We start from the raw sequence: 144,179 nt of genomic DNA on the forward strand, positions 1-144,179 counted from the left end.
TAGAGAGTTCACCTTTGAAAATTAACGTTCAGGTCTGTACATACAAAATGAACTCACTATGAAAGGAAGAGGGAAAGGGGTTGTCTATATGCTAGACCAGGGATTGACAAATTATTTGACTCGTAGGCCACAATGGATTCTTAAATTTGACAGAGGGGGCCAGACCAAGAACAAATGGATGGAGTGTTTGTGTGAACTCATAAATAAAATGTAAACATCAAAACATAAAAGGTTTTGGTCTTTAAAAGGTAGCAAAGCATGAAAACGTAAGGCTTTATTGTACAAATTATTTTCGCAATGCATTTCTTTCATAACACAATGGTCATAAGACGCACCCTAGGTTTGGAGGAGGAAAACAAGAAAACCCCCCCGTTCTGAACCACTTTCATTATCTGCCTTCATTTTCTCTATTTCTATAATAATCCTCTTTTTAACCTGTTCTTCAGCCTGGATACAGGAGCACATCCCTTCAGTCTGCACACCAAAACGTATTCAAATAAACGAGATTTGAAACCTTTAGTTATAGCAACGCCATGCTTTAAAGAACTGAGAAAGTAGGCTAGAGTTCAGTGAGTAAGGGTCAAGCAATCCCCATACCCAAGTTGACCAACACGGCAACAACAGAAGAAAAGTTAACAGTTTTTCTCAAACTAGCACCCAACACACCTTTCCAAAGTTATCAGACAATGTACTCTTACCTTACCGATAATGAAGGACTCCCCATACTCCCTACCCCCCTTGAGGGTGAACTCCCAGGGAACTCCTCCACTCAGCAGCACTTGCACCAGCTTCCCTCCATCTACTCCTCTCCCCGAGAGCTGCGCCGAGTCCGGAAACCTCGGCTGACTCTCTCGGGTCTCCGCAGGCACCAGGGAATGAGAGTGACACCTCGCCAGCCGCTTTCCTTTCTCCTTCGGGGCCAGCGGTGCACAAGCAGGCGCGAGCATTTCACGCTCCAGCCTGGCCCTATGCCGCTTCCTGAATGGCTGCCATCAGTTCTCATGAGTGTCACAAGAACTGATGGCAGCCATTCAGGGAGCGGCGTGGGCTCAGGCTGGAGCGCTAGCGAAAAATATGGCAATAATAAAATTTAGACAAATTTGGCAAGCTGGATTAAAAAACTAAATAGGCTGGATATGGCCCGCGGGCTGTAGTTTGCCCATATCTGTGCTAGTCCTATCATGACACTTGAGACACATTTCTGTACCATACCATAAAATTTCTTATATCCTGCAGTTTTCAACATGGATTCAATACGGTTTACAATAAGATACTTAAAACAATATTCTGAATAGAATTCATAAAAATTAAAAAAAATATATATTTTTAAACATTTTCCTAAAGTGATAATACAAATCAAGTTGACACAATCTTAATTGCAGGCTATTCCAGATTTTGGGACCTTGAAATTCAAAGGTAGAATCATATAGCTTTCTCCAATGAATATGCTGAGAAGGAAAAACCAGTTTAAAATGTTGTGGTGTTCTAGAATTATAGAAAGAATTTGTAATTTTAATATCTAAGACTATTCCATCTGAATTTTCACCATATATTACCTTATGCGTTATACATGCAGTCTTAAATTGAATTATCTTTTTAAACGGCAGCCAATGTAGCTCTTTCAAAAGTGGACCAATCCTATCAATTTAATTTGATAGCCACCATATTCTGAAGTAATTTCAATCTTTCATGCCACAATATAAAGAGTTCCAATAATCCTATGGAAGTAATACAGCTTATACAATAATCTAAAACTTGTCTGACTTAAAATTGATCTTATTGTTCTTAATTGTCGCAATCTAAAGAAAAAAATTCTTAACCAAAGAGTTAATCTGGTCAACGAAAGTGAGATCAGAATCCAAAATAACACCTAACATTTTCGATGTTCTCTCAATATTAATGCTTTCTCCTGAAGTGGACAGTAAGGCCACAGCTTTATTAGATGAGCTGATTAAGGAAATTCTCTCCATTTAAGAACATAAGAATTGCCGCTGCTGGGCCAGACCAGTGGTCCATCGTGCCTAGCAGTGCGCTCACGCGGTGGCCCCCAGGTCAAAGACCAGTGCTCTAAATGAATCCAGTCTCACCTGCGTACATTCCAGTTTAGCATGAACTTGTCCAACTTCTCCTTCCCCCAAGAAGCAGGTGCCCTTGGGACATATGAAAAGTACCACTCTTTGATATCAAAGGCCCACCTCAAATCAGCAAGATGTCTGGCTTACAGGGCTGAACCAGGTATCTCACTACAAAGCTGCTAGATTCATCAAATACTGAAGATGGCTGCCATTTTTTGACCAGTTAAATCTGTGCTCCAGTGCATTCCGTCACAGATCACAGACTGTAGCTATAGCCCATTGTTATGCAAACCGTTCAGGATTCCCCCTCCTAAGTTACTCCTCCCTTTTTGGACTTTAGCACCCTTCCACAACAAAGTACAAGAAGCAAACTGAGAACATCTATAGTACAATTTGTTCTGATCACAAATTATTACATTCACAAGCAACCAACATCTGTGTACACTTCCCCCTCCCCATTTGCGGTATCGACACTCGCGGTTTCACATATTCACAGTTTTTTTTTTTTTTTTGGGGGGGGAGAAAACACCATAGTTTCGGACGTTCCCACCTCCTTCCAGCCTTCCTCCCGGCATCCCGGCCTTACCTGGTGGTCTAGCAGGCTTTTGGGGCAGGAACAATCTTCCTACGCTCCTGCCCTGTATAGATCGTAAATAGGAAATGGCTGCCGTGAGTCTCGAGAGACTATGGGAACTCACGGCAGTCATTTCCTGTTGGCGATCTGCACGGGGCAGGAACATAGGAAGATCGCTTCTGCCCCAAAAGCCTGCTAAACCACCAGGTAAGGCTGGGATGCCGGTGGGAGGCGGGTGGGAGGCGGGAAAGAGGCGGGAGTGGGTCAGAGCCAGACCAGAAGTTATTTGCGTTTTTTCTCCATTCGCGGTCCGGCTCTGCCCCTATCCCCCGCGAATACCGAGAGAGAAGTGTATATACACCTTAATGATAAAAAATGCAAGATATTTTTGTCTGGAGTCCTCTTAAGTTTTACAAAGGCCCTCTTTTACTAAGGTGCACTAACCGATTAGCATGCGCTAAACGCTAACATGTGCATGTTAGTCTATGGACGCGTTAGTGTTTAGCGTGTGCTAATTCAATTAGCGTGCGCTTATCGGTTAGCGTACCTTAGTAAAAGAGGGGGAAAGTCTTGCAGAAATGATTAGCATTTGTAGCCCTTTGGAATTTTGTTTGCGATTTTGTTCCTTTACGTAGAAACATAGAAAAATGACCTATAACACTCATATATGTGGGCGTTTAGGCTACAAACCTGCCTTCATGCCACTTTGAGGCACCCTTGCCTCTGTAGCAGATGCGTAACCAGCATGTTTTAAGCTAATTTGATTAAAAAGAGATAGAAAAATCACACTGTCAGATTGAGGAATTTGTTTTCTCAATTACTTTAATGAACTCAGCTGATTCAAAACATAGCCTGAACTGGTGATTAACATGGACGCCAACTGAACTGAAAATTTGTGGCATGCGTATCCCTGGTGCCTGTCGATGCAAAGGGCACACCTGGTTATGTCTAGCAATGTATGTATTGCTGTTAACTATCGTTTATATTTCTTTCAGGTTTCCTGAGATCAGTCGTCTTTAAAGTTCATAAACATTCAATTAATGGAACTGTTGGCCAGTCCGTCTTGTTGCCTGCCTTCTATAGGTTGATAGGGACAATTGACACTTTCCCTTCAATTGAATGGAGGTTTGGGACAAGGCTACTTATTTTCTACACTCCAGATCGGTGCTTTTTGAATGCTGATGGGATACCTATCAAGTGCTCTGGAACCACATATATAGGACCCTTCTATCAAAATCGAGTAGTGTTTTTCCCTGAAAATGCGTCATTGCTCCTTCAGAACTTGATACTTGATGACAGTGGAGTCTACAGTGTAGAGCTGCGAGATTTCCATGAAATCAGGCAGGTTAATATTGTGGTGTTTGATTCCGGTGAGTATTTAAGAAAAACATATGAAGCATTTTATTAATATTTTGTGGTCACCTAAGTGGCTCAGTGGCACCTATATTTAATAAGCTCCTAAAATGAAGGTTCCTAAAGTGGTTTGAGCCAGGGGTAAGGGAAGGTCAGAGGAATAAAATTTGGTGCTCGGTCCTAGTTTGTACAATGGGTACCTAGCTTACGTGCCTAAGGAGAACCAGTAGCTGCATTAAATTTAGAAGCCTCAGTTTTAGGTTTGTACGGGGCAATTTTATAACAGGGTGACTCCACTGAAGCACTGGACAAAAATTGTAAAATGCAGCGAGGTTTTAGAAAGATTTAAGTGCCTCAACAAAAATACTGATTCTTTGGTGGCTGGGTGTATGAGGTCTTTTTTCCTCATTTTCTATACTATTTGTGACTTATTTTTTTCAAGGACCTTGACTTGCTGGACTTTGGTTTAACAACTTATTTTGAGCATTAGGGTATTTCTCGACATCAGTTTTGGATTGCCTCAAATTAAGCGCCAGAATGATCCGTGATAAACTAGTATTTTATAAAGGGCACTCCGTGCAGAGCGCCCTTTATAGATTGATAGAGAATTCCTGCGTCCAGCTGCATCCTAACAAATAAAGGGGTCATTTTACTAAGGCACGCTAAAATGGCTAGCGCGCCTTAGTAAAAGGACCCCAAAATAATTTTGGATGCCCCTTCCCATGCTACAGGGTAAGCAAGGGGTTACAAGACCTGAAAATATCATCTGCGTGCTTAGTTTTCTACCTCTAACCCAGGGGTAGGGAACTCCGGTCCTCGAGAGCCGTATTCCAGTCAGGTTTTCAGGATTTCCCCAATGAATATGCATGAGATCTATTTGCATGCACTGCTTTCAATGCATATTCATTGGAGAAATCTTGCAAACCCGACTGGAATACTGCTCTCAAGGACCGGAGTTCCCTACCCCTGCTCTAACCTAATATGCCTTGGGAAAGGCTCCATTTAATATGGCTGAAAGCGTGAGCACTGTAGCAAAATGTGAAATAATTTTTAAGTTCAAATATTTTCCATTAACTGTAGTATTGATTTGGAAAGCATGCATGAATGTTAAAATTCTAAGGACTCCTTTTACTAAGCTGCGCTAGGATTTTTAGCATGCGCTAATCCCCCCCTTCCTGTGTCCGTTGTCCTGCGGTCCCACCTCCTCCCTAGCCGGCTGCTTCCCTTTAACATATCTAAAGAACGGTTTGAAATTTCGTGCTTCCCTGGCTAGCCTCTCTTCATACTCTCTTTTGGCTTTTCGAACCACATGGTGACATACATCCTATGCTCTTTCCAGTTCCCCTCAGTTTTGTCCTTTTTCCATTTCCTGAATGAATTTTTCTTATTGCCTATCGCTTCCTTCACTATTTTAGTTATTCATGCCGGGTCTTTTGTTCGACTCTTTTTGCACCCCTTTCTGAATCTGGGGATGTACAGATTTTGCGCCTCGCTCACCGTGTCCTTGAAAAAACACCAGGCATGTTCTACCGTTTGCCATGTCTTGGAAGTGTTCCTAAGTTTCTTCCTTACCATTTCCCTCATTGCTTTGTAGTTTTCTTTCCTGAAGTTTAAAGTTGTCGCTATGGTTCTCTTTCCTTTCGGTATTCCTACTTCAACCTTGAAATTGATCATATTATGATCGCTGTTTCCCACTACTTCCACTTCCTTTGCAGGTCCTCTTAATCCATTTAGGATTAGATCCAGAGTGGCATTTCCTCTCATTGGTTCTCTAATAAGCTGCTACATGAATCAATCTTGTGTAGACTCTGTCTCCCTAGCGCATTTTGAGCTTCCCGGGATAGTTGAAGTCTCTCATAATAACCATGTTACCACTTTTGCATTCTCGCTTCATCTCGGCTTCCATTTCTTCATCGATATCTCTGGTTTGCCCGGGTGGACGGTAGTATAGGCCCATCTTTATTTCAGGCCCTTTCCTTCCCAGTATTTTAACCCATAGCGATTCCAGCTTGTTGGTCATCTCTGCTTTGTCCATTCTTGTCGATTGTATGCTTTCTTTTATGTATAGGGCTATTCCACCTCCTTTCTGTCCTGACCTATCCTGGCGATAGAGCTTGTACCCCAGCAGTGCTGTATCCCATTTGTTTTCTTCATTCCACCATGTTTCAGAGACTCCAATGATGTCTATGTTCTCTGCATTTGGCCATGACTTCTAATTCCCCCATTTTGTTTCTTAGGCTCCTTGCATTAATATATATGCAATTTAGATCCTGGTGTTTTCTTGTCTTCATTTCCTTTCCCTGCGCTTTGGTCTTTAGCTTCTTCTCTTGTGCTACAATCCTTCTAACTTCCTCTTCTGGGTTAGCCAACTCCTGTAATTTGTCCATTGTTTCTTCCCAGCCTTTTTACCCCTTAGTATCTTCACGGGATACCTTCTTCCTAATCGTTGACACTTGGTCGACTGTCGGCTTTCCCCTTCTTCTTAGTTTAAAGCATGTTCTATTCCTCTCCTGACGTTGTTTGCTAGAAGTCTAGATCCCACTGAGCTCAGGTGCAGTCCATCTCTCCTGTAGAGCTTGCCCCAGAATGTTGTCCAGTTCCTCACGAAGTGGAACCCTTCTTCCTCACACCATCTCCTCATCCACGCATTTATTGATTGTAGTTCCTCCTGCCTTTTCACATCTGCCCTCGGTACTGGTAGGATCTCTAAGAACGCTATCTTCTGAGTCCTCATCTTCATCTTCCTTCCCAGAATCTTGAACTGTTCTATCAGCGTGCTTCTTCTGTAGTCTTTCCTGTTGACATCATTCGTCCCGAAGTGGATCATTACTGTGGTCTCTTCTGTCTCCTCTCCTTCCAGGATCTTTCCAATTTTGTCCACGACATTCTTGGTTCTTGCTCCTGGGAGGCAGGTCACTAGTCGATCCTCTCTTCCTACTGCTATGTGGCTGTCCACATGCCTCGGGATTGAGTCTCTCACTAGGATCGCTGACTTTCCCTTCTTTAATTTTCGCTTCGGTCTCAGGTCAATGTCCTTGGAGTGCTTTGCTGCTGCTTCTTCTATGTCCTCTGTATGCTTCACTGTTTCTTCTTCTGGGCATCGATTTGCCATTTTCTCCCCCTTGTGCGGTGTTCCTCTGTGGGCATCTTCTTTGAGGTCATCCACTTCTTGTTCTCCCTTCCATGTTGGTGTACTTTCATCTGAAGTTCGTTCTCTTCCTCCCTCCTCCTGTAGGCTTCCTCAATGAATTTCTCGAGTTCCCTGACCTCCTCCTCACACCCTCTGGAAGCGAATTACAGGTGTCCACCACCCTTTGGATGAAGAAGAACTTCCTAGCATTGGTTTTGAATCTGTCCTCTTTCAACTTTTACGAATGCCTTCTCGTTCTTGTAGTTTTCGAAAGTTTGAAGAATCTGTCCCTCTCCACTTTCTCTATGCCTTTCATGATCTTGTAAGTCTCTATCATGTCCCCTGTAAGTCTCTGCTTTTCCAGGGAAAAGAGCCCCAGTTTCTCTAATCTTTCAGCATACCTTTTATCAATTGTGTCGCTCTCCTTCTAAACCAGCAGTCTCAAACACGCGGCCCGCGGGCCACATGTGGCTCTCCAAGTTTTTTTTGCGGCCCGCGGTCTAGACTGGATCATTCCCTTCCTTTTGGAGCAGCAGCGGGTCTGGCCGGTTCGTTCCATTCAAAGCCGCGGGTTGGCGGCTCCTTGCGCTATTCGCTCCTGCATCGGAAGCCTCTCTGACATCACAACATCAGACGCAGGCGCGGATCTCGCAAGGAGCCACCACCCGCGGCTTTGAATGGAATGAGCCGGCCAGACACGCTGTTACTCCAGTGGCATACCAAGAGGGGGGGCGGTCGCACAGCTGGTCACCCTCCACTGTTCTTCCTAGTGCGGCTCGCGGCTCGTCTAGAGCAGGGGTGCCCAACTGCTTCCCTTCCCTTCTCACCGCCGGCACCATGCTTTTTAAGCTCCCTGCTTCTCTCGCCGCCCGACCTCAATTCTGACGTCGAGAGGCATCCGTGGAAAATCAGGGGCGGGAAACTGCACAGTGACACTAGAAAGTTCTTCTTCACTGAAAGGGTGGTTGATCGCTGGAATAGTCTTCCACTTCAGGTTATTGAGGCCAGCAGTGTGCCAGATTTTAAGGCCAGATGGGATAGACATGTGGGATCTATCCGCAAAGATAGATAGGGAGGGTCACTGGAGTGGGCAGACTTGATGGGCCGTGGCCCTTATCTGCCGTCTATTTCTATGTTTTTATGTTTCTATGAGAGGACATTCTGGCTAGCCAATCGCTGCCTGGCTGCCCGGAACGTCCTTTCCGACGTTAGAATTTACGTTGGTCGGCCCCCGTGGAGATCTCGGCCTGTTCCCGATGGCGCCAGCAGCAGCAGCAGCCTATTCCCCGGCGGCGGTGGCATGGGGGAGGGCAGGAAGGAAGAGATAAAGAAGGGGGGGCAGGGAGCCTGAAGGAAAAAATAAACAAGGGGGAGGGACAAGGAGCCAGAAACAAAGCAAGAAATGGGACAAGGAATCAGAGAAAGACAGAAAAGTTGGGGGAGGGAATGAGGTCTGGAGGAGAAGCATACAGGAGGCTGAAAGAAGAGAAGATACATTGGATGCACAGTCAGAAGAATAAAGTGCAACCAGAGACTGATGAAATTACCAAACAAAGGTAGGAAAATTATTTTATTTTCAATTTAGTAATAGAAATGTGCCAGTTTTGAGAAAGAAAAGATATTAAACTTTAAATATGAGTGCTGCAGAAAAAATAGAGTACTTGGTGGGCCGCAGAAAAAATAGTTAATGTCTTATTAAAGAAATGACAATTTTGCATAAGGTAAAACTGTTAAAGGAAAGTTTTATAAACTACTAGCTGATGTCCCGGCGTTGCACAGGTATTTAATTATAGCAATAACACTGTAAATGGATTAAAATAAAGATACTTTATAGTGGTGAATGAAATTATTTTTTTACAGCTTTATAAAATGTACAATATTCAAATTATAATGTGAAATATTTGACAAAATGAATACAATACAACTAACGCAAAACGTGATTATAAACAACATTTTTAGTTTCACCTCCAGGAGCAAGAACATATAAATTCTTGGGTGAACCCACCCTTGAGCAAGCAACATAGAGTTGTGGGCCGCGAGACCCCCAGAACATATCACCCCAGGTAGTGAGGGATCTGCATACCAAGTTTCGTTCAAATCGGTCAAGCCGTTTTTGAATTACTGTGAGAATGGCAGCTTTTTACATTTTTTCCATTGACATGAATGGGTGAAATCTGATTTTATGTTTGTAGCTCCGCCCACATGTGCAGGTGGGCCGCGAGACCCCCAGAACATATCACCCCAGGTAGTGAGGGATCTGCATACCAAGTTTCGTTCAAATCGGTCAAGCCGTTTTTGCGTGATCGCGGCACATACACACACATACATACACACATACATACCTCCGATTTTATATATATATATATATATATATATATATATATAGATATAGATAAAGAGTTTAACCTCATGCAAAATTGTCATTTCTTTAATAAGACATTAACTATTTTTTTCTGCGGCCCTCCAAGTACCTACAAATCCAAAATGTGGCCCCGCAAAGGGTTTGAGTTTGAGACCACTGTTCTAAACCCTCTTGAGTATCGCCATATCCTTCTTAAGGTACGGCGACCAATATTGGACGCAGTACTCCAGGTGTGGGCGCACTATCACCCAATATAACGGCAGGATAACTTCTTTCCTTCTGGTTGTAATACCTTTTTTGATAATACTTAGCATTCTATTCGCCTTCTTAGTTCTAGCCACGTAGCATGGGTTCAGCGCAATTCTGCATGCGCTAAAAACACTATCACAGCTTAGTCAAAGGAGCCCTTAATCTCAGCTAACCAGCCCGATTCTCTATCCAGCATCCACATCAGAGGCGCCAGTTAGAGAATCACATTGCCATCAGCTGATTGTGGCAAGGAAATCCCCCTTCGTCAGGAGGGGTCCCTGTTAAAAACACAATTTTAATTAAAACCTAATTAAAACTGAAATTTTAAAACGGTACTAAGTCACTATACATTTTGCTTATATTTATATAATTCCCAAATTACTTGTCACTTTGACCTAACTTTGTAAATCACTCTTTTACATACCTGTGAGGCTTACTACTACTGGGTTACCATCGAAGAAAGAGCACGCTGAGAGTCTAACTGCCTACGTGCCTTATATGTACTCCATTTTGCTTTTGGTCACTCCCCCTATTTCTACTAAAATCTAACCGGAAATGACATATCTTCCTTACTGGTGGAGTTATAAGTTTAGCCATTCGATTTCGGAATTAAGACCATATGGGTGCAATGTGTTTTTATTAAAGATGAGACGTTGTTCTTTTTGCAGCAAGCATTTTGTAATGTCCCCTTCATATAGATCTATATGAATCAGAACCGTGTACTTTAATTCCTCCAACGAGTGAGACTCTTGTATCCAATGGGCTACCAGGGGGGCGGAGATTCTTTCCTTTCTTATATTACTTAGATGTTCTGTTATTCTTATTTTTATTTTTCGACTGGTCTGACCTATATATGGGAGACCACAGGGACACACTATGTAGTACACCACTCCCTGGGACTCACAATTAGTGCCCGTTGATAACACAAATTTTTTCTGTCTGGAGGCTGGGAACGTTACTGATGATTGCTGTAAAACATGACTACATAGGCGACCGGGCCGGGCTTAATATCAACTAATTTTAGCAAGCACGATTACAATGGCAAGCACAAGTAGCACAAAGCACTTTAAGGTTTTTGCACTTTAATCTCACCGCAGCTGGAGACCAAGGAGATAGTGGCCAAGCCCATTGAAGTTACCTTCAAGATAAGTGAAATCTATCTCCTTATAAGCATACACAATAAGATCTAGTGTATTGTACAAATGTAAGAGGCTGGCAAAGGGACAAAAGAAGTGATATGATGGTCCCAAATATACCCCAGTTCGGTGAGATCACTGAATTTATGGGTATTGGTCTGAACACTTCACAATAATTATAATTATATTTAAATTATATTGAATTTATTTATAGAGCTGTGATAAATGTAAAAAGTGATTTAACAATCATCACAGAGTAACATTGTATATCTCCCCAGTGGTTAAGGAAATCCCCCTGCCATAATCAGTTGAGCGGCCATCCCCCTCTCCCCCAATAAAGTCCTCTGGCAGGAGGGATGCTTACTCCCTCCTGCCTGGATGCTTGGAGGGGGAAGGGGAGGATAGAATGGGCATCCCTCCTGCCCGGATGCTTCAGGGGGGTTTAGGGACAGGAGGGATGCCCACCCTGTCCTGCCCCCAAACCCCCAAGAAGTAGCAGAGGAAAGGCTTTGCTGGGTCTGACTGGAAGAAACCTGTTTACAGTGCTTCATCTGTTCACTGGCTGCTGCTATTGCCTCAGTAAGTGAGGGAGGGGGGGGAGGTGTTATCAGGATTGGCTCTGCTGCTTCAGGGACTGGAAAGAGGGAGGGGTGTTGTAAGTGCCGGCTCTGATGCTTAGGGTGCCGGAGGGAGGGAGGGGTATTATCAGGAATGGTTGCCTGCTGTTACAGTGTTTTTTGACAGTAACTCTCAAGCAACCAGAATAAGTTATCTTTAAAAAAAAAAAAAATTTATTTTTTTAATTTCATTTTGAAAATAATATCAAGCAGTTTACACTTGTTTAGGAAACATGAAGAAAGTTATACAGTGATAACATCATTACATAAAGAAGTATTAAATAAAGAAATGTCTTCTTCTTAGACCCTAAAATCAAATATACAATGAGTGATGATCTACAGCTATATGACTTCTATAATTAACACATAAATCAAAATTAACAAGAAATGGCTTTGACACGCAGCTACTGATTGGTGAGGCCCGACTTTAGTACAGAAAGAGGCGGTCGGAGTATATAGAGAGTGATTTCCTTCACTCGCCGGTGCTCCGACTGCCCTCTCCTGCCTCCCCTTTGTGGTCAGAAAATACCGCGATTGAGTGGGACCGTGAATTAGCCGGGGAGCACTGTATTGCTAAGTAATACCAGTATATTTCAGTGACCTACCTAGACTAGTAAATGTAACATAGTCCTAATGAAGCTAGTAACTGTTTTATATTACTTGGGGAATGTAACTTACTCAACAGTGGTTTCTCATATTTTTAAAAGTAATATTTAAAAGTATTTTTAAAAGTATATTACTAGTGATATACTACCAGTAATAAATTACTACTACTCTTAACTTTTCTTACACTTTCCTTCAATTTCTGTGTTTTCATTTGACGATTGGCATGCTTTCCTCTCAGATTTATTGTCTATGTTATCTCCTCAAGAAAGACAGTCTATTAAATTATAATAAACAATAAGAAGTATCGTAGTATATTATTTACCTAGCTCTGCTTTCACGACGGTTTCTTGGCAGACTTTTAGTAGAGTGATTTGTCATTACCTTCTTTTTCTCTAATTTTTACCACCTTGCTAAGGCAGAGTGCTCATTTAGTATCTGACAATGGATAGATAAATGAGTTGGCAATAGGCCAATTGCCTGACAGAAGTCCTAGGGCAGGACTTGAACTTAGGTTATTGATACAATAAGTAAGTGGCCTACTGATTGTGCCATGAGTAAGGCTGTCAACTGGATTCAGATTCACAAGCCAAGGTTGATCCAGTCCTGGGTTTACTCCAGTTCACACTGGTATGTGTAGTCTTACTTTTCTTAGGGAATGCAATCAAGAAATCAGAAGTACAAGTCCCAGCATGCAATGGGGTAAATTCAGGAGAGGATCAACCCTGTCTTGTGAATCTGGATCCAGTTGGCAGCCTTAACTATAAGGCCTCTTCAATAAATATGAATGGAATATATTTACATATATTACAATTATATCAAGAATATTCATTGTAGATGTGTCAAAAACTTGACTGGCCCGGTGGACCTCCATAGCTACCAAGATATTCAAAGAAAGGTTGCTTTTGATCTGTCCTGATTTTGAACTTTCATCCTATCAGTGTGGGATTTGTAGCCCATGATTCTGAATATTGAAACAGCCCTAAAGGCAGTAGCATAGTGAAGAAGGGAGGAACCCGGAGCGATGACACCTGGCATTGCTGTGCTGAGCACTCCCCTATTCTTTCCCACTGCTCGAACACCCCCACTGCATACCTCTTGAAATGTTCACTGATGCAAGCAGCATCTTCCACCTCCTGCTTGCGCCAGCCTCGGCTCCCTTCTGATATCACGTCCCGGTCCTGTGACCTGGTCCTGTGACCAGGAAGTGATATCAGAAGGAATGGAGCTGAGGCTTGTGCGAGCAGGAGGTGGAAGATGGTGCTTGCACCGGTGAACATTTCAAGAGGTGGGTGGAGTGGAAAGGAGGAGAGTGCTGGTGACCCATGAAGACGGCACCAGGGGCAGTCTGCCCCTCCCCCTTATTATGACACTTCTTACAGGTCCTCATGATGAGGTTGTCAGAAATCCAGAACTAGCCTAAAATGTCCATCCTGGAACTAAGTAACTTGGCAGATCTGTGGTTCCAAATCTGTTCTCTGGAAGCAAGCATATGGGTTTTTTTTTTTTTTTTTTCAATAATGGAAACTACCTGAAACATATTTATACAGAAGGGAGATAGATATCATAAAAACCCAATCCCTAAGGATAGGTTTTGAGGACTGCGGACATTAGACAATGTACATACAAAGAAACTGAACTGAAAATCTTTTTTAGTTCATTTTACTCAGTGTCAGTACATTTCAAAGAAAATGTACATTCATTTACACCCCCCCCCCCACCACACACTTTTATAAAGCTGCACAGCTGAGTGCTGTGCGGCTAATGCTCCAATGTCCATTCAGTTCCTATGGTCATCGGAGCATTTACCACACTGGCCAGTGCTGCCAGGTTTAATATAAGAGGGGGTTAGTGAATTGCACCTACAGCTCTTTTGAAAATGCTTCCTGGGACTGAAACCTGTGCTCATTATTTCCTTGACAGTTTAACTTTCTTAGAATGGTAGACCTATTAGCATACATGTCCTTCCTATTGTCTATTGCAGTTCCGAAGGACACAGAAGCGATGGAGGAAGATGTGACAAAGAAAGGAAAAGTCGAAAAAAAAGAACAAAGAAACAAAGGCAACAACATACGCAGAACTATCTTTATCCTGCGTATAATTTGTGGCTCCATCACTGTTACAACTCTTTTCCTGGTGCTGTTTCAGCACTGGAGATAGAGGCACTGTTCCTTCATAGCCGAGTGGGAGTCCTCTAACCATATTGCTGCCAGTGGGGCTGGAGCTTCAATATTGTATTTTAAAATACAATATTGAAGCTCCAGTCGATCATTGGAATAAACTTCCAGTGCAGCTGATTAAGGCCAGCAGCGTGCCAGATTTTAAGAGTAAATGGGATGCGCATGTAGGATCTCTAAGAGGGTAAAGTTGGGGGGAGGGTCATCAGAGTGGGCAGACTTGATGGGCTATGGGATATCTAAGAGGGCAAATTTAGGACGGGTGGGTCTTTAGTGTGGACAGACTTGATGGGCTATGGTCCTTTTCTGCCGTCATTTTTTCTATGTTTTCTAGAGAATGACACAGGGACAAAGTTGTCCCCGCAGGGACTCAATTTCCCTTCCCTGTCCCCGTGAGTTTTGTCCCTGCTGCATTCCTGTAAGCTCTGCCTTAACTGCACAAGCCTCAAACACTTATAATTTTAAAGTGTTTGAAGTTTGTGCAGATGAGGACAGAGCTTGCAGGAATGGGGTAGGGACAGGAAAAGAACTCACGGGAACGGGATGGGAAAATGAGTTCCCCCGTGTCATTCTCTAATAGGCAGGCTCCCTGGAGTTGTGCAGAGCTTGCTTATCCCTCACTAATAAAAATATGATAGTGAAACAACACCTCTACTGGCAGGACTATAGGTGGAGGACTCCTGTTCAGCTTAGAGGGAACAATACATAGAGAATGACCTCTTATAAGATGTTGAATAGCAGGAACATATGCATAGTTGGTACTTTTACAGTGAGCATGCTCAGAGTTGGAGTTTGTCCTAAACTTTTTTTTTTTTTTAAGGGGCCTGTATGTTGTTGGATATGTTATTTAAATGTATTTGGTTGAAAGTATTGGGGTTAGTTTGAGCTTACCTTGTTCACCAATGCTGAAGGAGCTTCACAGTCCAAATAGAATCCCTTTTCACTCCGATTCCCTCTAGTGGGGCTCACAGATCCTACCATTATCTTCTCACTGGCCTCAGGTTACAATGCATCTACTTCCTCCGAAGGACACAAGATAGCTTGTTGCTGTAACAGAGCTTCTTTCACTGAGCCAACACCAAGAAAGACCCTTAGGGGGAAAATCTATATACTTGTACGATGCTGAATGTTAGGCACTTCTGCTCTGAATTTCTGTCACAAAAAAAGCATTTTAATGGCCCCAAGATACCAAAATGGGACAGAAATTGCATATCTGCTCAAAAACAGATTTACACGCCATTTATAGAGTAGCATAAAACTGCAAAGGGGCATAGCCATGGGAGGAACATAGACAGCCCGGGGACATGCCCTTAAAATGTACGCATTGTTATAGAATTCAGGGGATCTGTGCATAGCTTGCGTGTCAAGATTTACACTTGGTTTCATTTGATGTAATTTCTCAGTCCCAAACTTAAGCATGAATCCTACACTAATGCTCATTATAGAATACTGTCCAGCATCAATTTTTTCAGCCCCAAATTTTCAGTGCCTTTTATAGAATTTTCCTCTTAATGTAAGAGCTCATTAGCAGCTTCAAAGTTTCCAGGTTTTATTTGTATTTGATTTATCACTTATTGAAGAACTTCTAAGCAGTTTACAATTTATGATAATAGTAATCATAATAGCTGTTGAAGATTTGATGGGTTGAAATGGGAAGTAAGAATAGGTAGGAGAAAGAACTACACTTTCAGATAGGACAGTAGGGTGGGGAAAGAGGAGGAAGGGGAAGCTTGATTGCTTGTCATGGTAGGCTGCTCTCCAGTCATCTCTGAGTGGGGAAAAAATATAAAGCTGATTAGATAAGATAGGCATTGGCTATCCGCGCTCTTCAATCTCTCCCTTAGTACGGGTAACGTCCCGTTGGACTGGAAGACAGCTAACTTCATTCTACTCCACAAGAAAGGCTCCAAGATGGAGACAGCAAACTACAGACCGATGAGTCTCACATCAATAGTGTGCAAACTAATGGAAACTCTAATCAAACGCCAATTGGATACGATCCTGAATGAGGAGAATCTACGGGATCCCCGTCAACATGGATTTACTAAGGGGAGATCCTGACAATCCAACCTGATCAGCTTCTTTGACTGGGTGACGAGGAAGCTGGATGTTGGGGAGTCCCTGGACATCGTATACGTGGACTTCAGTAAAGCATTTGATAGCGTACCACACCGCAGGTTGCTGAGCAAGATGAGTTCTATAGGATTGGGCGACACATTGACGAAATGGGTTGGGAACTGGCTTGGAGGTAGGCTTCAGAGGGTAGTGGTAAACGGCATCCTTTCCGAAATTACGGAGGTAATCAGTGGAGTGCCACAGGGCTCGGTCCTGGGCCTGATCCTATTCAACATCTTTATAAGAGACTTGGTAGAAGGGCTGCGAGGTAAAATAACATTATTCGCCGATGACGCCAAACTAAGCAATGTAGTGAGCAAAAGCACAACAGACATAAATTCAATGTCCGACAACATGATGCACGACCTACTCCTACTGGAGCGCTGGTCTAGGTCCTGGCAACTCAGCTTCAATGCCAAAAAGTGCAAAGTCATGCACCTGGGCAGCCATAATCCATGCAAGACTTACACCCTTAATGGCGAGATCCTAACAAGAACTAAAGCAGAACGAGACTTAGGGGTGATTGTCAGTGAGAACATGAAGACTGCCAATCAAGTGGAGCAAGCTTCATCCAAGGCAAGGCAAATCATAGGTTGCATACGCAGGAGTTTCGTCAGCCGTAAGCCTGAAGTCATTATGCCATTGTATAGATCCATGGTGAGGCCCTACCTGGAATACTGTGTGCAATTCTGGAGGCCGCATTACCGTAAGGATGTGCTGAGACTGGAGTTGGTCCAGAGAATGGCCACCTGGATGGTATCGGGACTCAAGGATCTCCCGTACGAGGAACGGCTGGATAAGTTGCAGCTGTACTCACTCGAGGAACGCAGAGAGAGGGGTGACATGATCGAGACATTCAAGTATCTCACAGGCCGCATCGAGGTGGAAGAAGATATCTTCTACTTCAAGGGTCCAGCGGCAACAAGGGGGCATCTGTGGAAAATCAGGGGCGGGAAACTGCACGGGGACACCAGGAAATTCTTTTTCACTGAAAGGGTGGTTGATCGCTGGAATAGTCTTCCACTTCAGGTTATTAAGGCCAGCAGCGTGCCTGATTTTAAGGCCAAATGGGATAGACACGTGGGATCTATTCACAGAGAAAGGTAGGGGAGGGTCATTGGGGTGGGCAGACTAGATGGGCCGTGGCCCTTATCTGCCGTCTATTTCTATGTTTCTAGACATTGTTAAAAAGGAAACTTTTAGCTGGGATTTGAATTTGAATCCAGATAAAAAGGAAGAGTTCCTTCTTTCCTTTAAGGCTTATATAGGATGGAGGGAGGATTCTTTACACTTTGGGCCTTAATTTTAGCAGGAACATATGCTGTGTATAAGAACATAAGAATAGCCTTACTGGGTCAGACCAATGGTCCATCAAGCCCAGTAGCCCATTCTCACGGTGGCCAATCCAGGTCACTAGTACCTGGCCAAAACCCAAGGAGTAGAAATATTCCATACTACTGTTACAGGGCAAACAGTGGCTTCCCCCATGCCTTTCTCAATAACAGACTACGGACCTTTCCTCTAGGAAATTGTCCAAACCTTTCTTAAAACCAGCTACGGTATCTGCTCTTACCAAGCTTTCAGTTACTCCATTCAGTAAACTGATTCACCCACTCAGAGTTGGCGGAAAAAGATCTTTAACAATGAAAAAATAAAAGACAATTCAGTAGGTTAGGGGTTCTCAACCAAGTCATCAGGACATACCAAGCTAGTCAAATTTTCAGGATACCCACAATGAATGTGTATGAGATAGATCTACACAGAATGGAAATGGTGTATGCAAATTTATCTCATGCATATTTATTGTGGATATCTGGTTTGGTGTGTCTTGAGGACTGGGTTGAGATCCTCTGCAATAGAGAATAAAAATCAAAGCAGTCCATTTTAGTAGGCGTAACAAGAAACAGTTCACAGCTAAGAAGGATTCTGTAGAGTCCTTGTCCTTCAGGTTTTTGGGGTCTTAGTACAAGGGATCGAACTTCATCTCTTAGTCAAGAACATAAGAATAGCCATACTGGGTTAGACCAGTAGTCAATCTAGCCCAGTTTTCTGCTTCCTCAGTGGCCAATCCAAATCACAGGTATCTGGCATAAACCCAAATACTAGCAACATTCCATGCTTTTGATCCCAGGGCAAGCAGTGGTTTTCCCCATGTCTATCTCAATAGCAGACTGTGGACTTGATAAAGAGAGTAATAGTCTCCAAAGATTTCACGTTCAATTTGACCCTTGACTTTCATTTCTGCAGTACCTTATGATGATGTAACTCAAGCAGCTGCACAGATCGGTTGATACTAGGAAGAATCTTCAAGTGCCCACTAGATGACAGCACAGTCTAATAAAGCATAATAGAGAGGCCAGAAATCCTCTTTCCACAGGTTTTGCTATTGAGATTACAAAAGCTACTGCTAGCAGCAGTGATGGTTACTGAATTTTGAAGAGCAAAGCTGACCTTTCATGTGTCCATTTGCCTGCTGAGACCTAACGTGTGTTAGGATCACATCCCCTGTGGCTGAGCTGATAATTGACGTTCTGAAATGTCTGCATATGCAATACTCTTAAAGTACTTTTATTTTGTTGAAAATGGCTGCAAAACAAATGGAAAAAAAAAATCAGATCTGAGTATAAATATTAGAGATAGGCTGTCATTGCAAAGACATGGGGAATGTCAACAACATATCCCATGTACAGTAGTTGCATGTTACTACAGAAACCGCGCAAGCGGTTTTTAGTACAGAGAGCCACTCTGAATGGCCCACGCTGCTCCCAACGCTCATTGAGTTCCTATGAGCGTCGGGAGTAGTGCGGGCCATTCAGCGCGGCTCTCTGCGCTAAAAAAACGCTAGCGCGGTTTTGTAGAACAGGGGGCAAGTATTGCCCATCCCAAAGCTAGAGATTTTCTCCTGCAATTCTAGAGAATGTTGGAGGTTTTTCTCACAGGCCTAAGACATGTCTAAAACCAATTCTGGCAGATGTATATGCCAAAAACTGACACATTTTTAACAAACAAACAAAAAAAAAGAGAAAGTAAAATTATTTTTTCTACCTTTGTTGTACGGTTATTTTATTTTTCTTATTGACTAGTCACAGTCTGATTTCTACTTTCCTCTGTTTTTTTTTTTGTAATTGTTTTGTTCATTTGTAATTTCTTTTCTCTCTATGTCCAAGTCATCTTTTCTCTGTGTCCCTATCCTCCCACCATATTTAACATCTCCCTTCTCTCTGACCCTATTCTTGTCCTGTTCAGCTTAACTGTTCTGTGTCTCTACTCCTCCCTTTACCATGTGAGCATTTCTCTCTCTCTCTACCTTCCCTCCTGTCCTTACCCCACCCCAGGCCAGTAACCCTTTCTCTCTCTTCCCTCCTTGTCCCCCATCCCCAGGGGTCCAGCAAATCTCTCTTTTGTCTCCCCCTTGGGTTCAGTATCTATCCCTCTTCCTCAACTGTTCGCCTTCCCCTCACTAAAACTCTGTCACGATAAAAGATTCATAGACAAAACCTTCGCCTACCAAGCAGCCAAGCTCAACACATGGCTGGCCAAATGATACTCGAGGCCTCCTCCTACTTCGACTTCAGAAAATCTCTCAAAACTTACCTATTCAGCAAACAAGACCCCTAGCGGCCCCACCCGCTCACATTTCACCTCCCCCCTTCCTCCCCCACAGCTCTCAATCCCCCTTTATAGCTTCTCTCTTCCCTATCTTCAACAACCTCCCTCCATCCTCTGTCAATTTCGGTTTTTACTTGTTACTTAATTGTTTATTTGATTGTAAATCTGCTTGAAAACGTAGATCCTATTCTAATTGATGTAAACCGCCTAGAACTCGCCAGGTATGGCGGTATATAAAAATAAAATTATTATTATTATTATTCATAGATCCTTGCATCTCTTCTTCCCCCTTCCCCATTTTGATAACCATTTTTGTCCTCCTCCCTCTCCTCAACACCATCCAGGTTTCTCTTCCTCTAACCCCTCCCCCCCCCCCCCCACACACACACACAATCTCTCTCCCTTTCAATTCTGCACTCCTGCAGCTCCAGGCATATCTCACTTTCTCTGCATGCCTCCCACCCCTGCCCCAATGGTCACCAAACTTGCTTCTGTTGTTACCACTGAAGAGAATCTGCTTTTGGCTGGCCCGGTGCCCTCTGCTTTGCCCTGCTCCCAGAAACCAGAAGTAGTGTCAGATGAAGTGAGACATGGGAGAAGAAAGGCCCCACACTAGCTGGGAGCTGCATCTCTGCAGTGCCACTGACACAAGCATATTTTGAGAAACATAGGTGCAGGGGCGGCCAGAGAACATGAGAGATGCTGGACTGCTAATTGAAGAAGCCAGATAGCCGGCAGGAGCAGGGAGTGTGCAATAGCACGGCACTTATGAGTGTGAGATTGAGAAGGGGTCTGAATATGTGTGTCATTCACCAAATGCAGGTGTCTTTTATTAACAAATGAAAGTCATTGGACGCCTTAAAAGCAGCTGCCGATCACCTGTCAGAATTGCAGCTTTGGGGAGTCCCTGCCACTCAGCTGATGGGGGAGGGGGGAATTCTTCTGCCACGATTGGCTGCTGCAGTCTAGTGGCAAATATAGGTGGCTGAAATGTAGGTCTGGGTTTTCCAGGCCTCCATTTGAGCGGCCTATCTTGGCATGATTCGTGGCTGGGTAGCCGCTTTAACCTGCCTAACGCCAGTTCTGGCATTGGCCGCACCTGTTTTGGCATTCTGTGCCCTAAAGCAGTTACCTAGCTGTGATTCCAGTGGCCATTTCAGCCACCTTTTATTTAGGCATTGGTAGACGCTTCAACCCTGCTGTTTGTGACTGCATTTTTCAATTACTTAGGCATTGGCAGGGCCTCTACCGACACCTATATTTAGGCGCTGATTATAGAATATCCCCCTTAATGTTTTTTTTTTTTTATTTGCTAATAATAGAGTCCACTCTTTGCCAAGAAGGCACACTTTTGTTTTACTGCTCCTTTAATGACAAAATGGCCCCAAAATCCCATTAACATTTTCCAGTTGCCCATCCCTAATAAATATCTGATGGCATACATCTTATTAATGTGCTCCCCCCGAAGAACGCCTCTGCTGTAGAGCAGGAGGTGACAGATTCTTCTAGGAGTCACTGAGAGATGTGTATGTGAGAACTTTTTAAGTGGGTAGTGTTGGAGGACCCAGCCTGTAGGGGGCAGGGTGGAGAAGAAGCAGGGCTTTTGGTTGTTCTGATCTGCCACCAGAGCCTAAATACTGAGGGAGACTCCCGAAAGTATCAATAGCCTATGGGAGTAAAGATCTGCGTAGAAATTGTACCAGGAGAAGAATCAAGGGGACTTATTTTGTAGATCCTGGTCCGAAGAGTTAGCTGGTGTCCAAAGACATTGTGAGTGAGATCAAGGTTACATTGAAACAGAAAGAATCCTCCCAATTTCACTCCACATACTGCTTTTAATATTAGAACAAGCTGAAAAATAGGTGTTATAAAATCACTGAAGTGGAAGGTAAGATGTGCTTGCATATGTGCCTGAAGGGTGAAACAGAGCTGAAGAGGGAAAGGGGAATGAAACTTGATATGCTCTTTTCTGTGCTTACAATATTAGGTCTTCTTTTATCAAGCTGCGTTAGGGTTTTTTTTTTAATCGCAGGCCTGAGGTAAAATCCCTAATGCAGCTTGATCAAAGGGGGCCTTAAAGCAATGTTCTTGCAAATTTTATACATACTGTAGAATTTAGAGGCAGTGTTGTTTGAAGTACTTGGTCAAAGTGCTCAAGTAAAAGTAAAAATACATGTATTTTTTAAATACTTAAGTATTTGCTTTTATAAAAATAAATTTTAAAAATGACTGTCACTCATGCAAGTGTGCTTGTGAGTCATTATTAAACCAGTACAGCTAAAATGGTGGGTTTTGTTTTTTTTTTTTCCAAACTCATCCCAGATTCTTTCCTACACTTGGTACAGATTTTCATCTACACCAATCTATTTCTTTATCATCGTTGTTTCTTCCTTTGCATTCCTCTCCAGCAGACCAAGGTCTCCATGCTGTCCACTGCAGAGGAGCATTATGTTTTTACCTCTAGGCAACTACTCAGTTCGCCAACCAAATCAGATCTTCATTTCCTCTACATCAGCTACTGAGGAACACAAGAAAACAAAAAATAAACCAATAAAATGCAATATGATAGAACAGAGAAAGAACTCTCTCTCCTCTCCGATAGAACATTGTAAACACTTGACTTCTGTATAGCGAAAAATACTTTCTCATCATCGTTGTCATTCTCATCTACATCGTTGTCATTCTCATCTACATTAGAAGCAGTGTGTGGTCTAATTCATCACTTGCATGCTCTTCTTCATCTTCATTATCATCATCATGCTGGCCAATTATAGATAAGGCTTTCACAAAGTTGGCAGTGATTCCCACATGGGAAATGTGATGCATGAATCCTAGCACTAATGCTCATTATAGAATACTGTCCAGCATCAATTTTTTCAGCCCCAAATTTTCAATAAATCATAATATCATTTTCAATAAATGATAAATCAAATACAAATAAAACCTGGAAACTTTGAAGCTGCTAATGAGCTCTTACATTAAGAGGAAAATTCTATAAAAGGCACTGAAAATTTGGGGCTGAAAAAAATTGATGCTGGACAGTATTCTATAATGAGCATTAGTGCTAGGATTCATGCTTGTGTCAGTTCCTATGGGCTGCGCATGTCAGGACTCACTACAGTGACTTTGAGAAAAGGGGGGGCCATATGATAGGTTCCTAAATTTGTCCCCTAATTTCAGTCAAACAGTTCTCTGTTGAACGTTTACCTAAATTTAGGAGCTTAAAGATTACGAGGCTGATATTCAAAGGTTTTGTACTTTTAAATTAGCCTCCTTGAAAATGTTCTATGGCTGAGTTTCTTAAATTTGTAGGGGCTGATATTGAAAGCAATTTAAGTGGCCAGAAACAGCTCTTGGCTGTTTAAATTACTTGTTTGGGGCTAACTGGTTATTTTCAATAGCACTTAACTTTCCACCCAGGTGTCCAGTACAGTACTCCCCTGAAATATGCGGGGTTCCATTCCAGGAGCATCCGCGAATTTAGAAAACCCGCAAATATCGGACGTGGTTTAGGAGCGGATCGGGAGAGGGCTGCAGGGGTGGCGGCGGGTGCCTATGTAAGTCAAGAGAACTTAAAAACAGTTTGTCTCATTGAAAATAAAACCATCAGAAGAGCAGGCAAGGAATTAATAGATCCAATACCGAGAAACACCAGAGTTTAAAAAGAGCTCGCTAGGATAGTGTAAGGGCAGCCCCTTGTAGACTCACCTGGATGTGGGGAACTTTTGTTTGTCACGGATCCTTGGAGCTTGCGAATTAGGGGTGGCGGCGGGTGCCTATGTAAGTCATTCACAGTATTTTCTGACCGCCTCTTTCGGGAGCTAAAGTCATGCTACACCAATCAGAAGCTGCTTTGGCACACTATCAAAGCAGCTCCTGATTGCTGTAGCATGACTTTAGTTCCCAGAAGAGGCGGTCAGAAAATACTGCGAATGACTGAGTCCGTGAATTCGCGGGGAGTACTGTATTTCTCTTTCCATTCTGTACCCCCACCCAAGTACCTAGCCTCTGACCATCCCTTCCCTAAGGTATCCAACATCTCTCCTCTTTCCTTCCCTGGTGGTGTCCAGCTGTCCAGCATCTTCCTCTTTCCCCTCCTTCTGCTACCAGCACCTCTCTACCTTCTTCCTCTGCCTGTGCCCAAGCCTGCATACAAAATGCAGGGCACATGAGGCCATGCATGCTGAAGATTTGCAGCATCCTGCTTCTCCAAAGCTAAGGTCCTGCCAGAGGGTGCAGGAGGTGGCAGACCTCGAATATTTGAAGAGGCGCTCAAATGCGCATTGATCCTCCCCCTCTATTCTACTGCTTTAGATCAGTGTTTCTCAATTTGGTCCTGGAGTACCCCCTTGCCAATCAGGTTTTCAGGATATCCACTATGAATATGCATGAAATAAATTGGCATACGCTGCCAATTATATGCAAATTTCTTTCATGCATATTCATTGTGGATATCCTGAAAACCTGATTGGCAAGGGGGTACCGAGCTGAGAAACACTGCTTTAGAAGGACTTTTATAATCTGCCTAGTGGCAGGGCTGGGCTGGGCTGGGCTGGTCCATCATAAGAACCTGGAAACCCCAGACACACTATAATATTCCTTCTCAGCACTCAAAACTCAGCCTGTGCATCTTAGGGGAGAGTGGAGCTGGGGGGGTCACACAGATCAAATGCTTCTAGCGGCAAGGTCTCTTTCTCTTCTGCTCTCTTGTTTTTATTTTTACCTTTCTCTTTTTTTCTGAAAACCTCATCCAGGGAACAAAAGGATTTGTAGATTCTATGGCGACCAAGGCCACCTGTAGTGCAAATTATGTGCAATCATTTGAAGCCAACAGGCCAAAGAGTAGTCTTTTATGGGGCATTATTGCAGAGTTTGCTTGGGCAGTCAGGCGATAGATATTAAGACTGATAAAACTTTAAAACTGTAAACCGTAGTCACATTCTTTGTTGCAGAGTAGGCCCATGTCTACTCTGATGTCACAGCAACTCTCAAAGACCTCCACGTTATAAAGCAGCAGTGTTATAGTATCTAAAAATATTTCAGGGACAGCTTGTACTTCCTTGTCCAGAATAAATGATTGGAACACATTCATACAGCACCAGGGTAACCTGAATAAAGACAAAAAAGACTGAGACTTTATGACGTAGGAACATAAGCAGAAACCATGAATGTTCCCTTCAGTTCGGTGAAATATTTTTTTGCAAAGAAACTGGAGAGTAAGGAGTGTGAATGTCTGTATGTAGTGGTGGAGGTGGAGGTGGTGGTGGTGTGTAGAGGGTGGCTGGGGGGAGGGGATGCCACTATCTCCATTAAAGCAGAATCTATCTCCAAATTACATGCTGTAATGAATTCAGCACTGTGGATGTTGATTCTGGAAAAAGCAGTCAATTTCAGGTCTCCGCTTTTATCTTGGCAATGTGGGGCATCACGTCTTTTTATGTTCCCATTGATTTCCAGATCTTATTCTTAATGCACTGAATCCATCACAAAGTGGGTTGCGCCTGTTTTATTTGATCTGTTTATTGAACAGATGTTCCCAGGATTTCTCCAGTGAAAGTCTGCATGCGACTAGTATTTAACTGTCAGCTACTGCTAGCAGGGATCAAAAGAGCGTCTTACACTCATTTGTTTCCTTTGTGCTATTTTCAAAGCTATAAGATGATGTACCTGGGTCATTTTTAAGTAAGTATGTGCTACTGAAGTACTGTTTAGTAAAACTAAAAATGTAAAATCCATGCTGTAATGACCCGTTGGAATAGAGACTAACAAGGTAGAACCAGCACCATGATTTCACGATGCTGCAAAGAGCAATGCATAATAAAAACGTTTCTATTGGTGATTTGCAGAATCATTTACTCTTGGGATCTTGCCAGGTACTTATGAGCTGCGTTGGCTAATGTTAGAAACAGGATACTGGGCTTGATGGACCTTTGGTCTGTCCCAGTGAGCCAATATCGGATAATCAAGCCATTGTGACATCACTGATGAGTATGACTCTTAGGCATTGATGGAATGAGGCTTTATGACATCACAATCTCAGCTCTGGAATGTTGCTACTCTTTGGGGTTTTGCCAGGTACTTGGGACCTGGGTTGGCCACTGTTGGAAACAGGATACTGGGCTTGATGGACCTTTGGTCTGTCCCAGTGAGCCAATATAGGATAATCAAGCCATTGTGACATCACTGATGAGTATGACTCTTAGGCATTGGTGGAATGAGGCTTTATGACATCACAATCTCAGTTCTGGAATGTTGTTACTCTTTGGGGTTTTGCCAGGTACTTGGGACCTGGGTCGGCCACTGTTGGAAACAGGATACTGGGCTTGATGGACCTTTGGTCTGTCCCAGTGAGCCAATATCGGATAATCAAGCCATTGTGACATCCCTGATGAATATGACTCTTAGGCATTGGTGAAATGAGGCTTTATGACATCACAATCTCAGCTCTGGAATGTTGCTACTGTTTGGAGTTTTGCCAGGTACTTGGGACCTGGGCTGGCCACTGTTGGAAACAGTATACTGGGCTTGATGGACCTTTGGTCTGTCCCATTATGGCAACTCTTAAATTCTTATTAAGGGGCCCTTTTACTAAGCCGTGTTAGGTGCTAATGCATGCCGAAAACTGGCAAAAATGGCCCGATTTTTATTTCATTCATTCATTTTTTTAAATTTTCTATTCCATTCTCTCCAATGAGCTCAGAACAGGTTAACATTACATAATATACAGACAATGGTTTATAATTTGCTAGACTTACTATATAATCTTTACTGCCAAGAGTTCCGTGTTGATTTTGCCATTTGCACATGCTATGTAGATGGTAATTATTCTTATTTTTTTGATTCTTTATTAATTTTTATTACTAACAAAAAGTGCAACACAATGTAATAATAAATAAGCACTTAAATACAATCATTATTAGTACAACAATATATGCCCTACCCCCCACAATTACCTTAAAGATCCCCCTAAAGATACTGCTCTTTATGTGGGTCTATCTAGCTCACAGGTGTCGAAGTCGGTCCTCGAGGGCCACAATCCAGTCGGGTTTTCAGAATTTCCCCAATGAATATGCATTGAAAGCAGTGCATGTACATAGATCTCATGCATATTCATTGGGGAAATCTTGAAAACCCGACTGGATTGCGGCCCTCGAGGACCGACTTCGACACCCCTGATTCTAGCTGATAGCCTTAGCCTATCAGCCACTGAGTATTGGTGGTGACCAACTATGTTGCACAATATAACTAGTTACCGGTCAATCTGCCAACCTGGATTTCCAGTTGAATATCACTGGATAGCCATCTAAATCAGTGGTTCCCAACCCTGTCCTGGAGGACCACCAGGCCAGTCGGGTTTTTGTGATAGTCCTAATGAATATGCAGGAGAGAGATTTGCATATAATTGAGGTGACAGGCATGCAAATCTACTCCATGCATATTCATTAGGGCTATCCCAAAAACCCGACTGGCCTGGTGGTTCTCCAGGACAGGGTTGGGAACCACTGATCTAGACGATACTTAGCTGGTCAGGAGCTGTTCCCGGCAAGCTAAGTCTCACTGAATATTGGAGGGATTATGCTTTTTGGTATTGTTATCCTTAGGGTTACCAGATTTTTACTTCCAAAAAAGAGGATGTGTGGCCCCTCCCTATTCTGCTCCAGCCCCACCCTGTTCCACCCACATCCTCGCCCTGTTCTGCCTACAACCCTGCCCCGTTTCTCCGCTCAAATCTGTCCCCACAAACTTTGTCTCTTCAGGGCTGCATCTGGAGGGCATCTGCACATTCATGGATGCCCTCCAGACACGGCCCCAAGCTCAACAGTTTTCAAAACCCTTCTAGACTCCTGGACAGTCCTCTGAGGACATGTCCAGTTAAATCCAGACATCTGGTAACCCTAGTTATCCTAATAATTATTCCTCAATCAGCACTGTGCATATAAGTCTAAGATAAATTTTACATCCTGGTTAGAAGTGAGGTGTGAAGTCATAAACATTTAGTGATTTTTGTGTTTCCACACGGCTGTTTGTGGTGCTTGCCTTCATAAGTGTTTTGGCACACCATAGGCAACACTACCACACTGTGCAGATAAGATCTTAGGACCTGTAAATTAAATTATGGTCTACATACCAAAAAAACATCTTTATGTGGCATCCATAGACTTTCCAGCACTGAATCAAAATATTTTTGAAACATAACGTGATAGCAGGAGTTTAAGGTCAAGCTAGTCTGTCCAAATTATTTCCTGGTAAAGGGTCATGGACTTGATATACCGCCTTTCTGTGATACAACCAAAGTGGCTTACATATTACCGTATATTACCGTATATACAGGAACTTTCTCTTTCTCTACTGGACTCACAATCTAAGGGGCTCTTTTACTATACTGTGCTAAAAAGCGGCTTGTGCTGTTACAAGCATGCGGCACAGTATTTTGTGAAGTATTTAATACATAAAAGAAGAGTGAACTTGGAAATTATAATTTCTGATGATCTTTAGGTGGCCAAAAAGAAAGAAATGGTAATGGAAAAAGCAATAAAAATACTTAGGTGTATAGGGAGGGGGATGACCAGCAGGAGAAAGGAGGTGATAGAGCCTCTTTATAAGTCTCTGATATTGTATGGTACTTCAAAAGGATATAAACAGGATGAAGTTGGTACGAGGGTTACTACAAAAATGGTCAATGGTCTTCAACAAAAAGTATATAGGAACAGATATAAAGATCTCAATATGTGCACATTGAGATAAAGCTTTGGGTACACTTATTTTTGAAACTAGGACAGATGTATCTAATGAGAAACAGGTTCTGCTAATACAGTTTGACCTTTCTAGTGATTTTGATTTGGTCGATCATAGTATGTTGATGGAGATCTTATATAATTTTGGAATAGGGGGCAAAGTGGGTAGTTGGTTTATAGGATTTCTGTCATCTAGATCCTATAGGATTAAAATTAAAGATGTTCTCTCTGAGAAGTGGAAAGCTAGCTGTGGTGGTGTTCCTCAAGATTCCCCTATTTCCTTGGGTTTCTTGAGCCTGATTTGAACTTGGATTATTATCTATTCACTAATATAGTTGAACCTACTGTACTTATATTGGAAGTATCAACTTGATTCATACCTTTATTTGACATATAGATGTTACCTGCTCATTTTTGGTTTATACTCTGAACTGTATGTTTCTCCTAGTTTCCATTTACTTTTTTCTTCCTTTCCTTTACCTTTCATTCTTCTTTCTTTTCTTCACATCATGACCCTTCACAGAGGCATTGTACAGTATTTCTATTCTATTAATGGATTTGTATCTCTTCATCACGATGCCTAATGTAATCTCATGTTTTGTATTAAATTTTAATAAAACTTTCCTGAACTTAAAAAAAAGGTTCCCCTATTTCAACTATATTTTTAAATATCATGATGTCTTCTTTGGGTTCAGCTATTTCAGCTTTAGGAATTTATTTATGTAGATCAGCGGTCTCAAACACGTGGCTCCGCAGGCCACAGGCGGCCCCCCCAGGGACTAATTTGCGGCCCACGATCTGTCCTTTCCACTTCACAAGTTTTCCGATTGTGGAGAGGACAATCGCGCAGACCAAAGTCTCTCTGGAGGGAATGTCATACAGAAGTCTCTCTGGAGGGAATGTCGGCAAATGGCTCGCGGCTCGCCTAAAGCAGGGGTCCCCAATCTGCTTCTCTTCCCATCTCACTGCCCTCCCCAAGCCACCGCAAATCGGGGAACAGGCCAGCACCGAGGTCTTAGCTCTCTCTGCTTATCTTCCCCAGCTCGGAGCCGACCAATTCTCGAAACCCGACGTCAATTCTAACATCGTGGAGGAAGTTCCGGGCCAGCCAATCGCTGCCTGGCTGGCCCAGAACTACCTCTCCGACATTAGAATTGACATCGGGTGGCGAAAATTGGTCGGCCCCACGCTGGGGAAGATAAGTAGGGAGAGCTAAGACCTTAGCACTGGCCTGTTCCCCGATTGCGGCGGTGGCGGCCTGTTCCCCAATGGTGATGGCTTGGGGGAGGGCAGGGAGAAATAAAGAAAGAAAGGGGGGGGTACAGGGAGACAGAAAGAAAGAAGGGATATGGGACACAGACAGAAAGGGGCATGGAGAGAGAAAGACAGAAAGAAAGGGCGGGCATGGAGAAAGAAAAAAGAAAGAAAGGGGGCACGGAGAGAGAGAGAAAGACAGACATATAGAAAGAAAGGGGGCATGGAGAGAGAGAGAATGAAAGAAGGGGGCAGGGTGAAAGAAATAAAAAGTTGGGGGAGGGAAGGAGACAGATGCCAGAAGACTGCGCCCGGGCAGCCCATACCCCCATACCCCCTTACTACGCCTTACTAAACACATTTGTGGAATAAATGTAATGGAGGCCTAGCTTTTTAAATGAAAGGAAGCTCTGGAATGAGAGGGTATAGGAGGAAGGTGAAAGGGGACAGACTCAGGAGTAGTCTTGAGGAATATTGTTTTATGAATAGGATGGTAGATGGAGGAAATGGCCTCTCAGCAGAAGTGGTGGAGATGAGGATTGTTTCTAAATTCAAGAAAGCATGAAATACATATAGAGGATCTCTAAGGGAGAGGAAGGATTGTAGAGATTAGTTGTTGATCGAGATGGGCCGACTTGATAGGCCATATAGTCTATATGGATATAGACAGAGTATATGGATGGCAAGAAGTCCTTAAAAGGGCTACCGATCTGTGCCCAGTCTACACCATAATCTCCAACTTTATCCAGTTAGCTATCTATGGTTTGAATTATCACCGCTTTCTGTATAGCTTGAAGCACTCCCTGCTCTGCACAGATATTCAGTGCTGGCAGCAATCTTGATAGCAGTGCTGAATGTCCATGCTTTATTTAGATGCTGTGACTGGCTTTATATTGACCCATTAGATTCTAATGCACATCCAGAAGGATGCTGCAGAAGTTGGAAGTTATAAAACAATCAAGCAATACATCATAAAACAGTGCTTGCAAACATATCCAATTTCCACAAGAGGGTGATGCAAACTAAGCAATTATTAAGCTTTGGTTAAAAATGAGAGAACATTCTACAAAATAGTCCCATTCTCCATATTGTCCAAATTAGAACACAAGAAGTTATGATAGGGGAAATATTTTACCATGAAATAATTCAACAGGAATACAACATAAGCAAAAATCTACATGGTGTACTAACAAAAACTCCTGAAATTTTGAAAAGCTATGTATGAGGTTTGTATGCATAACTGGTGCAATGAATCTATCTATTAATATCTTTATTTATCTATTATAAATATCAAAAGGGACAATGTGAAAGCATCAGGCAGCACACTGGTTTTTTTTTTTTTAATGCATTCTGCTTGTTGCTTCCTTATGCAAAAATTTTTGGGGCCAATTTTCAAACAAGTCATGCAGTGACATCCACTAATATGGCCAAAATACACATGTAGATTATTTTATTTAGCAACTTATATCATGCACATGCTAGGTGGGAAATAACTATAACATATATAAAGTCATCATTCGTTACATTACATATGCATTTATGAATCACTAATATACCCCAATCTGAGCTCAATAGACAATAAAACAACCAAATAACCCCCCTCCCCAGCCAACCAGATAGAAACCCCCAGAACCCACTCACACTTGAACTGTCTGTCTCCAAAACAGGCATATTTAGTTATTTAAAAATCTCTTATATACCACAAATCTAACGTTTTACAACATACATAGTTTTAGATCTCAGCACACATGATAGAGAAACACGATGGCGGATAAAGACTGAATGGCTCATCAAGTCGGCCCATTCACAGCATCTGCTATCTCCTCCTCTCCCTAAGAGATTCCATTCTGTTCCGTGCTATCTTGAATTCAGATTCAGTCTTCATCTCCACCACCACCACTGAGAGACTATTCCACACATCTACCACCCTTCCGGAGTTTTCCTTAATTTGAAAAAGACTCACCTCCTGTACATTAATGCTACAGAGATATTTAAATGTCTCTAGCATATCCCTTCTCTCCTGTCTTTCATTCAGAATAGACATAGTAGCATCTCTAAAATCTGTGGGCAGTGTTATCTGTGAAAACATTCTCCAAGACTATTATAAATCAGGATAACTTACAGTATCACTGCTTGCAGTAGAACCTGCCTTACTGATCTGGTGCTTGCAAAGATGGGGGACAGAGGTAGAGGCTAGCACAGGGGTGAGCAACTCCGGTCCTCGAGAGCTGGAATTTAGTCGGGTGTTCAGGAGTTCCCCAATGAATATACATGACATCTACTTGCATGCACTGCTTTCAATGCATATTCATTACTCAGGTAGAAAAATAAGAAAATGCAAAAATGTTTGTTTAGCTCAAAACCATGGAGGTACTTGCAGGCAGATCACATGTGGTATAATATTTCCTGTAACCTGGCCAGCCATAGCTTTATATACCAGGTAGAAGATCTTTTACGTAATTCTGTATTCTACATGAAGCCAAAGCAACTTCTGCAAAGCTGAAGTTAATGTACATGTTATACTGTAGAATAAAGCTCTGTACTTTTACACATATGTGTACAATATATACACGTAGAGGGACATAATCAAAACAAACATCTAAGTCCGTTTTCGACCCAGGTCCATCCACCCAGTAGGTGCACACCTATGAGGTAGCTGGTGGGGTCTCTAGGCCATGCCAGCTAAAATCTTCTAAAGCCTCTCCTGCATACCCTTAAATAGCAGATCTTTGCTGGCAGTGAGCAGCGGGACTGATTCACATTGCTTACTCTGGCTCCACAGCCTTCCTTTTGATGTACTCTGCCTATATGGAAACAGGAAGTTGCATCAGAAGGAAAACTGTGGGGCTGGTGCAAGCAGCTCTGCCAGTGAAGATCTGCTTTCTAAAAGGCATGTGTCGGAGAGCTTGAAACACCAGGGGTGGGGGGAGTGGCTTGAGACACCAAAGTTCTAGGAGGAGGCCGGATCGCCTGGGCAGGAGAAATATCTGCTCACTTAACTTGATTCCCCCCTCCAAATTGCATGTCTGGCTACGCCCCTGTGAACAAACCTTATCTAGATAGTTCAGTGAGCATCACCATTAACTGGCCATCTCCCAATTAATTACCCCCCTCCCCCATTTTATGAAGCCACATTAGGCTTATTTTATCACTGGCAGCGGTGGTTAAAACTCCAACACTCATAGAATTCCTATGAGCATCATAGCTAATATTGCTGCAACTGGTGATAAAAAAGCCTAACGTGATTTCATGAAAGGGGACCTAAGTTAGGAGTGGGCTGGGACACATGAATGTGCAGAGCTTTATTCTATAGAAGTATTATTTATAGCGGTCCTTAGTACTGTTATGCTATCAATCATACTCTCCAAAAAAAGAATTCAAAGCATATTTATTTATATATATGGAGGGGCATAATCGAAAGGGACGTCTAAGTCCGTTTGGGTCCAACTCACAAGTTGTCCAAGTAAAAAACAGCCTAGGACACATTTTCGAAAAATACATCTAATTATACGTCCTGCCGATCTGATCGTCCAAGTTGCTAAAGCATCCATCTTTATACCACATTTCCGTCCAACTTTTCGTCCAAGTACAAAATACCTAGAACAAGCCCTCTTGGACGTGGGAGGGGTCTGCAAAGTGATGGACTGAACACCCAGACATGCCACCTAAATAGGGCACTGCTTTGAACTTCACAAAAAGGGTGTCATGGCATATCCTCACTACAGCTCCCTTATAGGTCATGATGAGCCCCCCCAAACCACCTCCAGAATCCCCTAGACCCACTTATCTATCACCCCAATAGCCCTTATGGCTATAGGAGCCACTTATGTGCCAGTAAAAAAGTGTTTTGGGGGTATATAGGGGAGTGCACATGTTTAAGTATCAATGCAGTGATTACAGGGGCTTATGGGCATGGGTTCTCCTATGGGTCCCTAACCCACCCCCAAGACGACTTAAGCCGCCTCTGTGCTGGACGACTAGGCGTTCCTATGCCAGGCGGCCAGGTGATGATGTTCTGGAGCCTAAATTTTAAAATTATGATTAATATTTTTATAGGGGTGGAGGGGTCGGTGATCACTGGGGTAGTGTGTGGGGGTCTGTATTATGTGTTTGCCGTGCTTATCTGGTGAGCTTAGGTGGGTTTTTGTGACTTAGACTATGTTTTACAACATCCAAGTTCCGTCGATCCCGGCCTGTATAACTTTCGGTTATACATGCTGTACGACTAAGTCTAAGCTGGCCCATGTCGCGCCCAACTCCCGCCCTCGACACTTCTCCCGAAATACCCCGTTTAGCTTTGGTCGTTCAGCGGCACTATGAAGGCCTAGGTCGTTTAGAAATACGTCCAAAACCCATTTTAGTATCGGCACTTGGACGTATTTGGGAAATGTGCCGACTTAGGATGGTTTTTGGACGTTTTTCTCCTTCAGTTATGAGCCCCATAATGTTTAGCTTGTTCATTGGTCTTCAGAAAGTTGTCTCAAAATCGTTAATGATCAGGATGGTGTGGAGCTAAAACAGAAGGGGGGAGTTTTTCTTGATACAGCCTTTGGGTGAAACACGTCGGAATGACAGGTCCCTTCCCAATATTTATTGACAAAGTAAAACTCAGAAAAAAAGGCAAAAGATAAGTTGAAAGTTCTTTCAGATTAATTATCTATATATTTATTGAAGTACTGAAAGCAGTAAAGCACTTTATAAAAAAACAACGGGTCTAATGAAGAGGCTAGTGCCACATAGTATTTTAGCCATCCAAATCTTTTGACCAATACTGGCACTTCTGAAGACCAATGAACAAGCTAAAAACTATATATAAATAAATATGCTTTGAAAAACTGTTTTTGGAGAATACGAGCTTTATTCTATAACATATAACAAAAATGCAAAGGACATATGCATGGGTGGAACCAGGGTAGGACATGGACGTACCTCCCTCTTATGTACGCAACTTAGACTTCTGTATGAGGGGGTGCTGAAAAGTTCTCAGCCCAATCGACCAACTTCTTAAATTCTGAGCATTATTTTGCCACTGTAGCTGAAAAGAGTGTTATCTTATTTTGTTATGGGCCAATTTGCAGAAATGAAATGCTATGTTTTGACATCGTTTCAGATCATCGATTAAATGCATGTCGTGCTCTTCTTGGTTGGGCTGAGAACTTTTCAGCAGCCCCTCATAAGTCAGTGGGTTTTTAACCCAAATTATCAGCAGGGACCACCTGACCAGTTTTCAGGATAGCCACAATAAATATGCATGACACGTATCAGCATGCCCTTCCTCCATTGCATGCAAATGTCTCTCATGCATATTCATTGTGGGTATCTTAAAAACCCAACTGGGCATGTGGTCCCTGAGCACTGAATTGAAACTACTGCTGTAAGTTATGCCTGTAAGAGCTCCACTTAGTCGTGCCCACAGACCTAGATGTAAATGCAGTTCTGTTGACTTACAGTAATATTCTATTTTTTTTTTACATGCTTTTATTTATGAATTTCTAAATATTACATATCACCAAAATACAAGTGACATCCAGCATTTAAAGAAGTAATCTCCAACCTGTTGACGGCAACGGGTGACTTCAAAACTTTTTGAAAAGAAATCAAAACCCTACTTTTCAAAAAATTTATCCAGATATCTCAACCCAACCCTTCCCCCTCCTCCTAGATAAATTCTCCCCCAAAACCTCCACTTAAATAATCTCTTCCTCCCCAAAACACCAACCAAGTACCGTATTTTCACGCAAATAACGCGCACCCGTATAAAACGCGCACATGGGTATAGCGCGCAGAAATCACGATGATATGTACAAAAACTTTGGTATACCGCGCTCACGGGTATACCGCGCATGCTGCCCGACGCTCCTTTCGCCCGCCCTGACTTTCCGTGCGCTGTCCCGACTCTCCGTTCACCCCCCCCTGACTTCCATGCACTGTCCCCCCTTGAAGGTCTGTCCCCATCCTGAAAGCCTGATGCCCCCCCCCGACGTCCGATACATCCCTCCCCCCGAAGGACCGCCGACTCCCCAACAATATCGGGCCAGGAGGGAGCCCAAATCCTCCTGGCCACGGCGACCCCCTAACCCCACCCCGCACTACATTACGGGCAGGAGGGATCCCAGGCCCTCCTGCCCTCGACGCAAACCCCCCTCCCCCCAACGACTGCCCCCCCCAAGAACCTCCGACCGCCCCCCCAGCCGACCCGCGACCCCCCTGGCGACCCCCCCACCCCCCTTCCCCGTACCTTTGGTAGTTGGGCCAGAAGGGAGCCAAACCCTCCTGGCCACGGCGACCCCCTAACCCCACCCCGCACTACATTACGGGCAGGAGGGATCCCAGGCCCTCCTGCCCTCGACGCAAACCCCCCTCCCCCCCAACGACCGCCCCCCCCAAGAACCTCCGACCGCCACCCCAGCCGACCCGCGACCCCCCTGGCGACCCCCACGACCCCCCCACCCCCCTTCCCCGTACCTTCACCCCCCTTCCCCGTACCTTTGGTAGTTGGCCGGACAGACGGGAGCCAAACCCGCCTGTCCGGCAGGCAGCCAACGAAGGAATGAGGCCGGATTGGCCCATCCATCCTAAAGCTCCGCCTACTGGTGGGGCCTAAGGCGCGTGGGCCAATCAGAATAGGCCCTGGAGCCTTAGGTCCCACCTGGGGGCGCGGCCTGAGGCACATGGGCCCAACCCGACCATGTGCCTCAGGCCGCGCCCCCAGGTGGGACCTAAGGCTCCAGGGCCTATTCTGATTGGCCCACGCGCCTTAGGCCCCACCAGTAGGCGGAGCTTTAGGATGGATGGGCCAATCCGGCCTCATTCCTTCGTTGGCTGCCTGCCGGACAGGCGGGTTTGGCTCCCGTCTGTCCGGCCAACTACCAAAGGTACGGGGAAGGGGGGTGGGGGGGTCGTGGGGGTCGCCAGGGGGATCGCGGGTCGGCTGGGGGGCGGTCGGAGGTTCTTGGGGGGGGGCGGTCATTGGGGGGAAGGGGGGTTTGCGTCGAGGGCAGGAGGGCCTGGGATCCCTCCTGCCCGTAATGTAGTGCGGGGTGGGGTTAGGGGGTCGCCGTGGCCAGGAGGGTTTGGGCTCCCTTCTGGCCCGATATTGTCGGGAAGTCGGCGGTCCTGCCGGGGGGGGGGGGGATGTATCGGACGTCGGGGAGTCGACCGGGCAAGAGGGCTTGGGCTCCCTCTTGCTCCGATCGTGGATGCGGGTGCGGGTGGGAGCGCGTGCGAGCGGTCGTTCGGGGTGGGGGTGCGAGCGGTCCTGCTGGGGGGGTGAATCGGGCGTCGGGCGGGGTGGGAACTATGTTTTAAAACTTTTGTATACCGCGCTCACGCATATAATGCGCGAGGGGTATGCGCGGTAGGTAAAAACGCGTATAACGCGCGCGTTATATGCGTGAAAATACGGTAATCAGATCCCTGAAATGTTACGTAATCTTATTTGTACTCTAACTGTAATCTATTTGTTATATCACACAGTAACGTACAGTCAATTTAATATCCAATTTGCAAGTTCTTCCAGAATTAATCCAGGTACCTCTCCTCCCTTGTAACCAAAAAAACCCAAACCCCCCCAAAACTGTTGTAACTTCACTGGAAATGTCCAGTTAGCTCTTTTGTAATCCGCCTTGAACTGCAAGGTATAGGCGGAATAGAAGTCCCTAATGTAATGTAATGTAATCAATTAAAGGAAAATAAAATGCTTTGCAATAACTTCAATAAATATTTGCCCACAAGCATACGAAATAATGATCCAAGGCAAAAGGAAAAGTATTCATCAGAGAAAAAGAGAATTTAAATGATATCAAAATGATGTCCTCTCGAAATGAAACAACCCTCAGCCAGTCCTTCACTTTAAGGGCTTCTTTTACTAAGCTGTAACAGCAGTTTTAGCGCGTGGCGCAAAATTGCGCCGCATGCGAGACACTAACGCCAGCATTGAGCTGGTGTTAGTTCTAGTCGTGTAACGTGGGTTTAGCGTGTGCTAAAATTCTGCACGCGCTAAAAACACTATCACAATTTAGTATAAGGAGTCCTAAAAATACAGGATTAAACCAGTACTCTCAGCTACAATAAATTATTCCCACTGCTTGGAATCAAAGGAGCTCCTTTTACAAAGCCGCGGGTAGAGGTTTCTACAGTGGGCTGGTGAGATAAATGTTTCTACGTTCACAGGAATTCTGAATGTCGGAGCATTTTCTTCACTGGCCCGTGGTAGAAACTTCTACCACAGCTTTGTAAAAGCCAGCATAAAATATACCATCATATTCAATCATACCAATACAAGGAAATTGCAAAACAATGTGAATCGTTAATATTCCCCATAAAGAGTTCTGTGTGATTTACAGTAAAGAAGAAACTGGTCATATCGAAGAATTACATTATTACATTCAGTGCATGCATAAGGGTTACAGTCTTTTATGGGGATCTAGATATCACGATATGGGAGAGCATTGTATTTTATTATGTGTGATTTTTCTCTTCTAAAGGTGTCAGTTTCATTTTGTTATGAATTTCGTAAATAAGTAGGTTTTCAGCTCTTTTCGTAAGTTTTTTTTGTAGGAGGGGCGATTCTTGATTGAGTTGGGAGAGAGTTCTACCGTTTTGCTGCTAGGTGTGGAAAGGTTGTTGAGGATATGGTGCTGTATTTAATGCCTCTGGCATTAGGGAATTTCAGTCTTAGGTGGTTGCTTATCAAGTTGTAGTTCTTCTTTGGTATTCTACAATGGAATCCATGTGCACAGATGAGATTACAGAATACAGTAGAACATAAGAACATAAGATTTGCCGCTGCTGGCTCAGATCAGTGGTCCATCGTGTCCAGCAGTTCGCTCACGCGACGGCCCTTAGGTCAAAGACCAGTGCCCTATTTTAGTCTAGCCTTACCTGTGTATGTTCTGTTCCAGTAGGAACTTATCCAACCTTGTCTTGAATCTCTGAAGGGTGTTTCTCCTATAACAACCTCTGGAAGAGTGTTCCAGATTTCTACCACTCTCTGGGTGAAGAAGAACTTCCTTACGTTTGTACGGAATCTTTTCCCTTCTAACTTTAGCGAGTGCCCTCTCATTCTCTTCACCTCAGAGAGGGTGAACAATCTCTCTTTCTCTACTAAGTCAATTTCCTTTAATATCGTGAATGTTTTGATCATGTCCCCTTTCAGTCTTCTCTTTTCAAGGGAGAAGAGGCCCAGTTTCTCTAGCCTTTCATTGCACGGCAACTCCCCCAGTCCCTTAACCATTTTTGTCACTCTTCTCTGGACCCTTTTGAGTAGTACTATGTCCTTTTTCATGTACAGCAGCCAGTGTTGGACACAGTATTCCAGGTGGGGGCGTACCATGGCCCGGTATAACGACATGATAACCTTTTCAGATCTGTTTGTGATCCCCTTCTTAATCGGCACCCATGGGGATTGATAGATGCCAGATCAATGTAGTTTCTGGTTGCTTGAGAGTTACTATTTAAATAGGCTTAACTAATATTATACCCCATACTATGCCATACCATTAACTGTTCTAGACAAACTACTAGGCATGTAGTAGGCCAAGTGTGGGTGTACTCAGGTGTGGCATGCCAAGTTTACACTTACATTTCCACTAGAAATTGATTTTATTTTCATTTTTATTTAAAGTATTATAATATTTCTTTGATTTTTCTGGTTGCTTGAGAGCTCTGTTTACTTGAGTTCCGGTAAACAGAATCTGTTGTACATAGTCCAATGTGCTACATCTGGGTGCCGAGTTACAAAATTACTTATTTTGTGTTTTACTACGAGTCCTTTACCCCAGGCAGAATCACTTGCAAGTTGTGCCTTGCCTCTTCTTTGACTATGTATCAGAATTCTTCTCAGGGTTCAAATTTATTTTTAGACGTCACAATTCTTTTGCTATTTTCTGAACATGTGCTTCTATAGATTTTTGTGTGTATCCAGGGAAAGGGTAAGGGGCAGGAAGAAACCAAGGTTAGTGAAGCAGAGAAACTCATTACAGTGTATTTACAAATGAGCTGAGTCTGTCTTCACAGAGCTCTTTTCCTAATCTTCTGCAGTGCTAATGGAGCAGCGGAATTTCAGTGTGCTCTAAAATATGCAAATGCCACAGAGCAAATTAGTGTATTCTGATTTCACACAAATGAATAATGCCCATATTCCATTTAGCCTCAGATTCTGTTTATGACATACTATGTATTCTGTTAACCTTGAGTCTACATTTATTATTTAGGTACAGCCAGAAACACGCTCTGATAGCATAAGAGTGCATGAAAAGGGAACGATCACATGGAGACATACAGAACTCCATGATCAGAAAGGCCACAACTGTCATCACAGCCCAATGAAAAAGGGCTTTCATTTCATTTGGTTTTCATATAGCAATGAGGATTTTCTTTTTTCATTTTAATTGCCATTAAATTCTATAGGGAAACAGAGGCATTCCGTGTTTACTTTTATCAACTCAGCCAGCCTGAATGCAGAAGGAATGGGAGAAATGAGCCAGTCCAATCCCTTGAAAGCAGGTTTCCAACCACCCATTCCCAGTTTGTCTCAAGAGGAAACTAAAACAGAAACTTCCACAGGCATCATTTTGCAAAGAGTTATTTTGTATACGAGCTATCAGAGAGAGCAAAAGAACAGGTTGAAAGCTTCTTTTTTTACAAAAACTAGTATTTTAGCCCGCTACATTAATGGGTGCTAGAATATATGTCTGTCTGTCTTTTCTTATTTCTGTCTCTCTCTCCCTCCCGCTGTCTTTCTTTCTGTCTGTTTGTCTTTCTGTGTCTCTCCCTGCCCCTGTGTCTTTCTTCTTTTCTTTCTGTCTCCCTTCCTCCCACTGTCTGTCTTTCTTTCTATCTATCTGTCTGTCTCTCTCCCTGCCTCCAGTGCAGCAGCATTTCTCTCCCCCCACTTCCCTGTGCAGCAGCCACAGCAGCATTCCCTCCCCCCACACTACTTCCCTGTGCAGCAGCAGCATTTCCCCTATCCCTCTTTTCCCTTCCTGTGGTCTGGCCGGCTCCCTTAGTCCCTTTCCGCTCCCCCCTTCCCTTCCCTTCCCGCGGTCCCAACAAACTTGCGACTCCAGCAGCAGCGTCTGCAGCACTCAACACATGCTGATTCAGGGCCTTCTACTACCCTGATTTGCTCTGTGCCAGAGTAAATTAGGGCAGTAGAAGGCCCCGAAGCAGCATGTGTAGAGTGCTGCAGATGCTGCTGGAGTTGCAGGTTTGGAGTCGGGACCATGGGAAGGGAAGGGGGGGGGGGCGGGAAAGGACTAAGTGAGCCGGTCGGATCGCGGGAAGGGAAGGGGGCAGCAAGGGAGTAAGTGAGCCTTACCGATCGTGTGGAGAGCAGGGAGTCCAGCGCTGGCGGCCAGTCCTGCGAGTGTAGGTAGGGGCTGGGGACTCATGCATGCGCACTCCTGCGGCCACGGACCTACATCTCACGGATCAGGGAAAATGGAACACGCAAGTAGGAGTGCGCATGCGCGGCTAGGGTTTTATTATATAGGATGAGAGAGATAGATTTTAAGAAAGAATTTGGAGAGGGCTCTCTGTACTATTGTGCTATTGCTTCATGAAGCGGTTCCAAACCCTGGTTCTGGAGGCACACCAGCCAGTGAAATCTTCAGGATATCCACGGGGCGGTGAATGACCTTATCCCTGTCCCCGCGGCGGCAACTATTTTCTCACTCCCCGTTTCGGCTGGTTACCTGCGGCTCCTCGCAGCTAGCCGCGGGTATCAGCCACCATTCTCTAATCTGTCCTAATCAACTCCCCCCCCCCCTTTTACAAATCTGTGATAGTGGTTTTTAGCACAGGCCGGCACACTGTATGCTTTGCATTGCTCCTGACCCTCATAGAGTTCCTTTATTCCCCGGAACCCCTGTATTTCTGCTGCTTTAATATCATTTTTCACATTAGCACCATACCTCCACTCTTTCGACCATCTCTATCCTTTCTGAAAAGTCTGGTATGGTTACATTCCACTCAAGGAAGTCATTGGACCATGTTTCTGTGATAGCAACAATATCCAAGTCATCTTCTAACATCAGGTCTTGCAGATCTTGAACTTTATTAACTAAACTACAAGCATATGTACTCATTGCTTTCCAGCAACATTTTACTGGTATCCTCTGTATAATGGATTGCCCACTCTCCCCCTCGCCTTGGTTGATGATGGTGGTAACGTGAGTAAGGACAGGATGTGAAGTCAGATAAGACAAATCACACATACACTCGGTGGACACCTGGAATGCCCTTCCAGAGGACGTAATAGGGCAGAGTACAGTATTGGGGTTTAAGAAAGGATTGGACAATTTCCTGCTGGAAAGGGGGGATAGAAGGGTATAAATAGAGGATCACTGCACAGGTCCTGGACCTGTTGGGGCCGCCGCATGAGCGGGCTGCTGGGCACGATGGACTTCAGGTCTGGCCCAACAGAGGCATTGCTAATGTTCTTATGTAAAGGGATCCTGTTCACTTCACAGGAAGGGAGGAAGTAATATTCAAAGCTATGTTTGTAAACTTAACAGTATCCTCGGGTGACTTGCTTCTGCAGAGGCACAGCATAAATGAATGTCTCTTGGCTCAGCAGCAATTTACTGGTCTTTGGCCTGGTTTCTGTTACCAGGATTACTAGCACTTCTTCTTCTATTAATTATGGGGAGGATGAGGGGAGAAAATGATTGTTTTTTTGAATTATTTATGTATTTAAAGTGCGTTCTGTGTAGTGTTTACGTTTAAATTCATTGTATGGCACTGTTAATATTTGAAAATTAATAAAGATTTATTTAAAAAAAAAAAAATTACTGGTCTTTGGCCTGGTTTCTGGTACCAGGATTACTAGCACAGTCTCTATCAGATACACAAGGCAGACCAGCAGCTGGCTAGGTCAAAACACAAACTCTCAAGGTTCCAAGTTGAACTTGGCCCATCTGAACATAATGGCTGCAGCTTCTCAAATTCGGGGTGGAAGCATTTGCAGTCGACATCACTGCTTCCCTCTGGGCCTCCATAAACTAGTTCTGGTCATTTATACTTCCTGGACCATACCCTCCTTGCTACACTCCTTCTGTGTCACTCCCCCTTGAGTGGGACTAGGGTTTTAAGGTGGTCCTGACATTGTGAGGGAATCTTCTTAAGGGGAAGTGGTAGCATCCTATAGACTCCCTCACATTTCCCTTAAAGTATTTTTGTAGCCCTATCCTCTTTCACAGACAGTTCAAAAGTATTATTTATTTATGGAATGTGACCTGCAAGTTATACTAACCAAACCGTCCCTCTCTCCAAATTCCAGAAAACTGTTTGCACGACGGACTAATAGTGCTGCCATTTGTGGTATTCTCAGAAGACAACATTATTAACTCAAAATGAGGCTGGGGAGAAAAAAATATTTAGAATGAACTTGAACAATTTTAAAGAATGTGAAAACTAACATTAATCTGCAATTTAGCCAAACTGAAATGATTGCTCTGACCTTTAGTATTCAGGGGAAAAAAAAAAAAAACCCTCAAGAATTTTGTGAATTCTGAACATGTCCCACCTGTTATCTTAATACTGTAAGCCCATAATTTACTATTTGATGAACTGCCTGGTGTGAATGTTAATGAAATTAAAACCAGCTCTGTAATTAGCCAATAAAGTAGACTGACTGTACAGGATGGATAACATCAGACCTGATCTAGGATTTTGTAATGAAGAGCTGCTGTTTAGGTTTTTAAAATATATTTTCATTGATTGATTTACCACGTTTACATTCTTATTGCCACGACTGCAACTCTGCGGCTCTTCACAGTTAAAACTGATGATACAATCAGAAAATTTTAGAACCCAGCAAATGTAATAATGCAAAATGCACAAATTATTATAGAATTAATATGCTGAGACAAAGGTTAGTAAGGGACAGCGTCTTACCCTTAGGAAAATATCACAGAGGCATAGAAATCAGTTAAAAGAGTCCAAGCAAAAATACATTGGGGGGGAGGGGAAGCTGGTGTTGCATATATAAATTTCTTTTTGCAATCCATCTATTCAAAGTTGAAAAATATCAAACAGGTAGACTGGATGAGCCATTGTTGTCTTTATTTGCTATTATTTACTGTTTCACTATATTATGGTGTGAAGTCAACATACTGTAAGTGTCCAATAAATCTTAGCATAAGAGATAAGCAGGTCCTTTCCCCTCTTATTACACAGGATGACATTGTGACAGGCTGATCGATTTCAGCAGGTTAGCCTGAATTGCCAGGAGAGATCAGCACTCAACACACCCTTAAAAAGTATAACACATGCTTTATTCACAATTTTAAGTTTAATAACATTGGCTTAACTCAGCCAAGTCACCAATAGTCTGACCAACAATTGTCTCCTCCTGGAACTCCTCTCCTATACAGTCTAGACTCTGTACTTCTCAAGGCTTCTATCAGCCTATTGCTAGGGAAGCTTCTTCTCTCATTAACCCCTACTATGCTATTTATTCCTCATCTTGGCTCAGCCCTGCCCTTCTGACAACAGCATTACATCGGTCTCTCAGAATGCCTCAATAAGGATCAACAGCATGTAATTTTAGAAGCTTCTGCAGTGCTAACGATCTTAGGGGTGATTGAAAATTTCCTCTATGACAGAGTTTCAGTAACATATATTATTGGAGAGGCAGGAATGTCTTCATCAGCTGAAACTAATAGAACTATTTTTTTTCACCTTCTAATTTTCTATTCAAAATTTTGTCTCAAATATAATGTACAGATAAATGAACACTTTCAACTTAAAACAAGTACAGAAGACTTCCCTTATGCCCTCTACAAAAAAAGAAAAGAGAACCCCCCTTCTCCCTTTCCAAATCCTTCCTCTCAAAACACCCCTCCCCTTCCTTATTGTCCAAATGTCTACCATAAACTTACCATTTTGGCTCTTCAAGTGGTGCTGGTTACACTACAACAGTGGTCTCCAAATTTTTCATGTAAAGGGCCGCAGTGTGAATACGAGAAAGCTCTGGGGGCCACCAAAAAATTTCAAGCTTATATGTACTACTAATTTTGTAAACCATCTTGACCTGCTTGTTCAGACTGGGTATTAAGCATTAAAAATGAATGCTAATATTGATTCTACAAAATCATGTCTGTATATGGCCATTTGGGGGAGGATGGGCTGGAGAGGGCTTCAATGGCTGGGAAGATGTAGATGGGTTGGAGTAAGTTTTGACAGAGATTTCGGCAGTTGGAACCCAGCACAGTACCGGGTAGAGCTTTGGATTTTTGCCCAGAAATAGCTAAGAAAAAAAAATTAAATAAATTTAAATTGAATCAGGTTGGGCAGGCTTGATGGACCATTCGGGTCTTTATCTGCCGTCATTGACTATGTTACTATGTATGTTACCCCAAAATAGAATACAGTGGTACTTAAGATACCAAAAATAATGCAAGTAGAGAAAGAAACAAACCGAGGGCCACTCTCAGATCCTAGGCACTTTCCTAAATAATTTTTATTTTGTAACTTATAATTTGTAGGAGAACCCTCAGTGTGAGGTTATAAGCTCTGAAGAGCAAATTCAAAAGAACCCACTCTATTGCTCTAAATTACAACCATCGGCATAATCTCAACGGATTAAGCCACATACCATCATTGGGTTCTCCACAATATGTGCTAGTATATATGTAATAAATAATAAATGTGAACAATAAGTGCCACAATGTATTAAATATTATATTAAGTCCAAGTTTAAAGGAGTAGCCCCCGATCTGCAAGCCAAAACTGGAAAAAAATGACAATGCAAATTTTAAAGCCGCTAACAAGCTAAACTAAGTGCAATGCATTCCATAAGGAAGGAGTGGCCTAGTGGTTACAGCTACAGCCTCAGCACCCTGAGGTTGTGGGTTCAAATCCCATGCTGCTCCTTATGACCATGGGCAAGTCACTCAATCATCCATTACCTCAGGTACATTAAATAGATCGTGAGCCCACTGGGACAATTAGGGAAAATGCTTGACTATATGATTGTAAACCACTTGGACAAATTTGATAGACAGTATATAAATGCCAAAAATAATAAAAGTTAAAAAAAATATTCCCTCCTATTGGTTTTAAAACAATTTCCCTGTAACTTCATCCAGTGTTCCCTAGTAATATTTTGATTGAGTAAAAATTCGATTCACTTGTACCCATTCTACACTACTCAGGATTTTGTAGATCTACAGCTTGTAAATATTTGCTAATCTCTCTCAAATCCTTTGTGCTTTTGCATTGTAAAACTTGCAAGTTCTGGAAATACCACTATTTTCCAATTGTCCCATACAAGCTCTTTGTGAAGACGGGCCCTCTAGAGCACCTCTTCCTTAACTGACTTGTGGATGTACCATGTCTGAGAAATGACCTTTATGGAGAAAAAGTAAAGGATATGGTAACCTACATAAGGACCAATGTACATCTATATGAGAATTATCCTATCAGTAGACCTATATGTAACCCATCTCTACCTCGTCATCTAGGAAGGCATACCCAACATTCTTTAAGAAACCATCCTTGGACCAACCTTTCCTTTCAACTAGATAAGGACCAGTATTCAATAGAATTCATAGCATACATTTTGTCCAATTAGATAACTTGCTATCTATGGAACATCAAATAAATATTTTGGTTAAGAGACCTTTTCTTATGCATGAGGGATCTTCAAAAAGTTTCTGCATTTTTATTTTTTAAAACACTATTGATTAAATATTTCAAAAGCAGATTACATCAATACCTGCAAAGTGAGCTGGCTTGCTTGACTGACTAGTCACATAACATTCTATGACACACCCTCTTAGCACTTTTCCCATCCTAACCATTTTCTGTGAAAATATGAATGTGTTGCAATTTTTTTGAAGAACCCTTAGATCCTTGACTGGTTCGGGTGTATAACAAGTCAATAAATAATAATAATAATAATAATGATGATGACCAAATTGTGTTCCATTAGGAAATGTTTTGATTTACCTAGATTTGCCTTGATAGTTCAAGCACTACAATTATCTCAACTGGATTACAGTAATAGTGTTCATGTTGGTTGCTCAAAAGCTATGCTCAAATACTTCAGATGACTCAGAACACAGATGTTAGGCTTATATTTTCTGCTAACAGATTTAATAGAGAAACTCCTTTCTTTGTCTAATTGAGGAACATATAAAATTTAAGATCTACATGATTGCTTTCAAAATATGAGTATTATATGGTACAGTCCAAGTTTATTTAGCTAGCTCTAACTTCTTATGGAAACTCTCACTATTATCTTTGGAACCAGATGAGATTAAATCTTTTGACTTTCTCTCCAACGTCAGAACTGATTTTGGGGGAAGGCTTGTGGGCCGGTGAAGTGCAATCACTGCACACTGGCCCTTCCCTTCCCTTCCTGGAGTTGTGGTGAGCGGCGGCGGCAGACCGGGGGCTGAGGATGACAAATCGGCAGTGAGTAGGCAGGCTTCAGCACCGCAGGAAGGGAGGAAGGCAGGCTTTGGCGCGGCAGGGAGGGAGGATGAAGGACAAAGGCAGTGAGGGGGAGGGGGCATGAACTTGGGACATGGGAGGGAAGAAGGACAAAGGACAAAGGCTGGAAGGCAGTGAGACAAAGGGGACACGAACTTGGGACATGGGAGGGAGGAAATAGAAAGGACCAATTATTGGGCCTGAGTGAAGAAACAAAGGAAGGAAGAAAGGAAGGAAGGGGACTCATGAAATCACCAGACAACAAAGGTAGGAAAAATGTTTTTATTTTCAATTTAATGATCCAAATGTGTCAGTTTTGAGAATTTAAATCTGCTGTGTGTATTGTGTGTATATGAAAAATGAAAGGAACAGGGTGTGGAGCCCGGCAAGGAGTGTGGGGTTAGGTGCAGAGCCTGGCAGGAAGTGAGGAGGGTTGGATGCAGAGCCTAGTGGTTAGAGCTATAGCCTAAGCACCCTAGGGTTGTGAGTTCAAATCCTCCTCTGATCCATGTGACCCTGGACAAGTCACTCAATCCCTCATTACCCCAGTTACATTAGATAGATTGTGAGCCCACCGGAACAGGGAAAATGCTTGAGTACCTGATTGTAAACCACCTAGATAACCTTTATAGGTGGTATATAAATACCTAAATAAATAAAATGTGTTTTTTTGTTTGCTTACTCTAAATCTAGGGTGCGTCTTATGGAGCGAAAAATGCAGAAGCTTTTGCTGTATGAATTGCTGAAGTTTTCCTGTTGCCTTGTGTAATATCTAACTCAAAGGTACATTTGGTATTCAGGTGGTTCCACACCTGGGCCAGTCCAAACTGAACTCCATATTCCGTCCAACTTTCATTGTATAACAGAAGTATGACCCAGTCCTCAGGACATACTTAACCAGTCAACGTTTCAGCATACCCATATGCATAAGATAGATTTGCTTACAATGGGGAATGTACATGCCAGTGCATCTCATGCATATTCATTGGGTATTCTGAAAACATGACGGCTAAGAGGGTCCCAAGGACTGGGTTGAGAAACCCTCGTGTAAAAAACAAATTGATTTTCAAGAAAATTAGCACAACGGATGAGTCAATGCGACATGCTTGTGAATGCATGGACAAGCAGACTGACCCATTGTTAATAGGCACTTGGCCCATATAGGTTGCTAAAGTTAGGTACCAAAACACTGGACAGTAGGCTAGTATTCTTTAACAGCAAAGTTGTTTGCTAAATCTGTAAGTCCATAATTATGCAGCAAACTTTAGGTGCTACCACTTACGCCATGTCTGTGGCCATTATAAATGGTAACACAAGTGGCGTATTGAGGGTGGGAGACACCCGAAGTGGTGGCGCCTCTCCTCTCTCACCCTTGCTCCTTCTGCACTAATTCCCCTGCTCCTTCCATGCCTGGGTTAGGGCAGTTTAATAAAAGGGGAGTGTGTGGCGCAGTGGTTAACACTACAGCCTCAGCACCCTGAGGTTGTGGGTTCAAACCCACGCTGCTCCTTGTGACCCTGGGCAAGTCACTTAATCCCCTCAGGTACATTAGATAGAGTGTGAGCCTGCTGGGACAGACAGGGAAAAATGCTTGTAAATTCATGTAAACCGTTCTGAGCTCCCCTGGGAGAACGGTATAGAAAAGTAAATAAATAAGTTTATTAATGCCAATATTGATACTTATTTCTAATTTAGTGCCAATTTTCTATTTATGTTATAAAAGTATTTGGTCCTATTCTATAACTGGGTTTGCTATTTTGTGCATAAATTTCAGTGCCATTTATAGAATATGTGGTTGAGAAGATATTGTGACAGGGATGCCGATGATATAGTAGATTGTTCAGATTACTTGGCAAAATTGGATATTTCATTTATCATACATGCTATCACATCTTGTGGCAATATACATAACTTTTTCAAGCCAGTGTCTTTTTATATTTGAACTGCTCTCATTGTTTAATGAATGTATTATTCTCGTCTTCTTGAGAGTATCACAGAAAAGTAAAGGTTCCCAGTGCTACGTAAATATAAAAGCAGAATTTCCTAGCTTTAGTTCTCAAGGATTACAAATAGTCGTCAGAAATGTCAAGGTATACTAGGTTCAACACTGAGTTGATTTGAATATTTTTCTTACTCTGAAAATGGCCTTTCTGAATCAAAGCTGAGGAGGAGGGAAGCGTTCATAGAGTGAGTCTCTGCACACAAGGTGGATCTTATACTCCTATTTAAAAACATGTATTCTTGGAGAAGGTATGAGCTAAATCAAAACTTAGGGCACCTTTTACAAAGGTGTGCTAGTGTTTTTAGCGCACGCAGGGCAGGATTAATTTGTCAAGGGTCCCTAGGCACACAAGTACACTGGGTCCCCTGCCCCGCCCCACCCCACCATGCGTCTAGGCGGAAACAGGAAGCTGCGTCAGAGGGAAGCTTTGGGCAAGCAGCACCGCTTGCACAATTACAGTTCCCGTTGCCTTTCTTACCCGCATTGCTTGCTTGTCTTACTTTCCGTCGATGGGGGGGGGTAGCGCTACGTTGCCAATTGGGGTGGGGCCCGCGTTGCTGATCGGGGGTGCCTGCATTGCCGATCGATGCTGGACGGGACCATTGTCGTTTGGAAAAAACAATGTTGATGCCCTCCTTCATTGGGCCCCCCTGACCATTTTGGGCCCTAGGCACATGCCTACTTGGCCTATTGATTAATCCTGCCCTGAGTGCACACACTGGAGTAGCACGCGCTATAGCACGTGCTACCCGAAAAACTACCCCCTGCTCAAGAGGAGGCGGTAGCGGCTAGCGCACCTTTGTAAAAGGAGCCCTTAGCTAAATTCAGGAATAGTTTATGAAGTAAAGATCCACAGAACTAAGAAGAAAGGAGAAGAGGTTTAGTGTTATGCTTTAAACACATTTTCAATTTGCTTCACTATTCATTTTGTTTACTGGTTCTTTCATGTTTCATTTAGTTTTGTGGGGTTTTTTTTAATCCTGTAATTTTGGCATATCACAATTGATTTCATATCAAAAACCCAACGAGGTGGTAAAACTATTGTAAGTACAAACACAAGTATATACTTCCTTGTATATTCTCAAAATGTTATTAATACTGAATATGATGCTAGAAAAGTATAATTTATCCCGAATCAGATGCAGAATGCATTTGATTATGGATACTAGTACAGATAAAATGTAAGTTCACCAGATTTTGCAGTAAATAGATGTTGTAAGCAAAGCCTTAGGGAAGATATGCTATTTTTTAAATTTGGTGAGTGTGTGCCACAGTGGTTAGAGCTACGGCCTCAGCACCTTGAGGTTGTGGGTTCAAATCCTATGCTGTTCCTTGTGACCCTGGCAAGTCACTTAATTCCCCATTGCAAGTAGAAGGGTCCCAATGTGTACCTCGTTTTGCTCACTTCGTCAGGAGGCCCAATTAATGGCTTTACCTCATTTAAACCTTGTGCATAGTTGTCATTGCATGTTCTTTGAGACTCTGACTTCTTATCCTTAAAGACTACTGCCTTGCCACATTGTTTTACCACCTTGATATTCCTAGACACTATAATCTCGAGGTCTCTTTCCTGGTCCGTGCATATCATCCTTTCCTCCCCTACTGCATTTTCAATATGATGTCCAAATCCAAGTTTGGACGTCTTACACAACACACAAAAATCCAGTAGCAAACATGACCATTAGGATTGTCCAGAAAAATCTAGTTAGAAAAAGTGTATGAAGTTTTTCCTAAGAATTTGATTGCGCTTGATCAGAAAAAAATATATATATTTTTAATTTAAAGCCCATCCTGGGGTTCCTCAAAGCTACTGATTACATAAAGCTCCGTTTTTCTTAAAATTTGCTATTGCTTTTGCTTAATGGAGCGGATTTCATGGTATTATAGATACAACTTATGTTTTCACACTCAGCAATGAAACATTGATAAAAAGAAATTGTATATCAAGTCTGTTTTATTGAAAAAGAACAATAAATCAGTACAGAAATCACATGAGTCTCCAATATGCTTATTATAACAAGTGGGGTTAGATTAATTAGAACCCCACTAATACAGTGTTATAACCACAAAGAACATAAGAACATAAGAATCGCCGCCGCTGAGTGAGACCAGTGGTTCATCGTGCCCATCAGTCTGCTCATGCGGCAGCCCTTAGGTCAAAGACCAGTGCCCTACTTGAGTCTAGCCTTACTTGCGTATGTTCTGTTCCAGTAGGAACTTATCCAACCTTGTCTTGAATCCCTGAAGGAAAGGAAAACATTCCCTGTCATCAAATAATGATAAAGACAATTTATGCAAGAAATCTAGCAATATTTTATTGAATGAGCCTTCAATATCTGTATTTTATTGTAGAAAATAACAGAAATTTAACATACTTCGCTAATAGCTAAACACATACACTTTGGTATAGCATTCAATGTCTTCTTGAGATAGTTAGAATAAAGCCTGTGATGCTGTTCAGCTCCTTGCAACAAGGCCTCACGCAGGACTCAGGGGGTCTTTTACTAAGGCGCGCTAGCCAATTTAGCGTGCGCTAAATGCTAACACGTCCATAGAATATAACTGACGCGGCTAGCACGCCTTAGTAAAAGATCCCCTCAGTGCACTAAATTGCTCGATTAGTGCAGAAAAATGTCCAAATCACTAATGCACTGACACTAGCCATTAGTGCTAACCATTATTAAGCAGTAGAGAATGTCACGGGAAAAATTTTTCCCCATCCCCCCAGGAACTCAAATTCCCCATCCCATCCCCATGAGTTTTGTCGATGTCCCTGTCCTTGTGCAGATGAGGATGGAGCTTTCAGGAAAGGGGGCAAGGACAGGAAAAGAACTCGTAAGGACGGGACAGGGAAAAATTTGTCCCCGTGTCATTCTCTAGTAAGCAGACCCTATGCTGTACTAGGGATATGCATTAATCGGCATGCATTCAATACATTAATGCCGTTTTAAAATTAAGGGTGTGAAGAAGTCAATTAACAATTCCACTGTGTTCAAATTTATTAACACAAATATATGAACCAAAAGGAAAAAGATCTGAAAATCAGAAATAATGACCATCCCTATTGTGTAAATTATTAGAAGATCCAGTATATGCCAAGAAACATCATTTTATGGTCTCCATTGTAAATTGATATTTAGAGTAGACCCTTTTTTTTTTTTTAAAATCTTCGTAGGAATTCTAGTTTTATCCAACAGCTAAAAAATAATCCATTTTGAGAGCTAATAACCAGCTTTAATCTCTCAGCTATCTGCAATCTCCACTGTCTGTAGTTGCCTAGCAATGACATGTCCTTATATGGTCTTCTTTGAGCAGTGTGAGAAGCAGCAGGGTAATTGATTGTACCTAAATTGTAGTTATCAAAACACATTGCACTACAAGCATGGAAGCAAACCTCATTCTGCTGTAACTAATTTACCAAAATAAACAGCAACTGCACAAAGGAAACTGTCTGCGTAGTCAGTGGCTAATAGCATCTAGGCAAAGGATGGGAAGCAGCAAAAAAACAGGAACTAAAAAGGAAGCTATGTTGGTGCTGAAACATCTACACTGAATGCTAAAGCAATATATTAAAAAGACAAAATAGATGCACATAAAATTGTGGAACACGTAGACAAACATGATTTAATGAGACAGAGTCAGCATGGGTTCAGCCGAGGGAGATCTTGCCTCATCAATTTGCTTGACTTCTTTGAAGGTGTGAATAAACATGTGGATAAAGGTGAGCCGGTTGATGTAGTGTAACTAGGTTTTCAGAAAGCTTTTGACAAAGTTCCTCATGAGAGGCTCCTAAGAAAATTAAAGAGTCATGTGCAAGTGCAATTGTGGATTAGGAATTGGTTATCGGCTGGAAAGCAGAGGGTAGGGTTAAATGCTCATTTTTCTCAATGGAGGAGAGTAAACAATAGAGTGCCACAGGGATCTGTACTTGGACCGATACTATTTAACTTATTTATAAATGATCTGGAAATTGGAATGACGAGTGAGGTGATTAAATTTGCAGATGACACTAAACTGCTCAAAGTTGTTAAAACGCCTGCGGATTGTGAAAAATTGCAGGCAGACCTTAGGAAATTGGAAGACTGAACGTCCAAGTGGCAGATGACATTTAATATGGACAAATGTAAAGTGGGAAGAATAACCCAAATCACAGTTACTGGATGCTAGGGCCTATCTTGGGGATTAGCACTCAAGAAAAGGATCTGGGTGTCATCGTAAACAATACAGCGAAACCTTCCGCCCAATGTGTGGCAGCGGCCAAAACATCTGGATAACCAGTTCATCTCTATTTATTTGCCATTTTCAACCGCAAAAATGACCTAGTTAGAAACGTCCAAATCAGCACCATTTAGATGTGGTAGGGACCACCATTCTAATGGACTGGCAACATAGACCTGCCAACAGAGCAGTGGGGGCACCTAAGAGGGCCCTGCTGTGAACTTCACATAAAGGGTGTCAGATATGCATCTCATCATATACCCTTTGTAATTTATGTTGAGCCCCAAATCTACTATATCCACCTGTCTAGCACCCCAATACTCCTATATGTTATGTTATGTTAATCAGGTTTTCTATTTTGCCTTTACCTATTCAGTTCAAGGTTGCCCTACAACCATAACAAAACAACTACAAACTATCCAAAACACAGCACTAAGACTCATCTTCTCATTAAAGAAACATGATCACATTACAGAAGCATATCTCCAATTGCACTGGCTTCCGATCCCAGCAAGAATACAATTTAAATTCTACTGCCTACTATTTAAGACTTTATACGGAGACAGTCCAAACTACCTGAATAATCGCCTCATCCACAACACCGCAATCAGACATAGGAAAATTCACACCCCATTTTCATACCCCCCAATTAAGGAGGTCAAACAGAAAAAACTATATGATGGCCTCCTGGCCACTCAAGCAGCCAAACTAGACAAACAAATCGCCAATCTACTGACGGCATCCCTTGACTACAAGACTTTTAGAAAAGAAATAAAGACCATAATCTTCAAGAAAACTCTGAAAAAAGAAATAATACCGCAAGTCTCAAACTCCACCTCTCACTAAAGCTAACTACCCCAAACAAATAACCTTACCCATTTCTTACTCTTTTTGAAAATGACCATTTTTTTTTTTTTGTAAGTTCTTGTTGTAATACATCTTGGATAATTCTTTTGTAATTCACCTTGAACTGCAAGGTAATGGCGGAATAGAAATCCCTAATGTAATGTAATTATATAACAGCGGAACCTGGATAGGCCCGCTCCCTATAGACACCTTTTAACCTATACACCACCACCTTTTTCCATCTCACAAAAACACAACTCTACTTATGGTGAAAATTAGTTGCAGCCCTGTTTATTGGTAATTACAGATTGAGAAATATAACATATAAACATATAAACAGCATATTAGCATTATAACACAAAATTCCTGAACTACTGTAAACTAAGTTATGGCCCCCAACACCACAATGGAAGCAACGGGCTACCACGCGGGCATCCCAGCTCCGCGTTAGGTTCGCCCATCGAGACGGGATCTCGGTCTACCTATTATAAAAGGTTGGGTCAGTTACCCTGGAAGTTATGATGGGCAAATTGACACAGAAATTTAGTAGGGTTGCTAGTACAGGTAGATCAGTATAACTATTAATACAGTTAGGTCATAGTTTCAACTATATAGTTACAAGTACAAGTAGGTCATTGTTGTTTTTTTTTGTTTTATCCCAGGAGTTGCATTAATCGGTTTAGAAATGTGCTTTTACAATTACTGTTTCAGTTACTTCAAGGTTGGCACCCTGTCTTGGTACAGAAATGCTTTTAGAAGTTTTCTGAACCTGAGGTAGTTGTCACAGGTCACAGTGTAAGTGGTAGCTGGTTCCAGCATTTTGCTAATTGATTCTGGATGGATAGGGTAATTTGCCTGGTAGACTTTATATCGTTGCATGCTGGGAATTTTAAGTGGAAACGATTTCTGGTGGAATATCTGTTGGAGGCATCCTGGAGTAGGACAGCCAACTTTGTTAGGTAGCTGGGGGCATTCCCTCTTAGGATCTTAAAGGCAGTGATGGCACAGTTTAAACTTGATCCTTGTGACGATCATCAGCCAATGTAGTTTCATATAGTCGGGCTGCAGACGTTCCAGTTTCCATAGTCCATATATGAGTCTTACTGCTGCATTTTGAGCTAGTTGTAGATGCGATAGTAATGTTTTAGAGCAAAGAACTAGCATCATATTACAGTAGTCTAATCAAAATAGGATTAGGGTTTGCACTAAAAATTGGAAAGCCTCTATTTTGAAGTAATTTGGCAGTATATTAGGGTTTTGACAGGCTCATACTTAACACCATAAATGTGGCTAGAGTGCCTTATGGGTTTGTCTCCTCCTTTCTATTGTTCACTAGCCCACCCACCTGGCTACTTAAGATACCTGTATGATGCTCTACTAGGGTTTCCCTTACCAGATGCTGCTGTTCCAAAGACAGGTACATACTGCTTTATTCAGAGTATTGGGGGTGGTACGGGATCAGTGGCTACTGGAGGAGTGTGTGTGTGTGTGTGTGGGGGGGGGGGGGGATGACTTAAACCCTTCAATGGTTATCTGTTCAGGTTGGGTACCTTTTTGGTATCTAGACATTCTCAAAAGAGGTCTACCCAAAATGTCTAAGTTCTATCTAGGACGTCTTGGGAAAGGTTTGATTATTCCCTCAAGATGTCCAAGTCTAGCATGCCCACAGCCCACCCATAACATGCCCCCTTGAATTCTGAATGCACAGAGGTTGCTCTGCTTTTGTTTAATTGGCAAGACAATGCTAATGTTATAGTCATTCAAATGTAAATCAGCACACTTTTTCTGTCTTTGCATAAACTTTCATTTAGGGGCACACTAGCTCTGTCCACTAGGCACATGTGTGCCTGTTTCTTTAATTTTCAATTAGTTAGCTACATTCAGCTCTTTCTACTAACCAATAGAAGTAACTCAATCAGTTTAAACAATGACATCAGACGCTGACAAGCCTCTTCGTGGCGCGGGCATTGAGCACTCCAGGTGCCGTTCTCAAAGTAAGTCGAACTGACAGGTTACTTCTTTCTTTGTTCTTTGTTTGAGCTGTTCCTAAGCTACTGAATGCTAACGTGTGGACTTTGCTTTTCAGACTGTCCCTCCCAATCCCTGAAGCAGCCTTCTAGCAAAACGCTATTTGGCCAACATCGGAGAGGGTGGGAATTGAAGCCTGCATAGACCAACAGATAAGTCTCCTAGCACATAGCAACAGATAGGTTTTTGCTGTTGCGTTGTTACAATGCTGCAAATCATCAACTAAGAACAGAGGAATAGGAAACAGCTTCAAGTGATCTGAATATTTGAACAGCACTTTAAAAGTACTTCAATGAGCACTTTAGATTTTTTTTGACTGCAGTAATGGATGCAGTACTTTAAATAAGCACTTTAAATTTATCAGCTGCAACACAGGTGGAAAGGAGGTTTTTGCCAGTGACGTTATCTAACCCTCTCAATTTGAAAGAGGGTCTTCCCAAAGGGCTCTGAGGCTTTTCCCCCTTGAACAACCATTCTTGTGTTGCCTGTTTGGTTCTACTATATATTTTTTTCCAGTTCTTTGTTGTGAATAAATAGTGGGGTTTCCCAGGGGTCTGTGCTGAGACTGCTGCTTTTTAACATATATTTATTGACAAGAAGGGTGGGTGGATAAAACAATATTTTTATTAATTAATTGTATGAATTGGTGCATTCTATGAAAATAATTTTATAACATCTGTTTTGTAACAAATGTAATACACTTTTGTAGTTTATAAAATAATAAAATTTAGTAAACTAAATTTGCTGATGACACAAAGTTGTTAAATCGCAAGAGGATTGTGAAAAATTGCAAGAGGACCTTGTGAGACTGGAAGACTGGGCGCCAAAATGGCAGATGACTTTTAGTGTGAGCAAGTGCAAAGTGATGCATGTGGGAAAGAGGAACCCGAACTATAGCTATGAGACGCAGGGTTCCACGTTAGGAGCCACTGTCTACTTCAGACCATGGTGCATAGGGACAGGTTTAAAGATCTCAATATGCTTACTTTGGAGGAAAGGTGGGAGAGGAGAGATGTGATAGAGCCATTTATATACCTATGTGGCATAAGTGCACATTAGGTAAATCTCTTGCATTTGAAAGGAAACTCTGGAACGAGAGGGCATAGGATGAAGTTAAGAGGTGATAGGCTCAGGAATAATCAAAGAAAATACTTTTTAGAGAAGAGGTGTTAGAAGCATGGAATAGTCTCCTGGTAGAGGTGGTAGAGACAAAGACGGTGTGAATTCAAGAAAGCATGGGACAGGCATGTGAGATCTCTTAGGAAGAGGAGGAGACAGTGGATGCTGCGGATGGGCAGACTGGATGGACCATTTGACCTTTATCTGCCTTCATGTTTCTATATGACCAGCAGACCTTGTAATGCTTGGCTGTTTATTTTTCTTTTTAAAGTTGGACATGTCTGTGGGAACATCATGCCAAAGTACTGAAGCGCTTCTGCCTGCTTACACTGCATGAAAAATATATCCAAACCCTAATGAAAAACAAACTGTGCACAGTTAGTAATTTATAATTCAAGGCTGTGTCTATTGCTACTGCTGCATTAAGTTGCTAGGTGACCAAAATTTGAATTCAGTTTCTAATAGTACCACGATCTTGACCTTCAGTTTGAAATGCTTGTTTTATGTATTTATTTTTTTATATAAGGTTAACATGCTTAAAATGGGACAGTGGTCCAAACTAAAGGCAAATTAATATACAGTTAATTGAAAGCCTTGTCCACCTCCTTTAAAAGAATATTACTGGACTGATATTCAAATAAAGTTATACATTCAGCAGCTGCAGGTAAACAAACTACTTTACAACCCTTATATTTAAAAATCATATACACACAGTACTGAATCAAAATTATGGGCTCCTTTTACTAAGGTGCGCTAGCGTTTTTAGCGCACGCAGGATATTACCGCCTGCTACGCAGCTCAATGCTGGCGTTAGCGCCTAGCACGCGCTATTCCGCACGTTAATGCCCTAACGCAGCTTCGTAAAAGGAGCCCTATGTCTCAATGGCCAGATACTATGTCAGTTTTTGTAGAAGTGCTATTCACATTTTAAACATGGTTATCTTGACACAGAGATTTAAGCCCCCCCCCATCCAATATCTAAAGCAGCATTTTAGAAAAGGCCATGACAAAATGTTTGAGCTGTGAAAATGTCTAGGATGGCTGGAGGCATGGTGGAGTGATATGGGAGGGTGTCATAGAAGATGTATGGTCTATGCAAGCTATCCCTGATTCCGGATAGTGTGTTGACATACACACAAGATGAACAAAGGTGGGTATGGAGTTAGTGGGCTTAAAGCTGCTGCAGGACATCCCTAAGACCGCTTGTGTTGCTGGAGCTGGAGAAAAAAAAATCCATCGTCTGTTATTGAGAAAGACATGGGGGAAGCCACTGCTTGCCCTGGATCGGTAGCATGGAATATTACTACTCCTTGGGTTTTGGTCAGGTACTAGTGACCTAGATTGGCCACTGTGAGAACAAGCTACTGGACTTGATGGACCATTGGTCTGACACAGTAAGGCTATTCTTATGTTCTTATGATTGTCATCTCTGTCCAAAATCTGTTATCTCTAAACCTTCCTGTTTCTGCACCTGCTACCTGACCTATGCTGCCCAGTTATTACCTCGCTGCCTTGCCTACCCCTATAATCCCCTGCCATATTGTCCCATATCTACCGTATTTTCTCGCATATAACGCGCGCGTTATATGTGGTTTTTACGTACCGCGCACACCTTGCGCGTTATACGCGTGAGCGCGTTGTACAAAATTTTTTTTACATAGTGCCCCCCCACGTCTGATTCACCCCCCCCCGCAGGACCGCTCGCACCCCCACCCCGAAGGACCGCTCGCACGCACCCGCACCCCCACCCCGAAGGACCGCTCGCACGCACTCCCACCCGCACCCACACCCCCACCCTGAAGGACCGCTCACACCCCCACAGCCTCCCGACCCCCCCCATCATGTAGAAGCTCCTACCGGTGTCCTGCTGCTTCCTCTTGGCGGTCCCGACACGATCGGGGCAAGAGGGAGCTCAAGCCCTCTTGCCCCAGCCAACCGCGGCACCCCCGACACGATCGGGGCAAGAGGGAGCTCAAGCCCTCTTGCCCCCCTGACTCCCCGACACGATCGGGGCAAAAGGGAGTCCAAGCCCTCTTTCCCCGCCGACTCCCCAACAATATCGGGTCAGGAGGGAGCCCAAGTCCTCCTGGCCCTGGCGACCCCCCCCCCCGCTAGTTGTTCGGGCCAGGAGGGAGCCCAAACCCTCCTGGCCACGGTGACCCCCCTACCCCCACCCCGCACTACATTACGGGCAGGAGGGATCCCAGGCCCTCCTGCCCTCGACGCAAACCCCCCTCCCCCCAACGACCGCCCCCCCAAGAACCTCCGACCGCCCCCCCAGCCGACCCGCGACCCCCCTGGCCGACCCCCATGACACCCCCACCCCCTTCCCCGTACCTTTGTATAGTTGGCCGGACAGACGGGAGCCAAACCCGCCTGTCCGGCAGGCAGCCAACGACGGAATGAGGGCGGATTGGCCCATCCGTCACAAAGTTCCACCTACTGGTGGGGCCTAAGGCGCCTGGGCCAATCAGAATAGGCCCGGGAGCCTTAGGTCCCACCTGGGGGCGGGGCCTGAGGCACATAGGCTCAACCCAACCATGTGCCCAAGGCCCCGCCCCCAGGAGGGACCTAAGGCTCCTGGGCCTATTCTGATTGGCCCAGGCACCTTAGGCCCCACCAGTAGGCGGAGCTTTGGGACGGATGGGCCAATCCGGCCTCATTCCGTCGTTGGCTGCCTGCCGGACAGGCGGGTTTGGCTCCTGTCTGTCCGGCCAACTATACAAAGGTACGGGGAAAGTGGGTGGGGGTGTCGTGGGGGTCGGCCAGGGGGGTCGCGGGTCGGCTGGGGGGGCGGTCGTAGGTTCTTGGGGGGGCGGTCGTTGGGGGGAGGGGGGTTTGCGTCGAGGGCAGGAGGGCCTGGGATCCCTCCTGCCCGTAATGTAGTGCGGGGTGGGGGTAGGGAGTCGCCGTGGCCAGGAGGGTTTGGGCTCCCTCCTGGCCCGAACAACTAGCGGGGGGGGGGGGGGGGTTCGCAAGAGCCAGGAGGACTTGGGCTCCCTCCTGGCCCGATATTGTCGGGGAGTTGGGGAGTCGGCGGGGCAAGAGGGCTTGGGCTCCCTTTTGCCCCGATCGTGTCGGGGAGTCGGGGGGGCAAGAGGGCTTGAGCTCCCTCTTGCCCCGATCGTGTCAGGGGTGCCGCGGTTGGCTGGGGCAAGAGGGCTTGAGCTCCCTCTTGCTCCGATCGTGTCAGGGGTGCCGCGGTTGGCTGGGGCAAGAGGGCTTGAGCTCCCTCTTGCTCCGATCGTGTCGGGGAGTCGGGACCGCTAAGAGGAAGCAGCAGGACACCGGTAGGAGCTTCTACATGATGGGGGGGTCGGGAGGCTGTGGGGGTGCGAGCGGTCCTTCAGGGTGGGGGTGCGGGTGCGGGTGGGAGTGCGTGCGAGCGGTCCTTCGGGGTGGGGGTGCGGGTGCGTGCGAGCGGTCCTTCAGGGTGGGGGTGCGAGTGGTCCTGGGGGGGGTGAATCGGACGTCAGGGTGGGGGCATCAGGCTTTCAGGGTGGGGACAGGACTTCAAGGGGGAGAGGAGAGTCGGGCGGGCGAAAGGAGAGTCGGGGTGGCCAGAGGAGAGTCGGGGCGGGCGAAAGGAGAGTCAGGCGGCGACGGGAGAGTCGGGCAGCATGCGCGGTATACGGGTGTGCGCGGTATATAAAAATTTCTGTACATAAATTTGTGTTTTTTGCGCGCTATACCCGTGTGCACGTTTTACACGGGTGCGCGTTATCTATGTGAAAATACGGTACCTTTGAGCACCCTCCATACCTTTTCCTAACCCTTGCCCATTTGAGTCATTTTCTTTCAGTGTTTGCCCAGCCATCTCTCAATCCCTAGACCAGGGGTGTCCAACCTTTTGGCTTCCCTGGGCCGCATTGGCCAAAAAAAATGTTTCTGGGGCCGCACAAACGTGCAAACGCTGCAGCAAGACAGAGGAGGGAGCTGGCAAGACAGTAAACACCCAGGGGCAGCAGAGGAAAACACTGCATCGCTCTCAACTGTGGCCGCACAAAATACTTCACGGGGCCGCATGCAGCCCTCAGGCCACAGGTTGGACACCCCTGCCCTAGACCCCATCTGTGCTTGAGAGTAGATGCAAGTGAGGTAGTATCTGAAGATTTTGTCCATTTTTTTTGTGTGCGAGTAACTGCGCCATGTCATATTCTTGGCTTTGAGATGAGGAGCACACCAGGCATTGGTGTGAGAGCACACAAACTGGCTGTACCTCTGTCTGTTGAATAACACTGTCAGTCCACCTCTCATCCCCTTCCCACAAAATTTTTTGGGGTGCACAGAAATGTTTCTATTGGCTGCCGTGGAGAGTCCAGGTCACCCTGCACCACACTGCATCTTCCTCCAGGGACTGGAGGACTCAATATTCCAGGGTATTCCAGGATATTCCAGGGTGCACATCACTTTACTGCCAGGTTGGGAGCTGCCACCAGCATTTGCATCTGCATTGGCATTTATGTGGCGTTTTCGCCATTTGGGCTTAAGGTCCTCCTGCTGACAATTGGTTTATAGAAGTGTTGGACCACTCAACTTCCTTATTTATTTTTGAGGCATAAAAGTTTTCCTGCAGTTTGAGAGATGGAATTCCAACAGGACAGATGTTGCACCTCAAACATTTATGTTCATCAGATCAGGAGTTTAGTTATGAGGCCCATATTAAGTGCGCATGTTATGCCCAGTGTGAATGGCTGATGCATCCAAGTGAGAAAATGGAAAGAAAACGATTGGTTTGGGAATTGTCTTACTTATTGCAAGCTATTAAAATCCAGATAGTTATATATAAATATTCTCAAAAATATGGTAACTATCCAAACTATAAATCAAATACTTTTGTTGAAATTCAGAATCAGCAGTGCAATTCCGGAAACAAAACTTATGACACTGAGTTTAACGCACTACACCATCTTCAAATACTTTTATATATTGTGACGGGGTCGTGGCTGCCCGAGGGTCAACCACGGTGTCCGCCAAATGCTTAGGTTCCACGCCTCTTGGAGTGTCAGTGATAGTGAGGCTCTGGGCCCCAAGGAAAGAAGGTCCCAGTCAATATTATTTCTCAACCCCCCCCCCCCAAAAAAAAAAAAAAAAACCCAACCATCTTTTTATTCTTCTTTGAAAACCAAAATAAATTTCTCTTATTCAGAGGCAGTTCCTCTTAGGTAGCCCTTGGCTTTACTTTATACACAGTCCATACCCAGGAACTTCCAAATAATCAAAAATAAACTTTCCACAGTTCAACTGTTCTCTGGATTATGTACAATGGTAGTGCTTGTTATAAAGGCTGCTTGGCATTAAACACAGTTCTAGCAGCTGCCACTCCGTTCCCGCCAAGGGTGGGTTAAAGGAGACCTTAGCTTCCTAGCTGGGATAAGGCTCTCCCCCTCCCTGCTATCCACTTCTCAGGGAAAAAGGGGTTTTCATTTTCCTCTTTTTTATATATTCCTATTCAGGCTACAGCCTAGCTTATTGCAATGCTTCTCTCAGCACTTTTGCCCTGCTTGGGCAAAGGCACTTCTGACCCGTTTACTTATGGCCAGAGTGCTGGGGACACTCTTCCCTGCATAACAGTTGGAATCATGCCCTCCCGGCCCCCTTATAAGTGCCCTAGAGCTCTGGTAATAAATGCAGCTTTCAGCTCCATTTTCTCAACTAGCTCTTGAGCAGTGAATTCCTTTCACCCATTCCCGGCTGAGGGATTCAATAGTCTTCACTCACACACTTTCCGTTTTGAAACCAACTGCAGTGTTTGCTTTCATACCCCCTGGGTTTAAAGTTAAGCTGAGGCTTCATTCCAACATATGTCCCCTTCATTTAGCCATTCCATGCACTGCCCTGGATCACTATAAACACATTCCATGTCTTCACCATCCATTAGGCAATCAGGCTCTGCATAATTCTCCCTGCCCCCTGCCTCCGGAGACAAAGGGACATTTTCAGCAGTTTCAAAGGCTCCCCCTTCCCACACATCTACCTGGGGTTTAAGAACGCTCCTTTTCTCAGTAGGGCTCTGCTGGGGATTCAAGTGGCTGGGGTATGAAGGACCAGGCAGCTTTCTGCCTACAGAGGCTGTCTGTATCTTCCTGTTCCCTTGTGGCTCTGAGAACCTCGGCTGCAGCCCCAGCCTCTGCTTCCCTGATAGACCAGCTAGGCCAGTGTTTTTCAACCTTTTTATACCCGTGGACCAGCAGAAATAAAAGAATTATTTTGTGGACCGGCAAACTACTAGGACTAAAATTTAAAAACCCCGTTTCCGCCCCATCTCCGCGAGCTCGATCACCTCAGTAACTATAGAAAAATAGACAAATATAGTGCAAAATATAAACAGCAGATATAAATTCTCAAAACTGACACACTTTGATCACTAAATTGAAAATAAAATCATTTTTCCTACCTTTGCTGTCTAGTGATTTCATGAGTCTCTGGTTGCGTTTCCTTCTGTCTGTGTATCCTTTCTTTGATTTCTTTCTGCACTCAGGCCCAACAATTGTCCCTTTCTATTCCCTCCCTCTTTCCTTCCAATGTCCTTAGTGCTCCAAGTGCCTCCTTCCCATGTCCTCAGTGCCCCTTCCTGTCTTTAGTGCCCCCAGTGCCTCCTTCTCATGTCTTTAGTGCCCCCAGTGTCTCCTTCCCATGTCCTTAGTGCCCCTTCCTGTCTTTAATAATAATAATAATAATTACACCAGTTTATATACCGCAGGACCGTGAAGTTCTATGCGGTTTACAATGATTAGAAAGATGCTACAAATTGAATGGAACATACATAGTTAGAGATTAGTGGCTAACAGTTTACGGGATCAGATTTAGGGGAGAGATTGTGATGGGAGCAATTGTACAGATTCGTTACCTAGGTAATTCAAGAACAGGTATGTTTTTAGGTGTTTCGTTTTTCCAGGTCTTTGCCCCATAAGGCTGCTTGATGTGATAGAAGTTGTTGATGGTGTCTCTTAAATTTACATCCTCTTGTCGATGGGGAAACAAACTTCAGGTGTGTACTTCTCTTATGTCTGTTGGTTGAGAAGGAGAAGAGGTCAGTTATATATTTAGGGGCTAGACCGGATAGTACCTTGAAGCAGAAATATCCCAGCTTGTACTTCGCACGTGCTTCCATTGGCAGCCAGTGCAGGAGTCGGTAGGAAGGGGTTATGTGATCGGACTTCTTCAACCCAAAGATCAACCTGACTGCTGCATTTTGTACCAGTTGTAGTCTCTGCATGTTCTTCTGGGAGATTTCCAGATGGGCAATGTTACAATAATCGAGATGGCTTAGTATTAGGGATTGTACCAGTATTCTGAATGATGAAGCGTCAAAGTATGCTTTAATGGACCTAGGTTTTCAGAGAGTAAAAAAACCCTTTCTGACTAGGGAGTCCACTTGGTCTTTCATGGTTAGGCCTTGATCCAGTATTACCCCCAGAACCTTCATTGTAGGTTGAATAGGGTAGCTGAGATTGTTGATGCGCAGTGGTGCTGTAGTGACAGGTGGGTGAGGCGAGGCTAGGAAGAATTTAGTTTTTTCTGAGTTAAGCTTCAGTCTGAATTCTGTGGTCTATTGTTCCATCAGGTTTAGTGCTTCTGTTGCCATGGGGGTGGTTTCAGAGGGAGAAGTAGTAAACGGGATAATGATTATAAAGTCATCTGCATAACTGAATAATTTTATACCCTGCAGGGCCAGCTGCATGCCTAGTGATGACATGTAGACGTTGAAGAGCAGTGGGGATAATGGAGACCCCTTTGGAATGCCAGATGGGTTTCTCCAGGTTTTAGAGAGGTTGAAATTGAAACGTACTTGATAGGTGCGGGATGTAAGGAATCCTCGGAACCAGTCAAATACCTCTCCTCTGATGCCGATTGCGTCTAAGCATTGTAGCAATTTCTCATGATTCACCAAGTCAAAGGCCGAGTGCCTCCTTCCCATGTCTTTAGTGCCCTCAATGCCTCCTTCCCATGTCCTTAGTGCCGCTTCCTGTCTTTAGTGCCCCAGTGCCTCCTTCCCATTTCTTTAGTGCCCCCAGTGCATCCTTCCCATGTCCCTCTCACTGCCTTCCACACTTTGTCCCACCCCCACCCACGAAGCCAGCCTGTCTGCCTGTCTACGTCTCTCCCTCCCTCCCTGGCCAAAGCCAGCCTGCTTGCCTGCCTACCACCTTCCCTCCCTGCCCTGCAAAAAAAAAAAAAAGCGCCTCCCTCCCTTCCTTTCCCCTGCTCTTACCGCCCTACCACTGCTGCTACAGCCGAAAGGAAGTCTTCTTTCCGACGCCAATTCTGACGTCGGAGAGGACGTTCTGGGCCAGCCAGGCAGCGATTGGCTGGCCCAGAACGCTCTCTCTGACGTCAGAATTGACACTGGAAAGAAGACTTCCTGTCAGCTTTAGCAGTAGCGGCAGGGCGGTAAGAGAAGGGGACCAGAGGAAAGGAAGGAGGGAGGGACAGGAAATGATCACCTGTCCCGTTGTCCCCGAGCACAGTTTCGGGATGCTGTCCCGAAGCTGTGTGTGGGGACAACGGGACAGGAGGTCTGAAAACGGACCTATGGTCATTTTAATCTTGCTGGCCCTGCGCGGACTGGCAGAAATTTCCTGGGGACCGGCATCGGTCTGCGTACCGGCGGTTGAAGAACAGTGAGCTAGGCTCAATTTACCTGCAAATTCTCTGCCTGCTGGGGAAACTCTCTCTATGATTGGCTGCACAGCGTGCTCTTCACTAGACTGAGCCCCACCTCCCCTGTTAACTCTTTCAGTGTCAGATCTTATTCTCTGGAGCTCACAGATATTCTGCTCAGTCTTCCTAGCAAGGGAATAATAAGGAGTTACATTATCCTGTCTGGTTCTGGTAGAAATCTCCCTTCTGTTTTTATCCCTCTGCCTTATATTAGAGAATGACACGGTGGCGGTTTACCCGCGGCCACCGCATTTTAGCCGCGGGTCACTGCCGAAAATGGGGAAGAAAACTAGCAGTCGCTGCGGCGACGGGGACAAGGCCATTCCCCGCAGCTCACACCCGCCTGCCCAATCGATTCTAGTGTTTAGCCAGCTCTCTCCCTTCTCCTCACCTTAGTTTGTAGATTTTCTTTTTCGGCGACCCGCACGCTATCAGAGAGCCGCGCACCCGCTGCTGCTCAGTTTCGATCTTCTGCTCTGACGCAACCGGAAACAGGAAGTTGCAGCAGAGCAGAAGATTGAACACTGAGCAGCCGCGCGTGTGCGGCTCTTTGGGAAAGCGTGCAGGTCGCTGAAAAAGAAAGCCTGCAAATTAAGGTGAGGAGAAGGGAGAGAGCTGGCTAAACACTAGGATCGATTGGGCAGGCGGGTGGGGGCTGCGAGGACCGTGCGATCACCCGTGTTCCCGGCTCAGACTGTAAGGAGGGAGTGAAAGGGAAAAGGATTCTGGGCCAAGGTGATGAAAACGGAAAGAAAAACCCACAGCAGGAAAGAAAGGGAAGGACAGGCAGGTGAGCCAGATGCTAGAAGCAGGGGGGGGGGGGAAGAAAGAGGGAAAAAAGCTAGATGGGGTTGAAAAGAAGAGACACACTGGTATGGAAGAGGAAGATAGGGGAAATCTGGACACAGGAAGGTAACAGAAAGAGGGGAAATTATGTGCATTGGGGCATAGGGACAGAGACAAAAAGGGGACATGCCATGTGGATGGAATATGGACACAGGGGGGGGGCAATGGCAGATACATAGGGGAGATATTAGAAAAGTATATAAAATCGTACCCGTTTGAGGCTTTTATGTATGCAGCAGTGACGGTGACGGGGCGGTGAATGGGATGGCAGTGGCGGTGACGGGGCGGTGAAGAGGATGGTGAGACGGGGACGGGGCGGTGACGGGGATGGTGAGACGGGGACGGGGCGGTGACGGGGATGGTGAGACGGGGACGGGGCGGTGACGGGGACCAATTTTTTCACCGTGTCATTCTCTACCTTATATCTCCTGGGCTGTCTCTCCTAGCAGGAGCTGGGACAGTTTTATCTCTGGCAGTGTCAGAAGAGGTATTTGTACCTGAGACAGGCAGTTGCCTGTCACAATATATATAATGTATTGTTATCAGATTTCTTTCTTGTATCACTTTTTAATTAATCAGTTTTTATCAATATTGTTTTATTTTAGCTGTACTATTTTAAAGAACTTAGCTTTATGTAGGCAGGAACTTCTTCCAACATGTTTTCTCTTCAGGCTTTCTCAAGGAAAACATCCCCTAAAGAGGAAGGAATGAATTATTTAAATATTTATTACTCTTTTAATAATCCAAAACCAACCTAAATATTAAATCCACTTTCTCACTTTTAACAAACCGCCTATCATTTAGACCACATATTCTTTAAAGTCAAAAATGGTGGCGGTGTTCTTATGTTATAAATTTAAAGAGCTAGTCAGCTGACTTTATCCACCTATCATCAAACGGAACTCACAGACTTCAAATCAGTGTGGTCCATTCTATCTCTAAATTAAGACCACCCAGCTTCACTAAGTTTAAATGAAAGATCCAATTTTGCTCTCTAAAATTAAGCATACGATTATAATTTCCATTCTCCCACCCGACTGATATCTAGATATTTGCATGTTTTAAGTTATCACTTTGAGTTTTAAAGGTACTGAAAGCTCCTCAAATGACCTCCAGATCATCCATCAAATGTGGGACATCAGAGATGTGGCTATTGTGAGACAGCCCAAGTTGTGTATATGATTCATGTCAGTTAATATACATTGGCCACACAAATAGAAAAATCAAGATTCATATAGGAGTAATATACATTATAGCTGACAAGAGGTGCCGTTAGCAGAACATTGGTAGCAAACAATGATTAATCTAGAAGATATACGATTTATGGTGTTATTGTATATTCAGCTACCATGAGGCAGCAATATCTATATATATATAAAATCGGAGGTATGTATGTGTGTATGTATGTGTGTGTGTATGTGCCGCGATCACGCAAAAACGGCTTGACTGATTTGAACGAAACTTGGTATGCAGATCCCTCACTACCTGGGATGATATGTTCTGGGGGTCTCGCGGCACATCTGCACACGTGGGCGGAGCTACAAACAGAAAATCAGATTTCACCCATTCATGTCAATGGAAAAAATGTAAAAAGCTGCCATTCTCACAGTAATTCAAAAACGGCTTGACCGATTTGAACGAAACTTGGTATGCAGATCCCTCACTACCTGGGGTGATATGTTCTGGGGGTCTCGCGGCCCACCTGCACACGTGGGCGGAGCTACAAACAGTAAATCAGATTTCACCCATTCATGTCAATGGAAAAAATGTAAAAAGCTGCCATTCTCACAGTAATTCAAAAACGGCTTGACAGATTTGAACGAAACTTGGTATGCAGATCCCTCACTACCTGGGGTGATATGTTCTGGGGGTCTCGCAGCCCACCTGCACACGTGGGCGGAGCTACAAACAGAAAATCAGATTTCACCCATTCATGTCAATGGAAAAAATGTAAAAAGCTGCCATTCTCACAGTAATTCAAAAACGGCTTCACCGATTTGAACGAAACTTGGTATGCAGATCCCTCACTACCTGGGGTGATATGTTCTGGGGGTCTCGCGGCCCACTTGCACACGTGGGCGGAGCTACAAACAGTAAATCAGATTTCACCCATTCATGTCAATGGAAAAAATGTAAAAAGCTGCCATTCTCATAGTAATCAAAAACGGCTTGACCGATTTGAACGAAACTTGGTATGCAGATCCCTCACTACCTGGGGTGATATGTTCTGGGGTCTCGCGGCCCACCTGCACACGTGGGCGGAGCTACAAACAGAAAATCAGATTTCACCCATTCATGTCAATGGAAAAAATGTAAAAAGCTGCCATTCTCATAGTAATCAAAAACGGCTTGACCGATTTGAACGAAACTTGGTATGCAGATCCCTCACTACCTGGGGTGATATGTTCTGGGGGTCTCGCGGCCCACCTGCACACATGGGCGGAGCTACAAACAGAAAATCAGATTTCACCCATTCATGTCAATTGAAAAAATGTAAAAAGCTGCCATTCTCACAGTAATTCAAAAACGGCTTGACCGATTTGAACGAAACTTGGTATGCAGATCCCTCACAACCTGGGGTGATATGTTCTGGGGGGTCTCGCGGCCCACAACTCTATGTTGCTTGCTCAAGGGTGGGTTCACTCAAGAATTTATATGTTCTTGCTCCAGGAGGTGAAACTAAAAATGTTGTTTATAATCACGTTTTGCGTTAGTTGTATTGTATTCATTTTGTCAAATATTTCACATTATAATTTGAATATTGTACTTTTTATTAAGCTGTAAAAAAATAATTTCATTCACCACTATAAAGTATCTTTATTTGAATCCATTTACAGTGTTATTGCTATAATTAAATACCCGTGCAACGCCGGGGCATCAGCTAGTTACTCATATAATGCAAAGGAAGGAGCAGCACTTTGAGGCATCCTACTGCTGTCTAATCAACCAATCAGGACACACATTAAAAAAACACCCCGAGGCAGGCTGCCTACATTATACATATCTTCACGAGCCTAGGGAGGCATGTAGGGCCATCTAAGCTCGCCCAAGGCTAGGTGTGGGTGTGTTTTTGCCCAGAAGTGGCCTTAGATGAGCTTAGGTGGTGCTAGGTGTCTCCCTAGGGCCACAATAGGCACCTGAAATGTAGGCCCATAGGAGGGGCCTTAGGCACCTGGGTCAACCAGAATCTTAGGCCTCTCACTCAGTGCATTATGGGATGTACTGGGAGTGGCCTAAGATTCTGATTAGACAGATCCCATAGGCCACCCCTCATGGAACTGAGCAGGGACTGTCTATTACATGTTAAATGTACAACACTGCATAAACCTTTCAGTCCTGTAGAAATAATAAATAGCAGTAGTAGTATGGTTTATTGATGCTTGATATACCACATTTTCCAACAGATAGATCAATGTAGTTTACATTTCTTGCTCTTTGTGTACTCATTTTCCTGTCTGTCCTGGTGGGGGTCATAATCTAACTAAGGTACCTGGGGCAATGGAGGGTTAAGTGACTTGCCCAGGGTCACAGGGTATGACAATGAGATTGAACTTGCAACCTCAGGGTGCTGAGGCAGTAGCTCTAACAACTAGGCCATGCCTTCCTTATGGCTACTGCATTCTCTAGTGGTAGTTTTGCAGTACTTCAAACATCATGAACATTTCAAGATCCTGCTTGTTTCTGTCTAAATTACCAGGGGCCCACAAAAGTAGGTGGGGGGGGGAGCTAGGGAGATGGAGGTAGGGGGCTAGTGCCATTTTAGTTTTTCTTCAGGGGAATGGGTGGGAGGATAATCTGGATTGGCCAGAATTTTAATGCGGTTCTTGGCCAATTCAGCTAGGACCTGTATAAGCCACAGCGGCAATCACATTAAGAAATACCCCCTGCTAATTAAATGCTGATGCCCAGATTTAGCTCTGCCTTGAATATCTATGGCTAATTCTGCCCATGAAGGTCAGCGTTTGGCCACTGTGAGCTGAATGTCAACCAATAGTTTTTTAATCCATCCTTGGAACATATTTCCATTATATTCAAATCTGTTTTGTTTTGGTTTTTTTTTTTTTTAGTTCAATCTTTATTAGATTTTAACATCTTACAGAATAATGCAAATCACAAATGGATCATAACATACACATACATTCAAATCTGTCTTTTGCACATTTATTGTGGATGCCCTGAGGAATGGACAGAGAACGCTTTGAGATCCACAGGTTTAGACAGTAGCACCCTTTTCACGTCTATCCAGGAGGTATTTTATGTGATTACCCATATATTGCTTTAAAATTTGAGCCTAACATTCCTCATTTGAAAGCAAGTTAAACTTCTTAAAAAATATATATATATTATTTTATAAACTTCATTAGTGTATTACAATTATTATAAAACAATTATTACAATACAATTTTCATAAAATACACCACTTCATACAATTAATATAAAAAGCATTACTTTACCCACCCACCCTTCTCTCAAATAATGATAGTACCAATTAACTTATTACAAATAAAAATTTGTATAAATTTTATAAAGATTTTTTTCCCAATTACCTCCCACCCTCCCGGATGTGTAATGATAAAATCTTAGAACAACAAAAACTCTTACTGTGAATCAACAAATAAAGCCAATGGACCCCATATTTTGTTAAAAAAAACACTGTATCCCAAACAGTCAGCATTCATTTTCTCAAATTTGTATGTATTACATACATTTGTCCACCAAAATGTGTAATGTGCAAAATGTGCAAGTTAAACTTCTAATTTTTAAGGAGATTGAAGAGAGCAACTAGTTGAAGTGGCATGAACAATGGGTCTGATTGTTTCCAGCATTTAAAGGTGCTCACTTTCATTTTGCAAGCATGTTTTTTTTTCCTTCCTCCCTCTTCCCATTTAAAGACTAGACACTGCAGTGACCTTTTCTTCCACACAACTAAGAAACAGCACTCAGCAAATTATGAGGTAATATCACCACTGGTGTGATATCTCCAATTCCTTATTTGTTGTTTTTGGCTCTGAGGGGTGAGCAGAGTATTTAAAGATCTCATGATATTATTTAAGGAAGTACTGTATCGGGAGCCCAGACTGGAAATAAAGCCAACACTATACATAGCAACACACTGTGACAGCCATTTGGTTAAACAGAGCATGCATTTCAATTTGTTGATGAATATTCTGAAGATATTTTGCAGTGTAAACCATGACAAACTGTTATCCATCTGTGCTGTGGGGTTATTTTTTTCATATGTTCTCTATTTTGTCACCTTCTGGTGTGTGTTTGAATAATTAGTAAAACTGGGAAACTTCTAGAAAACACAGTGAAGCATTCTTTCTGGGAAAGCTTAGTCTAACAAGCGGAATGTGTTTGCTATTGGCTATCAGTTACCTATGGCATGTCATTAAAAATTCTACTTGTTAAATACAGATTGAGGAGAAAGTATTTCTGTTTACAGCACTATAAGCTCAATTTTACACTTGCGGCCTCTTTTACAAAGCCAAGCTAGCGGCTGCCGTGCGGAAACAGCCCCGAAGCCCTTTAAATCTCTATGGGCTTCGGAGTCCTTTAAATCTCTATGGGCTTCGGGGCCATTACCTCAGCGCAGCCGATAGCGCTTTTTTTTAAAAGAGGCCTTTAATGTTGAGATGGAAACTGAGAAGGCAGGACATAATTCAAAAGCTATTTTATAAAAGGTACTGTAAAATGCAAAGTTTCTTGTAAAATACATATTTATTTAAGTATTTATATATCGATTATCAAAGTTATCTAAGTGGTTTTACAATCAGGTACTCAAACATTTTCCGACCGATGAGGAGGCTTGCTACTAAAAACTCGAACTTTACATGAAATATGATGGTCGAGTGTAACCGCTGAGGTCATTGTTGAAATATGCTGAATATGCTAAATGACGTGTTTACAAATAATTGAAAATAATATTACTATAAAATTTGGATATAAGAGTATGATTATTTATGAGATTTTATAGTATAGTTTTGCTTCACTTAGAAGATAATTATACATAATTTATTGAGCTTGAGTACTTGGTGACAGTTATTAATGTCTTCATATCCCCAAATGGTTTCAGCTGGCTAATTAATTTAAATTTAAAATAAGTCTTCTCCAAGACAGTTGTTATCTGGTTATTCCCAGCCGCTTTTTAGGCAGCTGCCGAGACCAGTGGCCTATACAGAATCAGGCCTAAAAACTTTAATATGATAATTTCAAATTAGATTCTAAAAAAGTTGAAGATAAACTTTAAATAGTAATGGGGACAGTAGTGATCTCTGGAGTACGAGTACATCCCATTTCCAGAAGCATTTTTGAAACCAATTACCTTTTACGCCAAACATGGAAGACCTTCCTGCAAGAAAAGATGAGATCCACTTAAGTACTGTCTCAGATAATCCTAACTTCACACATCTCTATAAAAGAATGACTTATTCTACCAAATCAAGGGGTCCTTTTACCAAGGCGCGCTAGCCGATTTAGAACGTGTTATATAGTGTGCGCTAAATGCTAACACATCCATTAAATTCTAAGGATGCTTTAAGGGATTCATAATAAAAAAAAACGTCTAAAAAGTGTCCTAAATGGCTACTTGGACGATCAAAAAGCCCGATCGTCAAGTACCCATAATCAAAGTTAGTTTTAGATATATCTAAAACCAGCTTAGGCCTTTCCCCTACCACTAAACCCACAGAGAGAAAAGAGGCGTTTTTAGAGGCGTGGAAAGGGCGGGCGGTGGGTGGGAGGTGGGCCGACCTATACCTAGGCGTGCAGCAGGTATAACCAAAACCTTAGGCAGGTTGCCTAGTCGGCACTTATACGTTTTTGACTTAGGCGAAGTCAAAACAGGTCTAAGTGCCGAAAAAAGGGCCGCTCAGCTGATGGTGGCTGCTGCGATCAGCTCAGCGGCCCCAACAACCTGCCTACCCCCTACAACAATGATCGCGGCAGGAGAGATGCCTCATCTCCCCTACCACGATGCAATCACTCCTCTACCCGAACTGCCGTGACCCGCGGCAGGAGAGATGCCCTATCTCTCCTGCCGCGGGTTACGGCAGTTCGGGTAGAGGAGTGATGGCATCGCGGTAGGGGAGATGAGGCATCTCTCCTGCCGCAATACATCACCCCCCCACACAACATCCACGTGTTTAGCGCATGATAATATTTAGCGCACGCTAAATCGGCTAGCACGCCTTAGTAAAAGAGGGGGAAAATGTAGGGCATAAATCATTTGAAGAAGGTGAACATTCTTATCCATCCAGAAATAAATATCATCCATCATTGATGCCAACATAGTTTTAGAATTACTATTTTTCAAAAATCCCCACCTGCGCTTTACCCAAATAATCATGTTCTTCCAGGAAATCACCAATTTGTAAGGCATCCACTATTTCTATCAGTTTTGCCCTAAACTGCAGATTTGAAATGGGACAACAATTAGCCGCAATATTCTCATCTGGGGAGCAATAAGGCTTGTGTAACGGTGGGTATCCAAACATTAGGGGCTCCTTTTACGAAGCCGCGTTAGTGGCTTCAGCGCGCATGACATTTAATCACGCGCTAACCCCCGTGCTAGCCAAAAAACCACCACCTGCTCAAGAGGAGGTGGTAGCGGCTAGCGCGGCCGGCGGTTTAGCGCACGCTATTACGCCCGTTAAACCGCTAACGCGGCTTCGTAAAAGGAGCCCTAGGTGTGCCAGTACAGGGTTATGCTAATATTCTATAACAGAATCTGGGTGTCCAGATGCCATTATGGAATAGGCAGTACAGGGGTACCTAAAAGTAAGAGCCCACTCATAGAATTGCTCTCTTGGTTCTAAGGAAGTCGGAAGTTTTCAGTGCATTATTTGCATAATGCTGTTAAAATCTGGGTATGAACTAGTAAGAAGGACTTATCCAGGTAGAAGCTACTCCTACCTGATTAAGACCCATTGAATACTGACCTCAATATTTTAAGGAAATAACAGTGCATTATTTAAATAATTTAGCACCATGTGCTGATGACAGGAAGCATCCCCTCTCCTTATAACATCCTATTTTTCCCAAATGAGCAGCAACAATATTTTGCCACCAGATATTATTTCAGGCAGGTCAGTCTGCCTTGTACATCTCTTAAAGAGGTGCCTTGTGTCTCCGCACTGCTTGCATTCCTCCAAGCTATAGCCCTGTGCTCGAGCATAAAACAATCACATTATTACTGATGATTGAATTTCTTAGCTGTAATTGACTTTGCTGAGAGAATCTCTTCATTTTTCATGATTATGACTTGGCTTGTGTTCATGTGTGTGCTAGGAGGACTAAAGAGCCTTAAAACATTATGATATCTTTCTGCAATATCATTTTCAAGTAATGATGGGGGGTGTCGCTAGAACAGTCATTAGTATATCTAAGTAGCAATTACACTTCTCCTCCCCCACCTTGATACTTTGCATTAAGCTACATCCCATAGTCACAACTTCCAGTAGAATAGGAAAAAAAAAAAATCAATTACAGGGATATGGGGAATTGGTTGCATTTTAAATGCTTTGTGAAAGCCAGAATAATGAGAAAAAATTGTCTATAATTCATGTGGGATTTCTGTTTTCCATTAACTTTAGCTTTTTATATGTTAAATACTTGTGAAAAGTAGCAGAGGGCAAGGCATTTTTTAAATTCTTTATGTGATAAGATGCATGCATTCTGCAAGCAGCAGGCATGATGAAAATACATTTCTATTCTAGTTGAGTAATTCAGTAACACAATCGAGCTCTTAAATGATCCTCATTTAAAGCACTGGGCTTCTACACTGAATACATTTTTTAAACCAAACACTTGAGAAATATTGAACAAATATTGAACAAAAAGCAGATCAACTGATAACAGCTGTATGATCCAATTCTGCCTCTGCATGTACCATGCACCTCCCTTGAATGATAAGTTAATTTCAAAACAAAAATACACTATGAAGATTTTAAGTGGCACAGATTTGATCTGCTTCTCAGGTGGTCTTCTGGCCCTCACTCAGGGACTATCAGGGTCAGGGACTAATAATTTAGCCTGACAGATCTCTGTTTGGTCAGAGTAGGCAACCATAGGGAGACAACTATTACCTACCTGGTGAACGAGACCGAGGGATTGTTTCCTGCTCTTCGGGGATGCAACGCCTTCACTAAACTTGCCTGCTGGTGACCTTCGGAGCTAGCTTCTGTGCAGGCTTCTGCGGGGACGCTGGGACCACGTTATCAGGGTCCTTTACCTCTCCTCTTAAGAGACGCTGTGGCTGTGGCACGGCTGCAGGGCATGGCTAAAGGAGCGTACCCTAAGGGGCATGCCAAGCCCCTTGGGAGCTGCGTGGAGCTGCGTGGAGTGACTAGAAAATGTAGGTATTTTATTGCTTATTTTCTATATTTTTGAGATTTGAATATTTCTTATATAATGGGAAAGAGGAAAGCGAAGCTTAAGAGCTCTACTCCGGTCTTAATGGGCCCGATTGAAAGCCATTTGATACTAGCTAATATTAATCCTACAATGACTTATCCTGCGTCAACATCTGGGGCATTTCTCAGCCCCTTGGACAGAACTCCTCCTCTCCCTCTGGTAACTTCTTCTGAGGCCAACCCACAGTCTCTGGTTGATTCTCAGCAAGGTTAGGCATCAGCTCTGAATTTTGGAACGATGCCAAAGGTCATCTCCTTTCAAGAGGAGGCCTTAACCATGCATAAGACTCAAGAGACTCCTCAAGAAATTTCCCTCAAAGATCTTTGGTTGGTTAATACTCGTGTAGAGGGATTGTTGAAGTCAGTAGCTATTCAAAATAAAAAATTTTCACAGGAAGTGATTCAAAAGCTGGAAAATAATGATGCAAATGTTAAAATTTTAGATAGACGCATTACAGCAATTGATTCACAGATACTGTCTTCACAAACATTTTCTTAATCAGCAGTAAAGGATTCCCATGTAGTGCATTCTAAATTTGAAATGTTTGAAAATCTTTTGAGAGTTAAAAATTTGCATTTAGTTAATTTTCCAGGGACCCATTTATTATTATCTGAAATCCTTCTTAGGAAATATTTTAAAGAAATTAGGGGGGCCTGCAAGAGGGGTAGAGGTGGGAGGAACACTAGGCAACAGTGATCACAACGTGATCAGATTCACATTAGAAAGGGGGTCACCCATAGTGGGGAGGACCGCATCAACTGCGCTCAACTTCAGGAAAGGGAACTATGTTGCTATGAGGAAAATGGTGGGGAGGAAGCTCAGGAACGGCTTTAGGATGGAGACTGTAGGAAGCACCTGGACCCTTCTCAGGGACACCCTGCAGGAAGCGCAAAAATTGTACATTCCCAGTTTCAGGAAAGGCCGCAAGAACAAGCGGTCAAAAGACCCGGTTTGGATGACACCTGAAGTAAAGAGGGCAATCAGTGACAAGAAAGTGTCCTTCCAGAAATGGAAGAGGGATCCAACGGAGGAAAATCACCAGGAGCACAGAAAATGCCAAAAGGAATGCCACCGAGAGGTTAGAAAAGCAAAAGGGAAATACGAGGAAGGGCTGGCCAGGGAGGCGAAAAACTTCAAGGCATTCTTCAGTTACATAAAGGGGAAGCAACCAGCGAGAGAGGAGGTGGGGCCATTGGACGATGGGGATAGGAAGGGAGTGATTAAGGAGGATAAAGAGGTAGCTGAGAGGTTGAACACGTTCTTCTCGTCGGTCTTCACAAGCGAGGACACGTCCAATATACCGGACTCAGAGGAGCTCATGAGTGGGGAGCAAGTCGAAAAATTGGGGCATATAGAGGTAAGTCGGGAGGATGTCCTCAAACAGATTGACAGGTTAAAAAGCGGCAAATCACCGGGACCGGACGGGATCCGCCCAAGGGTTCTAAAGGAACTAAGACAGGAAATAACGGGTGCAATCCAGCATGTTTGCAACCTATCCTTGACAACTGGAGAGGTACCAGAGGACTGGAAACTGGCGAATGTCACACCTATCTTTAAGAAGGGATCGAGAGGTGACCCCGGGAACTACAGGCCGGTGAGCCTGACTTCAGTTATAGGGAAGATGGTGGAAGCAATGATCAAGGACAGCATTTGCGAGTACATCGAGAAAAAATGGCCTACTGCGGACAAGCCAGCACGGATTCTGTAAGGGAAAGTCGTGCCTGACAAACGTTCTGTACTTCTTTGAGGGAATAAGCAGTCAGGTGGACAAAGGGGAACCCATAGACATCATTTACCTCGACTTTCAAAAGGCCTTTGACAAGGTGCCACATGAAAGGCTGCTTAGGAAGCTGTGGAACCACGGGGTGGGCGGGGATGTACACAGATGGATCAAGCACTGGTTGTCAGGTAGACTACAGAGGGTCGGAGTAAAGGGCCAATATTCTGACTGGAGGGGAGTCATGAGTGGTGTGCCACAGGGATCGGTGCTGGGACCGCTACTCTTCACCATATTTATCAATGACCTAGAAACGGAGGCAAAGTGTGAGGTTATAAAATTTGCAGACGATACCAAACTCTGCGCCAGAGTTAGGACCAGGGAGGAGTGTGAGGAACTGCAAAGGGACCTTGATAAGCTGGAGGACAGGGCAAACAAATGGCAAATACGCTTTAACGTAGACAAATGCAAGGTCATGCACATAGGGAAAAAGAACCCGTTGTTCGAGTATAAAATGGGAGGGGGACTGCTGGGAGACACTGGACTTGAGAGAGACTTGGGTGTGCTAGTGGATCCATCCATGAAACCATCCGCACAGTGTGCAGCAGCCTCGAAGAAAGCCAACAGGATGCTGGGCATCATCAAGAGGGGCATAACAACCAGGATGCGGGAAGTCATCATGCCGCTGTATCGAGCGATGGTGCGCCCACATCTGGAATACTGCATTCAATATTGGTCGCCGCACCTCAAGAAGGACATGGCAGTTCTTGAGAAAGTCCAAAGGAGGGCAACAAAACTGGTAAGAGGGCTGGAAAACTGCCCATACGCCGAGAGGCTGGATAGACTGGGGCTCTTCTCTCTGGAAAAGAGGAGGCTCAGGGGGGATATGATAGAGACCTTCAAAATACTTAGGGGCATAGAGAAGGTGGACAGGGACAGGTTCTTCAGACTAAAAGGGACGACAGGTACGAGGGGGCACTCAGAGAAACTGAAGGGGGATAGGTTCAAATCAAATGCAAGGAAGTTTTTCTTCACCCAAAGGGTCGTGGACACATGGGATGCGCTCCCGGAGAAAGTGATCCGGCAGAGTACAGTACAGGGATTCAAACAGGGATTGGACGGATTCCTGAGGGACAAGGGGATTGTGAGGTACTGAGGGAGGTGCTGGGATGTTGCATAAGTATAGACAGCTCACCAGGTCGTGTAGGTAAAAGGCCGGAGGGTTAGGACTTTGATGGGAAGATAGGACTTCGATGAGATACCTAGGGGGCAAGGGGGCCCCTTCTGGTGATTCAGGCAGGTCATGACCTGTTGGGCCGCCGCGGGGGCGGACTGCTGGGCGAGATGGACCTGTGGTCTGACCCGGCAGAGGCACTGCTTATGTTCTTATGTTCTTAAATCCTTGGTTTGGCTAACGCAGATTTATTGCCTATATCGATATGTTATTACGTTCCACAAAAGAAAAAAATTACTTCTGAACAAGGGATAGAAGAACTTGTTCCCAAAGAATTTGATCTTACAGGTTTTTTAGAAGATTTGCGAGATACTATTTTGACTAGAGCAACCTTATTAGTAAAATGTTTAAATGAATCCGATAAAACACTGATTTTGAAAACTTATTTTCAAAATAAAAATAAAAAATTCTGTGGGGACAATGTTTTGGTTTTTCTGGATGTTGCCAAGACAACACAGTTTAAAAGAAAGGCGTTTCTAACATTAAAACCTCTAGTGTGGGAGTGTGTGGCGCAGTGGTTAAAGCTACAGCCTCAGCACCCTGGGGTTGTGGGTTCAAACCCACGCTGCTCCTTGTGACCCTGGGCAAGTCACTTAATCCCCCCATTGCCCCAGGTACATTAGATAGATTGTGAGCCCGCCAGGACAGACAGGGAAAAATGCTTGAGTACCTGAATAAATTCATGTAAACCGTTCTGAACTCCCCTGGGAGAACGGTATAGAAATTGAATAAAATTAGTCTTGGCAATTGAAGCATCTTTCTATTTAAAATTCCCCTGTAAATGTTTATTAAGGTATCAAGATAAAGATTATATTTTCTGGGATCCTCTACAATTAGAGCAGTTTTTACTGGTTCAAGAAACTCATAAATAATTATAAATTGAATTTGATAATTACTGTCTAATAGGAGTTAAAATGAAACCAGGACAAATAGAGAATTTTGATCCTTTTGCAATAATATTTACTTGATTTACATTATTAAAAATTTTTTTTTAAAATTATGATTGTAATTTTTTTCTGTTTAAAATAGTAATCTCCCTAAATGTGGGCTTGATGGAAATTGTTGATTGTTTTAATATTACTAGAGATATAGTTTATTCCTTTTCTCTTTTTGTATTGAATTCCATTCTTGTACCTTGTGTAATGTATAATTTTGAAAATTACAATAAAATAAAGAGTGGGCAACCATAGATAACTGAAGAAGAAAACATCTATAATTAAACTTAATAAGTTGACCTGACCTTTTGCACTTCTAGATCATATAGAAGTCTAGTTTCACTTTCTTCTATGTTGAAATATGAGGAAAGAGAAACAGGAGGATATGATAATGACATTTAAAGGGATCATTTTATAAAATGGGTGTTAACACTTATGTGACAATTATTTGAGCAAATGTTTAGAATAATGTCTATGATAGTGTGAATGGATATAGGGTGTGGGTGTGGGTGTGCCCCCCAGACACAGCCAAGTTGCAGTATAAACTAAACCAAAATCCTTTTATTGAGTTGTTCATCAAATATACTTTTCTCTTCATAGGCCTTGTGACTCAGGAGTGTGCATAATAATCTTGCAGTTAATTTCCCTATATAACAAGGAAAGACTCCTGCCAGGCTTCAGTTGGTCACCATGGCACAGAAGTATAAATTAAATTTCAGCATTAAACAGACAAGAAAAGGCCTGGTTCCTGTCAGGTCAAAAAGTCAGCCTTCCACAATAATCAGATGAGAATCCTCCTACCTTGACCTTTCTTCTAGTTTCTTATATCTAAGTCATTCATATATCCTCTGGAAGCTGTTTCTTCTTGCTCTGTGCCTCTTTGTTCCTGCTCTGGGTTTTTCCTTTCCATTGCCTGGACTATGCCCTCCTGGCTAAGCCGTTTAGTGAGGTCTCTCTTAATGTGTCCCTGTGAAGGAGTGTACTTATGAGGAATCAGGTTTATTCTATAGACTCTGTCTAGAAAGTTTTTAATAAAAGATAAATAATAATGATATATATGAACAAAGATATGAACATGTCAAAATTCTGCTTAAGCACTATTCTGTAAATCTTTTATATACAGTAGCACATATTTTGTAGGTTGTTGTACACATGGGCAGACCCTAAATGAAACATGGGTGATAACATCCATAACTTATAGACTGTTATCAGGTATGTGTATATTTCTGGTGTTAAGGCATGAGCACATTACATGCCAGCTCTATATTATTATTATTATTATTATTATTATGTTCTTGTATACCGCCATACCCAATGAGTTCTAGGCGGTTCACATCAATTAATTAAGATCCGATCTGAACACGGATTTACAACATTTTATCGGAGTTATAAGCAACGAGGAAAGATATGTTGGAACATTTTCGCAGAAATTTATCAGAGTTACATGCAGCGACAAGGTTGGATGGGAGGGAAAGAGGGGGGGGAGAGCCAAGGGAGGGGAGGTGGGGAGGGGGAGAAGAGGAGGGGGGAGGGCGGGAGGTGGATTATTGCAGGGGAACGAGGGTTAAGGGTCCTGTTCACGGAATAGGTATGTTTTGAGAAGTTTTCTGAAGTCGAGGTAGGTTGGGGCCTCGAGCATCATTTGGGCTAGCCAAGGGTTCAGCTTCGCTGTCTGGAAGGCGAAGGTTTTGTCGAGGAATCTTTTGAGCTGACATAGTTTTAGGGAGGGGAAGGCGAACAGCTGAGTTCTGCGAGATTTCTTATTGGTGCAATTCATAGTGAAGTGGGGAGAGAGGTATCTTGGTGATAGACCAAATACAGTTTTGTAGCAGAAGCAGGCGAACTTGAAGAGGACTCTGGATTCGAAAGGCAGCCAATGTAGTTGGCGGTAGAAAGGGGTGATGTGTTACCATTTATTCAAGCCAAAAATGAGGCGGACGGCTGTGTTCTGAATCAATTTTAGTCTTCTGGTGGTTTTCTTTGTAGCGCTCAGGTAAATGATATTACAGTAATCCAGTATGCTAAGAATAGAGGATTGTACTAGTAGGCGGAATGCGGTGTCATCGAAGTATTTTTTTATGGTGCGGAGTTTCCAAAGCACCGAGAAGCTTTTCTTGACAGTGAGATTGGTGTGGTTTTCTAGGGATAGATGTTTGTCTAGTGTGACTCCCAGTATTTTAAATGTATAGTTGGCATATGTACTTGTGCCTAAATTATAGGTACATATACTAGTATTCCATAAAGACACCTAATTTCCTTTCTAAAATAGATGCTTAAAGACAGGCACCTGTTATACAACTGCCCTCCACAAGATCTGATAGGTATTAATAATGCACAAGGATCAAACCTTTTCTCAACAAAATGGAAGCTGTGAAACTAGGGGTCATAATATTAAACTCCCAGGGGATTTACACCAGAACATTTTAGGAAATATATTTTTACTGAAGGCTGGAAGGTACCTGGAATCCCCTCTGAAAGGAAGTATGGAAGACAAAAAGAGGATTCTTAGTTTCAAGTTTTTATTAAAATGTGATAAAATTGCTTATCCAATTTCTAAGCGAGATAAAAATTAAAAAATAAACAGGGGAGGCAAGTATACAATAAAAATAAAATATGCCAAAACAATACATTAAAAAGAGAAAAAAAAGTGGCGTAACTAATCAGAGACAACTGGTACATGACTTACCAAAACAAAAAGGAAAGAGGGGGCGAAATACATTTGAAAAAGGATAGAAAACAAGTAAGGGGGACGACACTGAAACTTGCTTCTTTGAATGAGAGATTGGAAGGAGTAGAGGTGAGGCTTAGATGTTGAAAGCATCCTTAAAGTAATGACTCTTAAGTAGGCCTTTGAAACAATTTAGATTTTCTTCCTCTCTTATTGAGGCGGGGAGCATATTCCACATCTGTGGGGTGACTCCTGAAAAAATGTCATGTCTTTTGGTGCCTATTATTCTCAGAGAGGGAACGGTGAGTGGCAAGAAAATAGTGATGAAGCACATGCAGTGGCAATTAAATCCAAAGCAGCAATGAAATGACTGCATTGGGTTATTAAAAAAGCAAAACACCCATTGGGCTTTCTTAGTGCCGCAGATACAACAAAAGAGACTGTATGAAGTAACTAAAACAGAATAGCAGTTACAATCCTAAATATTTTCCTAGCAAGTTGGGTATTTTGGTCTTTTTTCTGTCATCATTTACTATGGTACTATGAACATGCTGCATTAAATTAGGATTATCTTCCCTTAATTCCTACAAACTGACTGTATCTTTCTGATCCCAGACTGTATCTTTCTCAGTAGAACTTGCTGCGAGTATGCCTCTGAGTGAGCCTGTAGGCTTTTCTATTTAGCAATGCCTGTTGATATCTTCTTCCTTCATGCTACATGAACTATCCCTGTGCAGCGAGAGGAGCTTTTCAAGAGAGTGTCAATATAGGAGCAATCTAGAACTGAGATATAAATGTACAAATTAAGTAAAGTTAAAGCAAGACCCCATGTAATATTTTATCTTTGGGCATTCAGCCTATTAACTTTTTTTCTCTTAAGGTATTTGCAGTTCTTCTCAACATGTTATCTAAGGCATTCCATTATGCAGTATGCATACTCCAAGGAGAATGCAAGATACTAGCAGGGGGTACATGGCACCAGGTCAGTGGTCAACCACTGCCTTCCCCTCCCTACTGTCCCTTGTTGACCCACAGGGCTGCTGCCTGTCACTGTCTGCAATAGCACTGCGAAATAGAAATTGCCCTTCCCCTCCCCGCCACTTACCCATTACCCTTCCCAACTCTGTGGCTACACACTACAAACTAAAAGGAGGCACAGAGTTCTAGCCTCAGGCATGTCACTGACAGTTTGCCTACCCCCTATGATGTAACATTTGGAGGGGAAAGACCAACAAGCTGCTAGCGGTGCACGCAATGCTGTAGCCCCATGCCTCATTTCAGCTTGTTGCAGCATGTAGCCATGGAGTTGAGGAGGCAGCAGGTGAGGGAATGAGTAAGTGGCAGGGAGGGGAAGAACAGTTTCTATTTCTTAGTACTGTTGCAGGCACATGAGGACAGTGGTCCTGCAGGTGAGCAAGTGGTGGGAGGGGGAGGGAGGGAAAGCAGTAGTGAGTGGGTGAGCAAAGCGTGGATGGAGGTATCAAGGAAGGAATGAGTAACGGAGTGTGATAGTAAACAGAGGAAGAGAGAGATATGGGTCAACACCGGTAGTAGAGGATGAAGGATAGTGAGATGGAAGATAGTAGTAGTTGGGGGCAACCAGAGAGAGAGAGGGAGAGATGGGGCAATGTGGAATAGTGGGATGAGGAGAAGAGATGAGACAATGTTGGATAGTGAAAGATGGGAGGAAAAAGACAGGATATAATGGAAGGGGAAAACAGAAAGGTGATACTGGATATGGGGGAGAAGAAAGAAAAGGGGTGAAGGTGGATGTTGGGGATAGAGAGATGGGTTAATATAGTATGGTGATGGGATAAAAAGAGCAGGTCAATGTTAAAAACATAAGAATAGCTTTACTGGGTCAGAGCAATAGTCCATCTAGCCCAGTATCCCATCTTCACAGAGGCCAATCTAAGTCACAAGTACCTGGCAAAAACCCAAATAGTAGCAGCATTCTATGCTACCATCCCAGGTCTGTCTCAGCAGTAGACTATGGACTTTTCTTCCAGGAAAAACCTTTTTTTTAAACCAGCTACATTAACTGCTCTTACCACATCCTCTGGCAAATGCATTCCAGAGCTTAACTATTCTCCGAGTGAAAAAATATTTCCTCCCATTGGTTTTAGAAGTATTATTCTATAACTTTATTGAATGTCTCCTAGTCTTTGTAAATCTTGATGCAGTAAAAAATCGATCCACTTGTACCCATTCTACACCACTCAGGATTTTGTAGACTTCAATCATATCTCCCCCTCCGCCATCTCTTTTCCAAGCTGAAGAGCCCTAACCTTTTTAGTCTTCCCTCATAGGAGTTCCATCCCCTTTATCATCTTGGTCGCTCTTCTTTGAACTTTTTCTAGTGTCACTGTATCTTTTTTGAGATAAGGAGACCAGAAATGAATGCAATACTCATGGTGAGATCGCACCATTAAATGATACAGAGGCATTATAACATTCTTAGTCTTGTTAACCATCCCTTTTCTAATAATTCCTAGCATCCTGTTTGCCTTCTTGGCCACTGCTGCACATTGTTGAATGGAAAGAGAAAGAAAGGCACAATTTTGAATGGTGGGCAAGAAAGAGAGACTAAGTTAGATTGGGGAGAGAGAGAGAGATGAGATCCTGGATTACTAGGGCAAGGGGGAGAGAGAGAAAGAGAGAAGTAGAGCGCTGATATTGGAGATCAAGTGGCAGAGAAGATGCTGCATAGCTGAAGGGAGAGAAGCAAACAGGCAGATATGTATTGTTTCATTCACATCTTTGGGAGGTCAGAGAGGGTCATTGACCACTGGAGGAATGTGGGGGGTTATGCTTGCATCCTTCCAGTGGTCATCTTGTCAGTTTGTCACTTTTTATAAAAGCAGATCTAACCCCAAATGTCCAAATTGTGCCCTGGATGTTTTCTAAATATGTCCAATTATTTCAGAAAAACATATAAATCATGAGAGGAGAGGAGTTAGCTGTCCCTGACTGGAGGTTTTGGAGGAGGGGAGCGGAGTGCCTATTATGGCATCTGATGTCATCTGCAGATACCAAGTTGCAGCAGATTTAAACAGCTTAGTCCATGGTACGTGGCCCACAGTCATGTGCCCATGGGCACGTGCCTTAAGGTGTGTGAACAAAGAGGCATGTCCCTTTGGAGCTAACTGAGGAGTCTTTGAGGAGCCATCGAGAAATTATTGAGTTGTAGCTGAGGATTTGAATCTTCCTATTGATGGACTGCTGAAGTTTTTACTTTGCAAAGTAGTTTGTGTTTTCATCTTTAAATTATTGATAGGGGGAAAGGAAAGAATAAGTTAAAGGACAACAAAGGAAGGTTCAAGATCCTATGGATGCCTTTGCTGTAATTAACGATGCCTTTTCTACCACTGATGTGAAGATCATTTTTCATCGAAGAGTGAAAGTAGTTTAGAGGCTCCTTCTCTGAATCTCGATCCACGCTTACCACATAATCCACCTTACATGGTAGCAATCTCTGCTTCAGTAACTTCTAGTCTCTTAACAGGTGTGGATGGATCTGGAGGTTTGTGTCATCAAACAGTGATTGCGGGAACTTCTCAACCTATTGCTGCAGCAATATGATATGATATGATATGATATCATCAACTACTGAGTTGTCTTCTAATGATAAAATGATTACAAAGTCTTTCCTTTAACCAGTTGCATATGGAAGCTGTATGAGGCAAGATTTTGGAATGATACCAGTCCCAAAGGAAGTTTCAAATGTGGAAATTTAGAGGTTAATAACTAAGATGCAGGGGACTTTAACCAATTGTCTCAATTGTGTTCCTTTACATGGGAAGCAGCCTCTAAAGTAGCTTCGTTGGAGAATGATTTTGTAATACATAGTGGTAAAATAAATGTGTTTTCAGGGAAAATTGAATCATTGGAAGCTATTAATGCTTCTTTATTCAAAGGGAATATGATATTTGAAAATAGATTAGAGAGAATTGAGAATCAGCTGAGATCTAATAATCTTCGTTTTTTACATTTTCCTTACGATAGGTTAATTTCTCCTAAAGAGATGTTGAAACAGTATATGGTAAATTCTGGGGTCCTTTTATCAAGCCGCGCTAGCGGGGTTAGCGCGTCAGACAGTTTATCACGCACTAACCCCCGCAGCCGGCTAAAAAACTAATGCCTGCTCAATGCAGGCGTTAGCGGCTAGCGCAGCAGGCGGTTTAACATGCAGTATTACGCGCGTTAAACCTCTACCGCAGCTTGATAAAAGGACCCCTCTATCTCTGGACTCTTCATCACTCCTACAGATTTCTAAAACATTTTATTTTTCTTCTTCTTTAAAGAATATCTCAGGAGGAGGGGTGGAAGAAGTGACAGGTGGATTTGACTACTATGCTAGAAACATCTATTCTAGAGACTACATTAAGAGGTACCTTGTTGGCCACCTTTCTTTGTAGTGAAGATAGAGATAAAGTTTGATTAGTTTCTTCAGAAAAAGGTTAACTCATTTTCATGGTTCTCCTATAAAGCACAGTTACTTACTGTAACAGGTGTTATCCAGGGACAGCAGGCATGATATTCTCACATGTGGGTGATGTCATCTACGGAGCCCCGATACGGACAGCATTTCAAGCAAACTTGATTGAAGATTCAAGCTTGCTGTGCTGCACCACGCATGTGTGCCTCCTGCTCCACTAGAGGGCTCATCCCCTCCTCGTGGTCTCCAGTTCGTTTTTTTCCGCAGTGCTAAGAAGACACGTTTTTTCTTAGCTCTGCCCCAAGTGCCTTCTTTGCACCGCGATTTATTGTTTTTTATAGTTTTAAAAGTTGCAACTTAGGTGATCCGTAGAGAGTTTCTTAAATTGAGACTTAGGACTTTGTCCTTGGGCATGACTTTTTTCTTGAAGTTCCCCAGACAATGATTGGTGAAGATTCATGGAAAAGATTATATATTTCAAGACCCTAAACATTTAGAAGGCTTAATTCAAATTCAGGAATCAACGAAAACCACATCTTTTGGTGAGATGAAGTAGGGTTTAATATGGGTGATTATATTAGGTAATTTGTGTATATATACAGTTATTAAGGGCTCCTTTTACAAAGGTGCGTTAGGGCCTTAACGTGTGGAATAGCATGCGCTAAAATGTCACGCACACTAGCCGCTACCGCCTCCTCTTGAGCAGGTGGTAGTTTTTTGAGTAGTGCGTGCTATCTGGTGCGTACACTAAAAACGCTAGCACACCTTTGTAAAAGGAGCCCTAAATCTTTTCTTATGATTTCCTTAAGGGTTTCTTGTTTTGATTGATGGTACTCTCATATTTTCCTTAATTTCTTTAATTCTCCTAGGTTACAGAGAGTTTGTATTGGTGTTGCTTCCTCTTGTGATTTTGCATCTTCTCTTTGTTTCAATTTGTGGAGAATGTTTGATTCTATGAAAGATTGTAAATTTAAAATGGCAATAATAATTAAAAAAAAAAAATCTAACTCATAAACCCTTCCTAGTCCTGCCCAAACCATGCTTCAAATATGCCCCCTTGAGATTTAGATGCACAACAGACGATCAACAAGGAAATCTGTCTAGAAAATGGGTTTCAAAAATAGTGAATTTGAAGGGTTTGGCAAGAAAAACGTCCATCCACCCCTTTATGCCACATTTTGGATGTTTTTCTTTTTTTTGAAAATGAGCAATAGATTCTCAAATCGTGCACTCAGCACTGTTGCTCTTACCTTTCATGGTCTATCGTAGCACAATGATGACACTCAGGTGTTTATCAACTCAAGTGGAATTTATTTTGGCCGCAGCCATAACAGCACAATTACATAAACTGTTATCAAACTGTTATCAACGTAACATCATAATCAAGCATGAACGGTGATGAACTGTACACTGTAACCGCACTTCAGAAAATGGCATAACACACAATGTACATCACCAGGCAACATATAAGGAACTGATGGTCAGGCGCACAGCATCTGGCTCTCTATTCCGCACAATGTGGGGTGCCGTACAAGCTTCCCCAGCTCGCCGGACCCTTCCCGTTCAAGGAGGTGTCCCCTCGTCAGCGGTACCTTGTTGTGAAGATCATGGCCTGGCCCCCTGCCGTCCAAGCAAGGCGACGTGCCCCATGTCTTAACCACTGTAAAGATGTCAGCCTTCTACCCATATGCTGTGCTTACCTGCCAGACTGGCTGCGACAGTAGTGAAGGGTGGGCGGGAGGGAAGTCGCGTCGGTCTCCCTGGGTCGCCGTCGGGAAAGGAGCAACTTCCCTTCCGCTTCCCCTTCTTCTCCTAACCCCCCCCCCCCGGCTTCCTTCGCTGATTGGTTCCTTCTCCTCCTCCCTCCCCCCTCCCATCTTCTCGCTCCGGCTTCGGCCGATTTGGCCTCGCTCCTCCCTATACGGGATCGGAGCGTGTTCTTTCTTTTCATTCTTTATATATCTTCTAAGTGAATGAGAAACTGGAAGAATGGAAATAAAATGCCCTATAAGACTATATTTGTGGATAACATTTATATCTTGAGGGGGTGTGGGCTGAGGGGAAGTTGGAAGGACAGAATCCTGCAAAACTTGATGCGCACTCAACCAGCCACATCTGTTTATCATGATTTATGGCTTTGAAAGATCAAAGACATTTATGGAAGGCACATACAGTGCTATATGAAAGCTTGTTTTGTTCTTTCCACTCCTGGACTCAGTCCACGGTTGGCAGGGGTTTTGGATCTCCACATAATTCTAAACAGTTCATGGGAGCATTAAAATATCGCTTTCAGAGGAAAACATTTCTCGGCAAACTCCACTTCAAAACAACCCCTACTGGTCAGAATTCTGGGGACATGGGGATAGACAGAGCATACAGAACTTGAATAAAATTTAAATTCTGCATTCATCAGACCTGAACAACTGAGGAAAAAATGTTTTAACTATGCATTTGTAAAATAACTTTGACAGGAAAAGTATTTTCTTTTGCTGACATGGTTTTCTAAGGAGAAATGCTTTTGCTTGTTAGTATCACAAAGTAGGGCAGTATATTATTCTGGTTTTGTTGTTATTTTAATGATTCATGATTCTAAGGAGATAATATGCTTCACAGCTAATGGCATTGATATTACCTGGTAATACCTTGGAGATGTAACAATGAACCCAAAGTGGAATAATCATGTTTATAACAAATCTTTTGTGGTTCCATCAGATAAAACATCCAGGTTAGAAAAAGGCAATGATGTATATGATTGCATATTGAGTCAGCTATGCAAAAGACAAACTTATTCCTGGATGGAATCAGACCAGAGGAAGGCTACTAAAATGGTGTGTGGTTTTCGTCATAAGGCATATGGAAACAGACTTAAAGATCTCAATCTGTATATTTTGGAGGAAAGGCGGGAAAGGGGAGATATGATAGAGATGTTTAAATCTCAAAAATATACTCAATTTTTGGAAATCTATATGGGGAGAAATTAATATGATACTGGAAACATCGATTCCATTGTCCTACAATGTGGTCATATGTGGGACATTGTTGAAAGTCAAAAATCCAATGGACAGGTATAAAAGCAGACTTCTTATAATTATGACAGGAGTTTGCATGCAAATGATCACCAGGAATTGGCAAAACTGGGACATGCAAAATTTTTCCTTTTGGTGGGAAACTTTGGGTTCCTTTTACTAAGCTATGATAGCGTTTTTAGCACGTGCAGAATTGGCGCGCACACTAAACACACACTACGCGGCTAGAACTAATGCCAGCTCAATGCTGTCGTTAGCGTCTAGTGTGCGCTAAAACCGCTATCGTATCTTAGTAAAAGGAGCCCTTTGTGTCAATGTTATAAATTTGAAAAAATGAATTCGTAAATATTGGGATATAATAAAATATTTAAAGCAACATGGAGTACATTAACAAAATTTGTTAATTTGGATTAATTGTATAAGTCTTCAACTTCTATTTGATTTGCACACACATGGAGGGAGGGAGGGGGGGAATATATTTTGTATTATTAGTTGACTGATTGTAAGTGCTGTTTAAAGTATTATTTGTAAAAATTTTTGCACTTTATATTCAATAAAGAATTACAAAAAAACCCCAGAAACCTAGCTTTTACATCAAACATTTCTTGAGAAATATATGAACCTTTTCCACATAACTGACATATACTATTTTCTTCTTCTTTTTCCCTCTCCTCTTGGACTTTTAATTTTGTAAACTGTTTAGATGCATTTTTATGTGATCCACGCTATATCAGGTGTTTATAAATAAATAAAATAAAATTGTGTTTTGGGGCCATTGAACTAAATTGGCCGAATTGCAACATGAACACACTGATAAACCCCTATTTACCTCACCCTGGGAAAACTCCTAATTGCCTCAAAAATAAACTGCCCAAATTCCAAGTGATGAACTCCTAGGGTCAGAAGCCTTATTTACCTTGAACTCCTTCAACCTGGACAACCTACTAGAAAAATTACTCTCCACGTGTCTTTTTGATGGCGAACAATTTTAAGATATCCAAAATGCTTTACACAATGGGCTCCTTTTACGAAGACGCATTAGGGCTTTAACGCACGCTAAAGAGTGGTTGACCATTGGAACGGGCTTCCGTTGCAGGTGATAAAGGCCAACAGTGTGCCAGATTTTAAGAGTAAAGTAGGGTCGTTAGGAGTGGGATCTCTAGGAAAATAACCATAGGTGGGTGGGTCTGTTAGGTGGGCAGACTTGATGGACTATGGCCCTTTTCTGCCGTCATTTTCTATGTTTCTATGTTTCTAAAATGCCGCGCGCTAGCCGCTACCGACTCCTCTTGAGCAGGTGGTAGTTTTTCAGCTAGCTCGTGCTAATCCGGTGCGTGCACTAAAAATGCTAGAGCACCTTCATAAAAGGAGCCCAATCTGATGTATTTTTATATTTATTATAAATTTACATATACTGTTCAATGTCAGTTCAAAGCCATTTATAAAACTTTCACATTCTCAAACATTTAAACATAAAACCCCTAAAAACTCACCACCCCCATATTTTTTATTCTGAGATATCAAATACAGATATCAATAAAAACATTCCTCATAAAGCAGTGCCTTCAATTTTCTTTTAAATTGATGTACATCAGATTCCAATCTTAAGATATGAGCCTGATGTCCTAAGCTTCTTTTTTTTTTTTTTTTTTTTTTAATATAGACACAAATCGAAGGGATAAAAAAAACCCTTAGAATACCTTGGCCACAGTGAGTTAGAAATACAAAGGCTTAGTTGATATCCATCAGCTCCTCCCTCCCAACCAAAGAAGGAATACTGTATGAATCTATTTCAAGACCATCACCTTGGCCATACCAGCTGGATTCCCTACTGAGCAAATGCCAGCTATGAAGTTTCTGAAGAAACCTTTAAAGGGCAAATTAAGCTGAACCTCTTAACAATGCCCTTTCCTCAAACCAAGCAACCTACGGGCTAATCCCTATTAGCATTAGCATATGTTTAATTAAAAGAACATGCCATCTTATGACTATAAATATTTCATGTGTGGCATCTCTAAGACTCATTAGATAGGCGCAGCTCATGTTCAGCAAACAGGATGCCTGCTCTTTCCCTCTCCTGACCATGAGGTTCAATTTAATCTGAATTGAAGGGTTCCTGGTGTCCCGTTTTATTACTGGAAAGTAAATTGGGTTATGGAGACTCACAGTCAGTGGTTCAGTGATCAGTAGAGCTCTCATTTTTATGTCTTTCTCCCTCCCTGTCATCATTCTCATTTTTATCCTTTTTCTTTTGCTCATTCTCTGCAGTGCAGTCAGACAGAGTGCCATTTTAAAACCCCAGGGAAATTCAGCCAATTGGATCACAATTGTTTTATACAGCAAAAGAATTTTGTTTACATGTTGAGCTGGACCATTATGGTGTTTTGTTCATTAAAATGTGTGAAAGATTTTCCTAATAGATGCTGAACAGTCAAAACTACAGCCTGGAATACTGCATGTATTGTATTAGGAATATGCATTCGGGAGATCTTTTACTAATGATTAGTGCATGTTATTTGCAGCAGAGCTTATAGATATAAAATATGTCCTGTGGTGGATAAGACACAATAATCTTTAGTAAAAGGCTCCCTTGGTTTGCTAGTGTGCCTAAAAAAATTAGTGCTTGGTAAATCAATTTAACACATGCAAGCCTATGAATTAAACCCTTGCTGAGTTGATTAATGTTTTTTTAAAATGTTTTTAAAATGCATTAACTTTTTTTTCATAAAAACAAATGTGTGAAACAAACTGAATAAACGTTCACAAATCTAAAAAAAAAACCCAAAAAAACCCAAGGGGCTCATTTTCACAAAATAAAAATGTCCAAAATGTAGCAAAAAGGGGCAGATGCTTTTCTCACCAAACCCTTCCAATTTGCTATTTTAGAAACATATTTGGTAGATGGATTTCTATGGTACTTGTTTGCAGTGTGTCTAAATCTCAACAGGGCATGGCAGAGGCGTGGTTTGGGTGGGACTAGCGTTGGCTTATGATATGAATGTTTTTCTGCAATAACCAAATATATAAAAAAAATTCAGGGCACAATTTGGACGTTTGGGGTAGACCTGGTTTAACAATGAATAAGTACCAAAAAGGTGTCTAAACTGACTAGCTGCAACTGGAGGGTTGAAGGCATAACCCCTCTCACTCTCCAAGTGGTCAATGACCCCTTCCTACACCCCCAAAGCTGTGAATGAAACAGTACAAATATATATATCTGCCTGTATAATAGCTTCAAATGTTATGGCTAGTCCTAGTAAAGCAGCAAGCAGGTTACTGGAGTAGCCTAGTGGGAAGTGTAGTCAACCATAGAGATGGGGATTCAAGACTACATCCCACTCTAATTACTACACTTATGGTAGAATATGTGAGCCTTCCAAAATCTAGTGATATACAGTAAAGATGGTGAGTGAGATCCACTGGAACAACTCCAAAATAACAAAAAGATTCCACTATCAAAGCATATGCTATAAAGTATAAGAAGGAGAGGAAAAGGATCTCAGAAACCTGCTTGGAAACAGGGAATAAACCTCAGCCAAGTCTGACAAGGTTCCACATTTCATTCATTGATCCTGAAAAACCTCCCCCTTCCTTTTATTTGAATCTTTTTCTTTATATTTTTTTTTTCTTTAATATTCATTTTTATTTTTATAAAATATTCTCCATTAAATCTTCTTTTAAAACCATTGGGAGGGGCATCTTGGGATGTAGTGGGAGGGGCCATGGGCCTTGATTGGTTCTAAATCACCATTTTGAACCAATCAGGGCCTTTGGCCCCTCCCAATGCATCTTGGGGGAAGCCTTGTCATTGTAGCACGCGGCCCTTTAGGCAGGAGGGCATGAGCTTCCTTCTTGCCATTTACTCTTCCAAAGGTAGGGAAGCTTCCAGGGATGTGGGAGAGATGCCCAGGAATGTTGGGGGGATGTTGGGGAGGGGGGCGGAGATGTCAGGAGAGGTATGGGATATCAGGGGGATATCAGGATGTGAGCGGGGATGTCGGGGATATTAGGGGATGTCAGGGGGAGGGGTGTAGGGCTCCGTGGCTCAGCTGAACCTGGCAGGGGGAATCCCCATCAGATGAACCACCGGGAATCCCCTGAAACTGGCTCAGCTAATGGGGATTCCTTCTGCCACGATCAGACAAGGTAGTTGGTGGGTACGTCTACAAAACTTGCTTTTGTACATTTTTCATGTGGACATTTTTAGTTTTGAAAATGGGCAAAAAATGTAGATGTCCTAAGGACCAAAACTTATATCTTGTTCATTTTCAAAATTAAATGATAGACAATTGGCAGCTTTGAAAATGGACATTTTTCCTGCTGGGTTTGTGGACATTTTGCACAAAACATCCAACCTCAGACTTAGGCACATTTTTGATTATGCCCCTCCACTCATAGCTGCAGTGGCGTCCTTGGATCCTTGTTGGGACTCATAAAATAAAGACTATTTCCATATTTCGATCAGACTGGACTGACATCTCATTTGCCCTTTTCTTGTATACCTGCATTGTCCTGCAGGGCAGAACTCTTTCCTTCTCTTCTGTGCCTGCTATTAGTTTGAAGGAATAGAGATGTCTTTAAAAGAAAGAAAGACAAAGATCTTGTTAAAGAACTTAACTACAACTTTCAAAGAGCAGTCAGAAAAGACGAAGACTGATACACGACAATATCTGCGAAGAAATTAGAAGACAATAAATTAAGAAAAATGAGGAATTTTATTCAACATATTTGTGAAATGAAAAAGAAATTCCAGCCATAAATTGGTATGTTAAAAGGTGCCATGGACAGATACTAAAAGACACATCAAATATCAAACAAAGATAAAAACAATACTCAGAAGACCTCACAAAAAAGACATTAATGTGAATGATACATGAAGATATTCTCAAGGATTCTTTATAGGTTGCCTAAGGTTGGGCACAAATTTTTGATTCAGATCACAGATTTGTGCATACAGTAAGGCCCAAATTCATGAACCAGTGCCGATTTTCTAGGTGCCCATACTTCCATTAAAAATGCCGGCCAAATGGCTATTTTTAACTGAGATTTAAGGCACATACCAGCGCCTTTAAAATCAGCACCAGAATTGTGCCTATGTAGGCACTTTAGGCTGCTGAATACTAAAGTAGCCATGGCCATTGCTGGAAGTAGCATTAAGTGGTCTAAAGCAGTGGCTCCCAACCCTGTCCTGGAGGACCACCAGGCCAATCGGGGTTTCAGGATAGCCCTAATGAATATGCATGGAGCAGATTTGCATGCCTCTCACATCCATTATATGCAAATCTCTCTCATGTATATTTATTAGGGCTAGCCTGAAAACCCGATTGGCCTGGTGGTCCTCCAGAACACCGCTCTAAAGTATCTGTGTAGGTATGATTTATGCAAAGATAAGTGCTGGAAATACAGGCCCAGAAAACCCTGGCCTTCATTTCCGGCACCTATCTTTTATGTCGGTGCGATTCTGAAACTGGCGCCGATGCGCGACTGACGTGTGATCGGCAGTCAGTTTTAAAACAGCCGGCAGTATCGGCGCAAGTTTGAGAATTCAAGCCTAATTGGCTAAATAGGGGATAACAATCAATTATTGGCATTAACCCTTTCAGGACCAAGGGACATATTTGTCCCATAACTTTAAAATCCTATAAATTTTGATTGGGATAGTCTACAGTTCTAAATTTGATATGTACGGATTCCATATGATACTGCCTTTATGTAAACAAACTGGTTCCGACATTCATTCATTAGCGTCGTTGCCAGATTGACGAGAAGATTCACTTGCCACACTGTCCATAAGCCAGAAGTGTGATTTTTTTTTTTAAAAAATAATGATATTTCACAAAAAAAATCAATTTTTTGGCATCTGCAAGCCCTTTTTACCATAAAAATGTCGTCAAAACCACAAAAATTGGCCTACGATCCTTATGGTCCTGAAAGGGTTAATCAGTGCTAATTTGGTAGTCATTAGTAGATGCACATGGGTCTGCCCTTTATCCCATTCTATAACCAACGCGTCTAAACTTATCTTCTGTGCAACTCCAAAGGAGGCATGGCCAGGGGAGGGGGTGTTCCCCGGATTTAGGCACATGCATTTCTGTGTCTGTCAGTAGTTGGGCATGAGCATTCACATCAGCCTTTGGCTGGTGTAAGTTCTCATACTAAAATTAGGTGCAAAATGTGCACTAAACTAGTATTTTATTAAGCCAGTTCTGCGTGGAACTGCCTTTACAGAATTTGCATTTAGCATGCATCATCCCAGCGCCTAACTTTTGGCAACCTTTATTGAATTCCCCCCCATTGTGTACACACAAGAGACATCAATTTTAGGAAAAGTCAGATCGGCCCTAAGATCACTGCCAAGAAAGAAGGCTACTGGAAATGATGAGATTGTGACTGCCTTGCTACAATGGTAGTGTGTGGTGCAGCGGTTAGAGCTACAGCCTTGGCACCCTGAGGTTGTGGGTTCAAATCCTGCACTGCTCCTTAATCCCCATTTTAAATAGAGTGGGAGCCCGCCGGGACAGTTAGGGAAAAAATGCTTGAGTACCTGAATCATTTGTAATCCGCATAGAATTGTAGGATATCTTCTTTTTCAAGGGTCCTGCGGCGACAAGGGGGCATCCGTGGAAAATCAGGGGAGGGAAACTGCACGGGGACACCAGGAAATTCTTTTTCACTGAAAGGGTGGTTGATCGCTGGAATAGTCTTCCACTTCAGGTTATTGAGGCCAGCAGCGTGCCTGATTTTAAGGCCAAATGGGATAGACATGTGGGATCTATTCACAGAGAAAGGTAGGGGAGGGTCATTGGGGTGGGCAGACTGGATGGGCCGTGGCCCTTATCTGCCGTCTATTTCTATGTTTCTATGATATGTGGAATATAAATTATTAAAGAAAAAAAAATTATAGAAGCTAAGTCTATTAAGGTTTCTTAAACTGATGCATGTTAGTTCTAGTGCGCAAATCTCAAAACAGGGCATGGAGTGGGGGAGTAGCTTATAGGTTAGTGCAGTGGACTGCGATCCTGGGGAACTGGGCTCAATTTCCACTGCAGCTTCTTTTGACCTTGGGAAAGTCACTTAACCTTCCATTACCCCAAGTATAAAAATTTAGTTTATGAGTCCACTAGGGACAAAGTTCCTGTATATAATATGTACAGTGTTACGCAAGTCTAATAGTGCTGTAGAAATGATTATTAGTAGTAGTATGGCCAAGGGAGGAGCATGAGTAGATTATGGGTGTTCCCAAAAGTTAAGTGCACCGTTATAGGCCTGTTAATTTTTGGCCTAAATGGGTGTGCCTAAATGTTAATGACACATACGACTGCCAAGCACAATTCTATATATGGCACATACCTTTTATAGAGTCATGCTAAGCATCGTTCTGATCGATGCTGATTTTTTTAGGCACCTTATATAGAATTTGGGGGTTAATGTCCTTTAGTTAGAGGGCCCCTAAGTTAGCTGGACTACTTGCATCTAGCCTTGAATTATTTACCCACTAAAGGTGTGCATTGACAAATAATTTGGTTCATTTTTAGATATTTTTGAGTCATTTTTTGTAGTTTGTTTTAGAAATGAATGCTTGCAGAATTTATTTAATGCATGTAATATTTTTTAATGTGCATAAATCAACTGCATGCACACTAATTTGGAGGTTTCATAGTATAAATGTTTTTATATGCATATTATTTTCTGAACCAAAACTGTCAAATGCTCTTTTACTTGGGCTGCCTAAGAAGTCATCGAGGGCCTTACAAATGGCCCAGAATGCGGCAGCATGAGTGACTGGTGGCATTTCACGTTATGAACATGTGTCCCCTTGTGTTGATTGATTTGCATTGGTTTCCGATTGTTTGGAGGATTCAGTTCAAACTTGTGGTTTTAGTGTATAAAGCATTACATGAAGTTTTGCCTGAGGTGGTTGCTAATGATTGTGTCTTATAAGCCTTCTTGCCTTTTGCATTCTCAGTCCATGCAGTTATTGGAAATACCCTCATTACGACAATTAAGTAAGGTGTCTATATGTGCTCAAGCTATTTTGTGTGGCAGGCCCTTGATTGTTGAATGAACTTCCAGAAGCAGTTTGTCAGATTCCAATATTTCTATCTTTTCGTAAGTGCCTGAAGGCACATTATTTTTAGAAGGCCTTTTGTAGAGTGTGATGTGATGACATTGTTGTGGTGACTGTAGTTTTAGTGAGCATGTCCATATATTATGCATGTTTTTTTTGGTTTTTTTGTAACCCACTCAGATTTGGGGATGTGTGGGATATAAATATAAATGTTTTAAATCAATCAATCAATCAATCAATCAATCAAATGCATGTTTTTTTTCTGAGCATGTTGGGATGTGAATATTTCTGGATTTACATTATCTGTTAGAACTGGGGTCCTCAAATCCAGTCCTCAAGGGCTACAACCCAGCCTGGTTTTCAGAAGCGCCACAATGAATATGTATGAGATATATTTGAATGCAATGGAAGCAGTGAATGCAAATACAATCTTACATATATTCACTGTGCATGACAGCATATGAAACAGTCCTTGGATAAGCTGGCTTCTTTGGACCTTTGTTGTAGTTGCTTCTTTGTCTATAATTTTGTGTTTTATTTGGATACTATTTTGTTTATGTTTAAATATTTGTGCCTTTGTTGTACCGCCGGCTTGGGTAAATGCAGGATATAAATAATAAACCTATAATCTTATAGTGGACATTGTGAAAACTAGGCTGTGTTGTAGATCTCGAGGATTTGAGAACCCTTACATTAGAAGATTCATGCTATCATTGAGTATTTTTCACATCTCTCAGGTAGTCTCCTTCTCATTCTACTATCTCCGACAGCTCTAGAAAATAAGAAGCTACTTCTCAGAAACTAACTTCACCCAACTTCTCTATGCTTTCGTCTTGTCCTGCATGGACTATTGTAATGCACTATTCAACAGATTGACAGCAAGAAATCTCCAGCACCTACAATGCATACAAAACACAGCAACTAGACTCCTGAAAAACCTCTACGCCCACAACTCCATCTCAGAAGCACTATCATCAGCCCACTAGATACCCATTACCAAATATTGTATCTTCAAGAACCTATTAATAACATACAAGTCCCTACAGAACATAGCATCCAGCTACATCAAGCAAACTTCCTCCATATGTCCCAAACAGACTACTCCGCTCCCAGGAGGAAACACACCTGCAAATACCTCCTGATTGTGCTCTCCAACTCCAGAGTGTCAGACACCATTATTTCTCCCACTTCCTACCAAGTTATTGGAATTAACTGCCTCCTCAGATCCCTCAAAGGGATTCTGAACTTCAGGAAAGCAATAAAAACTTACCTCTTCCTATAAATCCAGTCACTCCCTTCAACTCATATGTATTCTAATGTATGCTGAACTAGATCCACTCTGGTTGTTAAGTGAAGATGGAAATAACCATATGCTAACTTAAAGACCAAATTGTCCCTCCCCTTTTACAAAACTGCGATAGCGGTTTTTAGCACAGGCTGGCGCGTTGAATACTCTGCGCTGCTCTTGACACTCGTAGAGTTCCTGTGAGCGTCAGGAGTGGCACAGAGCACTAAAAACCACTATTGGTTTTGTAAAAGGGGGGTTGTATGCGTAACTTGATTCTGTATACATTACAAAGGTAAATTCACAATTTGTTTGTCTATGTTTTATGTATGCCAACCTTGTTACCCATTCTGAACTCGTTGGGGAGGATGGGATATAAAACTAACTAAATAAATATTTTGAACCTATGAATATTTGCATAAGCCCAAATCGGTCTGAGAAAAATCTGTATTTTCCAAAAATAATTACTGGTGGAGTACTGGGGGTTGTGAATGCACAAAATCTGTTGCTCTTCTCATTTGCAGCTGCCAATTATTTCCTCTGTAAGTCAACTGTTCAATAGCAAAATTATCATTTATCTTCAAACGTTATCATTTCACATAATTCAGCACCATACTTACTATTCATAAGTTCAATGCCATTGTGAAATAGCTGCGCTCGTGGGAGTCTGCAAAGACAAGCTAAAATAAATGAATCACAGAGTACTGCAGCATAGTAAACTAAGAATGAAAATCATTTACCAGGGAAGCTTAGGATGTCTGCTGTCAGGTAAATTAATTGGATCTGTGGCATTTCCTCTGCCACTGTAGATTTTATGGTGGCTTTCATCTTAATGTGTGTGGAGAACATAATCTACTACAAACCAAATAGCCCCCTTTCTTTATATCAATCAAAAAATGCTATGTATGTAATTGAGTGTCATTACAATTAAGTAAGAAATCCGTGGAGATTTAAAAGCAACTGGACTTATTCTTAGCCACAGAGGATACTAATGAGCACAGAAATGTCGTAAAAGCAGAAACAATAGCATTTGGCATACTGAAAGACTAAAATTCATTGACAATCATCTTTATAGAGTCTAAATACAATGCATTATGTTACTGTATTCTTGGTGAAGTTGCAATCCAGCTATGTGTGCTCAACTTTGAAATTACGAGGGTGGTTTGAAATGTTTGGTAATAAAGCAAGTGAAACAGCATAATCTCCATTGAAAGCTGTACACAGTACTGGATTCTGTATAGGACGCCCGGTCTCAGAAGCTGATGGGCGTCCTATATAGAATCGGGCCTAAGGTTACCTAAAGTAAACCTGATTCTCTAACCGATGTCCATGTTACAGATGCTGGTTAGAGAATCGGGTTATTGTAGATGCAACTGCTAAACTTATCGTGGCAAGGGATCTCCCTGCTGCTATAAGTTTAGTGTCCGTGAGCCCCCCCTACCCGAGCAAACGCGGCAGAACGGATGCCCAATCCCTCCTGCCCGGAACATCCCCCACCCCCCTGAAGATTGCCAGAAGGAGGGTGCCAAACCCGTCCTGCCGGTACACCCCCACCCCTCCTGAAAATCGCTGGCAGGAGGGTGCCCAATCCCTCCTGCCAGAAACCCCCCTACCCCCCCCTTAAGATCACCAGGCGATCTTCAGGGGGTTTTCTGGCAGGAGGGATTGGGCACCCTCCTGCCGGCAATCTTCAATGGGGAGTGGGGGGTGTTCTGGGCAGGAGGGATTGGGCATCCCTCCTGCCACATTTGGGAGTGTGGGGGGACTGGCGGTCACAGACGCAGCTGCTAAACTTATCACGGCAGAGAGATCCCTTGCAGTGATAAGCTTAGCAACCACGTCTACTTACAATGTAGGTCAATGAAATTAGCCTGAAAAATGTATGGAGTTTTTTTGTTTTATGCCATCATAATGAGAGTAATTTTATAAGAAGTCACCTAGTTAAAGCACCTTTTAAGCCATTTATATTGAACCTATTTTATAAAGGCAAGTAGACACCTGCTTGTCCTTATAAAATAATAGCATGGCAGCTGCAGATATTAATATGAACCCAAGATCCAGTGCAAATATCTACCACAATATTTTTTTTTAAGTATGCACATAAATTATTGGATTTTATAAGCACATCTACCCAAATTCACCCTCTTAGACTTGGAACTGTTGCTGCGAGCTTAAATGCTACCGCTCAACTACACTGTTTCTTATAAATTGGCAACACTAGAGATGGAAGTTTATTACTGAACATGAATTACACTAGTTTGTGGCTTGTACAATTCCTGATGCAGGCAACACTGCCAAAATACGGCCATATGCCGTATCAAGATTCTTTGTGCCAGCCAGTCTTATAGTCTTTTGCATTTTGTAATATCCTTTGTTGGACTTATCATTAAAGATGCCTTAAGCCAATAATATTGGTTGCTTTTCTTTTTTGTCTTTTTTTTAAATTTGTCTTCACTTGGCCTTCCTCAAGGAAACCCTGTGAGGATTTCTTCCTTCTCCTATTCTTTTGTCCTTATAGATTTACCCTCATTACATCTGAACTATATGCTGCAATTTATTCCTCAGTAGGTGCTTGAAGATATTTTTAGTGGGTTGCAAAGGAATTATACATCCTACCTGCAGGATCCTTTTTATCATTCTTTCTTTCAGGTCTAAGCCTACAGAATAGAAACAAACAGCAATTTATGCAACAAGCAGTTAACTGTAATTTTAGCACTGGACTTCAGCCCAAGACTAATGGAAGATGTTGCTGAAAATGGGGACAAATACAATAGAGGATTTATGGTTTTCCTGCTGAGAGCTGATATGATCTGTCGATCATGGTGAATCCATTTGACTGCTTCACTCTCAGGATTATCCAGAGCTTTAGCAAGACCCTTGATCTTGGGCAATGATATCTAAGAGGCAGCTGAACAAGTAGGTAGAATGGGGGGGGGGGGGGGGGGGTTACTGAAGGCCAAAGAGGTAAGACATTTCCAATTCATTTTCCTTTGCTTTGGCAGGACTAATAAGGGTACAGATGGTGCTATGGCCCAAATATGAAAATGAGATTTAAATTGCAGCTATTTGCCATATGAAATAATGACTGGCAGAGCAATTTAATGTCACAGTGGAAAGTCATTAGGATCTGTTAATACCTAGTGATATAATCATGCACTGATCCAAATGGATTTTTGCCCACGAGAACTGAGCATGACACTTCCCCTTACCTTCTGCAGCAGTTTCAGAACTGTTGACTTTAGAGAAGGCAATGATTTGTTACCAAAATTGATGAACAGTCCAGCTTTTAACAAGATGAATTTTCACAAGAGGCAGTGCAAAAGAAGAGTCTAATGTGGTCTTGAAAGGTCATGTAAAACATCATCTTTGATTAATTCTTATGTTGGTTAAATAAAATAAAAGGGAAGGGGATTTATACACTGCCTTTTTGTAGTTAAACAACCATATCTGTAAGTTTATTGTGCTTATCCTGTAATATTATATGTACATGAATTATTTGCATGCATAATTGTAGTTTGAAAATTTAATAAAGATTTTAAAAAATAAAAAAAACCACAATCAAAGTGGCTTATAGTTTGTTTATTAATATCCCGCCTTTCCCAAGGCAGGTCACAATAAGATACAAACATCATCAAAATCACATACATTTCAATAATATCAAATATCATAACACATACAAATAATATAAAACCCCATGAAAATCACAAAGAGGCTACCAGCGCCTCCCCTAGACATGTGGAAAGGCATAATCGAAAGAGACGTCTAAGTCCGTTTACGTCCATCTCGCAAGTCGTCCAAAGTTAAAAAGAGCCTAAGACACATTTTTGAAAGATACGTCCAACTTTTTTTTACTTTTGAAAATCATCTAATTATACGTCCTACCAATCTGATCATCCAAGCCGCTAAATCGTCCATCTTTATACCACATTTCCGTCCAACTTTCGGTCCAAGTCCAAAATGCCTAGAACAAGCCCTGTTGGATGTGGGAGGGGTCTGTAAAGTGATGGACTGCATACCCAGACATGCCACCTAAAAAGTGGGGTACCTTACAGGACACTGCTGTGAACTTCACAAAAAGGGTGCCATGGCTTTTCCTCACTACAGCTCCCTTATAGGTGACGGTGAGCCCCCCAAACCACCTCCAAAATCCCCTAGACCCACTTATCTACCACCCCAATAACCCTTATGGCTGCAGGAGCCACTTATATGCCAGTAAAAAAGGATTTTGGAGGTATATAGGGCAGTGCACATGTTGGTCCCTAACCCACCCCCAAGTCGACTTAAGCTGCCTCTGGGCTGGACGACTAGGCTTTCCTATGCCAGGCGACCAGGTAATGATGGTCTGGAAGCTGAAATTTAAAGTTGTGAATAAAATTTTTATGGGGGGGAGGTTTGGTGATCACTGGGGTAGTGTGTGGGGGGTCTGTGTTATGTGTTTGCAGTGCTTATCTGGTGAGTTTAGGTGGGTTTACATGGTCTAAGTCACAACGTCCAAGTTCCATCGATCCTGGGCTGTATAACTTTCAGTTATACATGCTGTACGACTAAGTCTAAGCCAGCCCACGTCCTGCCCAACTCCCGCCCTCGACACGCCTCCCGAAATGCCCCATTTAGCTTTGGACATTGAGCGGCACTATGAAGGCCTAGGTCGTTTAGAAATGCGTCCAAAATCCGTTTTTATTTTCGACGCTTGGAGTTTTTGAGAAATGTTCATCCAAGTGCCGACTTAGGCTGGTTTTTGGATGTTTTTCTCTTTCGATTATGAGCTCCATACCATTTTAGGTCCCATATTTCATCCTACAGAAAAGATTTTTTTTTTTCAACATTTTCTTAAAATTGCGCAAATTTGTTTGCTGTTGTATGTACCCTGGGAGCTTATTCCACTCCTGAGGGCCCACACATGAAAATGTACTAACTCTAGACACACACTTATATATACAGTGCACAGGTACTTATTTTGTGCCTGGGACAATGAAGGATTAAGTGACTTGGCCAGAGTCACAGGGAGCAGCCCTGTGGCTTGATCCCAAAACCTTTGGGTGCAGAGATGGTAGCTCTACAACTAGGTCACTCATCACCTCCTAAAGGGATTTATAACACAGTGGGCAACCTGATTATCTTGAAAAATGCTTGCTCCATATAAACCTACTCTTTGCACTTTGCATTCATCAACTTCAAACAGATTAGCATTACCACCAGTTCATTTAGTTAGACTAAAGTCTACTCATAATTCTGTCTTTTTTGCATCTGTTCCAAATCTATGGAACTCCCTTTGAATTGAGTTATGTGGCCAGATTACATATTCAAAATTTAGAGACCTGGATTGGCCATCCTTAAAGACCTACCTTTTTGGATTGGCATTTTCTTAATTTAATGATTTTAGGTTTTTATGTGATTTTTTTTTTAAGTCTTACATTTCTTAATTTTTAGGTAACAGACTATCCCCCTGTTTTACAAAGGTGCATTAGCCATTTTAGCGCACGCTAAACGCTAATGCGTCCAAAGGCTAACATGCACACGTTAGTTAGCATGTAGTTAGCGTGCGCTAATATTTAGCATGTGCTAAAACACGTGCCTTTGTAAAAGGACACCTATGTTGTGACTAATAGACTATTAATTTTTTTTCCTCTTATCTGTTCTTTATATATTAGCTATCTTTTCTTTTTAAACTGTTGTAAACTGCACTGATGTTTTAACCAAGAGCGGTTTATAGATATTAATAAACATGAAAACAAATCATGACAAAAACTTCTTTGATTCATTCTCTTGACTTTTCACTAGTTGCTTTATATTGTTTTACACTTAGGGGTCCTTTTGCAAAGGCGTGCTAAGCATTTTAGCGCACGCTAACCATGCGCTAACCGCTAACGCGTGCATGTTAGTCTATGGATGCGTTAGCATTTAGCGCACGCTAAAACGGCTAGCGCACCTTTGTAAAACAGGGGGTTAAACAGAAAGGCCTAAATTCTATAAATGGCACCTAGATTGGCGTGCCTTGCCAATCTAGGCACCTAACTTAATTATTCAATTAGGCTAATTGGCGCTATTAATTGAAAAATGCAATAAAAAGCAATAAATTAGCTGGTAGGTGCAAACTCGGCAGAAGCCTACTACTTTCAGGCACCTACCAGAAAGTAGGCATGGTTAAGGATGGGTTCTGGGTGGAATTTGGGCATGGTTTCAAGTTAGGCACACTTAGGACAAGAAAACCCTGGCATAAATGGAGTACACCTAAGGTTTCAACACCTATCAGTGCCTAAGACTGCTTAAGCGCTACTAGACTCAGTTCTATAATGATTGATAATTGGGTTCATAGACAACAGCGCAAAAAGACAAAGGCGTGCGCCGACAATTGAGCGCAAGACAGAGGCGTGCGCCGAAGAAAATTACAGTTTTTAGGGGCTCCGACGGGGGATTTTGTTGGGGAACCCCCCCCACTTTACTTAATAGATATCGCGCCGGCGTTATGGGGGGTTTGGGGGGTTGTAACCCTCCACATTTTACTGTAAACTTAACTTTTTCCCTAAAAACAAGGAAAAAGTGAAGTTTTCATTAAAATGTGGGGGGTTACAACCCCCCAAACCCCCCACAACGCCCTCAAAATGCAGCACGATGTCTATTAAGTAAAGTGGGGGGGTTCCCCCCCAGGCCCCCCGTCAGAGCCCTAAAAACAGTAATTTTGAGTGGCGTGCACCTCCGTGCTGCGCTCAATTGTCTGGGCGCACCTTTGTCCCGGCGCGCTTTTGACCTGACACCGATAATTGCACTCCCTGGTACCTTTTATAGAATCAGGGTCAAAATGTTATCCAGCCAATTGTAAGTACCATCCTGATGTCAGCTATTGAAATAGAGATGATGAGATAAGTTCATGCATATTTGGAGACAGTTTGGGTTATTTGCTTTGCTTATTAGCTTTATTTATTTATTAGGATTTAATAACCACCTTTATGAAGGTACAGTAAAATGACCAAATATATATAAGCGAATGAGGTAAACTTGAAAATGGCAAATTAAAATCGTAATAGGACTAATATAATACAGTATCAGAAATTTACACTCTTAACAGCTCTGTAGAACAATCATATAACAGAAAAATGATGCCACTATAAATCAAACAATACAGTAATAGCAAGGAAGAACATTAAAATAACATAAATACAATATGATGTCAGTGTAATAACATATATCTAATCAAAATTCTAGTAACAATTTAATTATAAAAGGAAAATAAAAAAAATATGGCTTGAAAATTTCCCCTTCATTTTATTTTCGAGTTCACCCATAAGAGGCACAGCAGCTGAAACTATGACATTGGGTTATTTACTCCCTTCAGCTGATATTCAGCTGATATTCAGCGTGAGATAGCTGGCTGTCTTCGTCAACAAACAGCTCAGCGATATAGCTAGTCATTGCCAATATCAGTGGTTCATCAGCTAAGGCATGTGTCCAGATAGACCAGCCTAAAAAGCAGGCCTGTGATTGGCTGCTAGGCCTTAGCCAACCAGCTGCTGAACATCGGCTTGCCAGCTAAGTCCACGGCAACGAACATTGCCACAGAAATTCAATGTCAGATACAGCCCCAGCATTGCATAACCGAGATTGCCTTCCACAGTCTGAACATCGAGGCCTTACAGCCTGACTAAACTTTCTGTTAAGCGGGACTTTAGATAAAACCAATACTTATGGCGTTAACTCCATTTCTGTCATCTGCTGTGATGTTCTTAGTTTCCTAAAGAGATCTCTACAACAGAAGATTGTAAATTAGCAGGCATGGCTGATATAGGCGCTTTCTTGTAGTGAAGGAGCCAATTAGAAGTAAGAATAAGAGGTTGGGCTCAGTTCACTTGGATCCAGACCAGAGGCTAGGTATTGGGTGGAGGGGGGAACATACAGGCAATATAAGTCTGATATATCATAGTGGCCCGGTATTAAGTTTAAACTATGCAGCTGCGCCAAATAAAACAGAGACTTTTTCCCTCTGGTACCACTTATAAGCGGATAGCCACTTATGTGCTATTTGGATGGCCAGGAGCCATTCCTGGCTAGCCAAATAGTGCTGAATATTGACTGGAACAAGAATCATAAGACGTTTAGGGCTACCATATGGCTCTAGTAAAAGGAGGACAGTTTGAGACATCCGGGTTTTACTCCTACTGAAAGCAATGGAAGTAATAATAATAATAACTTTATTCTTGTATACCACCATACTCAGGGAGTTCTAGGCGGTTCACAGCAATTTATCAAAGTTATAAACATATCAGAGATTACAAATAGTGCACGAACAATAAAGAACAATTGACATAGAATGATGTCGTTGAGGTTAGCTGGAGAAGGGAAGTAAAGGTTGAGGGTAGTGGGAAGAGATATTACAGTAAGAAGGAGAGAGAGGGGATTTCAGTGCATTGTAGAGGGGGGTGGAGTAGTGGGGAACAGGGTATCAGGGGTTGTGTCCGTGGAAAAGGTGAGTTTTGAGTAGCTTTCTGAAGTCGAGGTAGGTGGGGGCCTCGAGCACCATTTGGGCTAGCCATGGGTTCAGTTTAGCCGCTTGAAAAGCGAAGGTTTTGTCGAAGAACCTTTTGAGGTGACATAGTAAGAAGGACAGATAGAGACATCTGGCTTTACTTCTATTGAAAGCAATGGAAGTAAAACCCGGATGTCTCAATCTGCCTTCCTTGTTTTGGAGCCATATGGTAACCCTACGTAAAGTACTTTTATAAGCTTAATATTTTATTGTAAACCACATAGGTATTGGTTTGACATGTGGTCTACCAAGCTCCATAAATAAACAAGCAAACACTATGGCTACATAAATGTCCTTCCTCCTGGGAAAAAAGTTGCTAAACAACTGGTTGAACTATGTGCCTGCTTTGAAACAAAATGTTGGCAGAATGCCATTTAAAATCCATTTTATGGCAAAAAAAAAAGTACACCACTGGGAGCTCACGGCACAGGCTAACAGCGCTGGCTCTTAGTAGCAGAAGTGGCCATTGTTATTTTTCTCCTTATATGGATGAACTCGCAGTGCTAGCAGGTGCTTGTAAGTCACATCTCGGGTCTATTTATAGCTTTTTCATCGGTGCGGAGCTGTTGAGATGTTTTTCCACCCAGTTTGTCTCTTAATAAAGGCGCAGATTTGTTTCATATCCAGAAATATTGATTCAGCAGCTTTTCTCGTTTTCAAGTCGAACCTGCAGTCCCTATACAGCTTCCTACATTGCCACACAATTTATTTATCATTAGGAAATAAGTGTGTTCTGTTAGTCTGCAACTTTTCCCATCAGCCGTTACCTGGTACAAAGATGAAAGGCAAAGCAATTTTACAAATCCTCTTCTGGTTTTTTAGAAGCCTTTTTTTATGACACTTTGCAGAAATAATGAAGAACAATATCTAGACAGAATTTTTTCAGATATATGTAATACACAGCAATTATAATTAGCTTATTACACTTGGCTCTAATTTTTTTCTCACTTACAAAAAAGAGAGCCGTTAACCTCGCTTAGAATGGAGCCCAAATATGCAGAGCTGTTTTAAAGCAGATTAGAGAAGACGCCCATTTGCATGATCTTTTTGTATAATTATTTGGTAATTTTATTGTATTGGGGAGGAAAGAGTTACTATACACATTACAAAATATGAAGCCTCAAAGACTCAACAAACACAGACATTAGCTATACTGCAAAACTGTGCTATACTAGAGTTCAGACATTTTATCATTGGTTTTAGAATAAAACAGACAAAAAGGACAGCACCTAAAAACTCCTAGAAGGAGAAAAACCGCCTGCCTTCAAAAAGCTAGTATATCACGCAATATTTGTTTCCTTCCCAGACCCTCATCCTTTCCAGTGGGGTTGTGAGATGTGTCCTAGTTGAAAGCCCCCAAGGGAGAGTTTGCTAAGAAGCTGACGACTGACAGTTGTTTGTGGATATAGACAGTGTCGATGATTGGAAAGATGTTCGACTGGATTGTTACAATCTACCTACAGGGATTCAGCTAAGTTTTTTGGGGTTTTTTTTTTTGCTATAGTTTTATTGTAGTTTTGAACGAGTGGAACTGAATGGGGCTATATGTTAGATCTGCTAGAAGAGTGTGGCGCAGTGGTTAAAGCTACACCCTCAGCACCCTGAGGTTGTGGGTTCAAACCCACGCTGCACCTTCTGACCCTGGCCAAGTCACTTAATCTCCCCATTGTCCCAGGGACATTAGAGAGATTGTGAGCCCGCTGGGACAGACAGGGAAAAATGCTTGAATACCTGAATAAACTCATGTAAACTGTTCTGAGCTCTCCTGGGAGAACGGTATGGAAAATTGAATAAAAATTAAATCTGCTATAATTAATTAGTGAATTTTTTATTTTTGATATTGGGAAGGAAGTGATTATTATGTGATATACCATTTTTTTAAGTACAGATGTTCTCCTTCTAGGAGTTATTTTGTGCTGTACTTTTTTTTCCCAGTTTTATTCTGAAGCCAATGATAATATATCTGTACTCTAGTAAAACACAGTTTGGCAATATAGCCGAAGTCTGTGCTCATTGAGTCTTTGAGGCTTCATATTTTGTAATAAGTCTATCGTAGCACTTTTCTCCATGATTCAAAAAGTTAGCAAATAATGGGGTCCTTTTAATCAGGTGCATTAACTAATTTAGTGCATGCTAATCAATTTAGCACATGCAAATGATTAGCATGCACTAAATGCTAACGTGTCCATAGAATATAATGGGCGCATTAGAATTTAGCACGTGCTAATCATTTGCGTGTGCTAAATCAATTTGCATGCTAAATCAGTTAGCGTGTGCTAAATCAGTTAACGTGCCTTAGTAAAAGGACCCCGATATTTGTATAATGGGTAATTAGTGTTTGCCTCCTGTGATTATAAATTCTGGATACAAAGTAAGTGTGATCATTTGCACCTACTATTTGTGCAGTTAGAGTTTTGCTCTAAAAGTATATATATATGAAGTTTTGAAAATACCACCAATGTGCATACTTTTCCTTTCCTGACTTAAATATGACCTAGGAACGGCTAGGGCTAGTACAAGGGCAGGAGAAATTTGGGTTTTATACTAGGTGCTTCCAGTGCTAGAGGACAAAGTGCTAGATGCAATAAACATGGTCACTAGGATTGTGCGAGTCGCTGTTGACCAATTTTTGGGCTGATTGTGGAACAGTGATTGGTGTTCCAACAAATTTCCATGCAAATGCTTTGCACGGAGTTTTGCATAATCCCATTGGGCCAGTCGCTCTGAGAGCGACTTGGACATATGTGCAGAGCCGTTTTGGGGAAGCCCAAACAGCTGAGTGGCAGGGAAAGCCCCAATGCAGCCTCCTGCCACTCAGATGTTGGGGAGGGGCCTTAGGCATCTGAGCCAATCGTGGCCTTAGGCCCCTCGTTGTGCATCCCAGGATGCACCGGGAAGGGGAAGACCTGCCAGTTTGGTGTGGTGGGACTGGGTATCCTTCCTGCTGTAACTTAATTTCCAGGTACAGGGTAGGTTCGGGGGGGTGTGGGGGTTGGAGGGCTGGGACCATTTGGTGACAAGAAGGAGTGGAAATGCTTCCTGCCAATTTTTGTTTTAGGAAGGGGAGCGGGGGAGTGGAGGGGTCAGTTTGAGGGGGCCTTGTGGGGGATGAGTGTGGGGCTTCACAGTGGCATCCCTTCTGCCAATTTTGGCTGACATGGGGTGGTTCACAGTGGCAGAAGGGCGAGGGCATCCCTCCTGTTGGGTTTTCTGGGTCAGTCCTACTGACCCAATTCTGGCATGCAAGATTAGGACATCGATCAGTGCATGGTTTTACTATTAATGACCTCATTTGCATGCCACTATCAGAAAATGTAGGACCACATGGAAAACCACATGGTGAACCGCTTAGAGTATTGGGTCAGCAGATACAGTCGGTTGTTAAACCAGTCAAACTGGTTTAGCGACGATCATCAGATAATTGTAGGCCTTATTGTATCTTGCCCACAGTAAGATCAGAGCAGTGCTCCAGGGCACTGAGAAATATCTCATTGTGGCACTGAGAATGTTTCCTCTAAATACCCTGTGGACCCTAGCCTCATTGAAGGAGGACAACTATGGGAGAACCAATTTATGGGAAGAAGTCATCAAGATGTGGTAAAAATCAAGATTTTACCACGCTTTGTTTTACCACAAGAGTCAATGACTGATAATAGTTCAATATCATTAGGTACTGACTCCAGTGGTATATGAATGACGCTGTCTGCAATTAACCTTGTAAGTAGCATTAGTCTAATATCCCAGCAGCATTGACCTGCATCTTAAAGGAATCCAATGCTGGGCCATATTACTGTAAGGGGCCTTCTTTGAGCCTTCCTTAAACATAACCCCTTTAGTGATCCCCTCCTAATATAGGTCCCCTTAATACAGTCCTCCCCAAAGTTAAAGAACTGTTAAATCTATCTCCTGTACCTGAATGTGCATCCCACTGGAAGACCCCCTCAAGTCACGTGTCCTCTACTTACAAGACACCCCCCTACCCAGTGCCTTTGGGCCTCCTTTTCACTATCCCTGATCTCTAGTGAGACTGGGCACTGCTCCTGCCCTTTCTTGAGCATGTCTTTTGGCACTATTGCTGTGGTCAGGTTTCCATATATGGGCAAAAAGACCTGGATGAGAGACCTTTAATAAACACTAAGTGCTCCTTTTACAAAGGCGCTCTAGCGGTTTTAGTGCGCGCTTAGCATGTGCTAAAATGCCGCACGCGCTAGCTGCTACCGCCTCCTCTTGAGCAGGTGGTAGTTTTTCAGGTAGCGCGCGCTATAGCGCGTGCTAATTCTGTGCGTGCACTAAAAACGCTAGCGCAACTTAGTAAAAGTACCCCTAAGAGGCAGCAATTACTATTACTGTAACCCACCTTGATAAATTCTCTTCTAGAGTACCCACATAAATCACATTAAAAAGTGTCCTATCATTATCAAATGTATTAATCAATGTACTTATCACCAGGTTATGTTTCAGATTTTTATGAGATATTTGTGATATTGTTATCAAAAAAGAAGTGGAAAAGTTTGCCTCAGGATGGCATGTTTCATAGCATCTTATATATAAAACTACACTTCTCTTCTCCTTCATATATATATATATATATATATAAATCCCACCATTGATGCACAGCATCACTGTCATTATTGACAGGTAAATCAGAGGTGAAGAGTTCAGCAATTAGCTTCTGCTGTCAAATCCTGTAAGGCTTAAGTGATTTCTGACTGAAGATGAGCCCCTCCGGACTTCATCCAGGAAGCAAAGCTAATGGACATTTTGATTAATTTGTAAAGAAGAATAGAAATAGAGAGAGACAAGGAACTCAGATGGAACAAATCTATGATTAGATAACTGGATACCATGGGAAATATACTGTACACCATAAAGTGAAAGCTGATTTCTAGGTCCTACTGTGATGTAAAGACAATTGACTATAGTGAGGAAATAGAGCATCCTTATTCCAGAGCATAAATTTTCTTCTTTCTTCAGTAACCTGTCTTCTTTTGCTACGGTTACCATATTTTTTTTTACCTGAAAAAAGACACATGAACCCATCCACCCCACCCTCACTCCACCCTTAGCCCTGTCCCCAGAAGCTAGTTTGGCAGGGCCAGCTTAGTCAAAATCGGATGGCTCTTCTCTTAACTCCTCAGCCCTGGAATTCAATTTTCTTCGGGCCGCCAGCAGCTCAGCGATGAGAGCCTTCTGTCGTTGGCCTGTCCCGGAAGCTGCCTCTCTGTAGGTCCTGCCTCTGCAGGAACAAGAAGTCACTGCAGAGAGTCAGCTTCTGGGCAGCCTGACGGCAGCAGGCTCACATCACTGAGCTGCCAGTGTCCTGAAGAAAATAGAATTGCAGCGCTGAGGAGGTAAGAGGGGAAGAAGCCATCAGATTCTTTGTAAGTCGGCTTTGCCAAAGTCAGACTCCACAATTTATAAAACCCATCCAGATACCCAAATAGTCGTCTAAAATGAGGACATGTCCAGGTTTTCCTGGATGTAATGTAAGGTAACCCTATTCTTTGGAAGTACAATACCTGAGGTGGAAAGAAGAGAGGAGTAGCTTAATGGTTAGTGCAGTGGGCTGAGACCCAGGGGAACTGGGTTTGATTCCCACTGCAACCTTCTGGTTCATGAAGTGGGCTGAGAACCCCTATTAACCTGGGCAAGTAACCTAACCCTCCATTGTACCGGGTGAAGAATTTAGATTGTGAGCCCGCTAGGGACAGATATAGTATATATGTAAACTGCTTTGATTGAACCCATAGAAAGGCAGTATGTCAAATCTATTACCCTTACCCTTATTCTGAATTCCATCTTGTAAAGCAGGGTTTCTCAACCTGCGGTATGCATACCCTAGGCGGTACGCATACCCTGTTGGGGGTATGTGGGTTGACCGTCGCCTGTCACCTGCCCGCCGCCGCTACTTGCCGCCCACTCCATTTAATTACCACCCGCTGCTGCTGCAACTCTGGGAAGGGAAGGGCCAGGCACGTGCAGCGATTTCACACTGCCAGCCCACAAGCCTTCCCCCAATGTCAATTCTGATGTCGGAGGGAAGGTCCGAGCCAGCCAATCACTGCTTGGCTGGCCTGGACCTTCTCTTTGACATCAGAATTGACGTCGGGGGAAGGCTTGTGGGCCGGCGGTGTGCAATCACTGCACACGCCTGGACCTTCCTGGAGTTGTGGCAGCAGCAGGAGGTAATTAAAAGGAATGGATGGGTGGCAGGTTTTGGGGGCAGCAGCGGACCAGGGGGAGGAGGAATCAGCGATGGGTTGGCTTGGGGGAAGGCAGGCTTCGGTGCGGCTTCAGGGGAGGGAGGGGTGGGACAAAGCCTGAAAGGCAGTGAGGGGTGACATAGGAAGGAGGAAGATAGGAACTCAGGACATAGGAAAGGAGGAAGGGGGCACTAACTTGGGACATAGGAAGGAGGGGGGGAATAGAAAGGGACAATTGTTGGGCCTAAGTGTGTGAGTGGGAGGGAAAGAGATGGTGCACATGGGGAAAGGAAAAGGAAAATTGGGCATAGAGAGGAGTGATGTAGAGATGCATGGGGAATAGAAGGATGAGAGAGATGTTGGTTGGGGAATGGAATGAGGTCTGGAGGAGAGGAAGCATGAGAAAGAAATAAATATTGGATGCACAGTCAGAAGGAAGTGCAACCAGAAACTCATGAAATCACCAGACAACAAAGGCAGGAAAAATGATTTTATTTTCAATTTAGTGATCAAAATGTGTCAGTTTTGAGAATTTATATCTGCTGTCTATATTTTGCACTACACTTGTCTATTTTTCTATAGTTGTTACTGAGGTGACATTGCATATTTTAAAGTCATCTGCATTAACATCTTTGAAAACACCCCCAAATATAAAAGATAATTAACATTTTCTCTGCATACAGTGTGCTTTGTGTGCTTTTTAAAAAAAAAAAAAATTTTGTGGTTATCATTATGTATTAATAAGATTATATTGTGTGTATATGAAAAATGGATGGAAGAAATTGCATTACAATTATTATTATTTTTATGGGGGTGGAGTCAGGGGCGGAGATTGGGCAGGTCTGGGGCGGGGTTTGGGCGGGTTTGTAGCAGAGTTTGGGTGGGGTACTCGGTTGGTATTTGTTAGGCTTAGGAAGTACTTGGCTTGAAAAGGTTGAGAATCACTGTTGTAGAGCAACCAGTATTGCTTAACCATATTTAGGTAGAGAGAAGAGCTGATAAGTGAATTGCTATGCACAGAGCCATACAGCCAACAGCAGTGTTGAAAAAAACCCCATTTCATACATGCCATAATCAGGACAGCAGATGTTGCTTGCATAATAAACAGGATTTCAGTAAAACAATTGTTTTTAAACATCTGGGGTAGTTCATTTAATTTAACTTCTCAACTGAGAGATCCAGAAGAGCTGAAAAGTAAGGAAAATTCAGTTTAATTTTGTTAATGAAATAGAACTGCACAAATCTAGTGAAGAAGCAGCCTTGTGGTTAGAGCAGTGGGCTGAGAAACAAGAAAGTCGGGGCTCAAATTCTACCGATGTGCAAGTGGATGGGTTACTGAACCCTCTGTTGAGTCAGGTGCAAATTTAGATTTTAAAGGGACAAGGAAATACCTTTTGTACCTCAGTGTAACTTGCGTTGAATTACTACTCAAAAGGCATGAGCTAAATCTAGAAAAATAATGCACAGTTATAAAAACAATTGCCTATGAAGTAAGGCAGTATACCATGAAATGAATGTAGTTTGACGGAGAACGGTGTATTACATTTTAGGTGCATTTATTTCCATGGTGGCAGCATGCCGTGCCTCTGTTATTCTATCATTTGTATGAGCTATTTTTTTTCAGTGTGTCCTAACATACTTCAGCAGTATACAACCAACAGATAAAGCCCAGCAATGGCTGTTGTAAGTTGAAGAGGTGAATACCCAGGGAAATATCCAAAATGACGTAGTAAAGGTTAAAGAAAAAAATGTTGCGTTGAATGCAAAAATATAAAATCTGTCTTGAGCACTTTAGTAATTTCCCTGGAGGCAGAAATGAAAGAGCTCGCTGGTAAACAGTGTGTGGATAAAATACCAGTTCCATTAAGCTGGTGATTTGAGTTGAAATCTTCCATGCAGAACAGAATTGCCTGCACTACGCTATTTTCTCCTGTCCACAAGAATGCTCAGGTAGGAGCAGGAAAGAGATGTTGTTTGCATTGTAAGGACATTTGCTGAACCACCTTGACTGGTAGTGTGTTCCAGATCCGCCACGTCTCCCACTTTCAGTCAACGTAGGCGCCATTAGAGGCTGTTTTTCCAGGTGCCTACCAAGTTAGGCGCTGTTTGTAGAATCTGGCCCTCATTGCTCTTTAACAAATCTTCCCCTAGGTTTGCTATTTGGAGCATCATCTGTGGGCGAGGACGAGTTTTATCATCTGTACATCCAAAGTTCTATGCAGAGGTGAAAATAACATTTGAAATATGAGAAATGAAATCCTGTATCCATGACCTTCATCATTAGCTGCTCACATTATCACCATCGCCATCTAAAGCAGAAGGGTTCCTTCCCCTGAAATGAGTCTTAAATGCATCCATGCAGTGCTTGAAGTAGCGCAGTGAGAGGAACATTTTTTAATGTACCACTGAATTACTCGTTTTATTAATATTAGAGGGAAAGGGATTGGGACTTGTATACCACCTTTTTGTAGTTTTACAACTACACTCAAAGCAGTTTACATACAGGCACAGTACTCCCCTGATATCCGCGGGGGTTCCATTCCAGGAACCCCCGCGAATCTTGAAAAACAGTGAATGCGGTTTTTAGCGGGGGAGACAAGAGAGAGCAGCCAGAGCGCCAGCGAGTGAAGGAAATCACTCGCGATATGCTCCGACCGCCTCTTCCTGCACTAAAGTCGGGCCTCACCACGCAGCTCCTGATTGGTAAGGCCTGACTTTAGTGCAGGAAGAGGCAGTCGGAGCATACCGCGAGTGATTTCCTTCACTCGCTGGCACTCCGGCTGCTTCTCCTGCCTCTCCGGCTGCCCTCTCCTGCCCGGTCATTTGCGGTTGGAAAATACCGCGAATGACTGGGACTGTGAATCACCGACTGCGAATGACCGAGGGAGCACTGTATTTCAAGCATTTTTCTTATCTGTCCCAGTGGGCTCACAATCTTTCCAATGTACCTAGGGCAGTAGAGGGTCACAAGAGGCAGCTTGGGGTTTGAACCCACAAACTCAGGGTGCTGAGACTGTATCTCTAACCCAGGGGTGTCAAATGTTGGTCCTCGAGGACCACAATCCAGTTGGGCTCCCTCCTGCCGGTATTGTCAGGGGTTCATGGGTGGGGGGTGGATCGCGATCATGGCAGGAGAGATTGGGTATCTCTCCTACCGCGATCACGATCCCCACCGAACTGCCGTGGAGGGGATCATGATTGTGGCAGGGGAGATGAGGCATGATGTGGAGGAGGGTGGGCAGGTTGCCGGGGCTGCTGAGCTGATTGCAGCAGCCGCGATCAGCTCAGCAACCCCAATTTGGAACTTACACCTGTTTTGACTTGGTCTAAGTCAAAATAGAAACATAGAAACATAGAAATAGACAGCAGATAAGGGCCATGGCCCATCTAGTCTGCCCACCCCAATGACCCTCCCCTACCTTTCTCTGTGAATAGATCCCACGTGTCTATCCCATTTGGCCTTAAAATCAGGCACGCTGCTGGCCTCAATAACCTGAAGTGGAAGACTATTCCAGCGATCAACCACCCTTTCAGTGAAAAAAAATTTCCTGGTGTCCCCGTGCAGTTTCCCGCCCCTGATTTTCCACGGATGCCCCCTTGTTGCCGCGGGACCCTTGAAAAAGAAGATATCTTCTTCCACCTCGATGCGGCCCATGAGATACTTGAATGTCTCGATCATGTCACCCCTCTCTCTGCGTTCCTCGAGTGAGTACAGCTGCAACTTATCCAGCCGTTCCTCATACGGGAGATCCTTGAGTCCCGAGACCATCCGGGTGGCCATTCTCTGTATAAGTTCCGACTGGGCAAGCTGCTAAAGTTTTTAGTTATACTTGGTGTACGACTAATCTAGGTCGACCCACCTCCCGCCCTTTCCCTTCCTCTAAAAATGCCTCTTTTCGCTCTATACGTTTAGAGGCAGGGTAAAGGCGTAAGCTGGTTTTAGATACATCTAAAACTAGCTTTGATTATCAGTACTTGGACGATCTGGCTTTTTGATTGTCCATATACCGATTTAGGCCACTTTATGAACTCTTTTTTTTTTTTTTTTTTTTTTTTTTAATTATGAGCCCCTTAGCGTACTGGAAATGCACTAATGACAAAGGCAAAGCTGAGTTGGCTTGTTTTCATCGTAGAGGTCTTTCGGGATCTATCTCCAGTGTCTTCACTTTAATCTGGAACATTTTTCTACAGACTATATCTGCACTTTGAGGATTACATTTAATAAATGTGTTTGAAACCAAAATGACGCAAACAAAAAGGTTGACCCTTGCTGCTCCACAAAAAAAATAAATCTGATAAAGACAAAAAACTCTGTGGAGAAGGTGAAGTTCCAGATGCAGGCTTTATTTAAAAATGCAGTTTAATAATCCAAATACCTGTTGTATATTTTACCAGAGAGTTTTAGCCAGTTAACCTTAATTGTACATTATTTTTAAAAAATCATATACTGTTTCTGTTATATAGTGAGCTTATTATTCTGTATAGTTATCGATGAAGAATACTGTATTGTCTATAACTTTTTCATATCCATAATTATTGCTTTTAAGATCTCATTTCTTTCTGCACATTCACAGAGGCAAAAATTTAAGATTTCAGAAAACAAGTCCTTGAAAAGTCATAACATAAATTGAAGGATGAGGGAGGCATGACTTTGAAGATAACTGGGTAACCCAATTCCAAACTCTAAGCATCACTAAATCTTAATACCTTTCTGCCAGTCCTCCTCATGTTTTGCAGGAAGAAGGTCACAAACTACTCCAGGGACATTCTTTTTAAAACCAAACACTGTCTTTGAGCTTAGACTAATGCATCTCTCAGTTTTGCATATTCAGTCAACAATGCAAAGTCAAAAAGAGAACAGATATTCAGCCACATTTTAGATTGTTTCAAATCAATTGAGGTGATGTTGGTGAATATCCATATATGATTTGAAATAGGGGCCTTAGGTGCCTGAGCCAATCAGGACCTTAGGCCCCTTTTAGTGCATCCAGGATGCACCGGGTAGGGGAAGGGCCACTATTATGAAGAGGCGGCCCTTCAAGGCAGGAGGGAGTGGGCAGCCCTCCTGCCTGATTTTTGATGCAAGGTACATGGGGGTGGTGGTGGTGTCAGGGTTAGAGGGTTCTTGAGCTGGGGGGGGGTTCTGATCCAAAAAAACCCAGCCCACTAGACCATCAGGATTTTGTGGGAGGAGCTGGGAAGATCGGAAACCAGGGGGTGTTTGGTGTCTGTGGTGTTGGAGGGAAAGGAAGTCGTGGCAAGGGGTCAGAGAGGATGAGAGGTGCCAGCACCCCCACTAAGATGGCGCCTGGAACAGACTACCTCCTGCCCCCCCCCCCCCCTTTACTATGCAACAGGCTGGCAATGTTTTGGCTGGCCAAAAATAGACCAGAATTTCAATTCCAGTCACGCATTGAATTTCCAGGTTTGCTGCAGACTGTGGGAGATAGCTGGCTGTCTCCTGCAGTCTCAATATCGGGGCTGTTCTTTGTAATATTCACATGCATATGCTTGCTTTATGCATGAACATTTATTCCTCTTCCTGAGTAGATATATACATATGTCCATGGCTTCAATCGAGGTACAATTTCTGCAGCTTTGCCCCTAATATTAGAAAAATACACGGGTGCTTCTCATGTCTTTGTAAAATAGATTGGAAAAAGGTAACTCAGATCTCCAGAAACAAAAAAATGAGCTTTAATGAATTCTGTTGGAGTAAACAATTTGTAATACAACAGACCAAATCCCATTCTATTATGTGAAAAAATAAAAACTTTTCAGAAGTTCAAGCATGCCACTTTTTTCATGACATGAAAAATCAGCTATATCTAGTATTTTGGGTCTATTAATTTAGGCCCTCTTTTAAAGCCACGGTAGAGGTTTCTGACGCTGCTCTGATAGATGAATGTCAGAGCAGCATCAGAGCATTTAGTTTTTCGGGCTACAATAAAAACTTTTACCATAGCTTGGTAAAGGGGGGGTTAATCATTTTTTTCCCAGAGATGGTCATAAATAGTTGCCTACTTACCTCCTCTTTTACTAAGGTGCGCTAATCGATTAGCACGTGTTACTTGAATTAGAGCCCACTAAACGCTAACGCATCCATCGACTAACATGTACGCGTTAGCGTTTAGCACGCGCTAATTTGATTAGCGCACCTTAGTAAAAGAGGGCCTTAAGTGAATTCTGATAAAACTAACCTATTAATAGCTGAATATTGCTGCTTAGATGTATAAATTTTTCAGCTAAGTGGCACCACCCCAAAGTGACCTATATTCTGCCCCCTTTTTAAACAAATAACAATTTATATATCCAGAATTATCAGATTTCTTTTTTGAGAAAACGCTTGTGCAGTTGGCGTCTCTGCAAGCCACGTAAGTGCTTTCGGATATCCCATGTTCCAGGGTAATGTTGCCAGATATCCAGGTTTTGTGAAAAACAAACTGCCATAAATGAAGATATTCTTGAAATATTAAAGTTGTTTATAAAAGATACTGAGCAGGGCTCAGCAGCAGATGTTCTAGTTACACAGAACATTTACATCATAGATGCTGCTGGGCAAGTTGTTCAGGTTCCTCATTAATTTGCCCAACTTTGTCACATGTCTGGTTTACGGTACTGCAGAGGGGTAAAGGTGCATATTTTTATCTTTTCTTGAAATCTAGTTATATTCTAAGAATTATTTCCAAACATAATTTACTTGAAGATCTGTTCACCACATGTGTATTTTTGTTTACTTTGGGTTTCTTTTATAAAGGTGCGTTGGGGCCTTAACGCGCAGAATAGCACGTGCTAAAATGCCACACGCGCTAGCCGCTACTGTCTCCTTTTAAGCAGGCGGTAGTTTTTCAGCTAGCACGCGATATAGCATGCGCTAATCTTGTGCGCGCGCTAAAAACGCTAGCGCTCCTTAGTAAAAGGAGCCCTTTATTTAATATAGTGCCGTTCATAGCATATCAAATGATTCCTAATATTATTTAGACATAACAACTGCCAACCACAATAAAATAAAACTACAGTGCTGAAGAGCTTATTGCTAAGAAAATAAAAATAGAACCCTAGCTGATGCTGCCTAATGTGGAGCTACACATCTGGAATGTGCAACCAAGCTTGTTAGGCAGAATCAGAGGGGAAGGGGTGGTTGACTAGTGAAGTTGTGTCTTAAAGCTCTTTGAACGTATTGGTGGGCTTTTGTTTCAGTTTGGCTTTGATGAGGAGAAAGGTTTTCCTGCCTTTGCTCCATTTTTTAAATTATTTATATGGTTTGAGGGAGTTGATCTGCTGCAACTTTTGGTGGTTGGGGATTGTGAGCCCTTTAGAGTTCTGGTCAAATAAGAATTGGAATTGGAATACTGAATGTGGATGGATAGGGCTCTCGGACATTGCCACGGGAGACCTTCCAAAAGTCATCTAGTAAATGTATAGCTCTTGACCTGAACTACTTGGTGAAACCACAGGGGTTTAGGATGGCTTTGAATGTTGATGTGAAATTTGACAAATTCTAGGACTATATTGTGTTGTGTGTCAAAACGGCTCCAAAGTGACAGACTGGGGAAGGAACTAGTTGCGTGGAAGGCAACAGAGGATAATAGTAAATGGAGATCACTCTGAGGAAAAGTACCAAATATAGAATCTTATCCTATGGTTGGATTCTGTAAAAGACACCTTAATTGGCAAGCGCCTAGAAAAAAGGCACTGGTCGCATGTCAATCACGCTTAGGCACCATTTATAGAACTGTACCTAAAGGCATCTATAAAACGTAGGTGCCGGTAATGTAAGTCAGGGTTTTACTGACCTACATTGCAGGTACCTAACTTTTTTTTAGAAAATCATGCCTTGCAGTACCTATGTCTGTCTCTCACCCAAATACACCCACTTAGGTGTTATGAGTGGCTAGGTACAATGTGATAGGTGCCCTACTTTTAATTGAATAGGGTAGGCATTTATCAGCCAATTAAAACTTTTTTTTTTAAATATGAGCTTGTTAAATCTCATAATTGCTTCTATTAAGGTGGTTTTGGTAATTAAGGTAGGGGCTTAACTTTAGCTATCTCTTATAGAATCTAGCCTTAAATACTTACCTTAACATATACTCAAAACTATCAAAATATCATGAAATTTTCAATTAAACAATCCCTTTAAAGTCTGTAGACATGGAATTCAATAAGTATATATTTTGAATGCCAAGTGCATCTTTGAGGAAAAGTTCAATCACAGTCATCTGAAGAAGAAACAACGGGGGAATTTCTGTATAGGATGCCGGTCTCAACAGCTGCCCAATAAGTGGCTGAGAATCGCACACCAGCATCTTATAAACAATCTCGTCTGCCCTAAGAGACAGATGTCTAACCCCTCCTAACCGCCCTTATTTTCTAACCGGCGCCCATGTCACAAGTGCCGGTTAGAGAATTACGCCTGATCTCTTGCCATCAGCTGATCACGGTAAAGGGATCCCCCCTCCCACAGTCAGCTGAGTGGCTATGGTAGGGGACCCCATGAAGTCCCCTGGCAGGAGGCATGCCTACTCCCTCCTGCCCTTGAACCCCTCCATAGGTATCTGGCCAATCAGAGTGTTATGCCACTCCCACTGCATCCCAGGCCTAAGTCTGATTGGCCTGGGTGTCTAAGGCCCCTCCTTTGTGAGGCTTGGTGCTGTTTATAGAATCTGACCCATAGTGCCTAAAATTAGGCAGTTTCTATTACCCCTAAATGCTGTTTAATTAGAGATGTATAAAATTACCCACAAAGTAGCTTATTGCAGATAAGCACCAGTTGATCCAGCCAATCTAATCTGCCCAGTTGTCTTCCTATATGTTGTTGTTTTTTTTTACTACTTTAAGTAAATGAGAATATAAATTACTAATATTCAGTCAGTAGTTTCCCTTATATTTTGTATCCAGCTACTCAATATGCTTTCCACTGACTTGTTTCATTTATTAAACTAAGGGTATCAATCATAGAGGATTACGAGTGCATGCTGAAAAGTTCTCAGCCCAACCAAGAAGAGAATGGCATGGGTATGGTTCAATTAATAATCTGAAACAATGACAAAACATAGAATTTTGTTTCAGCAAATTGGCACTTAACGAAATAGGATAACACTCTTTTAAGCTACAGTGGCAAAGTAATGCTCAGAATTTAGGAAGTTGGTTGGTTGGGCTGAGAACTTAAGAGTAACATAAAATTAAGAGTAACATAAAATTCAAGAGAAGAAAGAAGAGATTCACACTTACAAAGAAAGTTTTCCAGCATAAAAGAAATAAAAAGGGAGTAGATAATGTAAAAGGAAAACAAGGAAAAGATGGCAAGAAAAAGACAGGGCAACCAAACAGGAGGCAAAGACAAGATTGAAAAAAGCCAGATTTTAATAACATTAGCATTCGCATTCCCGTCACCTGCAACTGAAAGCTAATCACCATCAATCAATAATCACACAACTCAGTTTTATTGGAATAAATATTTGGCCGCAGCTTTATTATCTATCTGAATATTATCTTCACTTACAATACAATCTGTGTCCAAAGACCAACAAACCCCCAATGCATATTTCACCCCCCCCCCCCCCCAGGGAGTTATTCAGTGTCGAAACTAGTTCCCGTTAAGTTTTTAAATTTATAACATTCCCCCAAACATGGCCCACAGTGACGCAAGGCCATGCGTCTTATCCCCTCCCCTCCAAACATGACCCACAGTGACGCAAGGCCATGCTTCTTATCCCCTCCCGCCCAAACATGACCCACGGTGACGCAAGGCCATGCTTCCCCTCGCAGCGGTATCGCATACCAGTGTTACATTTATTTATTTATTAACTGCTCATCTCCCAGATCCAACTGGGCCAAACCCCATTTTCCGCCCCAACCAAAGCTGCGACCACCTCCCCCCCAACCCCATAAGCTCCACCAAACCCACCCAAGTCGACATATAACATGTACACCCCCCACCCCACCCCACAACACTGACACAAAACGTAACACCAGCACAAATGGGAGGGAGGGAGGGATAATCTTTTCCTGAAGAGACTACTCTACTGTTCCCCTTTCCTCACAGAATTCACTCCAGAGTGCCACAACATCCAACCAATCACGTGACTGCTCCACCCCTCACCTTAGCAACCTCCCTAATCATTTTTCTTTCTTACAAGCTCTGACTATTAACCCTTTCTTACCTCCTCTTATAAAATTGTCAATCCTTATTCAACAGACCCTTGATAACACCTCATATTCCCCTCACCCTCTGTCCCCCTTCCCATTTTACCCACACCATCATTCAATAAATATTACCAGCCGGTGACATCAGCTCAGCTAATGTTATATCACACCAGATGAATCTGGTGTTCTTCTTTACATTCTTGATATGGTTCAAGAGGGTTATACTCAGATATAGTGATGGCACCCTCTACCTCTGCTGGTAGCCTTTCCAGAAACTGTGTTTCTCTTGATTCATAGTTAAAATCGTGCGAGACAATCGCGTGCAGAAAAAGCCGGGCGTTCAATCGCGCGCAGGATATCAGCGCGCCGGATTTAAACTCAATTTGAAAGCGCTCCGAGGGGGGTTATTTTCTTGTGGGGGGACCACCGCACTTAACTTAGTAGTGTTAGCTCTGCTGTTGGGGGGTGTTATGGGGGAAAACCCCATTATAGAGGAAACAGGCTTTCTCCCTATTTTTTAGGGAAAAAGTTCAGTATCCTCTGTAGTGTGTGTGTGTGTGTGGGAGGGGGTCCCCCCACCCCCCCAACAGCAGCGCCAACATTATTCAGTTAAGTGGAGGGTTCCCCCCACATACACGCCCTCGGAGCACATCAGCCCGGCTTTGTCTTGCACGCGATTGTCTCGTGCGGTTTTGACGCGTCACCATTTCTCTTGGTTCTTACAAGTTCTATATTTAATCCAACATTTAGGGCTCATTTTACTAAGCACGCTAGTGGTTTAACACGCGTAATAGCGTGTGCTAAACTGTGAGATGCGCTAGCCGCTACCGCCTCCTCTTGAGCAGGTGGTAGTTTTTGGCCACCGGGGTTAGCGCGTGATGAAAATTCACGCGCGTTAAGCCCACTAGCGCAGCTTAGTAAAAGGAGCCCTTAGACTCATCCTAGTTTCACCTCCAAGCTATCTAATAACAAAACTGGTATGACTGTTGTCTGAATATTTATTTATTTTAAAAATGTATATACCGTTTAAAACTAAAGGGTTTACTTTATTTATATGCACAGTATTTAAAATGAACAGATAATAAAAATAAATAAATAAATAATAAAATAGACATATAGTAAAATAAACTTAGGGCTCCTTTTATCAAGGCGCGCTACGGGGGTTATCGCATCGGACATTTCATCACGCGCTAAGCCCCGCGGCAAGTCAAAACACTAATGCCTTGTCAATGGAGGCATTAGCGACTAGTGCGGCAGGCGGTTTAACGCACGGTATTCTGCGCGTTAAACCCCTACTGCGCCTTGATAAAAGGACCCCTTAAAAACATTCTTCAGAGAAATACCATAATGTGGATTAAAAAGATCATAGATAGTTCATCAACTTTACCAAAAATAACTAAAAAAAGGCTTCTACAAATAGCTGTGTCTTTAGTAATTTTCTAAACTTACTCTTTTCACAGCAATTTTGTATCTGCCCCATCAAGGAGTTCTATAACTTAATTCTTGCACAACAGAAAGTCATCCTATTGATGTTTAAAGTATAATTATGACTACTCTGTGCTGGTTACCCTATTCATTAGAGATGTGCACAGTGCAAATTTCTTCTGCTTGTTTTAGATTGTCTGGCCTTTCCCTCCCATCGCATTTTTGGGATGAGTATTTTGTTCAGCCATACTACTAATGTTAGGGTTGCAACCAGTGTGACTCTGAGCGGTTCTTGGAAGTCTGAAGGAGTCATGTTACCCTTCTGCATATTGACTTGTACCCTCCCTTTTTGTCCTCTAAAGTTTCATATGATATACTAAGCCCCTTTGGCTACTTTGATACAGAGCTATAGAGTTAGTACTTATTATTATGCTAACAATATCCAATTGATTTTTTTTTTTTTCTTTGAAACTTGTCACTTCAGACCTTACTGTTCTGAACTCTTGCCTGGAAGTAGTTTTCAAATGGTTGACTAGACACAGGTTTACAAAGACTAGGGAATACTCAATGAAGTTACATGGAAATATTTAAAGCAAATAGGAAGTAATATTTTTTTCATTTAAAGAATAGTTAAGCACTGGAATTCATTATCAGAGGATGTGCTAATAGCAGTTAGAATAGCTAGGTTTAAAGAAAAGTTATGGATAAGTCCCTGGAGAAAAAGTCTATAGTCTGCTATTGAGACAGACATGAGGGAAGCCATGGGATTGGTAGCATGGAATGTTGCTGTTGTTATTATTATTATTTTTAACAGATATTTGGCTACTGTTAGAAACAGGATACTGGACTAGAAGGACCATTGGGCTGGCCCAGTATGGCTATACCTATGTTCTTATATGTCTTTATAAAGTGCTAGGAGCAGAGGAGCAGACGTTGCCATTAAATTAGAGCCATAAACTTGTGTTTGCTTGGGAGTGGGAGTAAATGATCATACATAAAGTACTCATATGCATGCATATTTTATAAACACGTGTAAATTTTGATTCCACTGACTCTATAAAAGCCTCTCTCCTCAACACACCTTCACTCAGGTTAAGTAATAGCATTCAGCTTATTATCATTATATATAATTTTACATATGTAATAACGGAGGCAGTTTTTGAAAGCTCTTTTATGCACTGCCAAAAGACCTTTTTGCTGAACAATTCCTTTATAAACGTGTATACATATTTATACTTTTATGTGATATATACTGTACAGCGTATAAACATAAGAGTTTCCATAGGTTGACTGGAGCGGGGATGGAGTTATAGAATGCACATGCATATTAGAAAGGGGGTGCTGAAAGGTTCTCAGCTCAACCAACCAACTTCTTAAATTCTGAGCATTATTTTGCCACTGTCATGACATTGTTTCAGATCATTGATTGAACCATAGTCACGTCATTCTCTTCTTGGTTGGGCTGAGAACTTTTCAGCACCCCCTCAGATAAAGAACACATATATCCATACAAATTTGGGTGGAGCAGATCTTGGAGAAGCAATTTTATAAAGGTATATAGGCCAATGTGTTGTCTTTATAAAACAGGTGGAACATATGCAGCCATGTATCATCACAACCTAGGTGCTCTGTTCTAAAATTACCTACTCTTTGTTCAGTAAATGGGGAGCCAGTGACTATGACCATTGTTTGGTATACTGTTGCCATGACTACAACGAGATGTCTGAAAGGCTGAATATTCTCTATTTGCAAACCTTCTTGTTGACCCTGAGTCATCCTGCTTCTTGAGAGACACAAGTAGGTGACACAACATATAGGTTTTGACAGTCAAATGTTGCTCAAACATTTTGTGATTGAATGTTGCATTACCTTCTTGCAACTCACACATGCTAGCATGCAGTTCAGCTACTTGGTGAGCATGCTTATTCTTTTCAGCAGTCACTACAATGCAGAGTGTACATCAGCTCAGTTTACTGCTTTTTTGTGACTTTGCAAAAGTGTATTCTTTTTTTCTTTCATCTAGATAAGAGTGCAAAAATGAATCGCATTACCTTTCAAGATCAAAAAATTACTTCAGATTAAGCTTGAGGACTCTCTCACAGAAACTTATCTGTGATGCTGCTTTCTTATTTGTACTGACTCAGGATATACAGAAGGAGATAGTAAAGATTTTGGAAAAAAAATGGAGTTTTTCGCTCATCAGAAGCTGGTGGAACTCTAAATCATGCTTCTTCTACAGTGCCTGTCTTCAGGGGAAACCTTCATTTGACTTATATTGATAACCCCTTCATCAATTTCTTGCTGAGTGAAGGGAAGTGAGAACGAAGCAGACAAGATTAAGGAGTGATGGAATTGACAGCAAATTAAGAAAAATCCATTCGTCAACATAACTTATGTAGTTTCATTTATTCTCATCCACAGGAATTGTTCAGATCTGAAAATATTCAGTGCTTTAAGTTGGTGTTCATGACTTATTGATATCCTGCTAGAAACTTTTCTAGGGAAGGCTGCATGAAACTAGACATCTTGAGAAAGCAATGGAATTCTGAGGCATGCAGATTCCAGGATCTTATAGAAAACTGTAAGATCATCTAGTATTGATAGGCTACCTCAAATGTCTTAATCACTTGCTAACTAGACACAGTGACTTCTTAGTCAACCTGTTTCAAATAAGTCTCTCTTCCATCTCTGCCTCTGAAGATCATCTCCTTTCACATTGCAAACCACACTGTTACAGAATGCCGTCATTATCTTCTGCATACAATAACCTATCCAGAGAACCTGATTTAGTTGTTAGAGATTTTTTTCTATCTAGGGAACTATAATATACCCTTCAGCTACTTCAACATAAATGTAATTCACTAGAAAAGTTGCTTTTTAGACATATCCTTATATGATAAAAACTCTGTTATTGTTTTGACTTTAAAGCTCCCTTATGGTTCTTAAGTGTGACACAATGGATTCACAAGTCCTATACTTATTTAGGATGTTGTATTACTCAGCCATACAGTTCAATTTGTAGAAGGTCTACTTTCAAGACTCCTTTCAGTGATTAAGAATCTCCCTGAAGGCTGTGAGGGGTCTTTGTGTTGGGTCCTGTGGTTGCTCCAGGTCTCAGTAGCTTGATAAATGCATATCTACTGGTTGTTTTTTTGCCTACATATAAGTAGGCCATTTGAAGTGCTTACAGTTATAAAAAGAAAATGTTGATATTCAGATGATTAATCCTGTAAACTTTAGAAGTTAATTAAATAAATCATTCTATTTTAATTTTCTGGGCTTGTCGTGGGTTAACTTTTAACCAAGCTACTCAATGCCCAATTAAAATTAATCTAATTAGTCAACAGTTCTAAACCCAGTCCTCAGGGCATACCTAGCCAATTAGTTTTTCAGGATATCCACAATGAATATGTATGAGATAGAATTTTATACAGTGAATGGAATACATGTAAATCTACCTAATGCATATTCATTGTGGATATCCTGAAAACCTGACTGACTGGATTATGCCCTAAAGACTGGGTTGAGAACCACTGAGTTAAGTAAAGGAGTGGTAAAGAGTTTACTAGGGAAGTGACTATAATTTGACTGGATATAGGGATTATATTAAGTATTACCTAGTTTACATTAATCAGTTAAAGGCTGGCCAAGTAGTAGGTCTAAGGTAATTAGACAACATATCTTATTAATCGTAATTGTTTTAATTCATTGACGAAAAACAAAGGCAAAAATTGCAGTGATGATGTACAAGATGCCAAGTCTTTAATAAGCAATCATAAAATATAAATATACTCATAAAACAGTTTGTATCCAAAAGGATTGATGAACCTGGACCCGACACGGTCCATGTTTCAAAGAAACACTCCTTTCTTAGGGGTCCTATAATGCATCATATACAAAAAAAACCTGATGGATAACAACTGGAATCAGTGGTAAACAGCTGAGCAAACTGTGAAAGCTCCTACGCAGTGCAGGACATCATCTTCACTGGATAAATATCTGGTAAAAATTAACCAAATGGCTTATCTTGAATATTAGCTGCATATCATCTTTTGATATATAGTAAAACATTACTCCTATAGAATACGTACATTGAAGATTTTTGGTATAATTTTAAATCTGTTGAACATCCCTTTCCCATTATTTATTTTATTTCAGCAGATCATTAGTATGCATTTGCCATAGATCTTTGCAGGTTCATCTGCAGGCATCTTGTATTCCTATTATTATGCTAATGTTGAATGCTCTAGTCAGACTTTTCTCTTACCTGCAAAAAAAATTGGCTTCCAATTTCAAACCCTTGGATTGTATTTTTAATATTGTTATTTCTGGCAACAAGTCATTCCAAGAGCATGAGTTCTTCTGATAGTAAGAGTGACTCCTTTCCCTCCCTTCTTGTGCCTCTGGCTAGGTTCCTGATTCAAAAGATCTTATGGATCACCTGTGTCCTCTCATCTACCCAATAATGATTTAGCTCCTCCACCTCACAGCCCTCCAATGTTGTTAACTTGCCTTTGGATATTATGTTTTATAGAATTTTTATCAGTTATATAGTGCTCCCTATAAACCTATGAGAAATGTGATGCTTACTTTCCTTATTATATAGTTTATCATTTATTGGTTGTCTTTGGAGCCTCAGAGGGGAATTTTTGATAGGATGTCTAAGTCTGACTTTGGACAGTTCTCACAAGACATCCAAAAGTCAGGGTGGAGAAATGTCCATTTTCAAAACTGCTAGACATCCAAAATTTTTTTTGAAAATAACATGTTTGGATGTCTTGACCACCAGGGAGCCCAGTCTTAGGATGCCTAACTGCTCACCATTTTCAACCACAAAATATTCAAGTTGAAAACGTCCAAATCCAGACCATTTGGACTTGGGAGGGGCCAGCATTGTAATGGACTGACCATACAGACATAGCAACACAGCAGAGGCCACTGCTGTGAATTTCACATAAAGGGTGCCAGATGTACATCTCTTCATAATCCCTTTATAATTTAAGCTGAGTCCTCCAAAACACCTTCAAAATCAACTATACCCATCTCTCTATCAGGCCAATAGCCCTTATGGCTGCAGGTAGCACCTACAGTATATGGAAGTATAATAAGGTTTTGATGGCCTCACACTTTCCACCATAAATGTAGTTCAAAGTAGCTTATGGGTGTGGGTTCACCTTTCTATGGTTCACTAGCCCTCCCACCAGGCTACTTAATATACCTGCTCTACTAGGCTTTCCCATGTTAGCCCCTTCTTTTACAAAATTGCAATAGCAGTTTCTAGCGCAGGGAACCACGCTGAAAGGCCAATGCTGCTCCCGTAAAACAGGGGTTAGGTGGTGTTGTATGTACTGTTTTATTCAGATCTTTGTGGGGTTGGAGGGGGGTCAGTGACCACTAAGGGAGTGTGTTGGTAATTACTTAAACCCTCCAGTTGTCATCTGATCAGTTTGGGTTCCTTTTCGGCACTTGGATGCTTTTAAAACAGGTCTAGCTCTGGACGTCTAAATTCTGTCCTGGACGTCTTGAGAAATGTTCATCAGCATAAGAAGTCCAAGTGCTAAGCCTGTCCATAACATATCTCCAACATGCTCCTCAAACTTTGGACTCACAGTGGCTGAGAAGCCTAGTAAGATGTCCAAAAAGTCAGCATTGAAAATCAACACTTGGACATCTTGGTGAGAAAAATGTCCAAGTGCCACTTCATGCCATTTTTGGGGGATATCTTTCTTTTTTGAAAATGAGCCCTCAGTTTCCTTACAGTCAAGAAGAGTTGACTGAGGTCCCAGTAATGTAATGATCCATTCTTAAGTGGCTTAGGCACTCCTTGGTCAGAAGTTCAGGGGGGTTCTGGCAGGAGGGTTTGGGTATCCCTCCTGCCAGTGTACTTTGTGGTGGTGGTGGTGGTGGTAGGTTTGGGCTGGAGGGAGTGAGCATCGGGGGGGGGGGGGGGGAGGGAAGGGGGTTTGTAGGTTCCGGTGGAAGAGAGTAAAAATTCCTTCTGACAGGGGACTTTACAGGGTGGGGGATTTCCTGCTGCAGACACTCAGCTGATCACAGCAGGGAGAGTCTCTTGCCACGATTAGCTCAGCAGCCATGTCTATTTGAAATGTAGGACAACATTTTGCTGACAAACATTTCAGGTATCTGTAATGGCCCTAGAGAGAAACTTAGGGCTGATTAAGCTCACCCCAGGCCACTTCTGGGTGAAAACCATGCCCATGCCCAGTCTTGGGCAAGCTTAAGTGTCCCATCATGTGTCCCTCAAAAGCGACAAATGCCTAAAGTTTAGGTGCATCTTGATTGGCAGGCTAGACAGCGGCAAGACGCCTACTGCTGCCTACAATCAGGACACCATTTAAAGAATCTGCCCCAAAAAGCTCAACAGTGCACTATGAGAGTGCCCATTATAGAATAGTGTTGAGCACTGATTTCTTTTTCTGGTGTCAATTTTAAGTGCACTTTGCTGAATATAGTCCTAAGTGATCAAAGAAAATGACCTTGTGAACATGGAATGGGCAGCAATGCAAGATAAGGTGGAAGCTTCTTTTCTAAGGCTCTGAGGATGAGTATCAGTATCTTAAAATGGATCTGAAACTTGATTGATAGCCTGTGTTTTTTCATCAGAAATGGAGCAACATGATCATATTTTTTTAGGATGACATAGAAAGTGAATCACGGCATTTTGTAGAGTCTGCATTTGTTTCAAATTAGCCTGAAAAATCCCTGTATACGAGGGAGTACTGAAAAGTTCTCAGCCCAAACAACCAATACAACCAACTTCCTAAATTCTGAGCATTATTTTGCCACTGTAGCTGAAAAGTATCTTATGTCGTTAAGTGCCAATTTGCAGAAACAAAATTCTATGTTTTGCTCATAAACTGTTACAGAAATCAAGATGTAGCATTACAAAAGCATGGAGAACTGTGTGCATTTTTTAATCATCAAAGTAACTATGAACAAAGCAAAGTTGAAATCTTTCCATACTATGTTGAATATTTGTAATATGAATGATATTTGATAATCAATCATAACACCTAAATACTTGACAGTCTGGCTCTACTAGATGGCCAAACAGACAATAGATGGGCAATTAGTCCTGCCAGTAGTAGTATAATGGGTACACCTCATGTCAAAATGATTGACAGCTGTCAGAGATAAGGATCGACCAATCAGCGTTCACTTCTGGGTTAAGCCCCGCCCATTGTCCCACCTTAGTCTCCGCCCATGGCCCCGCCCCACCCATGGCCCCGCCTTAGTCTCCGCCCATGCCCCGCCCCTCCCATAGGAATGAATGGTGGTAGCCCCGCCCATGGCCCCACCCCCACGCCCATGGCCCCGCCCCACTCTTCACCTAAGCCCCGCCCCTCCCATAGGAATGAATGGGTGGGGGGGCTTAGGTGAAGAGTGGGGCAGGGCCATGGGCGGGTCTACCACCATTCATTCCTATGGGAGGGGCTGGGCATGGGCGGAGACTAAGGCGGGGCCATGGGTGGGGGCGGGGCCATGGGCGGAGACTAAGGCGGGACAATGGGCGGGGCTTAACCCAGACGTGAACGCTGATTGATCGATCCTTGTCTCTGACAGCTGTCAATCATTTTGACATGAGGTGTACCCATTATACTACTGATGGTAGTCTACTAGGTTGAAAGCTGCAGAGACATCAAGAGAAACTGCTGGGAATCCATTCACTGTCATGCACTCAGTGGGTTTCACTTTAAAAAGATGTAATAACTGTTTATTAAAACCCAGATTGTCTTGTATTAAAAGTTTCTATACTCTTTTTTTTTTTTTTTGTAAGATGTCTGAAATGTCTGTAAAGTACTGTTATGTGTGTGCTGTTGTACTTCGCCTTGAATAAGACGAATTATAAATAAACAAACCATAAACTCTATATGGGAGAATGTTGGGAAAAGACTAATTTTTCTACCAATTTAGATAGAAAGCTTAATCAAGATACAGACCTATTAGAGGGAATTGTTAGCTCATGATTAAGATTTCAAAAAAGTGGAATTAATTACAGCCATCTTCCAACATGAAGGAACAACAACTTGCTCAAAGCAACCATTGACTATTTGCAGAGGAAGTGAAAGAAGACCATGAGAAGTTTCCAAGTTTATTTAAAAATTTGTTATACCGCTCATCATAATTCTAAGTGATGTACAAAGTATCATAAAAAAGGGGTTATAAATACAATTATAAACAAAGTACGTATGAGAGACTAACTGATATACACAAACAAGAGGGTAGAGGGAGAACTCCATTAAATCAAGAGGATAGCAAGACAGGTAAGGCTTGAACAATAGGAAATGGGGATCGTGTCTGAAGTAGTCTAATAGAGGAGTGCTTTTAAGTTTCAAAGGCATCTTTAAATAGAAAGGATTTCAGTTTTGAGATTTTAATCCAATGTAAAGAATAAGGTCTAAAATGTGTTACCCTCTTTAGTGAGGACATGCTTTGATTAAAATGTTCAACTTGACTAGCTGAAAAATAGACCAAGGGCTCCTTTTACTAAGCCGCGTTAGGGCATTAACGCACGGAATAGCATGCGCTAAATTGTCACGCACACTAGATGCTAACGCCAGCATTGAGCTGGCGTTAGTTCTAGCCACGTAGTGTGGGTTTAGCGCACGCTAAAATGCTGCGTGCGCTAAAAACGCTAACGCAGCTTAGTAAAAGGATCCCCAAGTTTGCAATGGAGAAGAAGAAATCATGGTCAGAATGCTGCCTCCAGTCTTAACCTGGCAAGGACTTCTAATGATATAAACTCTGAGGTTTACAGTGATCCATCTTTATATTTTCAGTTAACTGCTTTGCATGTATTTGCATGTTGTGCAGTCCTATATATATATATATACATATATATATATATATAGTTTTTCATACTAAGCATATTTCATTGCATATCAGCAACTGCGTTAAGCACTGCTGACACTGAACAATAGTATTATTTTATTAAATTTATTTTAAACATTTTTAATCCGCCTTTATCCAAGGCGGCTCAAAGTATTACAGGTTTCAGGTTTCAGGTTTATTTAAAAATTTGATATACCGCCTTATCAAAATTCAAAGCGGTTTTACATAATATAAAAACAAAGAATAAAAAGGGCATGAGTTAAATACAATTACAATTAATAATACACGCAATCAAATGACCAGACAAACACTGATATAGAATGGAAAAGGGCGGAAATACATTTGTATAAAGAGAAATAGAGGGAGAAGGATCAAAACAAAAGGGAGGGGCACAAAAAATAAATAGTCTGGATTTGCTCAACATAAAGATCCCATACATCAGCAAAAATCATAAGATTATACCATCTCAAACTATACATTACATCTCAGCCACTCATTTACTACATTACTTCAATCAAGCAGCACAAATCTAATAACCTGCAAAAAGATGATATTCAGAAAGTAAAATATTAACTCAAAAAGCGGAATATTAGCTTAGAAAAACTTGAACAAACAAATGGGCCTTGAGCAACTTTCTAAATTGCAATAGATTTCTATAAAACCGTAAGGTATCAGACAATGCATTCCACATAAATGGTCCAGCTACAAAGAAACATGAATTTTTGATCCATACATATTGTAATATTATTTTAAAAGGCCTGAAAGCCAAACTTGGAATTATCTCAACTTCATAAATAGGACTCCACAATGCCAAACTGCTTCAGCACAAGTAGGAAAAAAAATCATTTTTACTGCATGATATTTTTAAAGTGCATCACAAGATTTTACTGCAGTGGCTTTTGAAATAAGCCCACTGTTATTCCATATGTATCTGGGAGGAGACGGACAGGAACAGCACCAAACTTGTCATTCTAAAACAGTAGAAGCAGAGTAAATACAACCAAAGTTCAGTTTAGTTTATATGATACACCACAAATATTAACAAAATAAGTTAAATTTATGTGGTTTACAATAAAAAAACAAAACAAGTACAGGACATTTCTAGAAACAGTTGACAAGCAACAACAACAACAACAACAACAACAAAAAAAAAACAGTAGACACAAGAAGGAAAGAGGTAGGGGAGAATTTACAAAATGTTATAGGTAAAAAGGGATGGGAAACAATAAGAGGTAAAAAGATTGCTCTGGTATAAGTAAAATTGAGATTCAATTGTGACTTGAAGTTTTTGAATGATGTTTCAACCCAAATTCCACAAAGTAAGGGGTATTACCGAAAAGCAAGAGTCCTTATTAACAGCCAAGAAAGTTGGCCTAAAAGAAGAAACAGTCAAAAGATTTTGCTGAGAAGAGCGAAGATTCCTTCGAGGAGAATGAGGAACCAAGAGGCTAGCTGAAAAAGAAGGAAGACTTGAAGACTGAATCTGAAGAGAAAGAATGTTATACTTAAAAGAATTCTATAAACGATTGGAAGTATTTGTGGAAGCATAACTTGGACTATATGAAACTGAAACTAAAGAAACTCCATATGCTGCTGTACTAATATGTGGTCATACAGTACCATAGGAGCCAGCTTTGTGGGTGCTTGAGCATCTCCAATATTTAACAAATTCTTTGACTGTATCCAGGGAGAGGTACGGTATTTCCCATTAGTTTTAGCATCCACAATAATTTTGAAAAATTGGCCCCTCTGGGTTATACAGTTAAGCAGATAAGTTGCCTGGCTAAATTTAGGTCAACTATATACTGTATATGGACCAATGGATTATTATTCAGCCTGTGGGTGTCAGTGATTTTTTTTATCTCACTGACAGCTTTGATGAAAGCAGGTTGCTTAGCAGGGTTTAAAAAAGGTTTGGATAACTTCATAAAACAAAAGTCCATAAGTCATTATTAAATCGGACTTGGGGAAAAATCCACTGCTCATTCCTAGGATAAGCAGCATGACATCTGTTTTTCTCCTTGGGATCTTGCAAGGTACTTTTGACCTGGGTTGGCTATTACTGGAAACAGGAAACTGGGTTTGATGGACCTTCAGCACGAACAAGGATGGAAACTCTTATGAGGGCATATTTAAAGCTGGATATTCAATGCTGAGCCATATCCAGGCACTGACAATGAATATCCGGGGTCAGGCAATGATCATGAAGACATATGGGTGCAGTTGTTTTGTGTGTTAGTATCCCGCTACTTAGCTATGTAGGCACCAGCACTGAATAAGGCAGATGCTTGCATAACTGCTGAATTCTCTCCATCTGGGCTACCTCAGCACTAACTGGGCAGTGCTGCAGTGGCCAGAACTGATATTCAGCAGCACTGACTCCCCATTAAGTGCTGTTGAATATGAGCGGCTGGTTTGCTCAGCATGATTTAATTTATGTATTCAATTTTCTATACCATTCTCCCGAGGGAGCTCAGAATGGTGTACATGAATTTATTCAGGTACTCAAGCATTTTTCCCTGTCTGTCCTGGTGGGCTCAAAATCTATCTAATGTAGCTGGGGCAATGGGGGAGGGGGATTAAGTGACTTGCCCATAGTCACACAGAGCAGCGTGGGTTCAAACCCACAACCTCAGGGTTGAGCTTTATGTTTATTAAGATTGTGATAAACCGCTCCCGCATTTTACTGACCTAAGCGGTTTACAATATAACAATTAAATAAATAATAATTAAATAATATAATTAAATAAATAATTAACCACTGCCTGCTGAAACAATTCTGAATATCGACCCCTATCAACAAGGTAAAGTTGCCTTAACTGTTCTTTCTGCTTAAAGCAGCCCGAGAACCAGAGAAGGCAGGGATAAAATTCTAGGACTGCTCCTTTTGATCTTGGGCAAATCATGTAACCCTCTGTTGCCTCGGGTACAAACTTAGGGGGTCCTTTTACTAAGCTGCAGTAAGCTCTACTGAGTGCTTACCGCAGGTTGAAATCCACTACTGCGGAATGCCTGTTTGGTGCGAGCTATACACGAGCTAAAAAACAGAAAATATGTTTGAGCCAGAGAGTAGGCAAGTCCAATGCTAATCAGTTAGCACAGCTGCATCACTGTGAACTAACCAATTGGTGTGTGGTTGGGGCGGGGGCCCTTAACTCCTAGTAAATAAGTGTCAGTAAGGGCTCCTGTGCTAATGGCCACGTGCTAATTGGGAAATTAGGCCTAGATTCACTAACATAGAAACATAGAAACATAGAAATAGACGGCAGATAAGGGCCCACGGCCCATCTAGTCTGCCCACCTTAATGTCCCTCCCCTACCTTTGCCATGTGCTGATCCCATTTGGCCTTAAAATCAGGCACGCTGCTGGCCTCAATCACCTGTAGTGGAAGACTATTCCAGCGATCAACCACTCTTTCAGTGAAAAAGAATTTCCTGGTGTCACCTCGTAGTTTCCCGCCCCTGATTTTCAACGGATGCCCTCTTGTTGTCGTGGGACCCTTGAAAAAGAAGATATCTTCCTCCACCTTGATGCGGCCCGTAAGATACTTGAACGTCTCGATCATGTCCCCCCTCTCTCTGCGCTCCTCGAGCGAGTATAGCTGTAATTTGTCAAGCCGTTTTTCGTATGGTAGATCCTTGAGTCCCGAGACCATCCGGGTGGCCATTTTTTGCACCGACTCCAGTCTCAGCACATCCTTGCGATAATGCGGCCTCCAGAATTGCACACAGTATTCCAGGTGGGGCCTCACCATGGATCTATACAATGGCATAATGACTTCCGCCTTACGACTGACGAAACCCCTTCGTATGCAGCCCATGATTTGTCTTGCCTTGGACGAAGCCTGCTCCACTTGATTGGCAGACTTCATGTCCTCACTAACCTCCTTTTTTTTTGGCGATCCGCATGCGATCTTTGGTCGAGTTTTCCTGGGCGACCGATCCACAATGTGTCCTCATGCAAATTACGCCGATCGGACCCACACCGACCACATGGATCACTGCAGAGAGATCCTGACACATGCGCAGACCATCTTCTTTGCCTGTAGATGCACTTGCTCTCCGTGGCATAAACTTTTGCAATTTTTTGACTTTTTAACTCACGAGCCTGTGGCTTTAACCCGCGGGTTTAAAGCGGGGCTGCACTGTGCAGCCCCGCTTTAACCTGCTTTAAACCTGCTTTAAATCATGGGCTCGCACTGCAGGGAAGAGCAGCAGAAAGCAGGAGAGTCCTGGGAGTGCGAGCTGGGAGAGTCGGAGAGTCAGAGAGGCAGAGAGCAGTGCAGTTTTGGGGGAAGTATGGTTGGGATTTCAGGGCTGCAGGGCAGAGAGCAGAGAGGCAGAGAGCCATTTTCTATTTCTTTTATTAGGATCCTTTGAACAGAGCTTCCAACCAACTTGCAGTTCTCAGGAGTCTCGTAAACCAGTCCTTCCCTGCAGTGCGACCGGGAGAGTCGGGGAGGCAGAGAGCAAGGCGGTTTTACTTTGGGGGAAGTCTTCAGGGCTGCAGGGCTGGGATTTCAGGGCAGCAAAGAGTCGGCAAGGACGTGAGTGACTGGTCCTCAGCAGTCGCTTCTTTTTTGATTGGCCAGCCCAATCGGTGTTCCTTTTACTTTTTATTGAATCGCTGCCTTCCTGCTTTGCATTCCATTTCACCTTCATTTTCATGCGTGGATTGGATGGGGGTGCAGATTGGGAGGAAGGTTAGTGAATCGGGTCGGGGTCGCAAAGTAGTCACAAACTGGTCAGGACACGACCGGTGGGTTTAGTGAATCTAGCCCTAAGTGCTTGGCCATTAATAGGGGAAATAGGAAACCTGACCATTTTATTGTCATGCTAAAAGTGGCCTCAGCATGCAGGAAAGATCTGCGCTGGAAAGATCAGCTTGGTAAAAAGGGCCCCATAGACTGCAAGTCCTTTAGGGGCAGAAAAATATCTATGGTCTCTAAATACAACTTCTCTTGAATTACTGGGAAAGGCAGGAGCTAAAAGGGAAAGTGGACTTGTATACTGCCATTGGCATGTGAAAGTGGTGGGCACTAGAGGATTAAGTGACTTGCCCAAGGTCACAAGTAGCAGCATTGGGATTTGATCTCGCAACCTCTGGGTGCAGAGGCAGCAGCTCTACCAGTGAGCCACACCTTCCCAATCTTTTCAGTCTCTGCTTCTTCCAGATTGAAGTGGTTAAATTTAACCAGGCAGCAGCCCTACATATTCATAAGAAAAGTGTCATCTGGCTAAGTGTTGAAGTGAACCAGATAAGTCTTCTGAATATTGACCCTACTCTTTCCCATTCAGAGTGCTTTTATCTTGCTCTGTTTTCTTGATTGCCAGAGCAGCTACTTCATTGCTATAACAAATCATACGATTTGGTTAATGGGAATCACTTTTGTCAGAAGCATTGTTTTCTTATAAATTAAAATAAAAGCTCCTGATTAATAAACCAGTGAACAATGCACAGAGCATGCAAGATGGATCACCACTTAAATCTTGTGGACAACCAGGCATGCAAAGAACAAGCACAGATTAATCAGCTCTGACTATAATGGGCTTCAGCCTGAAAACCAAGGTAGCATATCCGTATAATAAGGAATCTATTCATTCTGTAGCCCACAAAGGAGGAATCTGTGTACCCTTTTCTAGTTAGTTAAGCTGATTATTGAAGAAGAGGGCTCACCATAGGAAATAGACATAAACTTTAATATTACCCTGGGTACATCCCATCGAGAGAAAACATTTTGGTCCCATTGTTCTATGGAAAAAAGTAACTATGTTATAGTCATGGGCTACCATGAAGATGTGTTATTTTGCTGTTTATCTCCGTTATTAGTAACTAGAACTGGGTTTTACTAAACCGTGGAAGAGATTCTTACCCTGAACCATCAAGATAAAAGCTTTGAGGCTCATTCAATGAGCGTCAAAGCATTTATCTCACTGGCCCACAGTAAGAAGCTCTTTCGTGGTTTAGTGTTGAAACATTTTATTAATTTGTCAACAAACAAAACGTCAAGTAAAGAACATGACATAACAAAGTACAACATCCCACCCCCACCCCTCCCATCCCTCCCCAATCACCTCTCATCCATAGGATGCATCCCAGCTCCAGAAAGCCTACCACAAGAGGCTCGGTAATCTGGCTCTTTTGTGGTTTAATAAAAGGAGCCCTAGGTCTTTTTGCACGAGGGAACTTCAAAAAGTTTCTGCACTTTTATTTTTTTTTAACACCATTTATTAAACATCTCAAAAGAAAATGACATTGCTACCTGCAAGGTGATCCAGCTTGCCTGAATGACCAGTCACATGACATTATATGACATGCCCTCTAATCATTTTTCCCACCCCAACTATTTCCCGCAAAAATATGAAGGTGCAGAAACATTTTGAAGCACCCTAATATAAAATGGAACCTATACTAAAATAGCACGAGTTAGTGGTAAACTTACACATCTTCTTGGCAGCCCAAGATAGCGTTGCCCTTTATAGAGCTATAAAATAGAGTACAAACTTTCATATAACAACCTCCCCAGATGCCCTGCACAATTTTCTCTTTTCAACCTACTGTTTCACATTTATAAAACACATAAGCATGCACCTTGGCAGAACTTTTATTTGAAATGAAGTAACCTGATTAACTTTAAAACATGTGGCTAAAATCAATGAAATCTCTTTATAAGCCATTTCCATAGAAAACACTGCATTGCCCAACTTCCTTCATCTGCCATTTTGTTCCTTATTGCACTCCTAGGTGTGGGTTTGGGAAGGGTATATAATTATATGCACATTTTTTCACTTTCAAAAATATGTACATATTATATATCCTTACAAGTTCACAGATGTAGATATAGCTGGGTACAAGTATTTTTCTTAGGATAATTTTCAAAGTGAAGGTACTTGTGTCCCTTTGCTTTGAAAATATGGAAATGTTCAGCTTTTCCCTATTCCTACCTTACCATCCAAAGTGTCCAACATCTCACCTTTCCTTCCCTACCTCCCCCTTCCAAAACATTCAATATCTCTCTTTCCCTTCCTTTCTAGGATGGCACAATTTAATGAGCTGCATCAAATCTGCAATCAGTGGGCCTGATATTCAGAGCACAGGAGAAAAGCCAGCTAAGGCCTAGTTGGTAAGACTGCAAGGGTCTGCTGCGATCTGATTTTTGACCAATTGATGCTTAAACAAATGATTTGAGCAGAAGTTGGTCATAATCACTGTCCAATCCCACCGATGAATCGCTGTGAGAGCAACTCTCACACAAGCACAGACTCGGCAGGGGAAGCCCCAAGAAGCAGGGGAAGTCCTGAAGCAACCTCCTGCCATTTTGAACTGGCAGGCCTCAGAGCAGGAGGAATCAAGCATCCCTCTTGTCTTTTATTTTTTTTTTTGAGGGGGAAGAGAGGAGGGTTGGGGATGGTTCAGGGAAGCACCTGGTATGGAGGGTCTCCATTGTCAGGAGGGAGTGGGCATCCCTCCTACCATTTTTGCTGCCATGTGGGGAGTTCACCTGGCAGGAGGGAGTGGGCATCTCTTCTGTCAATTTTTGCTGCTGTGGGTTGCTGAGGCAGGAGGAAGTGGGCATCTCTCCTGTCTCTCACGGGGGGTGGCCGTCATTGTTGGGGGGTTTGGGGACCCACGGTTATCATCAGAGGGGATGTGACAGCTGTGGTCAGGAGGCAGCTCAGCTTGTGTGTTTTTTTTAAACGGGGCAGACACATAAAGCATCTGTGCCCATTAAAAAATACTTTCAGGGCTGAGCTATCAGTAAGACATGTAATCTTTTTTTGGATAGCTAAAAGTCATCACTTTTTTTAAATGCATGTTAAAGTGATGTTAGTGCATCAATTGCTTGGCTAGATTGCATGGTGTTTTAATATTAAAGAACTTATTTGCTTGGCTGAGTCAGAGAATGAGCGATCGGGCAAAAAAACCACATGGTGAGCCATTTTGTGCAAATTTGGGTCAGGTTGTAAAATGTGATTGTTGCTAAAGTAGTCAAAACTGGTTTAGTGATGATTGCTGACTTTACCACATCCAGCTATATGTCCCTTTGTCAGTGCTGACCTTGGATATTCAATGCCAGGATGTTTCTGGTGACTGGTATTGAATTGGCTAAGTCAATAGTCAGTGCTGGCCAGCTAAGTTTATAGTGGCTAAAGATATGAATGCTATAAAGGTGGCCTGATTTGGTTATTAAACTTGATAGGTCAGTGCTGAAAACTGCTAGTTATTGTATGATATAGTCAGTTAACTTTTAGATGCTATCCAGGAATATTCAAGGTTAACAAAACCCAAATATATATAGAACACCAGCATAAACTGGAACAAAAAAGTTCTTATAGTATCACTGTCTGCAACGAGAGGTATAAAATATTAAATTTGTGTGAGAAGACCTCAATGTGGATTGAAAAGTCAGATAAACGAGTTAACGTTCAATACTTCAACCCGTGTATGGGCAACAGCCCCGCACACCACACCATCATAGAGTCTTCATGTGTGCAATGTGAATTGGTGAAAATAAATTGAAATCACGCTTGATAATTAACAATAAAGTGTACACTCACGATGCTGCGCTAGCACAGTTAGAAAGACAGAAATACTGCACAGCCATAAATAATGAATCAAATGGACATATCTCACCAGGACTTCCAGAGACGCTTAAAGACAAAAAGCCTGGATGCATAAAGCTAGTAAGCTGCAATTGAATAGGAAATCACCCCAAAAGTAGTTGGCTCAACTGAGCTTCAGTTTCGGATAAACATTATTCTTCAGGAACCTCCAGTTATTGAGAGCTCAAAACAAGAGCAATAGCAAAAATGCTGAGAAACACCTATTGAACATCAGGACTCCCAGAGACGCTTAAAGACAAAAAGCCTGGATGCAAAGAACATACATCGAATCACAAAATGATCTAATCAAGGTGCCGGGATTACTGTCCTATAGTCCTTTCTGACATCTGGCAACTTGCCACAATGCATGGATGTAGATGTTGAATGAAGCTCCCTTAAGTCTTTACTTCATCTGTGATGTAACTATGACATTGATTCTTTCCTTTCTTATTCTTTTGATATTAACTTTATTTTATTATTATTAT

Source organism: Geotrypetes seraphini, chromosome 5 (assembly GCF_902459505.1).
Source record: "Geotrypetes seraphini chromosome 5, aGeoSer1.1, whole genome shotgun sequence".
Classification (NCBI taxonomy): domain Eukaryota; kingdom Metazoa; phylum Chordata; class Amphibia; order Gymnophiona; family Dermophiidae; genus Geotrypetes; species Geotrypetes seraphini.